The sequence below is a fragment of the Lynx canadensis genome, chromosome C1, assembly GCF_007474595.2.
Source record: "Lynx canadensis isolate LIC74 chromosome C1, mLynCan4.pri.v2, whole genome shotgun sequence".
NCBI lineage: Eukaryota > Metazoa > Chordata > Mammalia > Carnivora > Felidae > Lynx > Lynx canadensis.
In genome coordinates this window covers 15,505,731-15,645,244 of record NC_044310.1, presented here as the reverse complement: position 1 = coordinate 15,645,244, position 139,514 = coordinate 15,505,731, and the positions used below count along the sequence as shown (strand labels likewise).

Genomic DNA, 139,514 nt, shown 5'->3' with positions numbered 1-139,514 from the left:
TTGCTTCCCCAGAGACAGAGCGCACTCCCTCCGCCCGTGTTCCCGACCCGCCGCGGAGCGGGGCACCCGCGTCACGCAGCCGGGCGCCCCCTCGCCGCCTCCCTCCCCTGGCTCCGCAGGATCAGAACACTCGGTGGGAATCCACAGGGCGGTCCCCGCGCCCCGCAGACGCTTTGGTGCCAGCCTTGGGGCGCCTGGGCTTGGGCTTGGGCGCGCGCAGGAGCGCGCACGCGCGCGCGCGCACACACACACACACACACACACACACACACACACCAGCTCAGGAGGCGAGCGCCCTCCCTCTGTGGTGGTTAGACCCCAACCTGTGCGTGACCCCCGAGTCCTTGCTGGGGTCATAGCACAGGCCTGGGGGTGGAATCAACAAGAACACCCCACCTCTCACACATGGCGCATTGGCATCTGTCCCCGTTCTTCATTCTTTCCCTCTCTGTAGTCAGAGGCCAGCAGGAAGGGCCGAGGAGAGAAGCTGGGTCAGGACAGAGCCGGAGAGAAAGGCAGAGGAGAAATGAAGTAGGAGGTGTCATTTCCTCCCAAAAGGGAGCTGGGTCCCCAGCTCTTAGCCCACCCTACCAGAGGGCAGTGGTCCCTCCTTCCCGAGGGTGTCTGGAAGAAGAAGCTGGGGGGAAGAGGGTCTGTTTTGTAGTAATGTCAGCCAAAGTTGACCCTGAATGGGGAGAAGGCAGCAGCTGAGTGGGGGTGGGGTGGTCCTGCCCAGCTGGTCCCAGAGGTCCCCCCCCGCCCCCCCCCCCGCCACATTTCTCCATCCAGGACCTCAGCCTCAAGGGGAGGAGTGCCTTAATGGCTTCAGAAAGGATTCTAGGTAACAACTAATCCCCAGGTGGCGTGAGCACCTTCCTCATGCACAGTAGTGTTTCAGGTGTGTGTGTGTGTGTGTGTGTGTGTGTGTGTGTCTACGCATGCGTGCACACTGAGGTCTCCATTGCACAGATGAGGAAACTGAGGCTTAGAGAGGCTAAATAAACTGCCCAAGCTCGTGGAGCCACCTTCTGCCAGGGCTGAGATCAACTCTCTGACTCCTGATCTAGATGGATTTGGGGAGGGGGCGGGGGTCTGTCATGTGTGGAGTGGTCCACAGGTGACCTGCTCCCTGTGCTGCTTGGGGGGGTGGATGTGCATCTGGATGGGGTGCGGAAGCTGGGTCAGGTTGAGGAGGACCCCTCCACCTTTCTTCGGGGTCCAGAACTCAGACCTTCTTCCTCTCCCAGAGCCCCGTGCTTGCTCTGCTGCCCCTTTCCACGGCCACGATGGTGTTCCCACCCTGGGACTCATAGCTTTCCTTGGGCAAAGCCTACTCCTCTTCTCTCTGTGCCGGGTCGCCTGCCTGGCAGGGGTCTCAAGAGACCCTCCACCCCCGTGAGACAAAAAGGATTCTTCCTTTGGCTTTTTGAAATGCAGAGGGGGTCTCTCTTTTTTGGCTCCAGATTGGGGGGGGGGGGCGTCTCTACTGTTCAGGCCTCAGGACCCTCAGTGTCTGCACAGGCCTGGGGTAAGGGAGTCCTGAGACCCTACTTTAGCCCCTTCTCACCCGGCCCCACCCCCTGCCCGGCTGTCGTGTTCCAGAGCTGAGAGGCCCTTTGAGGACTCCTGGGGCAGGTCTGTCTTCCACGACACCTGTCTGTCTATGGAGGCCTGTGTCCTGGCTGTCAGAGGCTGCTGAGCTGTCACACGGGCTGCAGAAACAGCCGAGACCCGTGCACAGCCAGACACAAACAAACACACGGTGTGAGTCACAAACACCCCGAGACCCAAACCCGGGAACACACAGGCGCACCCAGGCCGAGACCCCCGCCTCCAACTCTGACCGACACTACAGACGCCAAGAGGCACGCCATCCAGCACATGTACACACAGAGATGGAGGTCATTGTCAGCAAGGAGAGCCTCCTTCAAAGCCCCCATCGGACTGATAGCTGCTTCTGTTAACCCCCGCTGGGCACATACGTGGTCCATACACACACAGGAAAGAGCACAAGAGAACCCCACGCCCTTAGAAATTAACCTGGCAGACATGCACTTGCACCCACCCACACCCGGGCCACCACGGGCGCACACACGTGTGCATTACATCAGCTTCCTGCGTGTGGGACGTGAACTCCTCATCACCCCAGGAGGGGGTGGCAGAGGCCCCTCTGATCTCCCCCAGAAAAGCCTCACCTTCTTTTCTGTTTCACATGAACCCAGCTTGGCTGGCCCTAAGAACGCTGGGAGAGTGTCTGGTGTTTCCCCCTCCACGTACTCCTCTCCTCTCCTCTCCTCTGCCCGTACCTGCCCGGCTGCCAAAGGAGCCTCTTCACCCTGCGGCCCCTCTGCTATCCCTGAAGGCGCTGCTCCACAGGCCCCTCCTAACACAGAGCACACCCCAGCCCAAGCAGCCCCCCGGGGTTCCCTTTCCTTTGCCACTGAGCCAGGAAAGCTTGCCAAGTCCCGGTTTCGGCTTTGCCCTCCCGGCAAGGCCAGAGGCCAGCTGGGGTGAAGGGAGGGGAATCCTCTGAGATCCTCTGCCAGGCTGGGCCCTGGCACCCTGGCTGTACCCCTGCTCCTTGGAGGGCGGCTTTCTGAGAGGTGCTTCTGTGGGCTCTGATAAAGTCTCCGGGGCCGACCGATGCTAGGTGGGGGCAGCGAGGGGCTCTGGGCTTTGCCATTCTCATTTGGGCACTCGTCCTAGGCTTGCCAGAGTGCTGGTTCTGAGTCCAGGCCTGGCCATGCCTCTTGCTGGCCGTGCAGCCCAGGCAAATCATTTCGGTTCTCTAGGCCCTTCTCCAGCTCTGGGAGCAGCTCAGCCTGGCCAGGGAGTGTGAGGTGTGAGGTGGTAGTCCGAATGCCAACGAGGAAAGGAAGTTTCGCTCTGCTGGACATCATGGGGCAAAAGGGTGTTGCTGGCTAAGGCCTCCTGGCAGATTGAAAACTAGGTCCATACTAGGTTAGACCGGGGTCATCAGTCCTGGGACCCCCTGGGATGGCCAACCTGGGGTCAACAGAGTAGGACCTGAGGGCAGGGGGCTGAAGCTATAGTTTGCATCTGTAGGTATTTTTATGCCCCCAAACGTGCTCTATTTTTAGGGCTGAAGACTAGCAACTTGCAGGCAGTGACTCAGAGAAGGAGGAAGGGAGAAGAGGCACAGGGGTGCTCGTGGAGAGACACCCCAAAACAGGGAGGTCCCACTGGAAGAAAGGAGCCAAACCTATGATGCACCTGCCGTGTGCTGGTACGACGGCAGGAACCTCATTGGCCCACTTGGTAAGCATTTATTGAGCAGGGGGGGTGTCCTAGGGGACTGGGACGGGCCCCAGGGACAACAGAGATGAGCTGGGTGTGGCATCATTCGGTCCCTCCCACAGCCCAGTGTGGTGTTACTGTGGCCACATTTCAGATGAGGGGGTAAGGCTCACAGAGGTAAAGTGATGTGCCCACTCCACTAGTAAATACCTCTGCCAACACGAGCCACCCTCCCCCGGGGAAGCCCTTTGGAAGTCGAGGGACTGAGGTCAAATTCTGACTGCCACTGAATAGCTGTACAACTTAGGGCAAGTCATTCCCTCTCTCTGGGCCTCCATTTCTTTATCTGTAAAGTACAGATCACCCGCTCTGTTTGCCTGATGGGGCTGTTCCAAAGGTTAAGGAGACTAATATAGGCAAGTACCCGAGGCAGTGCCCAGCTCATGGTATTTGTTGGCGACTGAAAGGAGATGGGCTGGGCGTTGTCAGGAATCCAAGTCTGGTCTCTGCCGTGTGGCTTTGGACAAGTCACTTACTCTCTCTGTGCCTCCTTTCTTTCTCCATGGGACAGGGATGATGAGCCCTTGTTTGCCTGCCTACCTGGGAGCGTTGTTTGTGCAGATCAGACATGATGGCTGGGAGCTGCTTTGAAAATCACAGAGCCCCACTTAGAGATAGGAATGCACAGAAAAACAAACGCCAGAAAAACGTGAAGAAAGATCTATTTTAAAAAACTTCAAATATTTTACTACAGCAAGAAAAAACAAGCCTTTTCTTCAATGTTTTGGGATAGTGGGAATTTTTCCCGTAACTTCACATTGCCAAGGCAGTTGGCATTGCAATCACGGGAGATGGGTGGTCTCCCCACCTGGGGGAGTCAGTGCCTGGCACACAGTAGCCAGTCAGTGGTAATGGCAGCTATTAGTGGAATTAGGAGTTGCATAGTGATAGGGGGTGGGGGTGTTCCTGGGGCGTGACTGGCTACGGTGTGAGAGGTGGACATCAGGTTTGGCGGAGTGGAAGGTGTGTGTAGGGATGAGCTAGAGTCCGAGTATGGAGGGCCTTGGATGCCAGACTGAGCAGTTTTCATTTCCCTGAAAGCCAGTGGGGAAACCATCAGAGGGGCTGGCCGAACCTTCTGTGGGCAGGCCGTGGGTACCTGCTCACCAGTCAAGAAGGGGGAACTAGCCTGGCACCATTCTCTGCCCTGCCCGCTGTGTAAGAACGGCCCCACTGCCTGGTTCCCCGCGTCTCATTTTCCTCGTGTGTGCCAGGGAGCATCGTCCATCCCCGAGACAGGCGAGAGGACCAAGGCACCGACTGCTCAGGGAGCTAGGGCATTGCCATCTGTGCTGGAAGTCAGCAGACCCATGTTCCCCCTCTGACCCCGCCCCACTAGCTGAGTGATCTCAGGCAAGTCACTGACCCCTTCAGGCCCCCCCTTTCCATCTGTAGAATGGGCGGATGCAGTTTCTGCCTTTCTAATGTGGCTCCAATGAGACTTGAGCGGGTGACCGTGCTATATGACGCTCGGGTGTGTTGTGTCTCTTGGGGGAATTGTGCTGTTTCTTGTAACTACCTGTTCCTCAGGCTCCCCTGAGGATTTGGGGCAGCTGGGATCTGGGGTATACAGCGGGTGAGGACAGACTCCTGAGCCACCAGAGAGGCAGTGACCTGCTCAAGGCCACAGGAGCCACCTGCCTGTCACAGCCAGGCTGTTGTGGGGAATGGAAGGGAGACACATGTGGGTCCAGCCCTCTGTTCTGCTCCTGAGTTGTGGCCCCAGGTCTGTGAGGGAAAGATACCCCGAACCCCTGCTCAGAGGACAGCCTTCTCCAAGGTCCTGATCCTCTAAGTTAGGGCTTTCTGGGTGGGATGGAGGCGGCTGATGGAAGGTGACCTTGGGAACTTTTCTCTTGTGCTGCCTGCACGCTCAGTGCCAGAACTGCTGAGGCAGACCCGATCCCTCCGTTCGCAAAGCTAGGGTGTGCCATCTACCTGCAAGGTACTGCGAGGACAAGGCCCACGTGGGTGGCGGGCCAGCCTCGCACCCTCCTGCCCCTTCCTGATCTTGGAGGTCCAAAGAGAGGCCATCCGCTCCTGGCAAACTGCTGTGGGCTCCAGCCTCATCCCGTTCACCACCTGCTTCCACCTGAGATATTGGGGCTTTTCCAGGTGCATACGGGTGCCCTCTCAGCCCCTCCTCCAGGGCTTCAAGCTCCCAGAAACAGGACTGGACAGAGTCCCTGGGGCAGAGCCTTCACCTCTCCTAGTCACCAGGTAGGCCCCCAGACCTCCCTGGCTGGGGAGGTCTGGCCCTTTGTGGTCTTCTGATGGGCAGAGAAACCTGGGACCTGTCCCCTACCCCTGCCCTCATGCTACATTGTCGGGGCCTGCCCTGTGTCAGCCAGGGTGGGAACTAGCTGACTGGCTCAGGGATTCCAGGAAGGTTCTGGCAAGGGAGAAGCAGAATAGAGGCCAAGTGACAGAACACAGGTGGGGGGGAGGCATTAATTGAGCACTTACAGATGTGGGGCTCAATGCTGAGCACTTTTCATGGATCTCATTTAATCCTCAGAGTAACCGTTATTGGGCCCACTGAGGCTCAGAGAAGTTAAATAACCTGCCCAAGGTCACTCAGCTGGTGTGTGGCTGGAGCTGAGATTTGAATTAAGGGCTGTCTGACTCCACTCGTAACCACTTTGGCCTACTGCATGTGGAATTAGATGGGGTTAGGGGAAGGGTGCAGTAGAGAGGGGAAGGGATAGTTCTGGGATAGTTCTGGGCAGAGGCAGGGATGGGGTACACACTCGGGCTGTCCCCACACTTTGAGAACATGGCCCTGAACCTCCCAGGTCCTCCTCCCTCTTTTTCCCTTTCCTTGTGGCCTGTAGCTGAGGCTCAGCACCCAGGCTGGGTTGGGAGAAGGGATGAATGAATGGGGAGATTTGTTTGCAGAGGCTCCTGGGGATGTACAATCCCGCAGACCCTGGCTTCTCCTGGCCTGTGTCTGCATGAATTCCCAGCTTGGAAACAGAAATCCTCAGCATCAGAGCTGGAGAGGAGCCCATGGGATCAGCTGGTCCAACCCCCTTGTTTTACAGATAATAATTATTATGATTATGCCTGATGGTAGCAATTCACAAAGGGCTTTCACATCTGGGTTGCCTCTTATGCACGCCAGAGCCCTTGAGGCCCGAGGAACAAGGGTGGTGGTTGTTATTTACCTCCTTGCTTAGCGGCTGAGGAAACTGAGGTTTAGAGCAGCCAAGAGATGGGCCCGAGAGCACAGAGCTAGCTTTGCTACTGGACTCCAAACCCAGGTCTCTTCTCCCCCATTGCACCATCCTGGGACCCCTGAGGCCCAGAGCCCACCTGGTATCCCTCCAGGACCATCTCTGCATTAGGGGCGGGGCAGGGGGCTGTGTCTTGGGGGGCTGGTTCCGTTCTGAGAAGTGTGGAGGTGGGCATAGGGCAGGTATCAGGGGAAGCTCTGGGTCTCCCAGTGATGCCCGTCTTTCTCCCTGTCTTGGGAACACACTTTCCTTCTCCATTCTGAGAGTGATAGACTGAGGGGCAGAGCTGTTCCCTGGAGGCCTCTTGCCCGACACGCCAGGCTGCCCCAGAAAATCAGACTGAGAAGGTGCCTTGGAGAGCCCTCATTATACAGAGAAGGAAACCAGGCCCAGAGGGATGGGGACCTGCCCATCGTCACACTGAGCCAGTGATCCAGTGGCAGAGCTGGGCCTAGGACCGGGGTCTCATGACTCAGTATATGGCTGTGCTAACACATGGCCAGTAACAGTACTAAAGACGGTCCCTAATTATTGAATGTCTACTGTGTGCCAGGGCTGAGCACTTGACGCTGAATCCTAAGAACAACCCTATGAAGTACTATTATTATCATTACCATCCCTTTTACAGATGAAGAAACTGAGGTTCCAAGAAATTTATGAAAATGGTCAGAAGTCACAAACCAGAAAGTGACAGAGGTGAGGGTTCCAACATAGGTCCGTCTGACTCGAACCCATGCCAGTGTTAACCCCTATGTGTAATGTGATAGGAATAAACTAGGACTGGGACATCAGTCCCAAACTGGGACATCATTCGTTCATTCATTCATTGCGCATTTATGGAGCACCTACCATGCTAAGGAAACCAGGGAGCTCATCTGGAGTCTGAGACGGGGACTTGAGAGCCACAGATGAGGCAGTGAGATTGTAGGTCTCCAAGCATTCCTAAACTTCCCGCCTCCATGGCTGCCTCTTCCCCCTCCTCCTGCCCCCAATCCAGCCACAGACTGTGCGTTTTTCAACCTCTTTCCTTGTCCTGCAGCTTGCCTATGGTGTAGTTGCAGCCTGCTTTACGCTGTGGAAATGGGGGCATGACTCAGCAGGGGCTTCTGGATTTTGCACATCCCAAAGAAGACTCTGCTGACAATGGCATTGGCAACCACTAGCGTGCCAGCCTTCCGTGGGCCTAAGGCACTGGGCTAAGTTCATTCTCTGTGCACATCACCTCTTTTAAGGCTCACCACTGCTCTGTGAGCTACCAGCTAGTGTATCTCCATTTTCCGGATGTGGGAACGGAGGCTTAGAGTCACACAGCTCAGGGATGAGCTGGAGCTCTGTTCTGTCCGGGTCTCATGCCTGAACCCTTACCCCGTGGCTCACTCCGCCCTGTTCTGTGTCCAGGCTCTGTGCTCAGGCTGTGTGGTTTTGCATTTAGAAACCTGGTTCCTGGAAGGCAGGGCTTCAGCCAAGCAGTAAGTGTATATTAAGCACCTACGGCGTGCCTTAGGGAAGTGCTTTGTGAGGCTAAATTTTGTAAGGATGGGGAGATAGGAGTTCCTCTGTGAGGGGTCAGGAGTCTGGTGCAACCGCCCCACCCAAGTCCTGAAGTACAGGAGGCTTTCAGGCCTCCAAGTCAGGGCAGGGCAGCATGTGCTGTTTGAAGGGCTTTCTTCTTGGCAGAGTGTCCCTGAGAGCGACTCACAGCAGAGTTAAGACCTCAGAGGGTCTTCACAGTCACTTCTACTTCTACTACCCCTGGGGCAAGCTGCTTAGCCCCTCAGGGCCTCAGTTTCCTGCTCTGTGAACAGGGCGTGATAATTGCATCTAATTTGCAGGGTGATCATTAGAACTGAACCAACCGGAGTGCGTGGTACAGGGCCTCGGGAACTAGTCGTTGCTCTTACTGAGCTGGGGCATATGCATGTGTGATGGTGGTGAGGTCTTCAGGGGATGTCAGAAGCTGGCTCTGCTCTGTTTACAAGCCTCAGTTTCCCCGTCGGTCATGGTTGCCGTATAACTCTTGCACGGTCTGCATCATGGGGCTTTTGTGGGGATCGAAGAGGTCCCAGAGCGCGTAGGTGCGGCCCTGTGATCTGCACATCGAGAGAACGGGTCCCGGGGAGAGGGGGCGGCGGGAACATGGTGGGCGGCGGCGGTACAGGTGCAGCCATTGTGGCGCGCAGGTGTGCCATTGTGGGTCGGGAGAGGCGCGGCACTTCGCTCTAGGGAGAAGGGAGACGGCAGGCTCTAGGACCACCTCCGCACAAAAGAAGGAGGAGTGCGGGGGGCTGGTGGTGGCAAATGCACAGCCGAGAAAACAAGACGGTCCTTCCGGGCGCCCTCAGGGTCCCCACTCGCCCCAGGAGAGACGCCCGGGGCGCTGTCCCGGGGCGCTGTCCCTGGTGCTGGAGCCCGGCTGGCCCTCACCCTGAAGTTCCTGTGATGGCCAGCTGAGGGCGTCCGGGACCGCGGCGGACTCCTCAGGCCCGATTCAGAACACTATTTACAAGCGCATTCTTTACTTTCAGAACGGCATTCCTAGATAATAAGCCTACCTACGCACCCATTTCAAAAGCCAAACAATATAATGCCCTAAGAGAAGTAAAAGCCCTCTACTTCCATAGCTAAATACCCTGGCATGATCACACCCCAGGACCTAATGGAGTAACCCAATGCTTGCACCTGTGTGATATGTATGTGTAACCTTTACATTTAAGGGCAGAAAAATATTATAACTATACCTGATTTCTAGTACAGAGTGGCTTCCAGGAGTTGCATCTTTGGAAGACTCAGTATGTATTAAACCCACACTAAAAAATACTCTCATGTAAACCAGAGTTAGGTTCTAGGAAGGGATAAACAGGCCTTTCATCCACGTGAATGTCTGCAAGGATATTTGATGCATGGCAGGTCTTCTTCAGGTGGGACTCTCCTGACAAAGCTCTCCTGGCCTCTACCCACTGAACGACAGTGGTCCCTTGTAATTGCTAAAGAGCAAAACCACCCTCATGTATTTCTCTAATGCCCTTTAGGGGGCAGAACCACCCCTGTTGAGAACCACTGTCATGGTGAGGACCTTGGCCAGGTGAAGAGGGGTTCACAGAATCCCAGAGTGGCAGGGTGGGAAGAGCTGGCACTTTAGGGAATTGTCAGGGCATCCTGTCCCCCACCTTATTTTTTTTCTATTTTTTTAAATGTTATTTATTTTTGAGAGACAGAGGGAGAGACAGAGCACGAGTGAGGAAGGAGCAGACAGAGGGAGACACAGAATCCGAAGCAGGCTCCAGACTCCGAGCTGTCAGCACAGAGCCTGACGTGGGGCTCGAACTCACGAACCGTGAGATCATGACCTGAGCCGAAGTCGGCGTTTAACCGACAGAGCCACCCAGGCGCCCTTCCTGTCCCCCATCTTAAAGATGCACCAGCGGAGGCTCCAAGTGGGAAGGGTTTTGTGCTAGGACACATGAGTGACCAACAGAGCTCGGGGGGGGGGGGCTGCAACCCAAGTCTCCTGCCCCCAGTACAGGGTTTGGTCAGCCCAGCTGCCCTGGGTGGAGCTCTGGGCATCTAGCAGTCTTCCTTCCAGTTCAGCCTACCTGAAAATGGGCAGAGAGGGGCATGCCATTAGCAGGGGGGCAGGAGAGGGAGGCTGGCTGGATTCCAGCTTATAATATGTGAGAGAGGCCTCGGCCTCCCCTGTCCTTGGGGATGCAGCAGTTGCGTGGACCACCCCCGTCCACCTCCCCCAAAGCCATCCTCTCTCCAACCTCTATTTCTTCCAATAGTTAGCTGGCCACACCGTGTGTGTGTGTGTGTGTGTGTGTGTGTGTGTGTGTGTGTGATATGTGTATGCACATGTGTCTGTGTGTGTATATTGTGTGAGCATAATGTACTCTAAGCGCGTGTGCATGTATCTGTTGTCATCGGTGTGTGTTCACAAACACACAGATGTGTATACAGATGCAGCCACAGTCAGTAGGTGAGTGCACACTGATTTGGGGCCTGTGTGTAAGCTCAATTTGACCTTTGTGTATATGTATGGAGGTGCTTTGCAATGTAGGGACTGACGTTTATGTAAGCATGTCTGCATGCATTTGATCTTGATATGATCTCTATAGGTGCACGCTAGACGTCTCTGGGCACAGTACAAGGGCCAGCGTACGTGTGGCCTGGTGGAATTTCTGTGCAGGTGTGCATGCAGCCGTGCCACTAACATTGTCTATCTCGTCCATCCCCTATCACTAGTGCCTGAACAGCGTCAGTAACACAGTAAGTGCTCAGTGTGTATTTGTGGAGTGACTGAAGGGAGAAAGAAGTACCCTCATGGTTGTGTTTGTTTCCAGAAGGGCTTTGCTCTCAGGGACCCTCCAGGCACACAGTCCATATGGTGAACACAGACACATCCTCAATGGTGGGGGTCTGAGTGGAGGCATTTATTCTGGTCATTCTGGCCAGGCCAGGCCAGATTGTCCTGGTCTCTGGTGGGGACACTTTGAGTTCTCAGGAACCCACTGAATGAGACAGAGGTCCCAGAGCCAGGACAGGGGATGGCTAGGTCAATAACCTCACTAGGAAGCTGCTCTCCAAGCAGCTTCCTCCCTTCACAGGGCCTTGGGACTGCCCCAGGAGACTCCTCTGGGAATTCAGGGTTTATAGCATCTTGGGATTGGGTAGGTGTGGCTTGGCCAGAAAAGCCATGAGCTAAGGATAATGATGCCTTGAATCCATGGAATTCTCTAAAGGAAAGTGCATTTTTCCATTATTATGTCTTTAACCCATCAAAATGAGTGTGGGTGTTTTAACAGATGAGCAAACTGAGGCCCAGGGAGGAAAGCTGATTAGTGCGGAGTGACACAGGAGGCTGCACGGCTGGGCAGGAAGCCCAGGACCGCCCTGTCTCCTGCCCAGGAGGTTCCAGGCAGATGTCCTGAATGGGAAACAAGAATTGACCCCACCAGCTCCATCTGGAGCCTGGGCTGGAGATCTTCCCAGGAGTCTGCCCCTCCCTATGCCCTTACATTTCCCTGCTGAGGGTTGAGAAGGGGGAGTTGGAGGCAGGTAGGTGGGACTCCCAGAGTTCAATCAGGGCTGAACTTGGAAAGGGAACTCTGCACCCTTCCCTCCTCCTTCGCACAGTCTGGCACCTGTTTGAACAACTTGGGTACAAATCTAGGAGGCCCAGAAGAGGAAGCTTCCACCAAGGGAGGGCCTGAACCGTGGGGGGAAGCCTGGCTCTGGTTTCTAGGCGAGAGGCTGGAGGGAAAAGAAGAAGGGAGCTCTGTCCGACCTCAGAGATGGCAAGGACTTCCCAGTGCCAGTCAGGGAGCACTGGGTCCGTGCTGACCTGAGAGTATTGAGTTCTCAGTGGAGGCCAGGTGTCTGGGGGGGTGGGAGGATGTTAAATAATGTGTTTGAGGTCACACAGCTAGGAAGCGTCAGAGCCTGGTCCAGCGCCTCAGCGCCCACGCCCTCACTGCACTGCCTCTGTGTATGTCTGTGTGTCTGTCTGTCTTGGAGGTTATTTCACTTGCCCACGCATAGATCTGCCCCATTCTTTCCAACAGCTGCATGGCATAAGTGGACCTTAATTTATTTATCTGGTTCCCTCTGGATGGTCATTAGTTTGTTTTGGAACTCCTACTAATAAATCTTCGCTAACTCTACAAAAATGATGACTTCGTGTAGTTCAGCCTAATGAAAAACGAGGCTGCAGCCGGTGTTTTATTTAACCAACACATGCTTTTCAAAGGCTCTCTGCAGTGCTTTAGAACTATCAATGTAGTTAATCCTTGGCAAAACCCTTTGAAATGGGTACTGTTATTTTTGTCATAAACCCCATTTGCAGATGAGGAAACTGAGGCACAGAAAGATTAAGTGACTTGCCCAAGGTCACCCAGCTGACAGGTGGGAGAGCTGGGATTTGAACCCTGGGAGAGTTGACGAAGATCTAAGCACCTGCCTCCCTGTCCCTTTGTCCTTGGCCATTCCTCTTCAGGCTTACACGGTGTGATGTGGCAAAGGGGTAAGTTCTCGGAAGTGGTCTTGCAGTTTAAAAAAGTGCATTTAAATTCTGCTGTTGCTGGAGGGACCAGAAGCTGGCCAGGGAGTGTCCTGTGCGTCCCTGGCTGAGGGAACGTGACCCCCACCCCCACCCCACCCCCAGCTCTTGCCAATGAGGCAGCTGCAGCTGGTCAGAACCCAAGAGGCTGGAGCCCACACTGGGCTCTTTGTCTTCGGTGGGAATCCTGCAGCCCCCACAACCCCTCTCAAGGGCCCACTGTCCCAGCACCAGCAGGGCCTCCCGGGGGCCAGGCCCGGCTGGGAAACTTGGCACATTGGACATTGCTTGGCCACCCTGCCAACTGGAGATGCAGAGTCCACTCAGAAATCATTCCCACTGAAAAGACAGACTGATGAGGCTGAGGGCCATGTCCAAGGGGGTACAGCAGCCTGGAAAGGCCTGGAGTCTTGGGCCCCAGTTCTGGCGCTGTGTATACCCCACCATGGCCCAGGCCCGGCTCCTGGTCCCCCGTCTCTCCCAGCGCTCTGGGCACCCCTGCTGCTGCTACCGCTTAGGAAGAGAAGACTTCCTCCTCTTTAGGCCAGCCTCTGTTCTCCTAGGGGCTTGCCCCTCGGGAGCCCTGATGGACTGCCCTGTGGGGAGTGGGCTTCCTACACTGGCCCGGGCTGGTCCCTCCACCCAGGAATCTGTGGGCCTGCCCAGAGCAGAAGGGGCCCAGCCCTGGCTCCAGAGCACCCTGCCAAGAGGGAACCAGACGCTCCTCTAAAAACCAAACCAAAGGGATAGTTCTAGGCACAAGGAAATCTCCTTTGCCCTGCCTGGCTTCTGAACAAGGGGCTCTTGAGGGCTCCTCTGCCCATCGGAGTGTGCAGGGAGAAGGGGCCCAGGGCGGGGGTAGGGTGGGGGTGGGGGGGATCTGGGGGCCGACCCCCCAAGAGAGACATAATTACTGTGAACCAAGGTCTCAGTTTCTTCATGTCTGAGATGGGGAGATCCAGCACACCACAGCCCTCTGCCTGAGTGAAGTTAACTGTGAAGGTCGATACCCAGACCAGACATTTCCCAGGGGAAGCTGGGGCTAACTGAGCCCTGGCCCAGGGCCCAGGCGGAACCATTCCTGAAAGGCTTCTGAAGAACCCCTCCTACCCTAACTCCCTGCCCTATTGCTGTACCCTTGGCCGTCCTTCCCCCCCCTTCCCCCACCGCATCTGTTCTGTGCATTCCCTTAATCAGAAAACCCCACAGAAAACCTCAAGACTCTGAGGGCCTCCCTGGGGTGATCCCTCCCTCTTGGGGGGCCAGAGTGGGCATTCTGGAAGGGGTGGGTGAGTCCTCGGGGCAGGACCAGTGTTCGGTGCCTACTGACACATCTTTTTCTGGGGGTGGGAACCCTGGGCTGTGAGCTCTGGGTGAGCAGCAGGCAGAGGAGAGGCTCAGAGCGTTTGTTGAGTGAGTGACCCGCTGTAGGACTCAGAGCGCAGTTCCTCGTCGGAAGGTTGCTGAGGGAGGGAACCTAGTGGGGCATCTCTATTCCTGCCCCCCTGCTTCTCCTCCTCACTGGGCAGTGGGGGGCACCTAGGAGAGGGGGATGAGAATGGGCAATAGAAGGGCATTCTGGAGACTGTTCCTTCCTTCACTCATCCATTTGTGGCAAGAGCAGAGCGGGACTCTTGTAGCAGCTATTTATTAAGCATTTCTTGTGTGCCAGGCCTGGGCTGGAATTCACTCATTCCATCACCGTCTGTGTGTGTGTGTGTGTGTGTGTGTGTGTGTGTGTGTGTGTTTGAGGGGGGGAGGGTGGTTCCATTTTACGGGTGAGAAATTAGAGGTGCAGGGAGGGCAGGGACCGCAGGGACTTGCCCACAGTGAGACCATTTTGACCCTGGATTCCTGGATTCCAAGTTCTTGACCCGGCCCACTGTGAGCTCCCCCCTCGTGATGGCGGGGGACAGATCCGCCGGCACAGGCCAACGCCTCTAGGGAGATGGAACAGGGTGTCGCCCCCAGAAGAGGGTCTGAGGCTCCGTGCGCCCCTGATCTGAGGGGGTGGAGGGTCCCTTCCCCACGGAAGTGCAGTCCGCCCCGCATCCCCCATCCCCCCTCCGAGGTCCCCGCTCGGAAAGTCCCGCGAAGCCCCCGCCCCCGGCCCGCGGGCGGCGCGAACAAGCGGCCCTTTCTGCGCGCGGCGGCCCCCGGCAGCTGGCCCGTAGCCCGCGGGGGCGCGGACAATCCCGGGGCTTGTGGCCGGGGCGGGGCGGCCCGAGTTGCCAAGGTGACCCGGGCGCGGGGAAGGCGGCCCCGGCGCGGCGCGGGCGGGCGGCGGAGGCACCATGAGCGGCCGGAAGCGCAGCTTCACCTTCGGGGCCTACGGAGGGTAGGTGCGCCGGGCGGGGGCGCCCGTGTGCGCGCGGTGAGAGCCCCCCCCCAGCGCCCGGCCTGGGGGTCGGGTGGCTCCGCACTCGCGAGTTTGGGTTTGCGTGTGAGGGGCGCGCTTTGGCGGGGTGTGTGTGTGTGTGTGTGTGTGTGTGTGTGTGTGTGTGTTTGCGCGTGTGCCTGTGGGTTCCAGCTGGCAGCCCATGGGCACGCGTGGGCACGGTGGGCTGCTCAGTGCGTGACAGCGCTTACGCATATGACTAGTGTGCGGACCCGCCGGCCGGGCCTGTGTGTGTGCATTCCTAGGTCAGGGGGAGGCCCTGCAGGAACCCCCACTTGACGTCTGAAGTTGCTGGAAGGAGAGAACTTGGAAGCCATTAGCAGGCCCATGCCCACCCTAGGGCACCTGGGCTGCCCCTATCTCGTGCCACCTGGCTCACAGGAACCTTCTCCTCCCGGGGGTTCCTGGTTCCTGGCCGTCGGGGCTTGGAGAGCTAAGGCTGGGGAGGCGGAGTGGTGGCCAGTCCATCTTGGGGGTCGCTGTCTCTCCTGACCCCAAGCGGCCACATCAGAGGAGTGTTGGGGGGGATTGTTGCCTTAGGCAGGGATTTTGTAAATTGGAAGGACTGGGCAGAGAGACTGGGGCTGGGGCCCCTTCCCTGTCCTGCCGAGTAGTTGCATAACCTTCCGCCAGGCCCTGCCTCCTTGTGGTCAGAGAAGCACACAGGACCCACCTTTGGGGTGCAGAGCAATTGGAGCTCACACCTATAACACCGCCAGTGCACAACAGGTGCTCCTTGGGCTGTAGGGGTTGTGTTCAAGGTGCCACCCCTTGCCGAATGCCCAGCCTCCAAAGGGACCCTGGCAGAGAGGCTGGGTGGGGTGGGGGATGGGAGGGCTGCCCTCCTTCTCAGGGGCTCTGCTAGCCGCTAAGCAATGAGAGGAGCCTGGGCCAGCCTGAGAGTCCTGGTCAGCTGACACGGAGGGGCACCCCGGTTTGTGGAGCTGGGTTCTGTCGTGGGAGCTTGGGCAAGGCCTGGCCTCTCTCGCCTCACTTTCCTTGTCTGCAGATCATGAGCTGATCCCTAAGGAGACCCCAGCCCTGCCTCCCCAGCTGGCAGAGTGCGGTCTGGGGCCCCTTCCCCATTCTCCTCTGGCCTCTGGGCAAGAGGCAAGAGTTGTTTGTTGTCCCAACAGCTGCCCAGCCCCTTGGCCCTCAGCTGGGCAGGAGGGTGGAGCTCTCTCCAGCCCTCCCCCGCCCCAAGGTGCCCTCAGAGGGCAATGTCCACACCTCTCTTTGAGGCTGGACTTGGAGGGATTTGGGGGAAACAAAGCCTGAGCTCCCGGGGTTTAAGGTCTTCCTCTGGCTCTGCTTTGAGGGGCAGGGTGTGTGTGTGTGTGTGTGTGTGTGTGTGTGTGTGTGTGTGTGTGTGTTGGGGGTGGGGTGGGAGAGGAAGCTCCTCGTGAGCTCCTGCTCTCAGATCCCCAGGCGTTTGTCCCCTGGGTGAGTATGAGTGAGCTCCAGCTCCGGGATGGAGGCAGGCTGCCAGGAAAGGGGGGTGGTTTCTTCCTGCCCACCGTAAACCAGAAACACCCACACCCTTCAATCCTGTCTGGAAACACTCTAAGTTGGCCCGTGCTGCACCCCTACGTCTCTGCTCTGACCCCAAATTGCTTTAGTCACTGTCTCACTCCACTTATTCCAAAACCTCCCACACTGACCCCCACTTCTGCTGCTACCCCACTCTCTGGTCCTGGGCCCCTGCTCCCCGGCCCCTGTGCCCCCAACCCTGCCTTTATTCCATACTCTCTCACCCCACACCTTCCCATGTCCCTAATCTAACATTGGGGCCCCTGCAGCCTATGGGGGATGGTGATAGTGCATCAGGCACCCAAGAAGCAATATCTCCTCCAGGCCCTTCTGGGAGGGTGGGGGGTGAGTTGGGATTGGCCTGATGTGCTAGGCAAGGCTGAGTGGGAAGGGGCTGCCCCCTCACCTGCTGCCCCTCTTGCATGTATGTTTCAGGGTGGACAAGTCCTTCTCCCCTCGCCGGAGTGTGTGGTGAGTACTGGGGGCTCTCAGGAGGGGCTGGGCTGCTTGGCTGGACCTTGGGAACATTCCCAAACCATTACCACCCCCTATAATGACAGACCAGACCCCACCAACCCTTCAGCCACCCTCTCCAGGTGACGGCGTGGAAGGACCCCCTTACCCGTTCTTCCCCCACCGATCTTCTCCTACAATTCTTTCTAGAGCTCCAACTTGGAGTCAAGGCAAATCAGGTTAAATATCAGCTCTGCCCACTGTCCGGGTGACCTTAGTGATTCACTAACCTCTCTGAACCTCAGTGTTCTCATCTGTGAAATGGGGACTAAAATGCCTACTTAACAGAGTGTAAAATTGTAAATAAACAAACAAACCTAAAAAAACAAAAAACAGGGCCTGGAGTACTGAAGCCCCTCACCAAAAGTGCTCCCTTCCTTCTCTATTCCTTCCCACCTCATGGCTCCTCGGGGGGTGGGGGTGGGAGTGCCCTTAGCCTTTTCGCTGAACCCCAAGTCCTCTAGTCACACTCCATACATAGCCTTCAGAACCCCCTCCTGCAGCCCATGACCTAAGTCCAAGGCTGTCCTCGCTTTGGAGGAAGAGGGGGAGCTGTGTCTGCAGCTTCCCCAACACTGAGAGCCGCGGGTGGAGGTGCAGCCTCACCTCGGGATTCACAGCACCCCCGATGCCCAGCAGGCGGGTGCCTCCCAGCTTCCTGGCACCAGCATCACATGGGCCCAGCTGGCTGCTCCTGCGGCAGCTTCAACTCCAGTGGGAAGGCTTGCATTTCCTGCCCCTGCTGGGGGCTTCCTGGGGTCCCTAGGCCTTGCAGTGCCTCCCAGGTACTAGGTGACTCCTCTCTGACACCACTGCCCCACCTGCTGCCAGAGCCCCCCTAGGAAGCCACGTCTGGGGTGGGAGGCACCCAGGTGCCCAGGCTGAGCTCCAGAGCTTGCCCTTTATTTTCCTTTGATGCTCTCTGTGCAGCCTAGGTCCAGCTACTCCCCCTCTCTGGGCTTTATCTCCTGCTGCTGGACCCAGTTAATCCGAGCCTCTACGACTAGGGCAAGACCATATGCTAAGCCCAGAGCAGGGATAGGATGAGGGGAGATACAGATAAAGGTGAGGAAGATGCCATCCTTTTTTCAAGGACTTCATTAATACTATCCTAGCAACTGGGGCACCTGCATGGCTTAGTCAGTTAAGTGTTTGACTCTTGATTTTGGCTCAGGTCATGATCTCACAGTTCGTGTGTTGAAGCCCTGTGTTGGTCTCTGCACTGACAGCATGGAGCCTGCCTGGGATTCTCTCTCTCTCTCTCTCTCTCTCTCTCTCTCTCTCTCTCTCTCTCTCTCAAAATAAATAAATATGAAAAAAAAACCATCTTAACAACTGCCACTTGTTAAGCACCTGCTGTGTACCAGGTACTGTTAGCTGCTTGCACTGTATCATCTCACATAATTTTTACCACCTCCCTGAATTACGGACTATAATCTCTAATACAGTATACAGACTATATATAGTATATAGTAATTATGGACGTATATAGTAATTACGGACTATAACCTCTAATTACAGAGGAGAACAGTAATGCACAGAGGAGGGAAGTGACTCGCCCAAGGTCACACAGCTATTCGGGGCAGAGCTGGGATTTGAATCTTAACCTTCCAGACTGCAGAGCCCAGAGTCTCATGCACTCTGTCCCAGGACCTCCAGGCCACAGGGTGGGTCTGAGCACTTGAGGGAAGACTTGAAGATGGAAGGGTGACCCAGAAAGCCCTCTCCAGGGAACCCTGAAGGAAGTGTCAGAGATGAGGGCCCAGAACTGAGAGTAAGTAACCAGCTGTGTGACTTTTGGCAAATCCATTCCTCTCTCTGGGCCACAGTTGACACAACTCTAAAGTAGGATTTTGGAATCACCAGGATTTGCCCATTACCCACAATGCCTTGCCCCACACCTTCCTCGCTGGAGATGCTGTCCAAGGTGCTAACCCCTGAGGCCCTCTCTCCTAAACAACTGCTTAGCTCCCAGCCTGTGCCTGGCATATAGATACTGCTCTGTAAATGGGGGTCATATTGATTATTAATTATGATTTCCTGGCCTGTGATTCAAAGCCTTTATCCACTTACCCTTTTCAGTCTGGAACTCATGTCCCTCGTGACTTACATTTCTTAAAAAAATTTTTTTATTGTTTACTCAATTTTGAGAGAGAGACAGAGAGACAGAGAGAGACAGTGTGAGCAGGGGAGGGACAGAGGGAGAGGGAGACACAGAATCCAAGGCAGGCATTAGACTCCGTGGTCAGCACAGAACGCGACGCGTGGCTCGAACTCACAAACCGCGAGATCATAACCTGAGCCCAAGTCAGACGCTTAACCAACTGGGCCACCCAAGGTGCCCCTTTTGTAACCTGCATTTCTGATCAATGGGAATATGTCCCCTGAGAATACCACCTCCATACCTTTGCTCACATTTTCCCATCCCCTTGGCATGTCCTACCCTCCCATTTCCACAAGCCCCCGCCACACCTCTGGCCTACCTTTATCACTGTCTGTTGAGGGTTTTCTTTCCTGATCCCCACTCCCCATCTTTCTATCCTTAAAATCCCTCCCTCTGCTCATTATGCCTCACATTAGTCTCATTTCTGGGATAGTGGAAAGAGCACGACCTTCAGAGCCTGACAGGTGTGGACTTGAATCGGCCTGTGCTGCACGTTAGTGGTGTTACTTTAGGCAGGTCACGTCCCCTCTGAGCCACTTGATGTGCAATGCATGTTGAATTGGATCTCTCAGTCCAGTTGAATGTGTCCACATAACGCCGTGGTACCAGGCAGGCTCCAAGATCCTCGAGAACAGGGGTTCCCTGGGTTACTTTTGACTTAGGCTCATTTTCTAGCATGAGTCACCAAAAAGCTGAGCTGTATTCTTCCCATCTCTCTGTCCTCCTCACAGTCTTACACAGCTGCCTGAACCCAGTAAATGCTTAATAAATGTTGGTGGAATTGAGTTAAATGTGGCCAGAGAGTGGAACAGTTGAAACTTTGTCAAGTAGGCTGTGAGAGCTTCCTGGAGGAGATGTGGTTTCCTCTGCCCCTTTTCAAAAAAGGGTTAAGAGGGGTGTCTGGCTGGCTCAGTTGGCGGAGCTGGAACACGAGACTCTTGATCTTGGGATCGTGAGTTCGAGCCCCACGTTGGGTGTAAAGGATACAAAAAAGATTTTTTTTAAACTTTTCAATGTTTAAAAAGGATTAAGAAGTTGGGGTTTAAATTGAGGAGCAGTCTGGGGCGCCTGGGTGGCGCAGTCGGTTAAGCGTCCGACTTCAGCCAGGTCACGATCTCGCGCTCCGTGAGTTCGAGCCCCGCGTCGGGCTCTGGGCTGATGGCTCGGAGCCTGGAGCCTGTTTCCGATTCTGTGTCTCCCTCTCTCTCTGCCCCTCCCCCGTTCATGCTCTGTCTCTGTCTGTCCCAAAAATAAATAAAAACGTTGAAGAAAAAAAATTTTAAATTGAGGAGCAGTCAGGCCTGGTAGAGGCCAGATGTGGCCAGATCATGGCTGGATTCCCCTACCCCCTGCCCCTCATCAGCAGGTTACCTGTGGTGAAGAAGCTCAGAACAAGTGTGAAAAAAGAATGGGGCCCAGTGGGAGGATTAGGAGCCAATGGGACAGTGGGTGACTCTGCTTCTGCAGACCTAATGGGTATTGGGCATTTAAGGTGGATTCAGACGGTGAGGGGAGGAAGGAGGTGGAGTGATGTCGGGGTGGGGGAATGGCCAGGTAGAGTCGTGCAGGGGAGGGGTTCTGGAAATGGGCTGAGAAGAGGACCTTAAAGCTGGGAGCCTGGGAGGAGGAGGCAGGACCCAGCAAGGATTAAGTGCCAGCGGGTGCTGAGCACTTTTTCCCTAGGCGTTTGTTTATGGTGGTCTCCATTGTGATGACACTTTTTTCCAGGCATTTGTTTACGGTGGTCCATTATGATGACACTCTTGCAGGTTGGCAAGAGCGCCCCCATTTTGGAGGCCAAAAGCAAGACTGAGAACTGGTGAGGGCTGGATTTGAATCCAGCCGTTTCTCCTGCCAAGGAAGGGACCTTGGCCAAATGAGGAAGCCACAGGAATGAGGGAAGCTCTGATTATGGGCTGAGCTGATCCTGAGCACCTCCAAAACAGAGGCCGCTGCCCAGCCCCACGTATCCCACTGGGAGGGCCCATCTGGTCGCCCAGATATCTCCAGGAAATGCTACCATCTATGAAGCATCTCCTGGGTCTCAGGCCCTGGGCCGAGCCCTGCAAATGAATCACTTCATTCCATCCTTATACCAGCTTTACAAAGTGGAGACTGTTACCATCCATTCGCCATTTTACAGATGAGGAAACTGAGGCTCAGAGAGGAGACGTGGCTGGACCAGGGGCGCACAGTGAGCGGTGAACCAAGACTGGTAGTGTGGTCAGCCTGAGCCCCTGAGCCCAGACCTTTAGCCCTCGCTTTCTCGGATGCTGTGTGTGCTGAGTGCGGGGCTGCGGTGGGTGGCCCCTGTCCTCAGGTGGCTCTCTGTAATCACTGAGCTGGAAGCCCTGGGGGCCCGTGTGCTGCTGCAGGAAGCATGAGGCTGGCCTCATTAGTGGCTCTGAAATGCCAGGCAGGCACAGCCCGCTGGGCCTCCTCATCTATTATGCATCTGGTGGGCAGGCCCCCGGCGGGCAGCTGGCAGAGCACGGGACGGGGGAGCCAGCAGCTGCTTCCTGAGCCCACACCTGCCACCACACCTCTGGGCAGGGACTCCCCCAAGGCATGCCAAGGCAGCTCCTGCCTCATTCCCCCGGCCCAGCTAGGGTGAGGGGGTCCCACTGCAGCCAGAGGCACAGATGCTGATCCCCAGCTCATTAGCCTGCCTGTCCCCGCAGCCACTCCTGAGAGAGGCTGGGACCTTGACTGAGCTGGGCTCACTTGGGGCTAGGGTGGGCAGAGGTAGGCTGAAACAGAATCGTAGGTGCACGGGCACCTGACTGCACAGATAAAGTGTGGCCACTTATTCAGCATTCATTCATTTATTTATTCAGCCACGAGTAACTACTGAGCAACACTACGTGCCAGGTGCATTCTAGGGACTGCAGTTCCAGCAGAAAATGAGACAGACCCAGTCCCGATCTTCAGAGAGCTTGGTGTGGCCAGTATTTCGCCTCTTTGAGCCTCAATTTCCTCATCCATAAAATGGGGAATAGAGGAGACAGTCTGTCAATAGATAAGGACAGAACCGCAGTGGTTGTGCTCAATTTTAAAGATTTTATTTATTTTTTTTTCAAATATATATATTTTTTTCAACACTTATTTATTTTTTGGGACAGAGAGAGACAGAGCATGAACGGGGGAGGGGCAGAGAGAGAGGGAGACACAGAATCGGAAGCAGGCTCCAGGCTCTAAGCCGTCAGCACAGAGCCCGATGCGGGGCTCGAGCTCACGAGCTGCGAGATCATGACCTGAGCCGAAGTTGGACGCTCAACCGACTGAGCCACCCAGGCGCCCCTAAAGATTTTACTTTTAAGTAATCTCTACACCCAACATGGAGCTCGGACTCACAACCCCAGGATCAAGACTTGCATGCCCCACCAACTGAGCCAGCCAGGTGCCCCAGTTGTGCTGAGTTTTAAAGCAAGGATTCATGCTACCTAGATCTTACTGTGTGCAGGTCTGTGTTCCAAAAGCACTTTCCATATATTGATGGATATAATCCTAATAATCGCCCCATGAGGCAGCTACTGTTATTACCCCCCGGTTTAGGGCCGAGGAAACTGAGACATAGAGGGGTTACAGAGCCTGTAAGTTCTCTTGGCAAGACTGAGATTTGAACCTAAGTAGCCAGGCTCCAGTTTGCATATCACCCTGTGCTGTAAGGCTGGAGGATGATGGAGGGAGTCGTGCAAGGCCTCTCTGAGGTAGCGTCTGAACCAAAACCTGAACAATGAGAGGAGCTGGATGGGGGAAGAGATAGCAGGGGGAAGGAGGCATTCTTGTCTGCAGGAACAGCAGGTGCAAAGGCCCTGAGGCAGGAACAAGCTTAGTGTGTCTTTGGAACAGAGAGGAGGCCAGTATGGCTGGAGGGATGAGGGAAAATGAGATCCGGGCGCGTGGGTAGCTCAGTTAAGCCTCCGACTCTTGATTTCAGCTCAGGTCATGACCTCACAGTTCATGAGTTCAAGCCCTATGTTGGCCTCTGCGCTGACAGTGCAGAGCCTGCTTGGGATTCTCTCTCTCTCTCTCTCTCTCTCTCTGCCCCTCCCCTGCTCATGGTCTCTCACTCTCTCTCAAAATAAAATTTTAAAACATCTGAAAAAATGAGATCAGGTGTGGGTTTGGAGGAAGAGGAAGAGCTAGACTGAGCAGGGGCTTATAGTCAAGGTAGGAGTTTGGATATGTCAGTAACTGACATGCAGAACAGCTGAGTCTCAGACTCCTGGCTTTGTAAAATCCTAGAATCAGAGAATTTGGGCCTCCTGGAATCTTGGGAGATGGAAGAGACCTTTGAGATGCCCTCCTATGACCTCCCACCTAGCAAGGAACCCCTTTTTTTGGTTCATGACCATTTTGAGTATTGGAATGAGGCTTTGGGAGGGGTCTCCTATGAAAAATGGGCTTTTATTTTCAAGACCTCTCAAAGCCCACCATCCCTAGTTGAGACCATCTTGACCTCCGAGCAGCTCCTTGACTAGCCCTTCCTTGCTCACTCCTAGTGATAGGAGGTTCACTACCTCAAAGTAGCCCATTCCATTGCTGGATATCAAAAGTTCTTCCATACTTACAATCAGCTGCTTGAGCCTGGATGTAGCCTCTGGGGCCTCCCATTGCCCACAGTGGCCCTTTAACAAGATACGGGCAGTGATGTTGCCTCCCCAAGTCTGTTGTTTCTACACTCAACAGCTACTTGTCCCAGCCCTTTCTCATTTTCATCCTCTATTCAGCTCAGCTCTTGGACTCCCTTATCTTTCTATGGGCCCAAGAGATGCCTCCTTCTGAGAAAGGTCATTTCCTTGTGTGTTGGGGCAGGGATGGGGGTGGGAACCCCTGGGAGAGACCTCAGACCAGAGAGACCCCCCCCTTCTTCCAAGAAAGAGCCCCTCTAGCTTAGGAGACAAGAGAAAGTCCCCCTCCAGATGGCTTTGTTCCTGGGACTGCCACTGTTACTCTGTGTGATCTTGGGCAGTGAGTCCCCATCTCTGGCTAGTTTCCACATATGCCTACATTTGGCACAACGAAGAGACACAGGAGGTCCTCGAGCACTCTTGCTGCTCTCAGGTTCTCAGTCTGGTGGCCCTGCTTGCTTCTCCGTCACAACGATGTCAGACTCAGGTCCCTTTGTAGGTGGTACGAAAGGGAAGATTTAGGCTCTGTTTTTAGGCAGACCTGAGTTAGAACCAACTTCGGGTTTTCTTACTTGCCGTGCGGCCTTGCAGAAGGCAGTTTGGCTGTCTGAGTCTCAGATGGTCCATAACAATGAGAACTGTATTGCTTACCCCATGGGAGTCTTAGAACGAAATAAGTCCAGTGTGTGTACTCGGTGGATGTTTTCCCTTTTGCAGAGCATTTGCATTTTGAGAGAAAAGACTCATTAAACCAAAGAGAGACTCATTAAGATTCTAGTACTAGAATTTTAGGCGCTGTTGAGGTGGTTTGGTTGAGAAGCAGTGGTTAAAAAGGGGACTTTGCTAATATTCCCAAATCTCCTAAAGGCTTTCCTCGGGGCAGGGTCTTCCCCAAGACAGTCATTCATTCATTCAGCGGATTAATTCAACAAATATTTAGTGTGGGGATGCCCTCTGAGGGCCAACCAGACAGTGGGGACAGGGCACTGGAGATGACAGGCAAGGCCACGCCCCTTGTGGAGTTCTCAGTCCAGAGCAGGAAATGAGGAAAGAGGTGGTTCTAATGGAGGTGATAAGCATCGGTTGGGAGGCTATGGGGAGTTCTGAGTAGGACTCCTCCCCCACACCTAGGAATCGGGGGAGGCTTCCTGGAGGAGGTGACCCAGCAGCAACGTGGAAGAGAAAGGCGTGTGATGGCACGTGCTGGACACAGGACAGAACTGGACCCGACAGCTGAAGGTGGGAGGGGTAGCCATCAGGTCACATCCTGCAAGCCCCACCGGAACTTCCTGTGGGTGCTCCAGAGGGTCTGAACCCCCAAATCACCACTGGGCAGAGGCCTCCCATGGCCCCCATCACCCGCTCTCCTCCCTTCTCCTAGAACTTCTCTGCCCTGTGCTGTCGGTCTAGTGCTGTGTATAATGTAGGTTCACTTCTCTGGGTCTCGTTTTTTACACCTGTAAGTCAAAGAAAACAAAAGCACCTACTTCGAAGATTATTGTGGGGATCAAATGAGATCATGTGTTCCAAGGTGGAAAACCAGGCCTGGCCCAGAGCGATGCCTTCGATGGCGGTTAGTGCCTGTCGTCCTTATGTGCTGGGCCCTGCAGGAGGGGCAGCATTGTGCAGATTCTGTCCTCTGGAGGCTCACCAGCTGCCAGGAGGTGACTGCCTACACATGAGCATGTTCCCCAGCCGTGCACGCCAACTTTGACACTGTCCCTAAGAACGCTGTCTTATGCCGCCAGACGGGCCTGCACTGAGTCCTGGCTGGGTGACCTTGTGCAATGCCCACCCCCCCCCCCCCCCGGCTGATCCGTGGTTTCTTCCTTTGTCCGGTGGGGGTATTAGCAGTCCCCACCTCAGCGCAGTGAAAGGAATGACAAGGCACTTTGAAAGGGCTGGCCAGTGCACCAGCTTCGAGCCACATGCTGGAGGAGGGATGGAACCTTCTGGGTCCCTCCCAGGTGTCCTGGAGAAACATCACCCTCTCTCTCTGAGGCTCATTTTCCTACCTATACCATGGGAAGATTGGCTACAAAACACTTCAGTGTGCTGGGTTTCTAGCAGAGACAGATAGTCCCTAATCTTGGCCTGGTCTGACTGCTGTGTGATCTTGGACTAGAGACTCCACCTCTCTGAGCCTCAGTTTCCTCACCTGTAAATAGGGACAGTCTTCACCTCACAGGATTCTTTCATGGTTTCCATTAGCCATTTGTCCATTCAACAAACACTCATTGAGTCCCTGCCGTGTGCCAGGCAGCGTCTAAGAATTGGGGATCCAGAGGCAAACCTGATGGACGTGGTTATCTGGCCTCGTGCAGGTTACCCCACAGTCCAGGAGACTGATGCAAAATGAGCTAACAGACAAATTAGGTAATTTCAGATGGATGATGAGTAATGAGGGGTGGGGTGGGTGGGAAGGGGCCCCCCTTTTCTAAGGGTACAATGGAGGGCCTCTCAAGGCCTAAGTGGGGAGGAGCTGGTCGTGGTAGTTCAGATAGAGGGCAGAGTGAGTATAAAGGCTTTGAGGCAGGAATAAGATTCTTTGCCCCATCCCAAATCTGGAACATTCCAGATCACCTCCTGGCAGCAGCTGGAAGGCAGCTGAGCAGGCAGGGGGTTTGGAGGCCTACCTTCTCTCCGATCAGGAACTGCTGTTCACAAGGCAGGTCCAGGGGAGGGGGTGGGCATGTGGGCAGGCATGCAGGACCAGGCTTGGGCTGGGCCCCAAGTGAGCAGAAGGTCCTCTGAGCTGGCGCCCGCCTGGCTGCCCTCCTGCCCAGAAGTATTCTGGGGTCTGTCACAGAGATCCTGAGCCTGGCTATTTTAGGAGGGGCTTGGGGAAGGGAACTCATGCTTGCTTTCTCTCTCCCCCCAAGCCGTCCTGGGTGTGGACACTGGCCACAGAGTGCCTTGGCCTTTCCCACATCTGGCCCATCCACGGGGCCAGAGTTTCTTTGAGGTGACCCCCTCACACACACATGCACGTGCACATAATTTCCATACTTATGCTCACGGACTTGACTCTCATCCAGACAGCTTTGTCATGAACACAGAGTTATTAACACACACAGTCCCTCCTGGAGCAGAGCGTAATTGGACATCGACAGTGTGCCAGGCCCCCAAACAGACCCTGTCTTCACCCGAGGAAGCTCCATTTCTAGAAGGAGAGATGGATCGTGGTCTAGGTCACACCAGGACATGTGCCAACCAAACTGGTCAGTCTGCGATGGCCCAGGTCAGGCTTCTGGGGAGGCTGGTCAGGGTGGTGACAGCTTGCCCCAGTGTGAGGCTCCAGAAAGACTGGATAAGAGGGTAGTTTATGTGGTGTGACAGGGGAAGACGGGGAGAGTGTAACAGGTAGGGGATGTGGGGCCTGCCGAGGCCTGGGGGTGGGACAGACACGCAGGGCCTCGTGGGCCACGTGCAGCCCGCATGCGGTGAGAAGCCACCAAGGGCTTTTAGGCAGGCGGGTGACGTGATAGACACAAACATGCTCATGTACAAACCCCCGCACGGCCCAGACACGAATGCTTTCTCTCCCACCCACATTTCACGTTCCTGCCAGGCCTCCATCTACAACCTCCCCCACAGAGACACTCACCCTTTCTCACCACCGGGCAGAGCTGCAGAAAACCCTGAGGGGGCTACTAGAGAAAGTGTCAGACATCTGCCCCGCCTGCTTGCTGACTGTGGGTGGCAGGGCCCTCTGGTCCAGCCAGGATCCTCTGTCCCCTCCACAGGCGCACGGATGCGCACATGTGCCTTGCACACACACGTGCAGGATCATAACCCTCCCCTGCACGTGGAAGGTGGCTTCTAGCTTAAGGAGTACGTTGACATGCATTATCTCATTGGATTCTCCCAGCAGCCCTGCAGGAAAGCGTTGTCCACACCGTTTTACAGCTGAGGAAACAGGTTCCAGAGAGGTGAAGTGACTGGCCTCAGGCCACACAGCTAGAGCTTGACCCAGCCAGGATTGGAACTCAGGTCCGTCTAACTTCTAGATGTGTTCACTGGCCCTTCCAAACTCGGGCACAAGTGGACGTGCTTGTCACCTTTCCAGCCTGTCACTGGAAATGTGGCAGGCGACCTTCAATGACAAGTTCTTCCAGAAACAGGCTGATCGACAGGAAAGTTATTTGGAGCCCCAGGGCATGCCCACCTGCCTAGTGACCCCACAGCCTCGGGGGGCGAAGTCAGTGGAGGGGCTGGGCACTTGCCAGCCTGCCAGCCTGGGGCAGCTCAGGGCATGGAGCTGAAGCCAGGAGCAGAGCCCGCATTTGCATTTGCAAATGAGGCAGACAGCCCTGTCCCCAGTGGGCTAACCCCAGCTGGCCTGGCTCCCAGGACATGACAGCTGAGGTCCCGGGGGCACAGCCCTGTGCCCAGCTGCCTGGGCTGCTTTTCTCCTGTTTTCTCTCTTCCCTGACCCTCAGAAAAGGTTGCCTAATGCTTAATGTAGGGGAAAGAGCGTGGGCTTTAGAATTAGCCAGAACTGGGGATGCAGCCCAGCTGTCACTCCTGGCCAGGGGACTTTGGCCATGGTATTTAACCTCTCTCCATATCAGTTTCTCCTTCTTGGACTAAGGAGTAAGGACCTCCTTAAGATGATTGAGAAAGGTAAGGGTCAGGTACTCAGAGAGCTGACTTATAGTAAATGCTCAGATTTCCTTAAAAACAAAATCTACCCCCCCCCCCGCCCCAACTACAAAAATAATAAGTGCTCATTGAAAAACTCCAAACGGGACACCTTGGTGGCTCAGTTGGTTAAGCGTCCGACTTTGGCTCAGGTCATGATCTCATGGTTCTTGAGTTCAAGCCTCACATCAGGCTCTGTGTTTTCAGCTCAGAGCCTGGAGTCTGCTTCAGATTCTGTGTCCCCCTCTCTCTCTGCTCCTCCCCCACTCACCCTCTCTCTCTTTCTCAAAAATGAATGAACATTCAAAAAATTAAAAAAAAAAAAAAAGAAAAACTCCAAACAATGCAGAAAAATATATCCTATAGAAGGCAGGAGTTCCTGGTGGTCCCGCTTCCTAGAGACAAGCCATGTGAACTTTTGCATTTAATTTTTAATTTTCACAAGTGAGATTTTGGTTGTGCAACTTGCTTTTTTTTTACTTAACAGTATGCCTCAAACCCCTTTTTCCATCAGGACAGAGGCCCCCTTTGTGATCACTGCATGGTCCCCGACTGTTTGCATGTGCCTTAATGCATTTATCCAGCCTCCTTTTAATGGACCATTGAGGTGGCTTCCAGATGTTGGCTATTGCAAACACTGCTGCAGTGAATGTCATTTGTTCATATATTTTTGTGCATTTGTGTATAAAGGGAGTGGCTGGGCCAAAGAGTATTTACATTTTTGTCCATAACAGGAGTGGCCAAAACCTCTACAGAGAGGTGGTAGCAATCCATGTGCCCCAGCAGACAATCCATGTGCCCCAGTAGAAAAGTCCACTTCCTCAAAATAATGGGGATTTACCCACTGCCTCTGTCCCTGACCACAGAGATCCCAGAGCCATCAAGAGGCAGAGATTCCAAGTGGGGGAGGTGCCTGAGAGGTCATGCTGCCCTTACTCCTGTCCCCACACCTGTCTCCCCATTACATCCCTGGAGGCTCTGCCTGCCTTTGCTCAGTACCTTACACGCTCGTTGTTTTACTCTTGGGCAGCTCCAGTCTACTTTCTCACAACCTCCACCTAGGAGTCCTGCCTTAGTCCTCAGCAGCCCACGGAGGAAGCGAAGAAGGAAGAAAGGAGGAGAGAAGGGAAGGCCAGGAAATGCTCATGGTTAATGTTTACATACTTTGCATGTAATAACTTATTCAGTCCTCATGACAACCCTTGAAGGCAGGCACTGTTGTTATCCCCATTGCACAGATAAGGAAACCGAGGCTCAGAGAGGTTAAGCAACTTGCCCAAGGTCACACAGCTGTTAAGTGGCAGAGCTAGGATACAAACTCAGGCAGTCTGGCTCCAGAACCCACACCTGTGATGTTACACTGCCTCTCCCAGCAGGAGCCAGTGATTTATTGAACACTTACTATATACTCACTAGCTTCAGGCTAGTCAGATTGTACGTATAACCTCTAATTTATTCTATACAACAACCCTGCAAAGTAGGTATTACTGTTTCATTTGGGAGATGAGGGAACTGAGGCTCAGAGAAGAGAAGAGGCTTAGAGGAGCTGAAGGGCCCCTCCACAGCCCCTACCGGGCAGAGTAAGCCCTCCAGGGTTCTGGTTCACTCAGTCCTCAGCAGACCCAGCTCAGTGTAGTGTCTCATCTTCCTGTTCATCCTCCTGTAGGATGTCACCATCCAGTCTGAGTCCCAGTTCCCAGTGGAATCTACTTGGAGAGGTCGTGGTGACTTAATTCTGCCCACATGGTGATTTAGAGACAGAGCTAAGGCTTCTCCTTGTCACCTTCTGTTAGGAGATGGTGACCTTGTTCCCCTCTGTCTTGGCCTGGCAGGGACTTCTGCTCACCAGCTTGGCCCGGGGCCCACGAAGTGGCAAGCCCACCAGCTGGGGAGGGAGAGGGATGGATTAAACAAGACCTCGGCACTGGAGGGTTCAGTGTCTGGGCACTGAGGCCCAAGGAATGCGGAGAACAGCTGGAGAACAGCTAGAGAACAGTCGGGCGGGTGTCACTGGGGCTTTGCTTTGAGATGGGGGAGGCCTGGCTCACCCTGCTCAGATGCCCATGCCCAGCAGCACGGTCAGGCCCAGAGCAGGCAGCAGGACGTGAATCCTGAATGAATAACTGAGTGTAGGAGTGAAGGGCAAGTGGGGGAGGGGGTAGATGACAGAGCTGAGTGCGTGAGTGAAGGAATGCATGGAGCTCAGAAAAGGGACACCGACCCCCTGGGCTGCACAGGCAGGGAAGGACAATAAGGTTAACGAGGGAGGTGCGGTGTAGGTGGCATGGGCCCCAGCTCATGGGTGCCGGGAAGGGCCTTGCTCACGGCCTCTGGCTCACGCTCTCCCTGGGCGCTGAGGGTGGCAGCCTGTGGCAGGCCCATCAGTGGGAGCCGTCCTGCAGCCGTGGGCCAAGGAGTGGAGCAGTGGGTTCCAGCTTCAGGTGCGGCACGTTGGGAAAGTCACCACTGCCATCTTGGCTTCAGGTCTCTTCCGTGTGGAATGGAGATGATGTTACCGCCTTGGGTTCTTTGTGAGGCTGTTGAGGGGGCCTAGTGAAAGGACACTCTGTAAAGTACCAGGCTGGGTCAGCAGGTGTTGTTATTACCCAAGCAGGAAGAGGCTGGGTGGCTGGGTCACCTCAGTATGGCTCCTCTCCCTGCCCCGTGTGCCGGGAGGAGTCAGGTGCCGGGAGGAGTCAGTCCCGGGGAGGCGGGGAGGGTCAGGCCCCAGCCACAGCCTGGCTCTGGCACCTGGGCAGGGGAGGCCCTGGCATTCAGCAGGTGGATGGGAGGCCCGGTCCTTAGGTGCTGCGCCCCCGGGAGGGGGCCGGTCCCATGACCTCCTCTCCGGGCTGCCAACCTGTTGTTTGCTCAGGAGGCCACTACCTGGCCCGGCTCCGGCATCCGGGTGTGTTGGCGCTCAGCCAGCATGGAGTGAGGGTGGGGACTCCACGTGCTACGTCCCTGCCCACCCCCTCTGTGCAGCGTGGAGACTGAGGCCTGCTCCCCACTCCCAGGGTGACTCTGCCAGCTCTACCATTTGGTGGTTGCGGGACCCCCTGGCCCATCTTGCGACCTCGAGGAGCCTCTGCTTCCTTATTTCTGAAACCGCGATCTGGGTTGTGCCAATTACGGATTACGGGACATCACAGCGCCTGGCTCCCACCCGCCCCCACACTTCCTCTTGAATCCTGGTAGAGAGGTGGAAGGTGCCTGGGGAAAGGATAGTCAGGAGCAGCCATGCTTGTGTCCCTCCCCTCCCTGTGGGCCTTGGGTGGAGGGGGCCGGGCTCCCTGGGCCTAGCTTCAGAAACTTGCTCACCGGGCTGTCCCTGGCCACCTTCCGTGGCATCTTGGCAAGACAGAGGCAAGCGGGAGGGTGAGGGGAGGCAGTGCCGGATGTCTGAGCACTGGAGACAATGGGCCTCTGTGGCCCCCAGGGGAAGGGGCAATTCCAGTGCAGCCTCCGGTCTCCGGTTTCAGGAGATCAGAGTCCCCTCAGGCACGATACCACAGCTGGGAGACATAGGCAGCCCCCAAGCCCCATCCAGAGTGGCCTCTCTCAGGGGGGGTGAGGGCCCACAGGAGTAGCCCTCTGTACCTGCTTCTCGCCTTGGGGTCTGTACCCTCTGCCGTCCCCCACATGAGTCACCAGATTGGTAGAACCAGCTGGTTTCATGGAGACCATGGAGATTCAAGGGACCCTGTCCTCTGGTGACCAGTGCTGGGCTCGTCTGGACCCCTCAGGACCCTATCCTGGGCTAGCCTCCCTCACAAGTCCTTCTTGGCCCTGTGTTCCTTGGCTAGCTGAGCACCTGCTCTGCCCCCACAACCACCCACGTCTGGTTTCCCAACTTGTGTGTGTATTGTCCTGTACCTGTCTAGCTCCCCTGCTCCCCATCACAGGCTTCCTGCCTTGGTGGTCATGTGTTACCTGCTCTGGCCACCAGAGTTTCACCTGTTTAAAATGAACTTTAAAGCATGAATAGTTCACCAGGCAGCCAAGAAGGAAAAGGGAGCCCCCAGCCGAGGAAACAGCCTGTGCCAAGGCTCAGCAGTGTGAAACAGCGTGGCTTATTTGGAAAACTGCTTGCAGCCCAAACAGGCTAGGACAAGGTGCCTGGGGCAGGACAGGAAGGGGGTGTGCGTGGAGATGAGGCTAGGAGAGTCAGCAGGGGCCACACCCACCTGGGGACCTCCATCCAGGGCAACTATCTTTGGGTGGCCAAAGAACCAAGTCATACCCAAAGGACAGCCCAGCCACTGCTCTAATGCCCTGAAAGGGTGAGGTTCCCAGGAGAGTGGCTAATATTCATAATAATTAATCATAATAGCAAACACTTCTATAGTGCTTACTCTACTCTGTGTCTCACAGCAGCCTTATGAGGAGAAAGACAGTACCCTCCCATCAACTCTCCAGCTGGTTAACAGCGGGGAAACAACCCAGGAAGGCATCTGGCCAACTGTCCTCAGTCTTACCTATCTCCCCCCCACCATGCCTGTGGTTTGGCAGTGTGGGGAACCACCCGGAGATGCCCCCTACCCCAGTGTGGCATCTGGAGCCCTGGACTAATGGAAGGCCTGGGTTCTGGTCCCCAGTCTACTTCTGCCTTCCTGGGTGACCTCAAGGTGGTGGTTTAACCTCTCTGAGCCTCAGTTTATCCTTCCAGGAGTTGGGGATCCTAGCGACTGCCTTATCTCCCACTCCAGTTCCGGTGAGACTCCCAGGAGTGAGCAGATAAACAGCACTTTTGCAAAGTACAAAAAGCTGTACTCATGACAGTGTGATTATTATTGTTACCTCGATGTGGAGATAAGGGATGGGAGGAGGCGCAGTGACAGTTGCCAAGAAACCCAGGAGCTGTCAGCAGCCGCTTCCGGCCTGGCCCATCCCACTCAGGAGCTGGGCCACTGGGCCCCTCCCCCACCCCCTTGCTTCGCCCTTTCCCTGGGAGAGATGGGTGCGTTGAGAGGGTGGGGAGCTGGGGCCAGCTGGCCGGCAGCCACACACCTCCGGGGCCTGAAGGTGACCCTGGAATGTGCCTGGCCCAGATGCCAGGTTGGCTCAGGCTTTCTGTGTGACCTTGAGCAAGTTACCTCCTCTCTGGCTGCCACCTTCTTCTGTGTCCAGGTCTTCTGTACCTGTAGGCAAGTGTCCAGGCCAGACAGGAAAGGATTGGAGCTGGACCTGGAAGATGCTTGGCGGTAGCTGCAGGAGCTGGGGAGGGCTGCCATGGGGAGGCCACCGGGGGCCAAGGCTAGGTGACAGGGCTGAGGTCCTGGGTTGAGAGCAGCCGTGATGTATGTAGTAGAAGAACCTTGAGCTGGAGTTAAACCTCTGTTCTCCCCTTTCCCTGGTGTGACCATGGACTTGTCACTTAACCTCTCTGAGCCTCAGTTTTCTTATCTGGAAAAAAGGTGGATAATAGCCAACCTCACAAAGCTGCTGCGGTGATCAGATGAGACACTAGACTGCAAGAGTGCTGTGCAGATATGGCTTCGGTCATGGCAGGGGGAAAGGAAAAGGGGAGAGTTCCCTGAGTCCCGGCATGCTCCAGGCACCTTCCAGCTGCTGCATGTGCAGAGGGAATGCAAAGCATTTTTAAAATATATTTTTTTATTTTTAAGTAATCTCCACACCCAAAATGGGGCTTGAACTCACAACCTGGAGATCAAGAGTCACATGCTCCACCGACTGAGCCAGCCAGGTGCCCCAGAATGCGAAGCATTTTAAGCTGAGCCAGGCCATTGGGTCTGGAAGGTTTTCAGAGAAGCAGAGAGGGCCAGACCCCACGTGAACAGAATAGTGGAGATTAGAAGGAAGGAGGCGAGGGTGGGATAGAGAGGGGAGGAGAGACAGAGAAGTTCAAGTTCATGAGAGGGAGGAAAATGGCCAAGTTGGGGGAGGTCCACAGAGGGCAGAGGCAGAAGGGGAATGGAGGATGGCTAGAAAGGTGGGGATGAGATGGGTGTGAGATGAGGGAGGCCGACAGGGGGAGGGGAGGCATGGGGAGGTAGGGAGGGAGGTGGCAGGTTGAGTTTATTCATCCCTTCCAGGTTATTTATTGAGCAACTAGTATCTGCTCAGTCAGTATAGTATAGCATTAGGGCACAGTACCTAGACCTGGATGGTTGAGGGTTCAAATCCTCTGTATTTCACTTACTGCCAGCATGACCTTGGACAAGTTGCTGAACCTCTCTGTGTCTTAGTGCCCTCCTTTGAAAGAAGGGTGTTCAGTGAGTGAATCCAAGCGAAGCAGTTAGAGCAGAGCCTGCCCAGGGCAGGTCGGGTATCAGTGTTGGCTGTCCTTTGCTGTTCCTGTTTTCATTACCTCTCGAATGGGACTTGCTAGGTCTGCCCCTGCTATGAAGTTCAGATCTTGGGCTCTAGAGTGACAAACCTGGATTCCAATGTTTGCTCTGCCTCATTCACTGTGTGACCTTGGGCAAGTTAACATACCTTTCTGAGCTTCAGTTTCCTTGTGTGTAAAGCAGGCAGTTTTTGAGCACCTGCCTCATTTGGGTTGCTGTGGTGATTAAGTGGAATCACACAAGGCACAGGTAGGCTGTGGCTTTTGTTATTACTGTCCTCCTGTTCCCTCGGGGCTGGGATGGATGGGGGCAGGCAGGGCCCAGAGCGTCCAATTCCTGCTCTGTCCCCATTGTGGAGCCTCTCCCTTCCCCTGCCCTTTAGGGCCTCAGCAATGACCTTGTAGGCGGAGGAGTTGCCTGGCAGGTGGTGGGGTGCTGGGTACTGCCTGTGAGGGGCCTGCTCTAGCCAGCCAAGAACTAGAGAGTCGAGGGCCTTACGGCAGGGTCCCCGATGGAAGCCAGACCGCCGCCCGCCTCCTGGTCTCGAGAGACCTCCCTAGTCCTGTGCCAGCATGAGCAGCCCTGTGCAAGATGGATAAATGGCCATGGGGAAGCTCAGACTGAGCGGGTTCTGGAAGGGGAGTGCGTCAGGGACCTGTTGCCAGACTGACCTGCAGTGGCCATGGTCTGAGCCTGGGGGCCTGGGTGGGGCAGGCAGAAGAACAGGGCCCAAATAGCTCCATCATAGGCGACAACCTCTGCTGGGCAGCCAGGGCCACGCCAACACCACTGTCCCCGTGTCCCCACCACCAAGGGGATCCAGCTTCAGCTGGGCTGCAACCCCAGCACTTCCTGGTCCCTGGGCAGCCTCTGCTTTCCACCCCGCTGGCACTGGCCTTACTCAGTCGAGGGCGTGGGCTTTCAGTTCTGGCTCTGTCACCCATTTGCTAGGGGAAGTGGCTTCACCTCTTTGAGCTTCAGTTTCTCCATCTATAAAATTGGGGATACATGATGCCAATCTCCCAGCACTGTAGTGAGGGTGTAAAATGATTGATACAGTTCTAGGCACATGACCCAGGTCTTGACAAAGAGTCCCCAGGGTGACCTCAGTGGAATTTGCCTGGACCATTTCTGTGGGCCTCTCTCTACTCCCCCAGCTCCAGTCTCTCCCCAGGTCAGCATACCTGGCAAACTACGGGGACCTAAGTACAGGCGGTTCCCTTGCTCACACACCTCCAGTGGCTCCCTACTGCCAGCCTTCATTCAGTCACTGATTCCTTCAATCATATTTATCCATTCAACAAATAACTAAAGAGACCTAACTTGGGGAGCCAGAGTTTACCATGAATGAATGAATACCAAAGAACTTATTGAGTAAATACCTACTAGCTACCCAGGCTCTATGATGAAATTTTTTTGGAAGCAGAGGCTAGGAGGGGTGTGGCACTGACTCAAGGTCATATAACAGGTAAGTGTTCTTCTTCACAGTGATGCCATGGCTTGAAATGCCACTGCCACCATATCTCTTTTTCTGGGTCCAGTGCACTGCTTAGTGCAGGCCCCGCTTTTAGATGCCAGCAGCCCCCGAGAGGTGGAGAGGCTTCTGGTGCCTGCAGCCGAGCTGTGGGTGTGGACGGCTCCTCTCAGCTGTCTCTCCTAAGCAGAGAGGCTGGGCTGAGGAGAGTAGGCAGGGGGGCTCCGAGGGTCCTCAGGGTCTCCTTCCTGGGCCAGGTTCCTGCAGCCCCTCCCCCTTTCAGGGAGGGGCAGTCCCAGACTGGCCTGACTCAAGCCCGCTGCTGTGGGCCACGGAAGATCTGGCAGCTGGAATGACTCACCCTCTCAGGACCAGCCTCCGTTGATGGGACCGGGGCGGGGTTGCAGACACGTCAGGGTGGCCCTGGGCAGCAGGAGGGAGCCCAGGGCCGGGTGAGCCGGCCTGGCTCGCCCGGCCCTGGGCTCCCTGGGTCCCAGGAGCCACCGGGCATTTCCTCTCCCTGACCCCAGAGGCGGCCTCCTCAGCAGGCTTTCTAGGGTGACAGGAGCTGACTTCGCCCTCATCAGACCTGCTTCCTTTCCTCAGGGAGGGGTGTGGGTGTGGGCAAAGAGGCTGAGCTTGGAGTCAGGCCTTACTCAGAGGCTGGCTCTGCCCCTGACCAGCTGTATGACCTCTGCATGCCTCTGGGTCCTCATCTGTTAAATGAGAATACCAGTGTGGTGAGGAGTCTGTGCCCTCAGGCCTGGAAAGAGGGGCTTGGCACAGGGCCTGGCACATAGTAGGCCCAGTGGCTGTCAGCTATTACTATTGTCATTAGGAATAGCAGTTGCCAGGGGCGCTTGGGTGGCTCAGTCGGTTAAGCGTCCAACTTCGGCTCAGGCCACCATTTCGCGGTTCGTGGGTTTGAGCCCTGCATCGGGCTCTGTGCTGCCAGCTCAGAGCCTGGAGCCTGCTTCAGATTCTGTGTCTCCCTCTCTTTCTGCCCCTCCCCACTCATGCTTGTCTCTCTCTCAAAAAAATAAATAAATAAATAAATAAAAAGAATAGTAGTCACCCAAGTGTCCTCTCAGCCCTAAGGCTGCGTTTCTCTGAAGGCTCAGGAAGGGGTCTATAGAGGTTGAGCTCCCTGCTTAGTACAGAGATCAGGACTCAGCCCTTTACAGCAACCTTCACTGCCCCCTGCCTCAGTTTACCCATCTTCAGAATGGGCTTCAGAATGGGCTGTGGACGTCCTCTTGACAAGAATGTGTTGGGCAGGCCTAATGGAGAACTCGGGGAGAGACCCTGTCCACATCTCTGATCTCCGGGGAAGGAGAGCCTGTTTGGCAACCCTGCTCCAGAAGCCCCTCTTCTCCCTCCTCCTGGGGAACCCATGACCTCCCCTCCATGAAATCTGTCCTCCGACTCTGAGAGCAATTCTTCCTCCCAGAGTTCACAAACCTCCCAGCCTGGAGCCTTCCTTGACCATAAGACCCCTTCTTTCTTCCAGGAGGAGTGATGGGCAGAACCAGTGCTTTCCTCACGTCCTAGACCTGCCACGAGTGGACTTCGTTCCCTCCCACACTGCTTCACTCCACCCCAAGGTAAATGCCCCCTCCCCATTGCCCCTGGTCTGGAGACCCTGGGGCTGACAGAGAATTAAGAATGACTAGCGGACAGCGGTCAAGTGTTCATGCAGATGCTGCTTGAGGCTTAGCTCCCCGAGGGGACACCACTCCTCACCCCTGAGTGCGTTGGGCCGGGGCCTATATCACTGTTGGGGAGGGGGCAGGACAGCTGGGAACGAACTGGCCAAACAGCTATTCTCCATCACCTTCATTATCAACATCCCCATCAGCTTCCTTGTCTGTAAGCCTGGAATAATGATACTACCTGGCACGGAGCTATTGTGAGGATTTAATGAAAAAAGTGCCAATAAAACATTCCACCCATGATATCTGGCACAGGGTGAGAGCCCTGTGAATGAGATCACCAAAATCAAACGTGTTCGCCGAGCACTTGATTTGTATCAGACTTTGTGCTGGGCGCTGAGGGACCAGAAATCAATTGGACACAGACCCTGTCCTCAAGGAGCCATAGTCCAGGTAAGAGATAAATAACTGAGCAACTTGTGCAGAATACCAGTAACAACCACGAGCATTTATTGAGAGTTATTATATGCCAGATGGGTACTTAATGGTTTGTAGGCAGTATTTCATTTCATCCTCCAACTGGAAGTACTATGTGATAGCTACTACTATTAGTCCCATTTTGTAGATGAAAAAAATCAAGGCTCAGAGAAGTTAAGTTACTTGCTCAAAGACACACAAATAGGTTATGATGGGGCTGGGGTCGGAACTCAGTCTGTGTGACCAGAGTGCCTGGCCTTGTGGCCTCCTTGATGCAGAAGGAAATGAACCCTCTCTTTTGCAGTATACTTTATGGTTTCTAAAGCATGTCCACAGACATCATCATGCCTCTTGGTCATTTCATCAAACCTTGGATGGTAGGCATTCTCCAGGTGAGGATTCAGATGCTCAGAGAGGTTTTCCTAAGGTCACACAGTCAGGAAATAGCAAGCCCAGGGCCTGCTAAGCTCTTCTCCCACACTCGGGCCTGGAAGAAGGGCCATGTACCTCTCCTTGGCCAGGAAGGCAGATGGCCAGGGACTGGAATCCTTGTGGGATTCCACCACCTCCAAGGGGGCTCCTAGGGCAACATCAGGGGGCTCCTGAGACCATCTCCTGCTCCCTGTGCCTGGGCCAAAGCCCAAGATGGGGCCATGTGGATCCTGGGGCTTGGCAGGAAGGGAACAACTCAATGGCACCTGGGTTCATGACTGAGGCCCCCTATTCCCTCTCCCCCTAAGCATACAGGAAGAGGCCTTGATTCTCACCACGGGCTGTGTGCCTTTAGACCATAGCTTCCCCTCCCTGGGCCTCTGTCTATCTATCAGGAAAATGAGGGTTGAAACAACCCCTCGCCCTGAGTCCTGCCTGCTCAGACAGCCTGGGGCTGGCTTTCGTGGATTAGCTCTGAGCCGCCTCCCCTCAGGCTTCCTGGCCTCCACCCAGCTGGCCAAAAGCCTCCATTTGTGCCAACACAGCCCAGACAGCGGGCTCCAAACCACTCCCATCCTGACAGCCCACCCCTACTCCAGAATCAAGACCCAGTCTGTGGGTCATCCTCCTTTGACGGGGGTAGGGGGAGGACAGGTGGAAAACAGGGTACAGAGAGATTGAGTGATCTCCCTGGATGCCCAGCAGAGCAGTGGTGGGGCTGAGGGGACTCAGGCCAATGACACATTCTTCGTGCCCCTCCTCCAGCACCCCTAAGTCTGTGAACATTTATCATGTTGATGGAGCCAGTCTGAGGGGCAGGTGACCTCCCTGTGCCAAGGGTAAGTCCCTGCCCCTCTCTGAGGCTCAGATTCGTCATCTGTAAAACAGAGGTGCCAATTTCTTCTCTACTCACCTTGCTGGCTTGCAGCTGGGTGATGACCGTGAAAGTAACTTTGGAAAGTGGAAATCAAGACGCCGAACTGTATCAGTAATGCTACATTTCCAGGGCAGGACAGAACACCCAGAAGGGACATTCCCCTCTCATTGGAAGACCACATTTGTACAGACACTGAGCTATTCGGGGCCCTCCTACCTTGCCCCCCATAGGGGTTTCTCCACTTAGGAATTCAGAAATCTGCACACATGTACGTGCACAGTCTGCCCACACCCATGTCCATGGACAAATTCACATGTCTGCAAACATATTCAGAGACTTGCACATGTACACATGCATGTATATACAGATACACATGTACAAACACAAATACAGGTACCCATGATGTCCGTGCACACACAGCCTCATCTGGTCTGAGAGTCACACACACACACACACACACACACACACACACGCACAGCTGCATGCACATTCTCCATGGAGTGTGTACCTTCTCCACTCCACCTGTCACACAGACATCTCCAATGATGTGAGCAGGTCTCACCTCCTCCCAGTATGGGAATGGACATTTCTCTGGCTGCATTTCGATGGGTGCCCGGAAGCGCTCAGGCCTGGAAGTGCCTGTGTAAATCAATATTTGCTGCTGTTAATTATTAAAAACAAAGCTACACCGTGTCTGGAACACACATCTCCAGAGTTCCCGCCGGCTGCCGGGCTCCAGCCTGACCGAGGGCCAGGTCTGGAGGAAAGGAAGGCCCAGTGCCTTCCTTCCAGGAGCCCTTGCCTTGGCGATGGAGGGTGATGGGCAGCTACTGGTAGCTTCTCCAGGAAGCTGAAGAGAGATTGTGCGCTGAGCTGGTGGGCAGGCCTGCCCCTGCAGGGTCCAAAGCAGCAGGTGTTGACTTGGCCACAGCTCAGGAAGCAATTGCCGCTTTCCCAGTATGTCTGGGGAAGGGGTGCTGAGGCTCCGGCCCCCCACTGCACAGTGGCGGCAGACACAATGCAGGGTCAGCCGGAAGGGTCTGCAGAGGTGGGAAGACTGGTGGCCTTCTATTTTACAGATGGGAAACTGAAGCCCACAGAGGTGACAGGGACTCACTCAAGTCCACTCAGCAAGTTGTGGCAAGGCCAGTGCTAGAACCCTCATGTCCCGGAGTGCACTCTGTACGGTGGAGTCTTGGCAGTCCCTGTTCCCTCCCTCCCCTAGGATCAGGGGCAGTTAGGGTCCGGTGTGGGCACGGGAACCCGGGAAGGAAGGAAACCCGCCAGCCATTGTCAGGCATTAGAGGGTGAGGGGAGATGAGGAGGGAGGGGAGAGCAGCTCCAGGCCTTTCCCTGGATTCTCAGTTCTGCCTCTTCCTAGCTGTGTGAACCTGGGCATGATCTTTCACCTTTTGGAATCAGTCTTCTATTCCGTAAAATGGGGATGATACTCGCACCTCCTGGATTGTGGGGAGAGGTCATCCTCGCCAAGAGTCCAACATTAAGTAGGTGCTCAAGGAAAGCTCTCTATGAAGTAACCCTCTCTCCTCTTCCTGCCCGGCTTCACAGCCTGTCCCAAGAACCCCGTCCTTGAGGCCCCGAGGCGGATCCCCAGAGTGTGGGAAGACAAAGAAGGCGGGATAGGGGCGCGCTGAGCAGAGCCTCGGGTCTCCGTAGGGCCCCACGCGCCGAAAGCTTGCAGCGCGCCGGCGAGAGCGCGCAGGCGCAGTGTCCGGGAACCGCGAGCCGGGCCCGCACCGGGGGGGGGGGGGGGGGGGGGGGGGGGGCGGGGGCTCCTCTGTCCCCGCCCCGGATCTCAGAAGCCCCGCCCCCGCGACGCCCGTACCTGGCGCCCCGCCCCCTCCGGGCCCGGCGGCCCGGCGAGCCCAGCTCAGGCAGCGCGCCGCCGGGATCCCGGAGCGGGGAGCGCGGAGCTCGGCGCTGCGGGGCCCGGGCAGGGGCGCGCGCGGGCGGGAGCCGGCCGGGCCAGCTGAAGCGCCGCCGGGGCGGGGGCCGGGCCGGGCCAGGCTCGGGATGGCGCAGCCGCGGCCCCTGGCGCCCCCCGGCCGTCCGCGGAGGGGCTCGCTGCCCGCTGGGGCGGGCTGGCAGGTGAGGACCAGAGCGAGGGCGGCCTGCCCGAGGGGGTCCGAGGAGCCGGCTCAGCCCGACTTTCCCGGAGCCGGGCAGGCTCTGCCCCAGCCAGGGCGGGTGTGCGAGGCTCCGTCATGGAGGGCGTGTTAGCTTCTGGGCTGACACCCGGCCACAGCGGCCACAGGGCGCAGCCCTGCCCTGGGGTCCCGGGCCTGGGGCTCTTTCTGCAGCTGTCCCCGGATCAGAGTGGCCGTGGTGGCACCGTGGCTCTGAGATGAAGTGGTACTGTGCGTGCTTGAGTCCGTGTGCCTGTTAGCCTCAGGGACCACTCCACCGTCCCCTGCCCCCTTTAGGAGGGGTCTGGATGTCGCGGTGTAACTTTGAGTGGTGCTCTGGGCCACTTTGCTCACAGTCTTCCATGTGTCAGGGCGTCTGCTGCGCCTGTGAGGCTGTAACTGTGGGTGTCACTTGTTGCTGTGTGTGCTCTCTGGGTGACAGTACCATGTGTCAATGTTTATGTGGCTGTGACTCCCGGTGCACTGTTCCTGGTCGCCCTGAGTGGGGAGCTCTGGGGGACATTAATGCGCCCACATCACTCTTGTGCCGGGACTGTGCTGAGCTGAGACTGTGTGACCCAGGCATAGATGCCGATGTTGCTGTTGTACAGGGTGCTAACAGGCAAATTTGTCTACCTGGACTGCAGGCGTCCATCAGTGGTTTCTGCTGTAGCTCCTATGGAATTGGCTCTTCCAAGCTTGGACTGTTGCATGTGGCCATAGGTGACCATAGGTCAGTGTCTCCTCTGGCCTCCCATAGTGCATTTTACAGTGTGGGTTTTGCCTCTGTGGCGGGCCTTCGAGTGTGCACCTGGGGTGTTTGTGTCTCGGGATCTTTAAGCTGTGTCTTTGTGATGGGTGGTGTGCACTCAGGTGGATGTGAGGGGGCGTGTGTGAGGACCAGACCTGTACCCCCATCCTTGCTGATTGACCACTTCCACGGTGGCTGCGTGCTTTTGTTTCTTCCTGCTTCTCAAAACTCATTTAACGTTGTGGGGTCAGGCCTGTCCTGCCTGTTACCGGGCTGCGTGACCGATAGGGGAAGGTGAGCTTGTATGTGGCAGCGGGGCTCTGTGGCCAAGTTGCTGTGGACACAGCTGCCTGTGTCTGCGAGCGCCTGCGATCGTGTCTTTCGGAGCACAGGTGCGAGAGTGGTTTTGTGGTGTTTGTGAGCTTCGTGTTCGATTACTGGTGTGCACATTTGCACAGGGGTGGGTTTGCATCTGTGTGTGTGGCTTTGTGGTACGTGGGTCTATGTGTGTGTGCTGTTGTGTAATTTCGGACGCTGCCGTGTGTATTTGTTAGCACACGGTTCTGCGGCTCAGGATTGGTGTGCACAGATCCCCTGGGTTTGGGGGCGGGCTGTTTATGTCTGTTTGGTTTCTTTGGTACAGTGAGAGTGTGTTTAAATATTGGTGTACAAGGCTGTGCGTTCAAGCAAGAGAAAGAGAGAGAGAGAATGTGTTTCCTGGTGCACAACCCCATAGCACATGTATGTGAGCTCAGGCAGTGCCCCCACTGGGCAGCAGGAGCCAAAAGAGTTGAGGCCTTGGAAGTGCTGGGGGAGGGGCACTGTCCTAGAGACCCTGGGGGCTTCCCAGGCCCAACCCCCAACCCCACCAGCAGGCAAGGATGCCGCCTTCCAGGAGGCTGAAGCTGCCAAGCACAGCTGGCAGATGCCCGGATTAACCCTGTGTGTGCCGTTGGCTGGCACTGGGAGAGGCTGGCTGGAGCAGGAGGGGGGAGGGGGTGCGTGTGGACTCACACAGCTGTTGGGCCAATGGGACATCCCAGCACTGTCTCTCCCAACAGCCCCCCCGCCCAGTCCATACTGCTTACAGGGCCAGGGGGGGATCCCTGGGCTGACTTCACTGAGCAGTTGGTCAGGGCCTGCTGGTCAGCTGCATGGAGCTCCCTTCTGCAATGCCCTTTCCACTTCCTCTTGCTGCTCGGACAGGCCCACGTGGTTAGTCAGGGTTGGGGGAACCAGGAGGGCAGAGGTGGGTGGAGACTCCTCGGGGACTTAGCAGGGTCGGCTGGGCCACCTGAGGACTGATCTGCCCTCCCCCGTCTCTGTTGCAGAGCACAGATCTGTTTGACATGATTGAGAAGATGCAGGTGAGGTTGGCTCTGTCGCCCTTTTCGGGGAGCCAAGGAGAGGGGTGGGCTGGGGTGAGGGCCCTTGCTCTAGCTCCAGTCCTGCAGCCTCTCTGAGGACAGGCTGGGAGCCCCAGGCAGACTGTGCTGGCAGGAGATGGCGGCGGTGAGTTTCCTGAGCCCTCGGTCTGGGGGTCAGAGTAGAGGATGGGGACCGGCAGTGCTAACTCCCTGTCTGACCCAAGGCCCAGGCCCCACTTGTGTCTCCCCTTCTCCCATTCCTGTGGAGGTCCCCAGCAGGGCTGGGCTCGGTGCCTCATCCCCCCATCCCCCCCCACACACATCCGCACACACATCTCCCGCACACACCCACACGCACACACACCCACACATCCACAGACACATCTCCCATCCCCCTGAGAGGCGTCACAGGCTCTACAGGATCCCCATGTAGAATGGGAGAAGGGACAGATACCAGGCACAGGGTGACCAGAAGCTGTGCCACAGGCAGGGGGAGGTGCCCCACACCCTCGGCCTGACCCCTGCCCACTTTCCATGCCCAGCCCTGGTCTTCCCAGACCTCTTTCTGGTGCATGGGTACATGTTGGGAGGTGGGCGGGGGTGGGGGTGGGGCAACTTGAACAAACCTCAGGAGCTTCCCCCCCATGTCAGTTCACCATCCAAACCCTCTCTTCTGCCCCTTCCTGTTTCTCTGCCTCTTGTAGTTTTTCTCTCTCCGCCTCTCGCCTCCTCTGTCTCTCTCTCTCTCTCTGTCCTTTTCTCCTTCTGTCTCTTAAAAACACACATCTGTGTAAGTAAATTTAAAAAACACACATCTGTGTAGATGCAATGGCCTCTGCCCCATACTCACACACTAGTGCGTGCCCCCAACCCTGTCACCACCCCTGCCCCCAGCCCCAGTGGCACACACTCCTGCACAGAGCCCCCAGCCCTCCCTGCAGAGGCCTGAGTAACAGAGCCGGCCAACACCCTGCCCTGGGAGTACCCCTGCACAGCCCTGGCTTCCCCCTTCACAGGAAGAGGTATGAGCCTCCCATGGGAGCGCTGGCAACAGGCATGGGGGGGCGTGTAACGGGACGTGTTACCTTCTCTTTGCAGGGAAGCAGGATGGATGAACAACGATGCTCCTTCCCACCACCCCTCAAAGTAGGTTGGAACCGTGGCCCCACCCTACCCTTCTGTGGCCGTCTGCCTGTGCTGCTTCCCGAACAGTCTCTCCAAAGGCCTTGGGACCTGGAGGGGTTGGGGAGACTCTCTCGCCAATCGTGATCAGCAGTTACAGGAAGACTCAAACCCAGGACCCAGGAGGCTTCTGCCTGGGAAGGCGATGGGGAGGGGAGGAGAGGAGGAGATGGGAGGAATGGCCTGGTTGCCCCCCAGCCTGCTGCGAGGAGACTGAGAGGAGGCGGGGGATGGAAGGAGATGCAGGGAGGCTCTTGTTTAGACTCAGAATTTTCTTGGGGTGGGAGTTGCACATCCCCTCCAGATAGGCATGCGGTTCTATGCTGGATTTGGGACCTCAACAATCCAAGAAGACTGGTGGCTGGCCTGGGAGGGAACAGGGGGACGCCCAGGGCTTCAAGGTGAGGGTTGAGGAGGGGGCTTGTGAGCATATGCCTGATTCGTTGTTCAGAGCAGGGTTCTCAAAGTGTGGTCCTTGAACCAGCAGCAACAGCATTACCTGGAAGCTTATTACAATGTAAACTCTTGGGCCCCACCTAGACCCTGGGAAACTGGGGATGGGGCACAGCAGTGCATGTTTAAGGAGCCCTCAAGGGCCATTCTGATGCACTGAGAATCACTGGTCCCGGAGTTTCTTCTGGGGAGGCGGTGAGCCTCCTTTTCCCCAGGCAGAGAGACACCCAGGGGAGACTGCCAGCACTCAGTGAGCTAAGCTTGCTCAGCCCCTGCCTCATGGGGTCACCCCTGGGAAGCCCTGGGGAGATGACACAGCCCCATCCACACTCCCAGCCCAGGTGGCTGGCTGAGCAATGGAGCATTCTGGGGAGACTGGAAGTAAGTAAAGGGTGAGGGTCCCACCCCAGCTGGGTCTCTGGCCTGCTTGTGTTTTGTAGACAGAGGAGGACTACATTCCCTATCCGAGCGTCCATGAGGTAACTGGCTGGACCCCCTGAGCCCGTCCTCACCCCGAGTCTGGACTCTCAGGTCCTCCTCCCTGCCAGGAGCCTGACCATAGACCTTGCCATGGGCTCTGGGGCCTCAGTTTACTGGCCCAAGTCTTTAGAGTCCATGTGAACCCTTAGGCCTTTAATCCCGACGTTTCAGCCTCTTGGCCAAGGTCATTCTCCCAGCTCTACCTTCCCGAACCAAGTCCCCATTCTTGGAGACTGGAACAGGGGGTTCCATGTGGCCTGGGTCTGTGCCTGCAGTAGGAGGGAAAGGGCTGGAGCAAGTACGCTGGTGGGGGGTGGATGCAAGCCCTGGGGTCCACGTGGGCTCTGGGTTGTTCCCTAGCTCTCCTAAGCCGTGGCAGAAGTGACCCTGGGTCTGAGTTGGGGGGTGTCCTGGGGCCCTGGTAGGGTGCAGTGTGGGTGGCTCTCAGCTGAGTCCTCCGTCAGGTCCTGGGGCGAGAAGGACCTTTCCCCCTCATCCTGCTGCCCCAGTTCGGGGGCTACTGGATTGAAGGCACCAACCACGAAATCACCAGCATCCCGGAGACAGAGCCGCTGCAGTCACCCACGACCAAGGTGAAGCTCGAGTGCAACCCCACAGCCCGCATCTACCGGAAGCACTTTCTTGGCAAGGTGGGTGGCCCGCTGGTGTTGGGGGCTGGGCCCGGGAGGGAGCCAAACCCAAGGGCTGGGGCTGGGTGGTAGTCCTGAGTCCCACGTCCCGGAACATTTGTGGTGGATTCACGCTTTCATTCAACAAACATTATGGCATAGTGGTTAACATCAGAGACTACCGCGGCACGATCCTGGCTCTGTCACTTGCTACGTGGGACAATGGGCAAGTCACTTACCCTCCCCGTGCCTCTGTTTCCTCATCCATAAACACGGAGAGGGTGATGACACCCACCTCAGGGGGATGCTGCACAGCTTTAATGAGAACGATGCTTGTAAGGTATTTAGAATGGGGTCCAACATAGAGTGAGTGCTCAGTCAAGGTTAGAAAATAATGAGCACCAGCTGTGTGCCAGCCGTGTTCTAGGCACCAGGAGTGCAGGAGCAAACCAAACAGACCCGGGCCCTGCCCTCAGGTAGCGTGAGGTCAGGGCTGGGAGACTAGTGTAGTGTCATGGCCTGACCTGGCTTGGCACAAACCCCTGCCCCGTCTCCAGCCCCAGAGCAGGGATCCTGCCCAGTAACAACTGGTCAGAGTGTCACCCAGCAGTGCTCCAGGCAGAAGTTACCGGGTGAGATTGTGGTAGCTGGAGGGAGGTCCCATGCTGGGATCTAGTGCGTGCCAGGCCCCATGCCAGCTGCTGTACCTCTGTCCGTCTCCAGCCCAGCTGGTGGAGTGGGGTGTGGGTTCTGGAGTCTCATGGCCTGCGTGTGTATCTTGGCTCTTCCATTTATTGATGGTGTGACCTTGGGCAAGTCGTTTGACCTTCCTGAGCCCGTTTCCTCATCTGTAAAAATGAGGATAACAAAAGTACATGTGAAGTATAGAGAACCATGCCGGGCACATAGTAAGTACTTAACGTTAGCTATTACTACATTTTCATAGTTACTCTGTGAGATCAGGATTGCTCTCGTTTTTACAGAAGAGGAAACTGAGGCTCATAGAGGTGAAGTTCTTGGCCAAGGTCACACAATTACTGAGCCAGGAATTGGACCTACCTCCAGCTGACCTTCCATTAAGACATGCCGGGAGGGTTTATGCTCTTGGCTCAGAGGACTCGAGGACTTCAGCGCAGCCCTCTTTGCCAAGGACCTGCCACTCCCTCTCTGCAGATGGCGCCAAGCATTTGGGGGTTTCCGCCACTCTGTCCCCAGGCAGGGCTGAGGGGGACTCTTGGCTCCAGGCCCACTCAGACTGTCCCCGAGCTGCAGATTTGTGGGGCACATCCCCTGCCCCTGCCTCCTTCTCTTCCTGCCCTCTGAGCACAGGTGTTCACGTTTCAACAGAACTGACTTCCAGGATGACTCCTAGGGTGTGGCTGGGAGCCAGCCCCACTGCCAGGGCCAGGGCCAGCAGGGGGAGCCCAGGGCCGGGCTGAGGTGGAATATCTTGGCACTCCTGGCTTGCCCTTGATTTGAGGACTTCCCCCTCTGGAGGTGCCAGCCCCGGGCTCCTCTCTGGGGGTACCGTTCCTGCCACAGCTTCCCCTCGGGCCTTCTGCAAGATTTCTTCCCAACCCTGTAGCTTCTCCAGGTGAGGCAGGAGGGTGGGAACCTGTCCGGTGAGCCGCCCAGTGTGTTCATGAGATGTTTCACTTCCTGTTTCTCACGAGCCCTGGCTTCAGGGGCCAGAGAGCCACAAATTGAGCAATCAATCAGAGTATTTTTATTGAGCACCTACTGTGTGCCCAGGCCCGAGAAGAGCAGGAGCTGGGAGACAGAGAGGCAGGTACAAATGTGGTCCTGACTTTGATGAGGACCCCGACAGCCAAAGTAACTAACCTTCACCGAACGCCTACTCTATGCTAGACTGTTTATCTCTTTCAGCGCCTGCCAGCATCCCACGAGGTAGTTGGCCTCCCGTTTTACAGAACGGGAAACTGAGGCACAGAGAGGTGAGGTGACCTTCTCAGGCTCCCCAGCTGGCAGGTGGCAGAGGTAGGATTTGAAGGCAGAGCCGTCTGATGCAGAGTCTGCCATTAGCCATGACACCAGCTGCTGGGTGAAAGCCCCCCATCTGGGAGCGAGCTGGCTCTCTGGCCTGGTTTCTGGAGGCCCCAAGCTCAGCTCTGCCCTCTGTCCGCCCCCCCTCCTCCCACCACAGGAGCATTTCAATTACTACTCACTGGACACTGCCCTGGGCCACCTTGTTTTCTCACTCAAGTACGAGGTCATCGGGGACCAGGAGCACCTGCGGTTGCTGCTCAGGTGAGGGTGGGGTGAGGGGCCCTGCGACAGCAGCAGGGGCTGAGGTCTTGTCATCTAAGAGCCCACTCTTCTAACCAAGGCCCAGGGAGGGCAGGGAATTGCCTGAGGCTGCTCAGCAAGTTAGCACCCCAACCAGGCCTGGCCCCATCGTCACCTCTGGTCCTCCCTGGGGTGTGTCCCCTCTGCCCCTATTGTGTGTGGAGGGCCTTCCATCTCTCCTTCCCACTGCCTCGCCCCTCAGCGCGGGCTTTCTCCTCCCAGGACCAAGTGCCGGACACACCATGATGTCATCCCCATCTCCTGCCTCACTGAGTTCCCCAATGTGGTCCAGATGGCAAAGGTGAGGCGTCTTTGGGCACCCTAGGTGGGCACACAGCTGGCACGCTGTCATCTGTAGCCCCACATCCCAGCCCTGTGTGCTGCAGCCCTGTCTCCAAGGTCCCACCTCTCACGTGTCCCATGACGTTGGCATGCTGCCATGTGTTCTGGGCTCCTGTCCCCTGCCCGGTGCTTTTGGGTCACTTTAGAGCACCTTCGGATACAGGAGACCCCATTCTGAGCAACAGCGAGCCCCTAGTCCTGCTGCAAACTCTCTTGTTCCCTCTCCTTTCTGCTGCTGTCCTCTCCAGCCCGCGCAGCCGGTGGCCAGGGAGGCCCTGAGGCCCCAGCCTCAGCTTCTCCCTTCTCTCTTCCTGCAGCTGGTGTGTGAAGATGTGAATGTGGATCGATTCTACCCTGTGCTCTACCCCAAGGTATGGCTGCATCTGGGCCCTGCTCACTGGGGTGGGTAGGGAACGAGGGAACTGGGCATTTATTGGGCACCTGTTGTGTAGCGGGTGTCTCCCGTAAGTCCTCTCAGTTAACCCTCACAACAATGCTGCAAAGTCACCAGTCTGCAGAAGAGGAAGCAGAGGCTCAGAACTGTTCTGTGTCTTATCCGGCGATGCACAGTGGATAAAGGAGGCCTGCCTTCAAACTTGGTATTGTCCGCCTTGGAGGCCGGCCTTACTCTCAATGCCATTTAGGGACCCTCCCAAGGCAGTCAGTGTTCCTGAGCCAGGGGACTCCACTGGCCTTGCCTTCTGACCCAAGGGGAAAAGGGGAGGGGGAATAATAACACAGGCACCTCTGTAAATGCTGCCCCGTAGACAGCAGCCACGCTCCCAGCTCTCGTGCTGGGTTTGAGGTGCTATGACCATGTGGGGAAGGGATGGTGGCTTGTCTTCAGTGAGTCAGGGGTGCTTCCCGGAAAAGGTGGCCCCGAAAGGCATGTAAGCCCTTGTGGCTCTGACTGAATTCTGGAGTGAGGAGAGGGGTGGTGGGGTCCAGGAGAGGTCCCCCAAAGGAAGGGGCCTCAGAAATCAGACGTTACCTCTTGGGTACAAAAGAGGAAACTGAGGCCCAAGGTGAGGGAAGGGGCTACTTCTCAAGGCTCCACTCAAGTTGGTGAGACTTGGCTCATTCTAGAATGACGCTGTGGGTTTACAGAGGAGCCAAGGAACAAGTTAGGTGTTACAGAGTGGATGGAATAGGGCAGGGGGCCTGTGGGCAACACTCAGGAGCAGTGAGCTTACGCTTTGGACATGAGTTCAAGTCCCAGTGCTGCCACTTGTCAGCAGTTGACCTTAGGCAAGTTACAAGTTACTTAAGCTCTCTGAACCTTGGTTTCTTCCTTTGGGAAATGGGAACAGCAGCATTGTCTCCCTCGTGGGCTTGTCCTAAAGACTGAATGAGATGACACAGGTAAACTTCGCGGCACAGTGCTTGGCACGAAGAGCAACAAATGGCAACTTAAAAAAGCGGCCTATTTCACCCATCACCCTCTCCCCTCAGGCTTCCCGCCTCATCGTCACCTTTGATGAGCATGTTATCAGCAATAACTTCAAGTTTGGAGTCATTTATCAGAAGCTGGGGCAGGTGCGCTCACCTTCTCCTCCCTGCCCTCCGACCCGCCTGGCTGTGGATGTGTTGCCACTGGGAGCACCTGCCCAGGGACTCCATTTCCCAGGACCTGGGGGTGGGGTGTGAGAGGCTCCCAGCCTTCTCTGGGTGCAGGTGGGGGGAGGGACAGCAGCTGCTTAGCGGCGCTAGCTCGGTGACCTCAGTTCTCCATGTGTCCCCAGACCTCCGAGGAAGAGCTCTTCAGCACCAATGAGGAGAGCCCTGCCTTCGTGGAGTTTCTTGAATTTCTCGGCCAGAAGGTCAAACTGCAGGACTTTAAAGGGTGAGCATTAGGCGGGACAAGCATCGATTAATTGGACCCGTGCCCTCGGGCAGGGAGGGAGCCCCTGTCCTGGCCCCACAGAGGCCTGGCTGGGGCTGGAGACTGAGCCATGGCCTGGGGGGGGCCGGGGCAGGTTCCGAGGAGGCCTGGACGTGACCCACGGGCAGACGGGGACCGAGTCTGTGTACTGCAACTTCCGCAACAAGGAGATCATGTTTCACGTGTCCACCAAGCTGCCCTACACAGAAGGGGACGCCCAGCAGGTAGCCTGGGCACCCCCCCCACCTGCTTCCCACCTGTCCTCCTGTCCCTCGCATCTACCTGTCTGTTCAGTGTTCACCACACCAGGTTCAGGGGGCCCTGGGATATAGAGATGGAAATGATCCATTCTCCCAACTCGTGGGCTCTAGCTGGGGCAGGGTGACAAGCTGCTACAGTGTTGGGAAAGCCTCAGTTTCCACATCCATGAAATGGGGATGATAATGGCACCTACCTCATAGGTGAGCATAAGACGGGATGCATCTAGAGTGGCTAGAACAGTCTCTGGTACATATCAAGAGCTCCATAAGTGTGAATTAGTATTTTTACGGGGGGAAGGGGCATTGTGGGGTGTCATGGGGGCACTTAAACGTGGCAGAGGTGGGAGTCAAGAAAAGCTTTCCAGATAAAGTGATTTTTAGCCTGCAAAGTTGCTGGGAGAAGGAGGGGGAATGTTCCAGGTGGAGAAAATGGCTTCCACCTTCTTCAGAGGCCTGGAGGCAAGGAAGTGTGGGGCATATTCTGGGAGCTGAACTCCTGTCCTAGGCTGCCTGCAGGGCTGTCTACCTTCCTCCGTGCCCCCACCCCAGGGGGATAAAAGGGTAATGTGAGAAAAATGGAAATATTTGTTTTTAGTGTCTTTTGATTTTCTTCTAAGAAGATCCTCCGTTCATCTCAGCAACATGAGTGTATACCGAGCGGAACCCGTTTGCTCATGAGAGGCCATGTGTGGGGCATTTAGGAGAAGGGCTGGGAGGTAGAGCCTGGGGACCAGGAGCCCTGAGTTTGTTCGAGTCCTCTGACTCACCGCAGGGCCTCGCAAGTCACTGCTCTCTTGGCCTCAGTTTCCTCATTTGTCTCGGGATTCCAAGCAAACTAAAATAATTTTGAAACAAGTTTTTCAGGACCTTGTTTTGAGGGGAAGCAAATTCTTAGACGTGCCCTTCTGCCTACCCCAAGCCCTCCCACACTCCTGCGGGCACCCTCCCCCGTGCCCAGGGAGCCCCTCTCCGGCCAGCTTGTGAAGGCCTGTGGCCCTGTGCTCAGTTGCAGCGGAAGCGGCACATCGGGAACGACATTGTCGCTGTAGTCTTCCAGGATGAGAACACACCCTTTGTGCCTGACATGATCGCATCCAACTTCCTGCATGCCTATGTGGTGGTGCAGGCCGAGGGCGGGGGGCCCGATGGCCCGCTCTACAAGGTGGGTGATCGTGGAGCTTCCCAGGGTTCTCAGCCACAGCCCCTCCCTGAGTCACTCTGAGACCTCTCTGAGCCTCAGTCTTCCCACCTGTAAATAGGGGGACTGTCCAGAGGGCTCTGAGCACCCCCCTTGCTCTGTTGATGGGGGATTCCCATCCCACCCTCCCTGCTCCCCCAATTTTCCCGCCTCAAAGGAGCTGGTTGCCCTGCTCTACCCTTTAGCCTCCTAGGCCTTCCCTATCCTCTGTGACCTCTGAGAGCCTCCACCCTTTCTCACCATTCAAATTCAGGACCAAGGGTGGAGGAGCTGAAATCCTGGGGTTCACTCACCCAGTCTGCAGTCACTGAACCTTCCCCAGCAGGGGGCAGGCCAGGGATGAATTAGGGGTCTCTGGCTGGGGTGGGGACTCCACAGAGACTGCTGCTCTCCCTTCCAGGTCTCTGTCACCGCTAGAGACGACGTGCCCTTCTTTGGGCCCCCCCTCCCGGACCCTGCTGTGTTCAGGAAGGTGAGGGGCAGCCCCCAGCCCCAGTCATGGACAGAGTAGGACAAAATGGGTGGGGGCCGAAGGAGGGGTGCACAGTCTGCTGTAAGAGGTCCTGAGGCCCCACTGTGTGCCAGGGCAGCTGGGCTCCCCTAACCCTGTCACCGGGGACTGGCTTCTCATTCACACGGATGGATACACACTGTGATCTTTATTTATAAAGTCAGGGAACAATCTGCATCATTATTTTAGATTTCTCATAGAGGCTCTGTGGCCCTTCCTAACTTGTATTATCTTTTTGACAATTACAGTCTTCTTCCTTCTAAAATGTTTGGGAAGGGGGCAACACATTTCTCTCATCTCTCAGAAGCCACACCTCGAGCCTTGGCTTCAGGCCCCTCACTTCTCCCCCAGACTGAGGCAGTGGGAGACCCCAGCCAGCCCCTTGCATCTGTGAGGTCTGCTCTTCCAAGGGGTGGGCAACCAAGAAGGGCCTAGGGGGCCCTCACAGGTACCTGGGCTGGGGGGCTGAGGCCAAGGAGGCCCCCTTCTGAGAGAGATGAGGATGGCCCCAGGGCCCCAGCAGGGTGCGGCTCAGGAGCTCCAGCCCCTTGTCTCTGTGTTCACCTGAGCCCTTTCTCTCCTCTCCACGCTCGGGGGCTCCCAGGGGCCTGAGTTCCAGGAGTTTTTGCTGACAAAGCTGATCAATGCTGAATATGCCTGCTACAAGGCAGAGAAGTTTGCCAAACTGGAGGTGAGGATGGGCTGTTGGGCTGAACCCCTGCCTGCAACCTGGCATTTCAGCCCTGCCCCTGGGGAGGGAAATGCCAGGTTCAGACTTTGGCCTCCGGGAGAGCTGTCTGGATTTAGGGGCAGCAGGGCTGTGGTCCAGGGAGAGGAATTAGGGCATTTCTAGGGGTATGTGAGGAATGTCCCAGGAGGTGCTCGCAGGTGGGCAGGCTGGCACAGAGCACACCATGAGGGAAGGGGCAGACCGTGGGTTGGGACATGAGCAGCCTTGAGCGCTGCTGGAGCTGCGAGGTGGGGGTCCCAGGGAAGCCAGCATGGGCTCCTGGGGCCCGGGGCCCAGGCCCACTCCCTACTGACTCAGAGAAGGTGGTCAGGATTCGAATTGTAGAACCGAGGGCCAATCGCTGGGGTCTCTCCTGATGGCCTCGACCTGGCCCACAGGAGCGGACACGGGCTGCCCTCCTGGAGACGCTCTATGAGGAACTGCACATCCACAGCCAGTCCATGATGGGCCTGGGCGGTGACGAGGACAAGATGGAGAATGGCGGCGGGGGCGGCGGATTCTTCGAGTCTTTTAAGGTGAAGGGCCAGGGTCTACCTGGGGCAGAGAAACTGGGACCTGGCTGGGGTAGAGTCGGGGGTGGGACTATGGACGAGGCTTGGAGGGGCGGCTAGAGGCGGCTCGCGTTGGGGGTGGAGTCGGGTGGGGGCGGAGCTCTGGGTGGAGTCTGGGCGTGGGGTTGTTAGACGTGAGAAGAGCTAGGAGCTAGGTGGCAAGTACCTGGGCGTGGAGTCTGGGTGACAGCGAGAGTCTAGGTGACAGCGAGCCTCAGGACGGACCTAGGCTTTAGGGTGGGGCTCTGACTTGGGAGGAGTTAATGGTTGGAGGCGGGGCCTAGGCTTGGGGGTGGAGTCTACCTGGGAGTTCCGCGAAGGTTCGAGCCCTCTGAGCGGCAACCAAGTGCCTCTGGTGCCTCTCGTGGTGGCTACCAGGTCAGCAGGCAGAGAGGGGAGGAGGAGGTCTCCGTCCTCACTGAGGGAGAGAAACAGAAGTCTGAGATGCCATTTGTGAACTGAGTGGCTGTAGGAGAGGAACCTGGCCTGTATGACCTTAGGCCTGTGTGACCTACCATGGCTGTCTCCGCATTATCTTAGAGTTAAGAGTACAGACGGCCTGGGTTCACTTAACCAGCTTGAGCATCCTCTGAGCCTCAGTTTCTTTCGTTTCTTTTTTTTCAAGTTGTATTTGTTTAAGTAGTCTCTGCACTCAACATGGGGCTCAAACCCACGACCCTGAGGTCGAGTCGCATGCTCTTCCGGCTGAGCCAGCCAGGCACCCCTGAGCCTCAGTTTCTCTATCCACTGGGTAGAGCAATGGCCGTTTACTTCATACAACTGTTGAGAATTATTTGTAAAGCAGCTAGATTAGTGCAACGTAAGTTCAAAAGCCAACCTACCTCAGCAACTGCTGTCCAAAGTGAGAGAGGAGGAGGGAGTGTCTCTTTCCCCCGTAGGGCCTGGACGCCCCCAAGCTGCAGGTCCCCAGGCTGTGGCTCCTTTGCCACCTTCTCCGCTCCCAGGAGGGGGGCTGCCCATCCTCTGGGTGCCCAGCCAGGCTGGTTGGGCCTCACTGTCACCCCAGGGCAGACAGCAAAGCTGGAGACGCGGGTTTGCATGAGGGGATTGGCCCAGCTGCCCGGGCCTGCCCTGGACTTAGGCGAACAGACTTTCTTTGAGAAAGGGGCCTGAGGAGAGCCCTGCCTGTGCCCACCAGAGACCGGGAATGGGTGGGGTGAACATGGGTCTGGGGCCTCTTGAGGGAGGGCTCCAGTGGTCTCAAATCTAGTAGGTGCCGGATTAGGTCAAAGAATTTCTTAGAGGCCGTAGAGCCCACAGTGAAGGGCATGTGATTTGGCATCTGGGTTCCAGGCTCATCTCATTTGTAAAATGGGCATGATAATAATGCCCACCTGGTAGGGTGCATTGAGTGAGAAAATGAGAATAAAGTACCTGGCCCCATAGGAAATGTTCAGTGTAGACTGGCTGAAAAAAGCAAGGAAGAAAAGGAGAGAAGGAGGAAAGAAAAGCAAGGAGAGGAAGCCCTAAAGGACCCTAAAAGCAAGAAACTGAGGTTTCTGGAGGGCTCTCTGCGTGCTCTGGCTCATGCCCCAGCATCTTCTGCAGTCCTTACAGCAGCCACATGAGAGTCCCGGGGAGGCTCAGAGAGGTGAAGTGGCTTGCCCAGCAGCCCCCAGCAGGCTGGTGGCAGAGCTGAGGCCCAAACTGCCCTTAGGCACCATGTGGACTCACCTCTCCTGGGGCCTCACAGGCAGGGACTTCCGGGGGTCCCCTGGAGTGGCATTGGTGGGGAGGGGCCCGACGCCTGGGCTCCTGGGTTTCTGTGGGGGGGTGGGACCTCATGAAGTCTGTGCCGCCTCCACTCCCACCCCACCTTCACAGCGGGTCATCCGGAGCCGCAGCCAGTCCATGGATGCCATGGGACTAAGCAACAAGAAACCCAACACCGTGTCCACCAGCCACAGCGGGAGCTTTGCCCCCAACAACCCCGACCTGGCCAAGGCAGCTGGAATAGTGAGTGCCACCCCCAGTAGCCCTCCGCTCTCCCCGGCCTCCGAGGCCCGGCCCCGCCTCCTCCCGTTGCCCTGGCATTTGAGTGCCCAGCCTGGGTTCTAGACTCAGTCTAGCCACTGCTCTCCATGGGGGTCCAATGTCCGGGCCATGACACTGAGGTGCACAGAGCCTGCAGCCCCCTTCCCTCCTCCTGGCCCCTTATTCAGGTGGCTTTCTGTGGGTCAGCTCTGGGGCTCTCTCTATCTGACACTCTTTATCGAGCACCTACTGTCTATCATGTGCTGGGAATCGGGCTGCTTTGTGGGCACCTAATGTCAAGCCTTGAGTTGCCGGGAGCATCTACTGTGTGTCAGGACCTGGATTTCTGTGTGAGCACCTGCTGTGTGCCTGGCTCTGAGATGCTGGTGGGTGCCTCCTGTGTGTTGGGACTTGGGCTGCTATGTGAGCACCTACTGTGTCAGGACCTGGGTTGCCGTGTGGACGTGTACTGTGTGAGCATCTACTGTGGGCCCGCCCTGAGTTTCCATGAGCGCCTACTGTGTGTCAGGTCCCGGGCTGCTGTGTGGGCATCGACTCTGTAAGTATCTACTGTATGCCCAGCCCTGGGTTATTCTGTGAGAACCCAGCGTATGTCAGGAGATGAACTCCTGACTGAGCACACGATATGTGCCAAGCCCTGGATATCAGTGAATCTGCACTCTGTGCCAGGAAGTGAGCTGTGTGGTGTGAGCATTTATTCTGTGAGCATCTATTTCTGTGTCCCTGGCCCTAGACTGCTGTGTCAGCACCTACTGTGTGTCAGGGCCTCTGTGGTTGTGGCTCCCTATTGTGTGTCAGGAACTGGGCTTCTGTGTGAGCACCTGCTGTGTGATTACTTCCTGTCTGCCAGCCTCTGTGGGATTCTGCTGCTAACACTGAGCGGGGGTGCTGGGCGCACGGGGTGGGTGAGGCCTTCGGCTGTGGGCTCATCGGCTTTCCGCCGCCTAGTGGCCACCCCTGGCATTGCACACGCAACTCTGCTCCTCCTTGTCCGTCCATCTTTCTTCCACTGATCTGTCCGTCCTTACTTCTGTCCTTTATCGCTGTATGCTGCATGCCAAGCCCTGTGCTCAGTGCTGTAAGGCCGTGTCACATGGCAGGAGATTCCCCAACCCCCAACCCCCCAGCCACCCCTGCCCCATGGTCTGGCCCGGCCCGGGGAACAAGGCGGGACCTCTGCCGTCCTGCAGTCACCAAGCCCACTGTCACTGGAGAAGCGGGCCCACCCCCTCCCTTCCCGCCGAGTGGCCTAGCCTCCTGTGGGTGCTGTAGAAGGGGCCCTGGGGCCGGGCCAGGCCAGCAGCACCCACCATGGCAGTAACCAGACCCGTTTCTGTTTTTGTTTTTTGTACAACTCTCTTCTCTCCTGCTGTTTCCTTTTCCTTCTACCGTCTGCATTTTCCCTGGTTTCCCTTCTCTTTCTTTCCCTCCTGCTCCCCCCCACTGACACCTTCGTCCTCCTCCTCTTCTTCCTCTTTCCCCACGCTTTTCTCTCCCTGCTTCCTCCTTTCTGCCTCCCCGTTCTTTCCATCTCTGTCTCTCTGTCTGTCTTTCACTCTGTGACCTCCGTGTGTTCCCCCACGTGTCCCTACCTGTGTCTCTGTCTATTGGCCAATCTTTCCCCCGTCCGCTGTGCCGCCCCTTCCTGGCCGTGTCCCTCTCTGTCAACCCCATCTCAATCTCTCTCTGTCTTTCTCCATGTCTGTCTGTCTGTCTCTCTCCGCCCCTGCCCTCTGCTGCTTGCCAGTCATTGCTTATTCCCGGGAAAAGCGCGAGTAGATTCGGACGCCGGGGCAGTGCCATAGGCATAGGAACGGTGGAAGAGGTTGTCGTCCGCGGGGCCGCCGGCTCTGGAGGCTGCCTGCACGTGCTGTTCTCTGCTCGCTCTCAGGACGGAGGCCATATTGGGGACGTTGCCCCCCCCCCTTCCCCCGGGCTGGGCCCGGGGGTGTGCAGGATGGGGTGCCGGCAGCTCTGATGGCACTCAGCACCTGCTTTGGGGCCTGGTACCTGTGTCAGAGCCAGCGCCCCCCACCAGGGGCTTCTGGCCCTGCCCTGGCCCTGGGGACCCTCACCCAGTCCCTGCCAGAATCTGGTGCCCAAAGACCCTATGCCCAGCCGCACGTCCCCCAATATCGCCAGTTCTGCATGGACCTCCATCCCTCTCCTCTGCCCTGATTCCCCCTCCGCACCATGAACTGGCCTAGGGTTTCCTGCCCCTCCGTGCCTCCCTGGGGCCCGCCTTCCCGCCTCCCCGGAGAAGCTGGGGCATGCTTCTGGTGCCTGGGGCATCCCCCCCCCTCGTGTGGTTAGAAACCGGGGGAGGGAAGGTATCTTGCAACTGCTGGGCCCGAATCTCCCCCAGCCAGTTTGGAGATTCCGAGGTGGGGCAGGGGCTTATGTTGCTACATCCACTGTCTCCCCGCTGCCCTGAGGCTTCAGGTCCCATGATACCCCTGAGGGGCCGAGAGCCGGTAGCCATTCTGAGGACTCGGCCTGGGATGCGGTTCCAGGCGCTGCCCTGCTATGTGATCTCGAGCGCCCTCGCCCTCACCAGGCCTGCTTCCCTCTCTGTTAACTTGCAGGGCTGTCTCTGGAGATGGGCATTCCTCTCATTCTTTCTTGTTCACTGCCTCTGCTTCAGGGCCTGGGGCAGCAGGGCCCCAGGTGGTATGTGGGGGACAGTGGCTCTCCCAGGGCAGGTGGGCACTGAGTTGGGCCCTTTCCCTGCAGTCACTGATCGTCCCTGGGAAGAGCCCCACGAGGAAGAAGTCGGGCCCGTTTGGCTCTCGCCGCAGCAGCGCCATCGGGATCGAGAACATACAGGAAGTGCAGGAGAAAAGGTGGGTGGGATGGGTCCCCTGTCACCCCCAGCCCCTTCCCTGACCCCCGTGCTGTGGCAAAGGTACGCAGGCAGGAGGGAGTGCCCACTCTTCTGCTCCCTGTCCCTTTCTGGGGACAGTCAGGTACCTGCTGTGTGTCAGGCCCCAGGGCCAGCTCGTCACCTAACGTGAGATGCCTTCATCGGTTCAGCGGTTCTGGTGGCTCCCCAGGGGGTCACACCTTGCATGTCAAGACGCTGTAGGGGAGAGGGCTCAGGAGTTGCCTGCCCAGGTCACGCAACCCGGGAGAGGCAGAGCCGGGATTTACGGCCTGGTCTGTGGGGGTCTGCGGATGCGTCTGTGCGGGCAGGGTGCAGGCAGCGCGCCATACGAGCAGCGGAACAGCCCCTGGGAAGCGGAGGATAGTTCCTGAATGTGAGTCCTGTCTCTACCACACTGGGGCTGTGTGACCCTGGAAAAGTCACCGTACCTCTCTGAGCCCCACTGTCCCAGTCTGGAAAATGAGGACAAGCACATGAGCAACAACCCGGGGCTGCGGCAGAGGTATGGTGTAGAGCGCATGAAGCAGGGCAGGTGCGCTGAGCCCCCAGAGCGGAGGTGGTGCCGTCCTCACGGCCACGAGAGCCCAGAATCCTGTGAACCCTGGATTTAAGCCTTGGCTTTGCCATGTCCTAGCTGTGCGTCCCTGGACGGATTCCTTCCCATCTCTGGACTCCAGTTTCCTTATCCGTACCAGGGATAAGGAGGGCGCTCCATCACTGCCTGTTCCTCTCGTCGGCCAGGCCAGCCAGGGAGCTGCAGGGCCTGCTCTGGGGTTGGCCCCTGAGGATCTAGGGTGCGGGGACGAGGCAGGAGGCGCCCGTGACCTTCTCTCACCACCTGGGCCTCGTTCTACCCTTGGTGCCAGGCCCGGTGCTGAATCCCCCCGCTGCCCCCGTGTGCCCCGCAGGGAGAGTCCCCCCGCCGGCCAGAAGACCCCAGACAGCGGGCACGTCTCACAAGAGCCCAAGTCGGAGAACTCATCCACTCAGAGCTCCCCAGAGATGCCCACGACCAAGAACAGGTTGGGGTTTGGGGCACGCCGAGCCAGGGGGCTCGGACTCACCCTTTCCAGTCCCTGCGTGGGCCTGGGGCTGCCTGGGAGCATTGGTGCTGCCACACCAGGGCGTCAGGGGGGCCTGGGTACTCTCGCAGGCCCTCCGTTGACACGTACCTATACCCACTGAGAGCTTCATTCATGCCGGGCCCCATGCCAGGCTCAGGTCCAGCAGTGAGCTGGGCACACACAACCCCTGCCTCGTGGAGCTGACAGTCCAGAGTAGCATGACCTGATGAGCTATTTCTAGACGGTGCCACAAGAGAACAACAAAGCTGGGGGTGCAGTGGGGAACGATCAGGTGGGCGGGGGGTAGGTGGTGCTCAGGGAAGACATCCAGATATGGGGGAGGCTTAAATTGAGAGCTCAGTGAAGAGCCAGCCCTGCTAGGACTGGCATGGCAGAAGGAAGAGAAGCACAGCGAGCACAAAGGCCCTGAGGCGTGCTTGAAGGATTGAAAGAAGGGTGGCATGGTCGGAGCTGCGTGAGCGAGGAGCTGGGCCCTGGCGGACATTGTGCTGGGTGATGTCGGGGATGAGGTCAGCAAGGTGGGCAGGGGCTAGAGCCAGGCTTTGGAAGCCATATTGAGAACTTTGCGTTTTACCATCAGTGGGGCCAGGAAAGAGCCTTTGGGATTTTAGTTAAGAGGAGTGAGACTTTCGAACCTGACTGTGGGTACGACGTGAAGAGGTGGGGTGGGGAAGAACGGACGCAGGAGGGGCCACCCCTCCCTTCAACGCTGTGGCTCTAGAGGACTGTGCTCTGCTGAAGAGTCAGGCAGGTAAACAGAGAAGCGGGAATGGATGGCAGGGACAGGGAGAGACAGGGCTCGCACACCCAGAGTGAGGAGGTCTATTCCCACCTTGAGAGGAGGAATCAGGGAGGAGACGCTTCAAAACCTTGGCTGAGTTTTGAAAGATGAATTTGCTTTTTGGGAATTGAGGGAAGGAGTGAGACTCCAGGCGGGAGACACAAAGTCCTGGGCCTGGAGCAAAACTGAGAGGGTTGAGAGTAGAGTGTGGAGTTGGAAGGCCCGGGTCCAAGCCCCTTTCTCCCACCTATGGCTGGGTGACCTTGGGCTGGGCACCCACCCTCTCTGAACGGTGTTTCCTCAGTGTTTCCTCATCTGCAGAGCGGGTCTAATAATGATAGCAATGAGACCACTCGGGCAAAGGCACTTGACCCAGTGCCTGGCCCAGTCAAGCATGCACTAGACCATAGTTTTATTGTTAATAGTTACTATTATTACTGAATGCCAAGCCAGGGAAATTAGACTGTATCTGGGACAACGGGGAGCCACGAGAGGGCTTTGTACAGGGGAGGGGCATGCTCAGATCCATGAATTAGGAAGGACAGTGGTGGTGGGGAGCCTGAGGCCTAGGCAGCCGTCATGGGGGACACAGAGGTACTTGGCCGGCTGCAGGCTGGGCCTCCCGGGGCAGGGAACCGGGGTCTGGCTCAGGAGGAGCCCAGAGCAGACGTGGGCTCACGGGGTGCTGTCTGGCAGAGCGGAGACGGCAGCCCAGAGAGCCGAAGTGCTGAAGGACTTCTCCCGCTCCTCGTCCAGTGCCAGCAGCTTCGCCAGCGTGGTGGAGGAGACCGAGGGTGTGGACGCGGATGACACAGGCCTGGTGAGAGGCCCAGGGAATGTTGGCGCTCTGCAGTGGCCCGGAGGGGGGCTCTTTGGTCCCCGTAGATGCTGCAGGCAGAAACATGAGCTTGGGTGTGACTGAGATGAGATCAGGGGACCCAGTCCAAAGGAGCAATGCAGACTAACCCTCCCTTACTGTAAAGCCTTCCATGGCTCCCCAGTGTTGCCCACAGAGCACCCAATCTCTGAGACCGTTGAAGATCTGGTCCCTCCCTACCCCTGCATCTCTCACCACTTCGGCCAATCTGCGCTCCTTTGCAGTCCCTCCAACATACCAGGCTTACCCCACCTCTGGACCTTTGCACTTGCCATTTCCTCTGTCTGGAAGACTCTGCCTGCCTCCTCTTTCCCTCTCTGTCCGACTGACTCCTACTCATCCTTCTTGACTCAGCCTCACATCACCTCTGAAAGCCGCCTAGTCCTAGGGTAGGTTAGGAACCACCCCCCGCCCCCCGTTTAATGTTCTCGCAGGCCCCCCGGGGCTTTGCCCCTAGCACCCTTGTGTCATTCTTCATTCATCAAACCTTTAGCGGCCACGTGTTCCTTGCCAGGCCCTGTTCCAGGTGCTGCAGGTGCAGCAGGGAACAGGGCAGACCGCGGCCCTGCCCGGTGGGGCTCAGACTCTAGGATTGTAATAGTTCTTCACAGTCTGTCTTGCCTCCTAGACCTCACTGTCTGAGGGCGGGAACCGGGCCTGATTTCTCTCAGCGGTTTGGCCCAGGAGAACATCAGTGAATGTTTGCTGAATGAACGCGTGGGGGTGTGTGGTGTAACGGCTGGGACTGTGCCTGTTCCTACTCTGTCCTCCGGGGCTCCCCGGGGCAGACGTTGCTGGGCCCCCATCCTCTTTGCAGGGGCACAAGGGTGAGGGTGTGTGGGTTGCAGCAGGCAGAGGACGCTGGGAGAGGGGAGGGAAGCAAAGCCAGTGCCACGGACGAGGGCTAACCTCCCTTTTCCTCCCATCCCCAGGAGAGCGTCTCGTCCTCAGGGACGCCCCACAAGCGGGACTCCTTCATCTATAGCACGTGGCTGGAGGATAGTGTCAGCACCACGAGTGGGGGCAGCTCCCCAGGTACCAGGCCGCAGACAGCTTCCCCTGCCAAGGCCTTCTTGTGGCAGGAGAGGGACAGGGATAGGCACAGAGGGTCGAGATGACTTCTCATGCCCCAGGTGGTGGGTGTGTGACGGGACTTCCCCTGACATAGGGGACAGTGGGTGGGTCATTATCTGGCCTAAGACGGTTGAGGGCTCATGGCTTCTGGAAGGGTCTCGGAGGATGACAGAGGGGTGGGTGAAGACGGGAGTTAAGGGTGGGGCAGGGTCGCGGAGCACCAGTGCCTACCGCCCATCCATGCGTCCATCTCCTTGGTGCCTCCCCGCGGCCAGTGAGGTGGCTCCCTCCTGCCCCCCTCCCCAGGACCCTCCCGGTCACCCCATCCCGACGCCAGCAAGTCGGGGGACCCTGCGTGTCCCGAGATCAAGATCCAGCTGGAGGCATCTGAGCAGCACACGCCCCAGCTGGTACGTGCAGCTGCCAGAGGGCTGGCCAGGGCGGATGTGACCAGCCTAGAGGCTGCCTTGTGGGGACACTCACCCAGGAGGGGGTTAGCTGTTGGGGGAAGGGGACAGGTGTCCCAGGGGACCAGGGGTGGGTGCTGGACCACGAGGTCCCCCTGAGGCCAGGAGGGGTTGGGCTCATCTGGCCTGGGCACAACCAGTGTCTTCTGCTTGCCTGTGTCTCCTGCCCCATGTCTTCACCTGTCCTGTCGCCTGCCTCGCTGCCACTCTGTCTGTGCAGGGCTGTTAGCCAGGCTCCAGCTCTGAAGGTGAAACTGAGCAGGTCAGACCCAGTCCTCAGCTCTTGTTTGGGGGGAGAGGGTGGGAGTGGGTGGGAGTGGGGAGGAGGGGGGTGACTCCTCCTGTTCCTCTGTCACTTCCTTGGGCTGAGAGCTGTGTACCTGGATTCGAATCCTCTGCTACTTAAATGCTGGGTGACTTGGGCAGGTCATCGGCCCCTCTCCGGAACTCAGTTTCCTTTTCTGTGCAGCCGGGCTAATGAATGCTGCCTCACCTCTGCCCACGGGTCAGCGGGAGGGTTTGGTGGGAGCCTGCAAGGGACTAGGTGGTTGCCGGGAGGGAGGGGCCTGGAGGGTCCCCGGTGGGATGGAAAGACCCAGAGCCTGGATCTGGGGCAGGCCCTTCCCGCTCCTGTCTCCCCGCATCGTGGTGTGTTCCTCTCTCTTAACCCTGCAGGTGAGGCCGCAGAAGCACAAGGTGAAGACGCAGTGTCAACTCCAGGTGGATAGGACCTCTGCCCCCACGGCCAGCACCAGCCTGTGGGCTGTCCCCTGCCCCCGCCTTGGCCACCTGTCTGGACTGTCTCTGCGGGGCGGAGCCATCCGGACCCAGGAGGGGGAAGCTGCTGGCATCATCCCCACCCCCCAGGCTGGGACAGGCAGTGGTCAGTTGAAGCAGAACTCCAGGCCTGGCTTGCCCCCGCTCCGGGCCCTTTGTCACACCCGGGTGCATCTCCGGACCCCTGGGGAGCAGGACGGGAGGGCAGGATTGAGATATCTTGGTGTACACAGAGCCCGTTGCAGAGGCGGTGGGACGTGAAACGTGGTGGGATGGGCACTGGGCTGGGAGTCCCGAGTCCTGGCTTCCAGTATGGGTTCTGCTGTGTGACTTTGGGCAAGTCAGTCTCCCTCTCTGGGCGCCTCTGCTACACGTGGACAAGATTATTTCAGAGGTCAGTGATGACTGTGATTCCATGCACCTGCCCCAGAATGGGGGATTGTCCTCCCAGGGGCCCCCATTGCCCTCCCTTGCTTCTTGGGCTCCCTGGGACCCCAGGTGGGCTGAGGCGCTGGGAGCTGGCTCTGCCTGTTGCCCCTCCTGGACCCTCAAGCTCTACCACAGATCTGCCGATGCCCTGGCCACTGCCTCCACGTGACAGACAAGTGACCCCCTTAGGGGGGAGGGAGACCTCCCTGGCTTCTCAGCCAGCACCCAGCTTAACCCCTGCCATCCCATGCTCTGGGCACTCCAGGTCGCGGGGTCTCGCTGGCCTAGAGTTATGGGCCTCGCCTTTGTGACCCCTCCACCCAACTCCCACGGAGGGGCAGCCAGGCACAGCTGCTGTGAGTCCACATCCTTGTGTGTGTCTGTCCACACTTTTTAGGCACCACGCCAAAGGCCAGCCTTCCGGCCCCAACACCCATTTTGGAAGCCCCCGTGGCTGTGTGTATGTCGGTAACAGTTGTACAAAATAAATTCTATTTATCGCTATTGTACCCCGAGTTGGGCCTGGCTTTGTGTGAACCCTGCCCCACCCGACTCCGGACAGATCTCAGTGGTGCCGAGGCACCAGCCTGCCCGTCCCCCGCACCCTACCCTTCAGAGCCGCTAAGCTCTGGGGGCACCTCCACGGTCAAACCACGGGTGCTGTGACCACCAGGCGTGCTTCCTTTCCACCGTGCTGCCCTCCCCTCCACCCTGTTCCCCATCTCCAAGGGGGGCGGGGAGGGGTGGAGAATACAGCTCTGAAGTCAGGCTTGAGTCCCCGTACCATCTCTTACTAGCTGGGTGGCCTTGAGAAACTTGAGCCTCAGTTTCCACTTCTGTGAAATGGGAGCAGTAGTACCTCTCCCAAGGGTTTGTGATGAGGGTTCGCTGGGCCGGGGTATATCAAATACCCGGCACAGCGTCTGGTTCACAGTGGGTGTTCAGAGACCAGCTTCCCTCTCTCCTTTCTCTTGCTCAGTGAAGTCCAAGAATTTCCTCAATGTGGCCACCAGGGGGCGCCAAGGGATCGCTTACCAGGACTGATGGGGGCAGGGGTGGGGGCTCAGCCGCGCAGGGCAGTTACAATCAAAGGTACCGAGTGACACGGGGTTGGGGGGGGGGGGCATGTGCACAAGGCGGGGGCCCAGGCTGGGTGAGGGAGACATGGAGAAGACTCCGCAGCAGTAGTGACCGAGCATCTGTCCCTAGGGCAGGAAACTGCAGGTGCAGAGGTATGGAGGAGAGTGGAACTGGGAAGGTAGCAAACAGTTCTGAGTGATGGGAAGGTGACAGGGTAGAGATGAAGCCAGGGGCCACATGGCCTTGAATGCCAGGTCAAGGGGTCTGTGCTGAGGGCAGCGGGGAGCCATGGAGGATATGAAACTGGGAGGGATTGTCATAGCAGTTGGGAACTGCTGGTGTAGACCAGCTGGGCAGTGTCAGGCAGGGAGGGGAGGACCAAGGTGGCAGATGTTGGGGACAGAGGGCAGGAGGACAGTGGACAGGCCTGGAAGGACGGGGGTCGGGTGGGGCGTGAACATCTGGGTGAAGGACCTGATGGGATGTGGGGCTGAGTGGGGAGTCCAGCCTGGGTACTGGGTGAGGGGGGCCCCCTCTGAGGTTGGAGTGCAGGAGCAAGGGCAGCCTGGATGGCCACATACCCTGGCCTCCCTGACAGTTTTGCAGCCCCCCACCCCCTGCCACCAGCCCATGCTCTTCCTGCCAGGGCCCTTCTGTGGCGCTAGGATGTCTGGGGCCACCCGGGGGCTGTGACTCACACCCGATGCCTAACCGCACCCACCTGGTTTGGCTCTAGGCTGCCCTGGGCTGTGTGGGTCCCCTACTAGCCCCAGCCCTTCCCTGCACAACCGCACCCCAGTTCTCCAGCCATCGCACCCCCTCCCATTCTCCACCTCTGGTCGGGTCTCCTCCCATCCCACCGCCGAAGGGCCGGCAGCCACAGTTCAGCACCAAGGTCAGGAGCTTGGCTCTGAGTTCCTTTATCTCCTCTCCGTGTGAGTTGGGGCACATGATTTTGGCTCTCTGGGCCTCAGTTTCCTCAACTGTACAGTGGGAACGCTAAACCCTGACGTGAAGATTCAAAAGTGCACCCTGGCACGTGATAGGCTCTGAGAAATAGTGTGCGTGTTGGGAGTGGGAGCCGTGATTAGCCATGAATGGGAACCAGACCTCCAGCCCACATCAGAGGATGTGGGGTCAGCTTTCTGTGTGGACGATGGAGTAATCGGTGTCGGGCCTGACACGGGCGTCCGGACACGAGGCTTTGGGAACATACGATTGCGGGTTGCTTCCTTGAGCCTCAGCTCCCCAGGCTTTACTGGGACTGACGATCCTTTTATAAAAGAGTCTGGGCACCCCTGCTCATGGCCCTTACTCCCTCATGCAGCTCCGACCCACAGCAGGGCTAGAGCACTGGGGGCTGTCGTGGCAGAAGCAGACCTTGCCTTTGCCCCCCTGTCTGCCCGGTCTGTGCCGGCCCCCCGTCTGTGGCAAGGGCAGGCCTCTGGGCTGGCTTTCAGGCTGGGCCCCAACCCACACCCACCTCTCCAGGCTCCAAGATGGGGCCAGGGGAGGCTGAGGAGGAATCTGGCCTCCGGGATCAAAGTGTCCAACGCTGTTTCTCTTGTGCCTGTGCCAGTTCTGTGCTCACTCTGGGCTCCGAGGTGAGGAGGGCGAGCCAGGACACTGACCCGAGGCTGGAATTAGGGCTTGGGTGGGGGGCACCGGGCTCCGGGAAGCACCGGACTCTACTTAGAAATAGCTCTGGTGGTGGAAATGGCAGCCAGAGGTTTCTCCAGACGCAGGAGGCAAGAGGCCTCCCGTGGAGGGACTTGGGCACCTGGCTGACCTACCGTCCCCGTCCCCCGTGCCTCAGAGCTGGTACCTGTCTCTCCAGGCCTCAGGTTCGTTGCCTGTCAAAGGAGGACAAAGCCTTACCTATTGCTGTGAAAAGACTGTCATGGCTTCTAGGGTGCCTGGCCTAGTAGGAGGGGTCCTCCCCTGTCCCCTGGGGTGTCCCTGGACGTTCATGGTTAACCCTGAGGCGACTTTGCCAAGGAGACGGCCGCAGGCTCAGGCCCGCCCAGTGCCAGGGGACGGGGACCTGGATGTTCTCTACTGCTTAGGCCACAGGGGGTACTTAGCCAGGGACCCTGGAATGTAGAGGTCCCTCCCTCCCTGTACCCGCCCTGCCAAGGGGACAGCCAGGGACGGAGTCTCCTGAAATAACCAGATCTGGTTAGTGAGGCTAATTTTAAAAGCCACTCTGGCCGCCCCATAGGCCCTTCTGGGAAGCCATGAATATCCCTGTGTTGCCCCTGGGAAGCAGGGTGAGGGGAGAGTGGCAGGGGCTGGGGCTGGACTCCCACCCCTGACTGTTAGTGCGGGAGACCCCAAGCTGCCTCCCAGGGCCTGCCCATCCAGGACCCAGAGTCCCAGGCCCAATGTTGGGGCTCGGGGGCCCAGCCTCTGTCCCGATCCACTCAGGGAGAGCTCCCATGGGCTCTCAGGACCCTCCGGCACCTGCACTGGTCTCCCTGAAGCAGCACTGGATGGGGGGGACTCAAGCTCTCTGGCTCTCTCCCACTGTCTCCATTGCTGACTATGTTCTTTTATCTCTGGATCTCTGCCACTCCCTGTCTCTGACGCTTGAGGTCCCTCTTTGCAGCGGTGGCTCTGTCCCCCTCTCTCGGGGCCCATCGTGAAGGAGGTCAGACAGCATTCCTGACAGTCCGTAGGCTGGACTCTGTGTACCAGGTGGGAGTGGGTGTCTACCTGGGAGCTGAGGGCCCGGTGGGGGAGGACAGCAGTCCTGGGGGCGGACAGGAGCTATAACTGGGCAGGCAGGGGGCCATGTCCAGGCACGACATGGGCCATCTGGACAGGCCAGGTGCCAGCAGAAGGAATGAGCTCCAGGGGTAGGATTGCCAGATTTAGCAAGTAGAAACACGGAGCCCAGTTAAACTTGAATCTCAGATAAACAAGAAATAATTTTTAGTTTTAAGTACACCTCATGCAATATTTGGGACATACTTATACTAAAAAATCATTCCTTGTTTATTTGAAATTCAAGTTTAACTGGTCATCCTATATTTTGTCTGGCAACCCCATCCTGGGAGGCTCTTGGAGGGAGTGGAGAGGTTTCTTAGGAATGACAGGTTTTATACACAGACCGTGGGAGCCCCAGCCTGGTGGGGGTAGCACAACCATACCCCAGTGTCACAGCGCGGGCACACCTCCTGCCCAGAGAGATTTCAGTTCTCTGGGGGTGGGGACAGTCCTTGGGAGGCCGTGACCCCGACATCAGTTACCTCCTCAGTGGAACCATGGACATCAGAAGGGAGGGTCTGTGTACGTTCTCTGCTGAGCCCAGTGCCTAACCCAGGGCCCGGCACATAGTAGGGGTTTCATAAATATTTGCTGAATGAGGAATCCTCCCAACCCACCCCCACGGGGATGGGGATGCTTGGCCAGCAGGGGGCTCCAGCAGCCTACCTCCCAAGCTCCTTGAGGCTAACTGGTGAGTGCAGTACCCCCACCCTGGGGACTCCCAAAGTGCGCTGCAGGAAGAGAGTGAAGGGGCAGACGGAGAGAGGAGGCCAGTTTTTCCCTATCACACCCCTGCCCCAGACCCCAGTTGCAACTCGGAGTTCAGCCGGGCAAGAGTGTGGAGGGGGTTGGGGATGAGGGCAGGGTGACTTTTGGCTTCTGGCCTTGGGGGGCTGCTTGGGACTAAGGTCGAGGGGCAGGCCGCAGGGGTGTTGGCAGGGCTCGTCTGCAGGGCACTGGGACAGCCAGGGAGATTCCTGGGACCCAGAAGGTTGTGAGTTCGTGTTTCTGGAGAGCTGAAATGGGCATTTTCCCGTGGACTACCAATCTCAGGGGTCTCCCTGGCGGGGATGACTATGCCCTCCCACACCTCCCCAGAAACAGAGTCCCTTAAGTAGCCTTTTCATTCACTCACTCATTCATTCATTCATTCATTCGCTGACTCACCCACTGTCACCATTTGCTGAGAGGAACTCACTTCGGGTCTGGCGCTAAAGGACCTTAGCAACTTGGCTGGGCTCGAACACCTGTTCCACTGCCTGCACTTGCCACCGGCTCCCGGTGGATCCTGGGCAAGAGACTGAGGACCTTGGTTTTGCCCTCCCTGCGGTGGAGTCGACGCCAGCAGCTCCCTCCCGGGGTAACTAAAGACAGGAGTTGATGCCTGCCCACGGTAGGTGCCGCAGGAAGGGGGCCCTCATGATCGCTGTAATTATCATCAGTATCATTTCGAGGCCCCTCTGGGCTGGGCAGGGAGCTGTCACTGGCCCCGAGGCCCTGGCTTCATGGCCAGTGTCACCCTGAGGCCCCACCTCCTCTCAGGGGTTTCCGCCACCTCAGCCCCCATCCCTCCTTTTCAAGAAATGTCATCTCTTCCAAGGTGTCTCTGGCTTCTAGATGCAGCAATGAATCCTTCAGAGAAAAGCAAAGAGATGGGGACAGAGCCTGGAGCGGCCGTCGGAAGGCAGGGCTTGGGCCTGGCCCCCTCTAACCTGCGTGTGAGCTGGAGCTTGTCCCTTCCTGCCCTGGGCCTCGGTTTCCCCAGTTGTACGGCGAGGGTGTGGGGCTGGACATCCTCCATGCCCGGGAAGGGACCTGTGTGGCATCCTGTTAGTAACGGTTTAGCTCCGAGCCTATAATCACATCTGCCCTGGGAAGAACTAACACAGCGTTTCTTTAAATTGGGCTCTAATTGCGGCTTTTAGTGGAGTCAGATGCTCCCCTCCCCCAGCTGCTCTGAATCAGGGAGGTTGTCCCAGCCTGCCCCGCCAGGCCCAGGAGTCCCCTGAGATTACTCTGGCTGTCACTGAGCCGGTGACGGGTCAGGGACTGATGTCTCGCGAGGACCTACTGTGTGTCATGCCCTGAGCAGGGCACTTTCCCTCCAGAGGACTCTGGGTCACCTCACTACAATTGTGGGCGGCAGGGGCCACTGAAACCACTTTGCAGAGAGGACATTGAGGCACCGAGAAGTGTAGTCACTTACCCAAGGCTGCTCAGCTAGGATGTGGCAGAGTCCGGATTTGAACCCAGATCTGCTGGACTCCAGGGCTTTGTTCTCAGCCTGAAGCTGAGATGCGCCCTGCCCCGGCTCAGTCCAGCCTCCCTCGCGGGGGGCTCTGCAGGGGCAGCCAGCATGGCCAGAGCCCCGGTCGCAGCCTTCTCCGTCCACAGGTGACCACAGCCGTTCTGCTTCTTCCCTACTGGCCATGACTGGAGAACAGGGTGTCGGTGGACGTGGCCAGAGGCAGCCCCCCTCTCCTCGGGTGGGGCGGGGGCCTGTGGTTTCCCTGTTTGTTCTGGAGATCCCAGCCGCTTCCCTGAGGAGACAGCTAGCGGTTCCCAGGCCACAGCCCCTCGGGTGGAGCCAGACCGCGGCTGGCCAACCTGGGAGCACTGCCCACCAGCCCCACTGGGGTCTGCCAGGCCCTGGCGCTGGGTGGTCTGGGCAGGGGCCAGGAGGGGCCTCGATCTGGGCTGCGGGACGGGAGCCAGGCTTGGAGTCAGGCTCAAGGCTGCCCTGCCAGGGACTCGGAGGGCTCCTGAAGGCTGGGGATGGCTGGACAAGGGGTTGAGGCAGGCATGGGGCAAACGCTGCCTTGAGGGGAGCCCAGGAGGGAAGGCCCCAGGCCCCAGTTCCATCTGAGGGCCCCAAGAGAAACATCCATCCCCTTCGGGATTGTCTCCTTTGGATGGCTTCCACTCAACCATTGAGCTGGTTCAGACAGGAGCCGGCCTTAGAGGCTGGTGGAGAAGACAGGGTGGCAGGCAGAAGACCTAGATCCCAGCTCTGCCCGCCTCTGGGCCTCAGTTTCTCCATCTGTACAATGGGAAGGGGACAGGACTCCACGTTTGACAAGAGCTCCTCTGGCTGGGTAGGCGGGAGTGGGGGGGTGGGTAGCCCCGACTGGAAGGATCTCAGTTGTTCCTGGATTTGTTTTCAGAAGCTTCCGGCACCACCTCCCTTCCTCCCTCTCCCACCTTGGAGGAATCCCAGAAGTGAACACCTGCTGGAGTGAAAAAGGCTCCTGTGGGTTTTGGAGTCTGACGGACCCCGGTTCAAATCCTGGCCACTGGCTGGCTGTGATCCTGGGCCCATCACGTTCTCTCTGTGCCCTGCAGCTTTAAATACCGTCACGACCCTCTTCCTTGTGTCTCTGGCTGAGCTCCTCCACTGAATCCAGACTCATCCTTCCCAACTACCCACGGGCATGTCCACCCCCGAGTCCAACGGGTATCTCTAAGCCAACGCGACCCAAACCACTTCTCTATTTTCCCTCCAAATCTCTTCCCCCATGTCCATAAATGCACTCCTCCCAGGTGCCCAGGCCAAAAGCTCAGGGGGCATCCCCGGTTCCTCTACTTCCTCTGCTCCCCACATTCAGTCCCTCAGCAAGCCCTGCTGGCTTTAACTCCCAAACTTGTCTGGGCTCCAGCTGCTTCCCGCCACCACCACACTTAGCTGGCCCAAGCCAGCTCCACCCCCAGCGACAGCAAGGCCTCCAGACTGCCTCCAGCGTCTACTCCTGGTGTTCCCGGTCCTTCCTCTGCACGGTGGCCAGAGTGATCTTTCCAAAGCACAGACTGGACCACGTCACCTTCTGTGTCTAAGCCATTTTAGTGTGTGACTTCAAGTTGGTGTCTGACCCTTTCTGGGCTGCCTTCCTCCCTGGCCTCCAGCCCTGAGCGTGGTCTGGGGGACGGTGGAGAGAGGCCTGCGCCCCAGGAGATCCCTCAGGAGCGAAGGCAGACAAAGGGCACACGAAGCACCAAAACTTGCCATGAGGGAGGATGCCAGGACGGCATCCGCTCATGCCCGGGGAGCGGGCAGCAGCCCCTCAGGCCTCGGCCGCGGGGGCTGTGGGTGGGAGGGAGCGGGGCGAATGGTCACATCTCACGCTCCTCCAGATCCTGCCTCAGGACCCTCCTGCACTCTGCCCCGGCCAACGGTCCTCAGGGCTCAGCCTCTCAGCTGCCATCCTTTCCCAACCAGGTGGGCTGAGTGAGCAGAAGCCTAATCACAGGGCCCCCAGCCAGGGTGTGCAAGCCCAGGCTGCCCTCTGACGCCCTGGAGCCAGCCACCCTGGCGGGGGCAGGTGGGGACAGAGGCTCTGCTGGCAGCCCACGGGCATTCCCCACAAGGACAAGGGCCCAGGATCTCCGCCCGTGATGTCCCGCCCCTGCCACCTTTGCAGTGACACTCCCGACCTCTCCTGGCTGCTCACCATGCCCAGAGGAGGTCTGGGCATGATTGAATCCCGCGCTCGGGCTCCACGGCGCTCAGCTTCCCGTCCTTCATCCCTTGGTAGTGTGTGACTTTGCATAAAGTGACCAGTTTCTCTCTGCTTCCGTTTCTTCCTCTGTAAAATGGAGACAGAAACAGTCCTGCCCTCTCTGAGAGTGGTGGGGAGGCTAAATAGGCTAAGTGCCCTGTGAGGCACCAGGAACAGTGCCTGGCGCTCTGGGGACACCATAGAAATGTTCGCCCGCGTGCCTTGGCTTGGGTTCCCGCTACCTCAACGATCGTAGGCCTCTGTTCCCGCGGGGAGGAGGGACGCGTGGGCCTGGCTGGTGGCAGACCCCAACGCGCCTGCCCCCCCCCGCTTGGCTGGTGGGGCACGTGTGTCCTCCCCATCCTGAGGCCGGCGCAGATGGCTGAGGAGCAGGACCCCATGGCCAGGAGTCATGATCACGGCGGCAGCACAAGGAGGCCCCAGGGAGCCACCCAGAAACTCGGGAGCCCAAATCCTCTTCTAAGAACTTAATCTCCCCAGCCCACCCTCCCCACCCCCCGATCGGCTGGTGCTAGATCTTGGTGGGAGGTCTTGGGTTAGCCACCAAGGCTAATTATAAACTCTGCTGGCTTGGGGCTCTTACTCCCCCATCGAAGGGCTTCTGCGGCCGATGGGGCCTGGCTTGTTTTCCTTGAAGGGATTAGCACCCAGAGGCCAGGGAGGGGACACGGGCTGGGAGTCAGGCACACCTAGGTTCAACTTGCAGCTGTCACTTACAAGCCATGGGCCCTGAGCAGGTCACTGTGTTCTGCCACGCCTCACCCTTCTCATCTGCGAAATGGGGATGATATTGCCCACCTCACAGGATGGTGGGGGGCGTGTACGTGACACATGTGCCCGCAAGGTGTCAACCTCACTGCAGTTGATGTGCTGCTCCCTCCGTCCCTCAATATCAGCGCAGTTTGCTGACGAACTATTCACTCACCAGCTGCTCCAGCCGCCTTCTGGACGGCCTTCTGGACGGCTGGTAGGTAGGAGCTGGGACTTTCAGGCACATATTTGGGGTTTGCTCCCCCTTCCCGTCTCCATGGGCCCAGCTTCTCCTGCCTGGTCCACCGTCACAGTTTCTTTGGGCAGCCATGATGATCTTTCAAAAATGAGGCTCACTCCCAGGCTCCAGAACCTTCCATGGCTCCCCAGGGTCTTCGTTCACCTCCAGCTTCTTGGAATGGCATTCGAGACCTTCCTGGCCATCTGTCCCCACAAGGTCTCCTCTGGAATCCTCTCTGTACCCCCACGTTCTGCCTCAGTGCTCCTTGGCCCGTCAGGCCCCAGCCTGCTTGCTGCCCTCTCTGCCTCAGTGCCTGCCCCACCGTGCCCCCTGCTGGTTAGCTGCCCCCACAGCTCCTTGCTTCGCCTGTGCACTGGGATTGCTTCTGGCCATCTTGTGAGATGTGAGCTTTCCAAGGACAGAAGCACGGCCCGTTCACAGGCATGGGTCCCGAGCTCTGTCTCCACCTGGCCGAAAGGGGCTTAGTGTGAGTTCCTTGAGTGCTGGGGACGGTGGCAAACAGGAGAGCCACACGCTGGATGGGCCGCCATCTCTCGGCTCAGATCAGCCACTGCCCTGCAGAAACGTGCAGCCGTGCCAGCCAGACCTTCCAATTTTTCGAAAAAGCCAGAAGTCCAAATATCACGTGATGTGAAATCTCCCAATGTTTTCAAACACCCTGAGGATGTAGTGATGTCTGGGGAGCGAGCGAGCATAAGCTCCGAGAGTCAATAATGCTGAGGTTGGAAACCTGCTCCAAAGCTGAAGATGTCACTACTCAGCCTTTTTTGCATCTGGGTGGTCATGTGACCACTTCTTACCAATGGACCATGAGTGGAGGTGATGTGCGGCACTTCCAGGAAGAAGTGGCTAAAAAGAGGGTCCCCCCCATCGATGTGCTGCTCACGCAGAACCTCGGTAGTCCCAGTGAGATGGTGCATCCGGGACTTGGAGGAGGCAGAACTACGAGGTGGAAAGAGCCTGGGTCCCAGGCGCCCGACCAGAGGCACCAGATGTTTAAGATAGCAATAAACTCTTCCTGGGTTAAGTTCCGGATTTATCTTTCACAGAAGGCAGGGCTATCTGGATGAATACATGTGGATTTGCCATCCTTTCTTTGTTCCGGAAACCCTTGTGCTGTGGGTACTGACTGCCATTCCAGTGTAGGAATGGAACAGCAGCAAAGTGAAAGAACTTGCCCCCGTTCATAGAAACGACAGCAGAGGCAGGCACCCCCGTCTCTGACCCACAGTCCGTGCTTTTTAGCCTCCTCCGCGTATCGCAAAGTTAAGCGGATGCTATTGGTGCCCTGTTTGTATCCTCTGAGCATTTAACGTCCCAGCACGTGCCCGGGGGCTTTCTCTCAGCCCTTCAAGGGCAGGTTGGAAGTGCCGAGCTGTCATCTTTCCGGGAGCAGCCCTTGGTCAATGAAGGATGAGAGTTGGTGAGTAAACGCCACAGCTCCCTCACCTGCCGGCAGGAGGATGGATGGAGGGGCGTCTTCTGCTGGGCCTCCTGGTGGCCCCGGGGCGGGGAGCCGGGGCGGGGGTTGAGCCCTGGTTGCCCCTGATGGCGAGCTGCTACATAACTTACCTTTTATCAGCTTCCCTCCTTCTCCTGTCCCACTTCCCCACTCTCCGCCTGGTGCCTTCTGGGTTCCTTTTACAAACCACAGGTGCACAAATCCTTTTCCCAGGGTCTGCCTTTGGAAAGCCCAACCCAAGACACAAAGTATGGCTTGCGCATCCTGGAGACACGTAAGCTGACTTCAGGTGGTACTGGGGAACGTTTAAAGCTCAACAGCTCCCGTGTGGATTTAAACAACTGTTTAGGACATAATAGTAGAGAGAACATATAAATTGTGAAGGTGGTAGGAGTTGTGTTTTTGCCCTGGCAAGAATGTACGCATGTAGTTTTAATTTTTTTTAATGTGTATGTATTTGAGAGAGAGAGGGAGAGAGAGAGAGAGAGAAAGGGAAGGGAAAGGACAGAGAGAGAGGGAGACAGAGAATCCCAAGCAGGCTCCACATTCTGCACAGAGCCCGACATGGGGCTTGAACCCATGAACTGAGAGATCATGACCTGAGCTGAAATCAAGAGTAGATGCTTAACTGACTGAGCCACCCAAGTGCCCCAAGAGCCACCCAAGAGCCACCCAAGCTTTTTTTTTTTTTTTAAGTTTATTTATTTTGAGAGAGAGAGAGTGCAAGCGGAGTAGGGACAAAGAGAGAGGAGGGAGAATCTGAAACAGGCTCCACATTGTCAGTGCAGAGCCTGATGTGGGGCTTGAACCCACAAACTGTGAGTTCATGACCTCAGCCGAAATCAGGAGTCTGATGCTTAACTGAGCTGCCCAGGGGCCCCCAAGCACCCCTTAGTTTTAATTTTCTCTCCCAGCATCGGCGTGGCTGGACTCCCCTTTCTGCCAGGACTGCCAGAAAGTTCAGAGAGAAATCAGCTTGATGGCATTTTCTCCCCTGAAGAAGGGCACACTTCTGACGCGGTTTCTCATCTTTCTGAGTTCACATTTGACTAGTGTGTGTTGAGTCACTAGTATTGGCTGCGTTCGAATGTTGTCAGGAAGTCGGAAACGTGTTATAAACAAAGGATGTCATTAAGTATAGGGGTTTTGGAATCGGACGTACGTGGATTCAAATCCCAGCCCCACAACCTGGGGACCTTGAGCAATCACACCACGCCTTGCACCCTCGGCTTCCTTAATCTATAAATGTGGATGACAGGGGCCTACTTCCTAGTGAGGATCAAATGAACTGAATCCATATAGATCACCAAGCAGAGCTTGTCAGCTGGTAAGTGTTCAATGTTAACGATTATGATTATTACCTTTATAGGGGCTATCATTCCAGTGAGGCAAGGAGCAGACTTGGAGAACCCTGTATACCCAATATCAGGTGCAATCCTGAGCCCAGTTCTCAGGCCAGATAATCAGGAATGGAAAGATCACCATCGCCAAGCTAGGCTGAAGCTCTGTGAAGGCAAGGAGCATGTCTGTGTTGTTTGCCACAAAATTCCTAAGACCTGGTCTGGTGCCTGGCACCTACTCAACACAATTAACCCTTGAACATGAGCGTTAGGGGCACCAACCCCCTGCGCAGTAAAACATCCGTGTATAATTTGTGACCCCCTCCCCAAATTTAGCAAATAGCCTCCTAAAGACTGGAAGCCTTACTGATAACATAAAACGGTCAATTAACTGTTAACATATTTATGTTGTGTGTATTATGTTAAAATAAATATGTTAACAATTGACATATTTGATATTATATGCACCGTATACTATATTCTTACAATAAAGTAAGCTAGAGAAAAAGAACTGTTATTTAAATAAAAAAAACATAAGGAGGGGCACCTGGGTGGTTCAATCGGTCGAGCATCCCACTCTTAATTTCGGCTCAGGTCATGATCTCACAGTTCGTGAGATCGAGTCCTACATCAGGCTCTGTGCTGACAGCGTGGAGCCTATTTGGGATTCTCTGTCTCCCTCTCTCTCTGCCCCTTCCCCTCTCTCTCTGTCAAAATAAATACATAAAAAAAAAGTATCATCTTTAAAAAAAAAGAAAAGAAAATCTTAAGGAAAATACATTTCCTGTCTTTATCCCCCAAAAATCTGCATGTAAGTGGACCCATGCAATTTAAACCTGTCTTGTTCAAGGGTCAACTGGATTTACTAGATGAATGAATGAATGAACGAACGAACGAACAGCTCCACTGGACCAGGACACGGAGCTCTGTCTGTTGGAGCTGTGTGGCAAGAATGTCACAGGGCCGTTGAAGGCCTTCTTGCTGTGAGTTTCAGGGCCCAGAGGCATACTTTTCTCTCATAGCAACCCAGACCGGACTGCGTCCCATTCTATAGCTAAGAAGATGGAGACACAGAGATACAAAGCAGTTTGTCCAAAGTCACGCAGGTAACGACTGAAGAAGCCCCCGGGTCAGCAGGACGCCCCTTCCTCCCTGCCGGACTCCATCTGCCCTCCTGGGCCCGGAGTCCAATTCTTCCCAGAGAAACAAGCTTGTTTCATTCTCTTCCTCACTGACCACAAAGACTCAGTTCTGTCCTCAGAAATGTTTGGAAAGTTTTATTTAAATGTCTTGTGTTCCCTTTTAACCAACACCAAAAAGAGAAAAAAAAAAAAAATTTGCCGTTCCAAACAGGGGTGTCGCTTCAGAGAGGAGTGGGCGTGCATGTTAAGAGCTGGGAAGTGTCCGGCCACCCTGGGGTTGGATGGCCAGTCCCAGTTTACTTCCTGGGAGCCCCTGGCAGCCTCGGAATGAATGAGCAAACCCCCATCCTGCAGGGAAGGACTCGGTCTCCCCTGCGGGTAGGGACATGAGCATGATGGGGCCTGGTGGTTCCAAGAGGGGAGGGGAGTGGGAAGGTCAGATCCGGAATGTTCCATGGAAGCTTCGGGGCCTCCAGGCCTGGAGAAATATGTTTGCTAGAAAAATAAGATGCTTTGAGAATTTCGGCAGTCTATGTTCTCTGCCTGCCCAAGAGAAACCTACTCTGTTGGCCAAAGGGGCAGCAGGGAGGGAGCAGAGGCCGGAGGCCAGGAATGGGTCTGGTGCCAGTGGAGGATTCCAGAGGGGAGCGAGGCGGGCAGCAGACTTTGGTTTCCTGGGTCCTCTTTCTGGCAGCTGTTGAGGCTGTGAAGGCCCCCCGCCTCCCCAGCCCTTGAGGTGTGGGCTCCCAGGTGGTGGGCAGTGCTGAGAGAGGGAGGCTGGCCATCTGTCATAGGCTAGTGGGTGCCTGGGCCGCGGGCCCTCAGAACAGGATGCCCAAGGAGGGCAGGGCCAGCAGGAGGAACAGGGGACCTGGTGAAGGGCCACCTGCCGAGCTGGCCGAGGCACAGTGGTCAAGGTTGGCACCGATGCAGGCCGCGTAAGCCATCACGTGGGGAATGTAGTTCTGCTCGTGGACGCCATGTAGCAGGTGCGCCATGGGACCCTTGGCGAAGACCGCCACGTCCTCCCCACCGTGGGTCTCATGGCGCAGGGGCACAGCAGACTGCGCCTGGTAGTTGTTGTGAGCTGTGGGCCAGAAGAAACACTTGCTGAGAGCCTGCCAGGGGACTGGCAGTCTGCAGCCACTTCCTCCCCGCTCTTTCAGGCTGGTTCACATGCCCTCGTTTCATAGAGGAGGAAACCAAGGCTCAGTGCCGGGAAGTCATTTTGTGTAAGGCCACGGGATTTGGGCCTGAGTCCGTTCTGACACAGAAGCCTGTACCCTCAACCCCCCAGAAGAGAAAAATCAACCTCAGCTGGGCTGTTTCCATTAGAAGGGAACAGTCAACCTGGGAGAGCCTCCTACCATTGGCTGCACAGTTAGACCCCCATGGGCTACTGGGGCAATCATGAGCAAATGAATATTCAACAGGAGGGAACCAGATGAATACACTGAGAAGGCTCAGATTTTGGAATATTATATAGCCCATAAAGATGGCAGTGTAACATAGCAGGCACCTGCATGTGCCGGGCACTACACGAAGCTCCTCAGACCCAGTTAGTCCTTCAGACAACCTTGGGAGCTAGAATTCTTTTAAGGAGGAAAGGGAAGCTGGGGAAGACCACGTTGCATGCCCAAGGTCACAGAGCTGCTCAATCGTACAAGGGGGTTTGAACTGGGATTGCTCTGACTCAAGTCCTGGCTCTTAGGAGACCCCTGACCTTGGGGTCTCCTACAGGGAGCCTGCAGGGTTCCCAAGCCCATCCCCAAGGGGCACCGTGTCCCCTCCCAGCTCTGGACTTTGACAATCTCACCGTAGTCCACCATGGAGACGTTCTCTCGTTCACCACCTACTACCTTGTAGCCAGGCCCATTGCCATACAGGATGGAGGTGAAGGGCTTCTTATCTGTGTCACTCACCATGGGGGCCAGACCTGCACAGAAAGGGATTGGCCCCGGAGTCATGTTGGAGTCTCCAAGCCCCAGCCTGGCAACCCTCAAGTCCCCTTTGAACTACTCCATGGAGCCACCTTCTAAACCTGGCTTACTTCCAACTAACCACCCCTCAGTTTTCACTGTGCCCACATCCCCCTCATCTGGTATTCCACCTGTCCGTCTGTCCATCCACCCAGCCCTCACCAGTCCATCCATCCATCCTCTCATTCTTCTATCCACCCATCACACAGGTAGCCACCCATCCACCCACGCATGCGCTTGACCCTACACCCCCCACCCATCCGTAACTTCTCTGTCCTACCCAATTCTCATGGATCCCACACGGGCCAGGCCCCGAGCTTGCTGGCTCTCCCGCCCTGCGCCTGCTCCCAGACGGGCAGCCCTGGGAGTGCCCAGTGTCCACCCCAACAGCGGCCCACCTACCAAAGATAGAGTTGCCACGGGGGGTATACCCGCCGAAAGTGAAGACATGGGAGTGGTCTGCAGTGACGATGGTCAGTGTGTCTTCCACGGACGTCATGGCGCCTGCCCGTCCAATCGCCTGGTCCATCTCTACTGCTTCATGCAGCGCCTGCTTGGCCTTGCCTTCATGATGCCCGTGGTCAATCCTGCCTCCTTGAGACACCGAGGTGGAGGGCTCGGGTGAAGGGGACGGAAGGCCCCACCACACTACTGCTGGATTAACCTTTGATGGGCCCCGTGTACCACGCCAGGCACTTTATGCGGCGTTCAACCTTTACAGCGGCTCAGAGAAGGTTGGCTGTAGACCAAGGGCTCATGCACAGAGAGAGCAAAGCCAGATCCACCTGACTGAAAACTTTGTGCTCTGTCTGTGTCCCCATGGGGCTCTCAGTGCAGCATCTTCAGCTGCTTGAAGGAGTCTGAGACCTCAGACAGACAGAGAAGGGAACCAGCAAGCCTGAGGTCCTACCGAGTGCCAGGCACAACAAGCCGGTGTCTTATTTCCCCATAACAACAATCCTGGGCAGAAATGGGCACAATCGGCCCCATTTACAGATGGAGCAAATGAGGCCTGGGGGCAGAAGTGACGCGACCAAGGTGGGAGTAGCGGGATTTGAATTCAGGCATGACTCTCATTCTCAGTGCCCGTGGCAAGCCTTCACAAAGGCCTCTGAAGCCTGGATCCTGTGCCGCCTCTCCTACATGAGCGCAAGATGCTTGGCTTTGAGCCTGGCTTTAAAGGTCATGGCTCAGGGCTACATGACCTGAGGGGACCCCTCCTTGTCTCTAACAGGAGAAGGATGCCTGAGTGGACACTCCCAACTCTGAGGGTCCTGAGCCGGGGCGGCCTGGCCGCCCTCCCTTCCCACTGGCCTGAGCCTCACCACTCTGGCCTGGCAGGCTGGCAGGGTGGGTCCTCCCTTTGTTGTGGCTCTGGGAGCAGTCACAAAGAGAAATGCTCCCAGGGGAGCCTGTGCTCACCACCATTGGTTCCTGGCTGGGTCCTTGGCGTCAGAGGCCTGTTCAGGCCAGGCTGAGACCTGCCATGCTTAAGTGGGAACCCTGGGGTTTGGCGAGAAAGCGGCCAAGCCGGCTTGGCTGCCACTGGCCTCTGGAAGGCAGAGGGGCCTGAGTGTGTGTATATGTGTGGCGAGAGTATATGTGCAAGTGTGTGTGTGTGTGTGTGTGTGTGTGTGTGTACCTCTAGAGTTCAGTGAGGCAACATCAGGAACCACAGAAGACAATGGCTATTAGAACTTTGGAAGATTCCGGAAACTTTATCACTTCCTCACACTTCCTATTGTTATTGACTTAGCTATTGTGTAATCATAATAATGGTAATAATAGAAACACGGAAGATTTATTCTCTGCTGGGCCCTGTTCCAAGTACTTTATGTCTCTGAACGCAATGGATGCTAATAACACTTCGAAGACTATTTTTGGCCTCATTTTACAGAAATGTACAGGTAGAGGCCGCAGCAGCAAAGAACACAAGCCCGACTCCAGTGCTTCCCATCAGCGCTGGGAAACCCTGTGGACGTTGGCACGCAGCACTGCCAATCCCCAAAGTTCTGGCTGTCCTAATCGGGGGGACCCGGGACATCCCAGGGCCTGCCCTGGGTCTCCTTTCAGGCACAGGACTCACGAATCTGACGCTGGCCCCACACGTGCCTAGGAACGGCAGATACACACCATCCAGCTGAGGGCTCCCGCAGACTGATGGGCATGTGTGGACGAGGACCCCGGGCCTGTTCCTTGAGCCCAGCCAGGCAGCCGCTCAGATGCAGGGGGGTCCATCAGGGCCTACTAATTTGTCTTTTGGAAGGAGTGAAGCTCAGGGGCCTCGGGGAGGGACCCCCAAAAGGAAGGCTCCTGGGAAGTCTTCTTGGACTAGTCAGCCTGACGGGCCATCCTCAGGCCCAAAGGAGAACGGCTTGCTGGGCTGGGGGCTTCAACGCCCTGCGTGCCCCATCTTCCCCAAAAGGAATCTCCTTCTCCCCAAAAGTAGACAGCTGTCTTCCCCATCCCCTGACCCCAGGAAGCTCCCAGGGAAGTGGCCCTGAGGCCAAGCCTGGGGCCCTACCTTCCACCAGCAAGAAGAAGCCTTTGGCGTTCTTGCTCAGGATCTTGATGGCAATCTCCACCATCTCGGAGAGTGACGGGTCAGTCGTGCTGTTCCTATTCAGCTCGTACTGCATGTCCCCCGGCTCAAAGAGACCTGAGGACACAGGACGATATGGATGGTGAGTTCTCATGACTCTGCAAGGAGGGCCCCGAAGGAGCCCGGGCTATCTCAGGGAACACAGGTTGGGCGCATACAGCTTGGGGTGAGAGCAAGCAGGGGGGCAGGGAGAAGCTCCTGTGGGCCCACATGTGCCCAGTGCTTTGAGAACATGCCTCCTTTTACCTTTGCAGCCACACTACGGGGAAGGGCTCACCGAAGTCAATTTTACAGAGAAGGAGACTGAGGCACCGGTGCTCAGTAGCTTGGTATCTTCGGCTGCTAAGTGGGAGATCTGGGACTTAAGCCCATCAGCCCAGCCCCAAGCCTGAAGGCCTCCAGGCATGGCACCACAGCCCCCAGGCTGAGGGCACGGATTCAATGGGGCAGATTGCGTGTGCACCTACGCATCATTTACAGGTCAGGTGTGAAGGGTATAGTGTCCTGTGTGGTAAAATGGTAGAAGGTTTGGCTCACGTCTGGGTTTCCTCACTTGTGAAATAACACTGATCCATTCTTTGACCATGTCACAAGATTCCACATGTACCGGGGTGGTATTTCTAGTCCTGGATGTTCTTTTAGAACACCTTACCCCTTCTGTGAGTGGGGGCACAGTCAAGCAAGAGCTCTAATGGACAGAATGCTCACCGTGTGCCACAGGCCGTCCTAAGTGCTTTGGAAGCACATAGGTGCCAGCCTCCAAGATGGCACCCAATAGTCCCCGTCTTCTGGAATTCACGCCCTTGTGTGTCCCCTCCCACACCAAGACTATCCTGTGTGTCCAACAGAATACTGCAGACATGATGGTATGTGACTTCCAGGCCAGGGCATAAAATATTACAGCCTTAGCCGTGCATACTCTTCTGAGGGAGGCCAGCTGCCATGTTATAAGGACACTTCAGCAACTCTATGGAGAGCTCCATGTGGCGAGGAACTGAAGCTTCCTGACAACAGCCTGCGCCAACTTGCGAACCTTAGGAGTGAGCCATTACGGAAGCCCCAGCCCCAGTCAAGCCTTCGGATGACTGCAACCTCATGGGAGACCCAGTGGAGCTGCTCCCAAATTCCTGACCCCAAGAAACTGTGTGAAGTAATAATGTTAACTCGTATTTTAAGCTGTTAAGTTTGGAGATCGTTTGCTACACGGTAACAAGTAATTTATTTATTTATTTTTTAAATATTTATTTGTGAGAGAGAGAGACAGACAGACAGACAGACCGAGCATGAGTGGAGGAGGGGCAGAGAGAGAGGGAGACACAGAATCCAAAACAGGCTCCAGGCTCTGAGCTGTCAGCACAGAGCCTGAGGCGGGGCTCGAACTCCAGAATGGCGAGATCATGATCTGAGCCAAAGTCGGTCGGTCGCTCAACCAACTGAGCCACCCAGTAGCCCCCCAACAAGTAATTTACACAGTGCATTGGCAGCCCTGAGGTAGGCCCCATCATTAGCCTCATTTTACATTAGTCCTACTCTACAGAAGAGAAAACTGAGGCGTTGAAAGGAGAAACCACCCGCTCAAGGTTGCAGAGCTCATATGTGGTAGAGTGGGATTTGAACCCAGCACTCTGGCTCTAAGATCCATGAGTGGGCCTGTTGTGCTGCATGGGAACATGTATAACTCTACACACCTGTGTGTGCTATAGGGTGTGTGCTGTGTGACCCAGGCAAGCAGAGGGCTGTGTGTGTGTGTGTGGTCTGTCTAGGGGATCCTCCCAGGTGCCCAGCTTTGAGCCCATAACCTCCAATGATACACCCAGGACCTAGAGGTGTGCTCTTTGGAAAAGGTTTGTAGGAAATTTTGCCACCACTCACTGGGCACAGCAGCCAGGTGGGAAAGGGGACCCAGGTGTCGGCGTGGTGGTGCTCAGGGCCTCATTCCACCTCACCAGGGCCCTGGCTCCCCACTCCCCGGGGGACATCCCCCAGTCAAGACCGGCAGAGACAACCCGGCTGGCTTCTGCCCTGGCCACACAGCAAGGCTGGCTCCAGGCCTCCTGCCCCAGCCGGGGTTTGGATTTACCTGGGCCCTGATGTTAATGAGCTGAGTGGGATGCCACAGGTCCCTTCCCCTACCTGAGCGTTACTTTCCCTCTGTGCTCAACGGAACCGTTCAGTTTGCACAGCCAGCAGATTTCAGGCCCAGTTCTATGAACCAGACCCCCTTCCTCACCTCTCCCAGGTCCTCGACCTGAGAGCAAAGGTCCCTAAGTAGAGGGAGGGCTGGGACCTTGGCCCCTCAGGTGCTGGACTCACAGCCCCAGCCCCAGGGCACCCAGCTGGGTGTCCCCTACTCCACACCCTCCACTTACCCAAGAGGTAGTCCACGCTGTAGGGGTCAAGGGTCAGGAGTTCGGTGCGGTTCCAGACATAGTGGGAGTGCTAGGAGGAAAGGCCAGTGTCAGCCACATGGGAGCTGGGGGGTTGGGAGGACAGAGCCCAGTGGGTCTCAGGGACCGGGGCACATATTTGTTTCCTTCAGTCATTTACTAACCCCTCCCTGAGGACCTCCCATCTCTGCCTTCAAGAAATGACATATAGGCAATTCTAATGCAAGGGAAGAGAATTCCGAGAGACCAGGGGGCACTGTGGGCCCAGAGGCAGGATCAGGGAGGGCCTCCTGGTGCAGGTGATGTCCTAATGGGGCCCTGGAGGACAAGAAGCCATCGATCAGCCTGGGGTCAGGGAGGAGAGTTTCAAATAGCAGGGAGGGATCATGGAGCCAAGAAGAGGAAGGTGCAGGTCACCAGGGGCCTTGAGCACCCACTGAGGGGTGTGGGCTGTGTGTGTTCTAGAAGCTGTGGAGAGCTAAGGAGGAAGTAAAACCCTAGGTCTCCCCCAGCAACCTCATCTAAGGGGCTGATAAAGGAAGTGCTGCTTCCCCAGGACAGAGGCCGCAGGAAGAGGCTGGCTGACTTAACTGGAGATGTCACCACTCAGCACCAGAGCCAGGGGCTACAGTACCGCCAGGACTCAGCTGTGCATCCTCAGGAGAGCCGCTTGCCTTCTCTGGGCAATGGCATTGGGATCTGTGGTTTTGGAGCCTCAGTGACTGTTAGGGAAGGAGGGCGGGAAGGCTGAGGAAGCGGGGTTCCCCACCCCTGCTTTGCTGAGCTGGTTCTCCTGTGTTACCTCATTCAGGTCTCGCGTCAGCCCTACGAGGGAGATACTGTTATTCCCATTTTGCAGACAAGGATACTGAGTCACAGATGACAGAGCCACTGGGAGTCTGACTTCAGCATCCACTGTTCAGGCATGATTTTCGAGGTATGTATGGCCTACCTGGGAACCCACAGGGACACCCTGTCCGTTGACTGGTGTGGGTCCTGTCTCTCCCTCTTGGAGTCTAGATTGAGCTCCAGGGTTAAGCACCTGCCCAGGCCAGAAGGACTAAATCCTAGCCCCATGTCCCGCACAAAGAAACTGAGGCTGGGAGGGGCAGTGTCTCTCTGGCTTGGGCCAGGAAGGGGCTCGGCCCGGCCAGAGCTGACTCAGAGAAACAGAAAAGGTTCAAAGCGGCTCAGTCCCACCCTCATCTACCCTGTGGGGGCCACCCCCAGGCCCCTGCCTCCACCTCACTCTTGGCCCAGCCCCATCCCACAAGGCCTCCCTGGGGGCCAGTCCTGGAACCCTCAGAAACCCAACCCCAGAGTGACATCAAAGTGGCTCCCAGGCTGCTCCCCACTGTCTTCAGCCCTGACCACAGTCATTTCCAGACCCCAGCTGCCCCAGGCCCAGCGGCTGCCAGAACCACTCCAGGGAGCCAGCGCTCAGGCCCTTCCAACGCTCCAGCCTCCCGTCCCCAGCACGTGCCCTCGCCAGGGCCAAAGCCAACTCAAGATGGACGGCTTCCACCTCCCACCGTGGCTCGCACCCTCCCCTTCCTGCCACCTCCTCCTCTACTCCTCCTCCTCCTCAAGGCTTCTCAGCCCCTCCCTGTGGTCTGTCCCCTCTGGGTTCCCGTAGGTCCTGGGCTTCCAGCCATCCAAGCACACAGAGATCCACATCCCTTTGACCATCTGATTCATCCCTTGGAATTCATGCCCGGCGAGGGGTCCCACACACAGTAGGGGCTCAAGTGGCCTCAATGTCCATGCAGGTGACTCTCTGGCCCCCTCTCTTCACTGCCTAGTTCTCCTGGGTGCCCTCCTCTGAAGGGAGGGATTAATTGAGCATGTATTATGTGCCATTCATGTATCTGTTAGATCATCGGAGCCCCTCAAGGTAAGAATTATGACCCCCCACTTACAGAGGAAGAAACAAACTGAGATTCAGAGAGAGGCTCCCCAGAGCCCCATTCCTGCAGCCACCTGGCCCCTCAATGGGTTACCTTGTGTCTCGGTTTGAAGCTTTTCCAGATGTCAACGAGGTTCAGGCCGTCCAGCCTCGTGCCCCTGGCCTTCTCGTCCATCTCATACTCCACATCGGTTCTATTCTTGGGGAACATGTACTTCCGGCCACCCCCCATGATCACCTAAAGGGGACAGGAAACATCAGTACCCCAGGGTTCCAAGCCTCAAGAGCTGGGCTCCTAAAGGCACCGGGAATAGTGTGAATGCTTTTCCAGCTTAGAGAGTCTTTTTTTATTTTTTTATTTTTTATTTTTTTACATTTATTTATTTTTGATAGAGACAGAGCACAAGTGGGGGAGCGGCAGAGAGAAAAAGGAGGCACAGAATCCAAAGCAGGCTCCAGGCTCCAAGCCGTCAGCACAGAGCCCGATGCGGGGCTCGAACCCACAAACCGTGAGATCATGACCCGAGCCGAAGTCGGACGCTTAACTGACTGAGTCACCCAGGTGCCCCTCCAGCTTGGAGAGTCTTGGTTCCGGTCCACACTGCCTGCCCTGAGCCTCTGCTTTTCCAAGCAGGGAGATGAAATCATGAGTCTATTGAGACCATGGTTTGGGGCTTCTGGGTGAAATACTAGAGGCACTGGTAACTTCTCCTACTTGGTTTTCCAGAAGCCTGACTCAGCTCCCACTTGCATAAGATAACACGTCTACAGAGGACTAACTGCATGTCAGGTACATTTTTTTTTTTAACTTTTTAGAATGTTTATTTTTGAGAGAGAGAGAGACACAGAGTGAGCGGGGGAGGGGCAGAGAAAGAGGGAGACACAGAATCGGAAGCAAGGCTCCAGGTTCCGAGCTGTCAGCACAGAGCCCGACGCAGGCTCAAACCCACGAACCGCGAGATCATGACCCGAGCCGAAGTCGGACGCTTAACCAACTGAGCCACTCAGGTGCCCCTTCAGATACATTATCTTAATCCACTTCATACCAAGGCTGCAGGGGAACCTGTGTCCCCATTTTCCAACTAAAGAAAGGGGAACAGAAATGTGATCTTTCTCCCCTAAGGCCACACAGTAAGGGACACGGCCAGGATTTGATCGTGAGGCTTCCCTGACCCCAGCACTGGGACCCTGGTGCATCTGCAGGGCCGAGGACAGGGCCTCCAAGAGCCTCCTCTCCCCTGTGGGAGACAGAATGCCACAGGCGAGAGGCCTCTGCCAGGGAGGTCTCGGGACAGCCCAGCTGGAAGCCTGGGCAAACAGTGGCCAGTGCTCACGTCTGTGTAGTCCCCGCCAGGCTAATTTTACTCACCACGGCTGGCGTGCGCGGGCGGACGGACGCGGGACTGTTTGTTTTCCTTGGGAGTCCATGTTTGAAGTCCTGACTATTTTTAAAATGGGGCCAAGAACACAACAGCCGCCGCCTGCGGTGACCGCCACACCGGTGTCCTCCTGTCACCGCGGGCGCCAGGCCAGGCCGCCGCCCCTCGACACCTTGGGAGAGCAGAACCCGGCCATGGCTGGCCTCAGCTCCACTGTCCCAGGCCTGGCATTTCCTAGTACTGTTCTCGCCCTTCCGCTTCATTCGCTCCTCAGAACCCAGGGGTCCGGGCCGACGGTGGAGGTGGGGATGGCACCCGCGGCCACCCTGGGTCACGGGGAGCTGGAAAGGGCACGGGCTTGGAAGTCCAACTTGGGTTTGACTCTGACTCTATTGCTTACTGACCAAGGGCCGGTCACTTCACCTCTCTGAGCCTCGGTTTCCTTATCTGTAAAATGGAAGTAACAACCACCCACGGGATTGCTAAGGAAGGAAATGCAGTGATGCGATATAGTCCCAGCACCCGGCTGCAGCCCCAGTGGGCAGTGTTCTCACTAGCAGAAGTAGTGGGATATCAGAGTATTTCCAGAGAGGCGAGTTCCTCACTGCCAGCCCCAGCCAGGAGCTCTGGGGGCAGGGCAGGCTGCGAGGGGAAGGAGAGGGGACCCCGGGTCACCGGCCCCGGCTCCCCACCCCTGTTCCCACAGAACCTGACCCCTTGGCATTTTCAGAGTGGAAAATGAAGCCCCCAATCTTCTTGCCTGGAGCCTCATCATTTCCAGCCCCAGCAGGGACTTCACACGCTCATTAAACTCCCAAATAACAGACTTGCTGTTTGGCTTTGGGGTTTGGGTTTGTGTCTTTCTTTCTTTCTTTCCTTTTTTTTTTTTAGCAAAAGATATTTATTTTCAGGGCGGACACCAGGAGTTGTGTTTCATGTGCAGCCGGGGGGCTGGGGGGCTTTGGGAAGGTTGAGATGCAGGAGCAGACGGGAGGGAAAAGGGCGAGAGGAGAGAGGAAGGAGGGCAGTCTTCACCCTGGCCCACCTCTTCACTCATGCCCCAGCTGACGCTCCAGCGGCCTGAGGACCCCCGTCCACCCACACCCCACGGAGAACTCTTCCCTAAGCTCCTGTCCCCCTCTCCGGCTGTTCCTGGCACATCTCCCCAAGGAGCAGCCCCGTAATTACACCCTGCACTTGTACAACAAATGTTCTCACATCCATGACCTCATCTCGGCCTCCAGCGGCCCCGGGAGGGGGCAGGTGGGGCTCTCTATTCCTGTTGCACAGGTGGGGAAACTGAGGCTCAGGAAGGAGAAGCAGCTTGCCCCAGGATGCGCGTCAGGTGGAGGCAAAACCAGGACAGAGGCTCAGATACAGATACAGGCTCACGAGGAGGGATCAACGGGACTGTTGGTCCTGAAATGGGGTGCTCAACCCACCGCCTGGGAAAAGGAAGTCATGGGTGGGTAGAAGGGCCTTGGAGGCTGGGGGGAAGCATTGCATGGGGGACAGAAGGCAGGTCTGGGAGCCAGTGCAAACTGGCTGGTGTCTGGTGGTGGTAGAAGCGGGTGAGGGGTAGGTGGGACCCGGGGGCTTTCTTTGAGCCTCGCCGAAACCCCATTTTAGGTTCAGGGAGCTAAAGTCCCCTCGCCCCCTCACCAGACCCCAGCAGTGGGTAACAAGAGCCTAAGAAAAGAACAGCTGGACGTTCTCATGTAAGAACAGAGTAGGGACCCCTCTGAGCACCACGTGGACAGTATCTGGGCTGTAGGTGTGCACCTGCACGCCTAAGCCTGCTCAGTCTGCCGAAGCTATGCTTCAGGGCAGGGGTATGCGGCTCGTGCATAAGGCTAGCACTTTCTGAGCCCTCACTAGGTGTCAGGACTTACTCGACTCTGAGGGATTATTTTATTTGGATCTCTCAATGGGCTTACAAGTTAGGTACGTTTTACAAACGGGCTATAAAAGGAATGGGTATAGAGGTTAAGCAACTGACCCAGGGTCACACAGCTAGCAAGGATTTGAAGCCAGGAAGTTTAAAAACGAGAGCTTGTGCTAACCACGGCCCATACCACCCTTCCTCTGGGTTCGCTAGTTGAGTGCGTGGGACACGTGCCTGTCAGTGCACGTGTGAGTGTGCAGGGCAGGTACTCCCCTCAGATGGCCACTGTGTCACCCCTACCTCCCCGTGTGGGGGTGGGGGGCTGGTGGTGCAGCGCCAGATTCCAATTTACAGGATAATCCCTGGGCGCCTGATTCTTGGGGTGTGGTGGTATAGCCACATCAGGGTTTATCCCTCGGCCCCACCGCGGAGACAGCTTCCAGCGCTTCCCTGCCCCAACCGCAAATCCCCTAATGGGCCGGGAGCCTCCCAGGTGTGTGGGGAGCCAGGCCGAGCTGCTTTTCCTGAGCCAGCAGAGGCCTGAGGCCCAAGGCCCGAGGCCCACCGGAGGCCCGGCCTCACAAGCCCGCCCGTGCCCGATTCAGCTGCACCCCCCACACTCGCCTCGATGTCCCTGATGTTGTGCATGAGCTGGTAGGCGATGTCCTTGCAGCCCTGACTCAGGGCCTCCGGGGGCATCTCGTTGTCTGAGTACCAGTCGCGGTCAGCAGAGTGGGCGTAGGCGGCACTGGGGGTGGCGTGGTTCACTCTCGTGGTGGTCACAATGCCCACAGATTTGCCTGGGGTGCGGGAGAGGACAGTTGGCTTTGTCTGGGAATGGGGATGTCCCAGCTGCCTTCTCCCTCCCTCTCCTGACTAAAGACTGGCTTCCCGTCAGTTCAACAGACTGCCTGGGCCTCAGTCTCCCCACCAGTACTGAAGGAAGGGGTTGGTAGGGGGAGTGGTGGCTTCTGAATATCTGGGCAGCACAGCTCAGACACTCTGCCTCTGTGGCCCTCCCCTTCTTGAGAGCCCTCAAGCTGTGAGCACCTGGGCCAGAATCCTCCCCTCCATCACACACCCCACGGACCCTGCCTGGGTCCCCTGCAAGAACACGGGGGCTCTCCTAGGGGCCCTCAGGTGGTGTGGCTCTGTCACTTTCCCAGTCAGACTCATACTCTGACCCCAGAGGTCCTGGGACACGGGCCAGGGCCTCCCCTGCTTCCAGGGAGAAGAAGGGAGAAGTAGACACTGAACTCCCACCGGGCTACGTCCCTTACCTTTTCCTCACACCAGATGTATGAGGGGGCAAGGTTTTCATGCTCGCTTTAGAGTCAAATAAATAGACTCAGGGAAATGAGCCGGGACCAGAGCCACAGCTGAGTAACCCCCTAAGCCACTAGCCCACCCTGTCATGGAAGGGGTCCCATGAATATCTCACAGATGCCCAGACATCAAAGCTGGAAGATCCCTGGAGAGCATCTTTCTCTGCCCTCTCCCCATTATACAGTGGGGCAGACTGAGGCCCAAATACAGCTGGGCCCCATTCCCTGCCACTACCCCCACTCACCAGAGTCCTTGGCCCAGCGCAGGATGGAGGTGACTTCGTTCCCCTGAGTTGTGTTGCACTGGGTTCGCTGGGTGGCTGCGCTCACCCCCACGGTGCCCTCGTTGGCCTTGACCCCACATAAGTAGGCGGTGGCGGTGCCTGCACTGTCCGGGACCTGAGCGTTGGTGTTGTATGTCTGCAGGTGGGAAAGGAGGGGCAGGAGTCGGCCGGGCCTTTCTGGTGGCCTTCACATCACCCCCACTCACACCGTGGGGGCTGGGGCATGATGGAGACAGAGGCCTCCTATGGCCTTGGCTGAGCCCTGCTACCTGCAGAGGTCCCCCCAGAGCCACAGCATCACCTGGCTGCCAGCTTCCTGCCCCCACTCCCTGTGCCCTGGCAGCCAGGGCAGCAGGAAGGGGTGAATACAACCCTCCAACATGCAGAGGAGTGGGGGCTGGTCACTCGGGCCTCCCTCAGGGTCTGGGGCTATGGGAACCAGCAACGGGGAGGGGGAAGCAAGTAAGTCCCGGAGCGGCAGGGAGGGGGGTAAGGAGGGGGCGACAGGGCTGCTGAGTTCTTGAAAAAGCGAGGCTGGGGAAAAGGAAAAGGAAAAGGGAAGAGAAGCAAGATCTAGAACGGAGGAAATGGGGAAGAGCCCCCCTCCCCCATTCAGACTTCTAGCTGAGACCCTGAAACTATTTGCCCGTCTTCCTTCCCACCAGCCTGAGAGCCATGGAGAACATTCCAGGCCCTGCCATTCCCCCAGCAGTGAGCCCTGGGCCTGACCCAGAGGGTCCAGAGGATCAGTATCACAGAGCACCACCAGCACCAGCCCCTACGACCCCAGCAGCAAGAGCCGTAGGGAGAAATCTAATTCACTTCTGGAGGCGCCTGGGGAGAGACCGAACACAAGGGATCCGGCGCGGAAGCATATAAACTGCGCGATTCCGTCGACAGCAAGGACAAAAGCAGGGCAGCTCATCTGCGGTGTCGGAAGCCAGTGGGCGTCGGGTGGGGGGTGGAACGAGGGACTGGAGGAGAGCTGGGGGACTCTCGGCGGCTGTCACGTTCAGTGTCGCAGCCTGGACGCTGGTCATACGGCCACGTGCGGTTTATACGCTGGCGCACGCACGCTCTCCTCTGTGCGCTTCATACTTCAATTGATTTTTAAATCAATGGCTAAAACCCTCAAAATAAAGTCTCGGGAAGCAGCTGCTGCCATGCCCATTTCACAGGGGGGCCTGCGGAGACCCCAGGAGGGCTGACCGCCTAGCCCGCAGGCTGGATTCCCCTGCCCTTCCTCGGTGCTGCGGGCTTGGGGCCGGAGCTCACCTTGGAGAGGGCCACGTAAGGGAACTTGTCCATCTCCAGCCTGGTCTCCTCCCCGGGATTGTGGTGGAGCTGACCCTTGAGGATGCGGGCGGCCGTCACCGTGGAAACACCCATCCCTGCGGCAGGGGAAGGGGGCGCCTCAGTCTCTCGGGCTCCCCGCCTCTCCATCTCGGGCACCTATAGAATTCTAGTTTTGCCCGGCCTGGCTGGGCAGTGGGCACTGGAGCACGGCTCTGTAAATGTGACCAGGAGGCCCCTTTCTCCCTTCCCTCCCCAGACCCTCAGAGACCGCCTGGCAGAGCAGACCTCTTGGGTCCACAGCCTGGACCCCCATCCCCTTTAAACATGCCTCCCAGGGCCCCAGCCTCTTCAACACAGCCTGGCTCCCCAGGCCCTTCCCTAGGTGCCCCCACCCAGCCCTCTCCTTCGGGCCCCCAGGCCTCACCGTCTCCCAGGAACATGATGACATTCTTAGCCACGTTGGTGTTGAGCTTCTGAAGCCTTAGGGCATTTTTCAGGGTCTGTTGAGCTTGGTCCCTCCAGTACTTGGGGTCTTTCTCTTTCTCTATATAGACAGAGAGGCAGAGTTATCCGGCAGGGATGGGGGGCAGCTTCCCATCCCCAGACATTACAGACCCCCAACTTCTCGTGCCTGAGGGCAGGACTGCCTGGACTTGGGGGAGGAAGCAGCAGCCGTCAGTCTCAGACGGCTACCAGGTGGCTCGTCGACAGTTGCCAGGCCAACCCTCCAAACAAGCCTGTGGACACTGGGCCTTCTCCCCATGTCTCAGACTGAAGAAACTGAGGCCCAGAGATGCCAGCCAACTTGCCCAAGGCCACACAGCTCTGGCTCCACTCTCCAAAACCCATGCTGTTTCCTTCCACCCAGTAGAGACATTCTGCTAAGGCAGCAAATGAATTAACTCTGCAAGCACAACTGGGAGGGTAATGTTTAATCTGTCCGAGAGAACTACTTTCACCTGAAGGAGTCCCCAGATGTATCCAGCCATCAATGATCAACTCTGCTTGGCTTAATCGTTAAAGTCAGCAGAAACCTGAGTTACCAACAGCATCGATAGCAGTACTGGAAAGCAGGACTTGCCTTCTGTTTAATGAATCAGATTTAAAGTAGCCACACACAATCTTATTCCTGTTAGGATAAATTAGCAAAGAGCCTGTTCTGTGTCCCTAACCTTGAGAAACACTGGGAACCAGGAATGCTCTTCTCCCCGCCCCCGTCCCCACCCCCCATGTGTCCAGTAGTCCAGAAAGAACACAACTGTAGTGCCCGACAGATTTCAGTGGAAACCACAACTACGCCAAGTACCCCCGTGTGGCCAGGTCACCTTCCTGAGTCTCCGTTTCCTTCCTGTCAGATGTGGTTCTTTGTCTATTCCTCCCAGGGTCACGAGGAGGGCTGGATTCGAGAAATTGACTTCCTGACCCACAGGAGATCAACATTCCCCGCCCCCACCCCCAGTAATTCCAGGCCAGAACTGGAATCCCCCCACCCTTTATTTTTCTTTTTAAGTTTATTTTTGTTTATTTTGAGAGAGAGGTAGAGAGCAAGCAGAAGGAGGGGCAGAAAGAGAGGGAGGCAGAATCCCAAGTAGGCTCCGTGCTGTCAGCGCAGAGCCCGACGTAGGGCTCAATCTCAGGAACCATGTGATCGTGACCTGAGCCAAAGCCAAGAGTCTGAGGCTTAACTGACTGAGCCATCCAGATGCCCCCTGGAATCCGTTTCTCTTGCAAGCAGAGGCCCAGGAGCCAAGCCCACCTCCTCACCATGGCAGCCTCCAATGCTGCCACTCTTCCGAAGGTATCTGCTGAGCTCACCAATTTCAGACCCCACAGGCGGAGTCCCCAGCTGGAGTCTGGAGAGCCTCGGCCCTTCTATCTAGCTGTATACCTTTAGGCAAGTTCTCTCCATTTGAGTTTCTGCCCCCCAGGAAAACGGGAGTGCATAGACAGTTTTAGGACTGAGATGACGTCTCAACAAATGCCTGAGCCAGTGGTTTTGATCAGGGATCCCACTGGCTCAGCGCTGGTTCCCATCTCCTTCCTGCCCCCCTCCACGCATACCACAGTGGCAAGGCTTCGGTCAAGGAGCTTCTTCGGCCATTTGGGTGCCATCTGGGTGGTGATGAACTTCTTGCCGTCTCGATTTTCCTATAACCAGGCCCTCCCTCCCCCTTCCCCAACAGCTTGGCAGACCCCCAGGGGCTGGACTGGCATCAGCCTCCCTGCACTTATTCCTTCGTCTTGACTCAAGCTCTGATCCCAGTTTGCCAGTTTTCCCACTGTGGTTGGTCCCTGGGGACTGAGAGACTGTTCAGTCTTTTTCACCAGAGCCACCCTAGGGCCTGAACCTGAGAAGGGTTTAGTGGATGTCAAACCAACTTCATTGTCAGGGGACTGACTTAAGCAATCATGGCTTTGGACAACCAAGTATCAAAAGGCCATTGTTTTTGGAGAACATTAAATGACATGCACAAATGCTCAGAATATAATGCCACATGAAAAGTACTTGTCAATGTGTACTGTATAATTCCATTCACATGAAGTTTAAAACAGGCAGAACTCATCTACGGTGGCAGGAGTGAGCCTGTGTCATTTTGGCTTGGGGGTAGGGTTGCTTGGGGAGCACACAGGAAGGCCCTTAAGTGTCCCAAGACTGGAAATGTTCTGTCTTAATCTGGGTGATGGTTATAAGGACATACAATACGTAAAAACTCATCAAGCTATGCGTTTTAAATTGGTGCACTTTAAGCTATACTTAACTTAAAAAAGAGCGAGAGGACAAGCTAATGCCATCACACACCCAATGGAATGTCTAAAAAGGAACAAATACAAAAGATTGAATTGCTGAATATTTGAAGAGTTTTCATTTCGTTGCTTTTTCATCTTTTCACTTTTCATCCATCTGTTTCATGCACCTTTCACCCAGGTGGGCTATGAGTGCTGAGAAAGCAGGGACTTGGTCCTAGAGCCACCGCTGGTCCCCAAGGATACACACCGAAAGGCATCATGGGACCACAGAGGGGATGATGGCCTGGGGATCCAGCAGCTCAGGTTCTATCCCTAGCCCTGACTCTCTCCCCGAGGAAGGCCAGTCCCTTCCCTGAACCCTAATTTCCTCATCTGTTGAAAATATTTTTGGGGTGCCTGGGTGGCTCAGTTGGTTAAGCGTCCAACTTTGGCTCAGGTCATGATCTCATGGTTCGTGAGTTTGAGCCCCACGTCAGGCTCTGTGCTGACAGCTCAGAGCCTGGAGCCTGCTTTGGATTCTGTGTCTCCCTCTCTCTCTCTCTGCCTCTCCCCCGCTCCCTCCCTCTCTCTCTCTCTCTCTCTCAAAAATAAACATTTAAAAAAAAGAAGAAAATATTCTTCCTAAGAGAACCCACTCCCTGCCTGACACTGACTATACTGGGTGATTCTTTTTTCTTTTATTTTTTTTATTTTTGAGAGCTAGAGACAGAATTTGAGTGGGTTGGGGCAGAGAGAGAGAGAGGCACAGAATCCGAAGCAGGCTCCAGGCTCTGAGCTGTCAGCACAGAGCCCGACGCGGGGCCCAAACTCACGAGCTGTGAGATCACGACCTGAGCTGAAGTCGGCCGCTCAACCGACTGAGCCACCCAGGTGCCCCAATACTGTGTGATTCTTATAACAGATGTAAGGAGGAGGAATTACTGTCTCCAGCTGGCAGATGGAGAAACTAAGATTCTGGGAGGACAACCAGGGACTTCTACCCACATAGTGGACTGAGCCAAGATGGGCTCCCTTCTTCCACTTGGGGCTGCTGCTGAGTGGCCCTGGGGTGTCCGACCAGATGCAGGTCTAGGTTGGTAACGTGCATATGATACCTTGGAGCTACGGAAGGGATGGGGAAAGAAAGTCAGTCTTGAGAAACGTGGATAACACTCCAGATCTGAGCCCGGTCTAAGTGGGGGTCCAAATTTATAGTGTAAGAACTCAAAACTGAGGAATTAACTTGTCTAGAAAAAACTTGTCCAGAATCAGTTGAAGAATCAAACGCAACACTGCACCATAGAAACACTTCTAGGTTAGTCTCCAATAACCAACAAAAAATGAAATTATCAAATTCACCAGCAAAAATTACCAACCACAAGGAAACGTATCACCATGAGGGAGAGTTAAATAGACAAAACCAACAGGAGACTTAGCCTCCCAAGACTTGGAATAGTTTATGCCCCAATTAAGGAAGAGAAGGATAATATAAAGAGAAAAAGAGTGGCCCGTCCAACATTAGGACGCGCAGTAGCAGAGCTGGGGGCTCCTGCTCTGTGAACATTTGTCTGCAGCTGTTAACTTGGACAGTTCTATGACCTTCAACATAGACACTGCCCTCATCCTATCCCACCTGCACCAGGTTTCCCCACCCTTCCACCTGGGTCCTCCATCGTACCTGGCACTAAGGAGTTGGTAAGGCAGGTGCCAATGGCCAGCACCAAGAATGGAGAAATCATGGTGCACTCCAAGACCTGCTTTCTCTCTCGGGCCCAGAGGTATGACCAACGTGGGTGGGAGGGGATGGGCTGGCAGTGGTCAGATGCTAACCGATGTTCCGATCCTAGAAATTAAAGGGGGAAAAAAAAGACATGTGGGCCACAGCTCCAGAATTCATTTGTCCATCCACTCATACTTTCGCTCATTCATTCATTATATGTTGAGCACTTATCACCAATCAGGCACAGGGCTAGGCACTAGGATGTAAACCCCAGTGGTCCCTCCCTCAGGAAGCTTAATCACATACGGTTGTGGCAGTATAATACACGAGTTCCATGAAGCAAAATGGTTCCTTCCCCATTTCCACCTGCCATCGCCCAGAATCGAGTGCGGTTCCAACAAGCTCCCAGGTAAGGATGCTCCTGCTCCTGATTCTGAACCGGTCTTTAGCCTTTGAATTACCTTTCCCAAGCACACTGGAGACACAACAGAGTCCACCCTTTGTTAGAGACAACCACACTTGCCACATTCTCTTCTAGAGCTTGTCATTTATGGTGAGAGATATAAAAGGAATAGAACTGATACACAGGAAGATTGGCTGCTGAAGGTGCCCGTTTCTGGGTGGTGACATTTCAGATGGCTCAGTTGCTTTCTCATTGTCTTTTCTGAGTTTCCCAAATAAAGATGTTACCTTTATAATTTTAAAAAACTGTTACACACACACACACACTCTAGAAGGAAATACATCAAAACATTAACTGTGGTTTTTTCTGGGCAGGAAGACTATGAATGATTATTTACTCTTCCCTTTATTATTATTTATTTGAATTTTCCAAATTGCCTAAAATAAGCATGTATGAAATGGCATAAGAAAGTTTTCAAACTGTGGTCATACTGTCAGGATCACAAAGGATAACCCCAATTGCAGCTGAGAAATGTACTAACCCTGTTGCGCATAAATGCTGCTGGAAGATGAGAAATTTTCAATGGCAAGAGTTTCACAGGAAAATAGTACTGCCACCAAAACCCAGATAAAAATGATCATTTCATTTGTCGTGGGAAACGGCAACAATGCTCAACATTGTACAGTTGAGTGTCACGTTAGATAAGAAACCACTCTGCCCCTAGAAAAGGGGATCTTGATTCAATCTTTAAAACGTGCGCCCTGCATTTCAGTGCCCAGAGGTGAGGGCTCACCGGTATCGCACCCACAAAACACCCAGCAGTCACCAAATGTGCCATTCATTTGCACCCCTGTGCTTTTTACCACCCCTCTTCCACATCCATCTGGCTCCCTTAAAAACCCAGCTTGATGGGGCAGGAGGGAATTGAAAGGAAATACTCTACATCTGACATCTACCAGCACTTAACTCTGAGGTGGAATTTCAGACGATTTCTGATTTCTCTTTTTTTTTATTTTTATTTTTTATGTTTTATTTTTGAAAGACAGAGCGTGAGCAGGGGAGGAGCAGAGAGAGAGGGAGACATAGAATCTGAAGCAGGCTCCAGGCTCTGAGCTGTCAGCACAGAGCCAGATACAGGGCTTGAACTCACTAACTGTGAGATCATGACCTGAGCCAAAGTCAGATGCTTAAGCGACCGAGCCACCCAGGAGCCCCCTGATTTCTTTTTACTCTGCTTTTGTTTTCAAGTGTTTCTAGAGTAAACCCTAACATCAGAAAAAAATGTTAGTAAATTGATATACAATATTGGGGCGCCTGGGTGGCCCAGTCGGTTAAGTGTCCGACTCTTGATTTCACCTCAGGTCATGATCTCACGGTTTGTGAAATGGAGCTGTGAGTTGGGATTTTCTCCTTCTCTCTCTCTCTCTCTCTGCCCCTCCCCCACTCAGTGTGCTCATTTTCTCTCTTAAAATAAATAAACTTTAAAAAATTATTACACAATATCAATACATTATAATATTATTCCAAATGGTTTAAAAACCAAAGTCGCCTTCTTTCAGGAAGGCTTCAGGATGGCCACTCGTTCCACTCGTTCAATCATTGTTTGTAGGTACCTGTTTTGAAAGTAACTCTTTTCTGGTCCATCTCCGCCGCCACACTGGGAGTCTCTAAAGGCAGGGACTTTGCCTTGTTTGTTCATACTCCAATGCTTGACACAGTAAATACTGACATCAGTTGAAAGCTAATGCTCTAAAGAGGGAGGCAGGGGGAAGGGAAGAATCAACCCCAAATCCTTCCTTTGTGTGTGCAGAAAATGCAAGTGTTGGCAAGGAGATGGTATTCCTAGAGCAGCCATTCACTGCTGGAGGAGCGTAGATGGGTACAGCCACTTTGGAAAAGCAGCATCAGGGCTTCTGGGTGGCTCAGGCAGTTAAGCGTCTGACTTCAGCCTAGGTCACAATCCTGCCATTCTGGAGTATGAGTCCCGTGTGGGGCTCTGCCTGTTTCAGATTCTGTGTCTCCCTCTCTCTCTCTCTCTTCTGCCCCTCCCGTACTTGCGCTCTGTCTCTCTCCCTCAAAAAAAATAAGCATTAAAAAAAAAGAAAACTGGCAGCATTTACCAAGGCTGACACTGTACCTATGCCCTCTAACCCATTTATCTCCAACAGAGGTACACACACACACACACGCACGCGCACACGCACACGCGTGTGTTCACCAAAAGACATCTATGGGAACATTCATATCAGCCCTGCTTGTAACGGCCTCAGAACAGTTCCATCTTCAGCAGGATGGATAAATACGTTGTGTGGGCTCACGGGCTGGAAAACTACACAACAGTGAGTATGGACAAATCCATACAACAACATCTTGCAAAGGGAAGGTTGAATGAAGGAAGCCAATCCAAGAGTACAGAAGTCACGATAAAGTATAAAGACAAAGCTAGGTGTTAGAAGACAAGATAAAGGTTACACTTGGGGTTGTGGAGACCGAAGGGGGCACAGAGGACTTGCGACTGATCTGAGAGCTAGTTACATGGGTGCATTCTGTCTGAAAACCCAATAAGCTGTCAATGTATTGATAAGGACACTTTTTCTTTTTTTTTTAACATTTATTTATTATTGAGAGACAGAGCATGAGCAGGGGAGGGGCAGAGAGAGAGGGAGAGACAGAATCTGAAACAGGCTCCAGGCTCTGAGCTGTCAGCACAGAGCCCGACGCGGGGCTCAAACCCACAGACCGCGAGATCATGACCTGAGCGGAAGTCGGACGCTTAACCGACTGAGCCACCCAGGCGCCCCGATGAGGACACTTTCCTGTATGAATGTGTATTATACTTCAATAAAATAAGAGCACTACTCTGAGAGCGTACATAAACGATCTATAAATAATCTATAAACACAGACAACATGAAAATGACCTGTGTACTGCACTTCTGTTTATAATGACTTTCACCATGATTTCTCACTAATAACCTATGTAGTGGACAGAGGGGGTCTATGATCTCCTTTATTATTACTATTATTATTATTATTATTATTTGCCATGATCTCCTTTGTGAAAAAAATCAAGGCTCATGATAGTGCACCATGCACTGAGAAATAGGACTTAATTCTCTCTCCATCCAATACAAACAAGAAAATAAGGAAAAACAAAAGTGAAGCGTGGCTCCAGGAGATCTACAGGGCTCATCCAGCCTGCATGATTATTCTTATTTCTCTTCCCTGCTAGCCTGATGCTCTGTGAGAGTAAACACCACTCCACATCTTTGAATCCCCAACCCTACGCACACAGAAGCAGCCCTGTAAATGCTAACTTAATGAAAAGCCTCAGGATTCAGGCTGGAATGCTCTGGAATTTTGACCCCAGGGATGTGGTCTTTAGACCCTGTCCTAGAGACAGACAGGTGCCTTCTCCCACTGCCTCTGCCCGAAAAGGAGAGGGGGTTGGAATCTAAAGCCTTCAGAAGCCAGAATCTGCTCTGCTGGCTCCCGCTCTTGCCCCCACCCTGAGTCTCCAAGTCTGCTCTCTCGCAGCCCTGGTGATGGACTCCGTGGGGCCCAGTCTGGGGCCGCAGAGGCCCCAGCTGCCCACCACCCTCTGCCAATGCTCTACGAGCTCCGAATGGAGCCTCCAAGGGTGAGCCGGCCCCACTGCCCCCCACCTCCCAGCTGGACTGTCTCTGCCAGGCTCCCAGCTACATGCCCTGATTATTCATGACAATTATGCAGAAGTCCTGACTGGGCTCTGGGCCCCGGAGAAGGAGCAACTACTTGGCAGTTTAGGAGAAAGAGCAGAGGGGTGGGGCCTGGGCCCTAAGGACTGAGCTGGGGCAGAGGACATGGGAGCCCCTAGGAGTCAGGAAAAAGCCAGTCCTGGGCGTCTAGGTCTCAAAAGGTCCAGGACAATTGCCAGATAAAAATCACTACCATTCCTTGGGCGCACACGTTGTGCTGAACACTGTGCTAACTGTTGACATCTGTGATTTTACCTACTCCTCACAGCAAGTATTGTTAGCCCGCTTTACAGTTTAGGAAACCGAGCAAAGGATCTCAGCTATCCGTGGCCAAGTGCAATTCAAGCCCAGGCTGACTCAGCCTTTCTGGGCCTCAGTTTCCCCACCACGGAGAAGGAGAGAGACCAGCGCCCGCCCGCCCTTTATTCCACAAGAGCAAATAGTAGACAAATGAGTTTAGGGCAGGAGATCTGGAGGCAGGGGCGTTGGGCCCTGGTGAGTTCTCCTACCTGAGGGGCCTGGCCAGGCGGCAGGTGAAAAAAAAGAGCAGGCTTAATGTCAGTATCAGGAGGAGGAGGCTGAGGACCGCCGTGAGGACCATGTCCAGGGTGGGGGACAGAAGGCTCATCTTGAGGCACAGAGGGCCCCACAGGGCAGCCTCAGTACCCTGCAAACACCCGGTCACCCTAGCCTTGGATGCTCGCTCCAAAGGCCTGGGTCAGTGGCTATGACCTGGCTTTGTTCCCTGGGGTTAATCTTTGGGGATTAGCCCAGGGGGGATGAAGCAGGAAGGGGGGCACAGCCCGTGAGGCTCCCCTCCCCCAAGCCAGGCCTTCCCCACATGATGCCTGTTCAACTTTGTTCATTCATTCTTCATTCCCAAACATTTAGTGAGCACCTGCTGTGTACCTGGCTCTGTTCTAAGTACCAAGGACTCATTGGGGGAACAGGATAGATATGGTCTCTGTCATCTTGGAGATTCCTGACTGGCCAGGGTAGAAAAAGCACCAGCCATTGTGCCGGTCACCCTGTGGGATAAAAGCACAGAAGGAAGGGATGCCTGGCCGGCCCAGGTCATGGCTGGCTATTCCTCTGAAGCAGCAACAATGGCTGTTCCACCCCCGTTTACAAGCCCAGGAATGAGACTGCGCCGACTCGGCCAGAGGGGTGAACTTATGTCCAGATTAAGAGGAACTATTCTTATTGGGGGCCAACTGTGTGCCTCACCCCATAAGAGAGGCTCTAGCAACGCTGCTTGCAAATGAAGGCAACAGAGGCTCAGAGGCGTGACGTCAGAGTTGGGATTTGAACCCAGATCTGCCAACCTCCATGGCCTGTAACCCCAAGCCCTGCACTGCCTCAGAACTGGGACAGCAGCAGCCCCGCAGGACAGCAGGGAGGCTCCAGTGAATCACTGCCAGGGGCTGGCTCAAAGCCACCTGTCACACACACGGGCTGGAGGTAGCTGAGATGCTGCCTGCCCGGAGGGTCCCTTTCTGCTTCCAAAGTCCCCCCTTTCCATATTCATCGCCCTTTCTCCTGCATCCCAACATCTCATCAAGTGAGGACGGTAGTGATAGCTCCCATCTTCCAGATTCAGAAACTGAGGCTCAGGAGTGCCTGTGTGTCCCAGTCAGTTGAGCATCCACTCTTGCTATCGGCTCAGGCCATGATCTCACAGCTAGTGAAGAGCCTGCTTGAGATTCTCTCTCCCTCAAAAATAAACATTAAAAAAAAAGAAGAAAGAAACTGAGGCTTAGAGAAGTGAAGCCATGAGACACGTCCAGAGCCCAGATGAACACCAGCCTGTGTGCCTGTGAGACCAGGCCTTTTCTGATTACACTTCCTGCCATCTGGGACACCTCAGACCCCATGGTACAAAGCATTCAAGGTCATGGGACAAAGCACTCACGGTCATGGCACAAAGCACTCAAGGTCATGGCACAGAGCACTCAAGGTCAGCACTCATGCCAAGAGAGGGCCCCTCTTTCTGGTCCCAGAAAGGCCACTAAGCTCACCACGAACACAGGAAATCCAGTGGTATCACTCCATGAAAGCCTTGTCTTTCTCAATAGGCCCTTACCTCAAATCGTGTCAGACCCTCACAACACCCCAGTGATACAAGCAGGGTTGGCTCGTTGGCCCTGTTGACAGGGAAACTAAGACTCATCAGTGCAGTCACTTGGTCAGCTGTCATATGGCCAGCACGTTTGGGCCCGGCCCCACCTCCCCCCGCTGCGTGATGTTGGGTCAGTCCCTGCACCTTTGACCCTGACACCCATTGCCCTTTTAGGAGAGCACCTGTAGCGTACCAGACACTGTGTGACATACGGGGCCTCAGTTTAGTCCTCATTAACAACTCTGAGCTGGATAATTTGTCCCCCTCCCCAATGAGGGAAGAGCGGCCTGGGCAGTGTTGGGATGTGGGAGGGGGGCAGACAGTGGTGATGATCCAGGCTCACACAGATGAAAGGTGCTAAGCCACGCCCTGCACGGGACTCCTCACAGGACCTACCCGGAGGTCACCCCTGCTGCGGGGTCTCTCCACCACAGCTCACCCAGAGACCCTCCGGGCCCACCCAGCTCCCAGGGCTGGGACAGCTCTAAGGCTCCCCCACCCACCAGCCTCACAAATCAATACAAGTCTCAAGGAGGATCACCATGTGCTCCCTAGCCTTACTCTGCTGGGCCAGAAGGCAGTTATCTGTCGTTAGGGAGCCTCCAGACTAGAAGTCACTGACCTGGAAAGTCTGGGCTGTGGCGGGTCCTTTGAGCACATTTCCCCAAACCTACCAGGCCACAGGAATCACCTGGGGGCAAATCGGAAAAAACCCTATTCCCAAGTGGTTTGGGGGGGTGGTGGGGAGAGACAGACTGGGAAGAATGAGTGATGGGGGTGTTTTACAACGATTGGGAGGCAGTTAAAAGTGCAGGTTCCCATATATGCAAAACTCCACCCAGGAGCCAGGAGCCCCCACCCTGCCTGGATTGCTAGGTACTGAGGACCTGATGAGGTTTGAGCGAAGGGAGTGTACAGAAAGAAAAGGGTGTGACTTATTCAAATTTTAAAAAGGAGATTAAAGATACATACCAACCCCCAAATTCCCATTCCCCTGCCCCCCCACCCCCACCAGACCTACTCAGTCAGAATCTCCTAGGGCAAGACGTGCTGAGTCATTCTGTGAGCAGATGAGTTTGGGAAATACACCTTTACACAGTGTCCCATTGCCCAGATGGGAAGACTGAGGCCTAAAGAGAAAAGACTTACCCTGGTTGCCCAGCTCCTACTCCCCCCACACAGGGAACAATCAGAACAGGCCAGAGCCAGCGCCCTCTGGGCTGTCAGCTGGGCCCTCCTGGCTCTGCGAGGGAGCTGTGGCTGCAGGAAGTGCTGAGTGCTCCCTGAGCTCCCAGCAGGCTGGGGATTGGGATGGGGGTTGGGGGCCGCCTACAATTCCAAACTGGGCTGAGGCAGCTGCCCAGGGAGGAACATTTCAGCTGCAGGGTCAGAGAGAGGGGACACAGAATCCCTCTCTCAGCCAAGTCTGGAGTTTCTGGCAAGCCTTGCTGGCCAGGACTTTATTCATTCACTGACGTAAGTTATTTATGGCCGCCATGAAGCAGCCTCTGGGTATAGGGCTCAGGAAGGAATGCGTGGTGGTCAGAGTGGGCTGCAGGTCAGACCCAAGGAGGGGCTTCCCCAGAAGGAGGAGGGCCAGATGCCAGGGACAGGGCAAGGCTCAGACCTCAGCTGCTGACAGCACTCTCTCCCGGCAAAAAGCAGATGTGGGAGTGCCCAGGGAGGCACGGTGTCAACCCTGCTCACTGCCAAGCCATTGCTGTCTTTAGGGCTCAGCTGAGACACCAGCTGTCCCCTGAGCACTTCCAGCCTCAGCAGCTCTGTACACAGCGTTCTCTGGTCTAGAATGTTCCCTGCTGTCCACTCCACGCATCCCTCCCATCATCCTTCCACCTTCCACAGAGCTGCCTTGCACCCCCGTCTCAGCCCATGTGGTAGTTCTGACTCTTCCTGAAGCTTCTGGAACCTGGGGCGCTCAAGACCTTGGTCACCTCTATCAGAGCCTTAGAGAGCCATCAGTTGTCACTTCTTCCTGCGGCGTGAGCTCTGCTGATGGTGGCCGCCCCGTGGCCGGCAGAGTCTGGCACACAGCTGGGTGGCCAGGGAATGTCGGTAGGTGGGTTTGAAGGGTGGTGGGGTCAAGGCGTGAGCGGCTGAAGACAGCTCAGCCGCAGAAAGAGCGAGCTGTGCAGCCAGGCCACAGGGTTCAGATCCTGCCTCTGCCCCTCTTGAGCCAGGGAGAGTAGCTAAGGGCCACGGACCCCCGGCCTGTGTCTGCAAAGTGGGAGGCTAACAGAAACCACAGGGTTGCTGTCAGGATTGTGTGAGTTAATAGATGGACAGGATTCAAACAGACCCCAGGGCATGGTAAGTGTTCAGTGAATATCAGCCTGCAGCTAGGATGGGGGAAGGGGGGGCGGGATGGTGGCTAAGAGGAGCCCGTGAACGCCTGGAGCAGAAAATGGACAGACCCTTCTCTGCTGGCTCAGCTTGGCCAGGCAGGCATTAGCCCCCAGGGCTTTCCCACAGACCTGCTTGCCTGGAAGGCCCCACAGGACCTCCACTTGGCAGGAGGTGGGTATTTAACTAAAGGCAAGGGGTAGAGGTTCCAGTTCTCATGGTCAAGGGGCTCCATGTTTCCACATGGGAAGAGACCATCCACCAGCAGCAGTGCAACATGTTCTTTTCCTCTTGAAGGGGAGAAAGAGAGAGCCCCCAGGATCAGCCAGGAGGGTTCCACGGACAGAGTGGGAGGAAAGCCAGGCCGGAAGGACGGTGGGGGTTGAGGTGAACAGAGAGAGAGGGTGCCCCTGACAGGAGGGAGGAGGAGCAGCCCAGACCAGCCACAACGGGCTCTGCCTGCTGAGCTCACGGGGTCAAGAGCACACCCTGCATGTCCCCTGCCCGCTTACATGCCAGCCCATCTTACAGGTTAAGTAAGACACTGAAGCTCAGACGGTCTGCTGCTTGCCCAAGACCACACAGCAGAGCGAGAATCAGAAGCCCCAAAGGCCTGGGTTCTGCAGCCAAAGCTTTTCTGGGGCTCCCTGGGGCATCTGGATGGTCTTCATGCCACAAACTGGCTCTGTGGGCAGAAGACTAGAGCCAGTCAAGGTTCAGCTGGTAGGAGAGCTGGCAGGGTGGGGAGTGGGGGGCGGGGCCCAGAAACCCATTCCTGGGAGCTCAGATGGCTGGGGTGCCTGGGCACAGGAGGGTCAGGGATGGCTCCTCTATGGGCACACGGGCTTCTACCATCCCACGGAGAAGTTACGTTCTGTCCCAGACCACCTTGTTCTGGGCCGAGCCTGGAAGCTGAGGGGGGTGGGGGGAGGGGAGCATGTGCTGTGTGTTTCTAAGGTGTTTGCCACCCCCTGCACTTGGGTGTTTCACTCAGCACTCCTGCAGCAGAAGCCCCTCTGCTACCAGGAGACAGACAGACAGGACTGTCCATCCTTGCTCTCATCATCGACAACACGAAAAGGCAGACACAGAGAGGGTACACGAGCTCCCCAGGGCCACACAGCACACCAACGGCAGGCACAAGTCTCCACAGTAACCAGCTACAATCTGGGGGCTATTACTGGAAGCACAAAGCAGTCTGGGAGGCCTCGCGTGGGTGCCAATGTCTTGGAATTCCAGACATGAATGATTTGTGTCAATTGAAAAGAACAATTCAAACTGAGACTATTCTAAAAAAGGCCTTGTTTCGCACTTTGTCATTGTACCCTTAAATAATAGCAAACCTTTTCATAGCCCTTACTATGTGCCAACCATTGTTCTAAACATTTTACCTCTATTGCCTCATTTAATCCCTAAAACAACCTACCCCATAGGTGCTATTATTACCATTTTACAGGTGACAGAACAGAAACACAGAGAGGTTAAGTCCTTTGCCCGAGGTCACACCGCCAGTATTCAACGCTCCCTGTGGATGTTTCTGTCTTCCAGGGCCAAGTGTAAAAACTCCCAAGCAGCAGGTGAGCCTGGAAATGAACCACGTTTGTTCTGGCTACGGCATGGACATTGTGCGTCTGTGGACGAATGGACCGCATGCAGCTGCTATTGGAAACGCTCACTACATCCCATGTCACCCCAGCCCCTGGAGGAGGGTTCCTCAGCGCCACTTACAGAAGAGGGGTCAGGTGAGGGGATCTACCCGGGGTCATACATGGTGACACCCTAGACACACGCCTCCTCCCCCCGGAAGCCTCCTATTCCAGATGGTCCTCAGGCAGGTCACTGGACCACCATGGCTCTCTCTGCTCCCCGCCCCTCGAGGCCCACGCACCTTGGCAGCCTTCCCCTAGGAGAGGAAGCGGCCATTCCACAGGCCCCACGTGCGCCCTGAGAGAGGCCGTGACAACTCCGGATTGGGGAGATAGGCGGTGAACTTGTAGCCTGCTGGGTGCCAGCCAACACAAGCAGCATCCCTGGGTGGCATGTGCAGGGGGGGGGTCGCGATCACCCTGCTCGCGTCAGAGCAGGGAGGACACGGATGTTCCCAGAGATAGCACTCTGCAGCTGGCGCTGGATAACAGCGTTCCTTACATTCCCAGAGAACCTTCCAGCAGCAGGAGGCGGCGGCTCCTGCTGCTATTGCATTTGCTGGTGACCCCAGGAGGTATCAGGGCAGGGATACCGCCCCCCCCCCCAACAGGAAACCTGGGCCGGCGGAAGCGAGGGTCCCACCCAAGGGCGCACAGCTCGGCAGAGTCCCCATTGCTTACTGGTTTCACGACCTTGGGCACGTCACTTCACCTTTCTGGGCCTCAGTTTCGTCACTCGTGCAAGGGAGGTCATCGCAGTGAGTGCCGATGTCACTGTGCGATTGTAAGCATGAGAACACGACCAAAAAACCGGAAGATAAATCCCGAGGGCTCGGCCCATGAAACACACAATAAACGTTAGCTGGTAGTAATAGGTACAGTGAGCGTGTCAGGCCCGGTTCTAAGCGCTTCGCATGCACCGACTCGCCTAACCCTCACAGCAGCACTCTCGCGTGTGCGATCGTTGCTCCCACTGTACAGAGAAGTTCAGGTGCCTGGCCGAGGTCACACAGCTATTAACAGGACGCCACGGAGACGGAAAGGGAAGGACTCTTAATGGAGCACCTACTACGTGCCGGAGCTTTGGGTTCCGCCTTCCAAGGATCCTGGGAGGTGGGAATTATCAGCCCTGGGTCAGAAGGCAAAACGGAGACTCGGGAAATGGGCGGGAGGAGCAGGGTCACACAGCAACCGCGTGGGAGAGCTGGGATCCGGGCCAGGCCTGGCTGGCTCCACTTCCAGCTTGCTACCGCCATCCGGGTCATCTGCCAGGGCAGCTTCCATCACCAATGGCACAGCGGAGGCCTCAGCCACCGCTAGGTACGGGGAGCCCCGCACCAGTGTGCTGCGTGATCTCATTCTGCCCGTGTCTGTGTGTGCACTGGAGTGTTGGCTGTGAGTGCTGTCGAATACCCACAGTGTATGTGCCCGGCCACTAACTCACCACCCCACCACAGGTCCTGAAGTCAGGCCTCCGCCCCTGGCCCATGCCCCCTGGGCCCCCTCCCTCCCAGGTCAGCCTTTCTGGGTTTATAACTCCTCAGAGGGGCTGAGACGGGGCAGGGGCAGGCCAAGGGGGTACAAGTCAGTGTCCTGGCCAAATACTCAAGAGCTGTTTCCTCATTTGTGAAGCAGGGATAATAAATGCCATTCTGCCTCCAATATCAGCTTCTTGGAAGGGAGGAACTTTGCAAACTGTAAAGTGCTCTGCAGATGTTCCTCTGGCTTTTCACATTCCTTCTGATGACGATCGTGGATATTTGCTGTAATCTTTGGCCACCCAGAATCCACTTCCCCTTCCTGACAATGTCCCAGTTTCCTTGGACGGCAACCCTCCCCCTTTTGGCCATGTGGTTTGGATGGGATTGATCTCACCCCCAGCAGCTGCAGGTGGGTCCTGACTGGCTTAAAGTGGAAGACTCTCTCCGCCTGGATGGTGTGTTGTAAGGGTGAGGCAGTGGGGAGGAGGGCTGTGTGGAGCCTGAAGATGAAGCAACTCCTTAGAAGGTGAACTAGACGCAGAGAATTTGGAGTCTTGGGTAACATTGCTTGAGTCCCTGGATGCAGCCATGCCTGAAGCTCGCTTCTGAACATCCAGGTTCCGTGAGCCAATTAATACCCCTTATTGTTTGCCTTGGATTTACTGTTACTTGGAACACAGTCTGACCTTAGAGCTCCAGTTCAGTCGGTTTCTCTGAGCCCCTTATAATGTAAGCAACCGCATCGTGTCATACTCAGCCAGCTGTTCCCACCAAAGGAAAAATCTTGCAAACAAGTTAAAGATGGGTCAGTAAAGTTCAAATGCATGGCTAAATAAAAGTCCAACTGAACACAAGGTAGGTTTTCTTTTTGGAATCTATAAACCCTTGGAACCGTGGGAGATCCTTGAACAGGACGTAACAACCCTACTACAGGCAGGACTGAGACCCTCCCCTTCCAAAAGTTGTTGTCAGTGGACTTTAGCTCTTGGATCACCACGTTCCAAGTGCCCCTGTGTTAGGGGCTGCAGGTGCAAGATCTTCCTTGTGGGACCTTCGGTCTAGTGACGATTGGTCATAATACACATTTTTACTGGGTTTTACACAAAAGCCCTAGGAGGTCGGAGTACAGGGGGATCCTGCTACACCCATTTCACAGAGGAAACACAGAGAGGTGAAGTGACCTGCCCGAGATCCTTCTGCTAAAGAGGGGCAAGGCCAGGCCATGCTGTGGGATCTGCCTGGCTCCAAGCCCAGTGCTTTTTCTCCTAGGCCTTTCGGTGCAGGGTTGGCATTGGGGGCTGTCATTTCTTTGAGGTAGTCTGTTCTGCTTAGGGGAAGTCAGAGTGGTTTAAAAAGTTAAAGAAGTGGGGCACCTGGCTGGCTCAGTTGGTAGAACATGCAACTCTCTTTTATTTTTATTTTTTTAATGTTCATTTATTTTTGAGATAGAGAGAGAGGAGTATGAGCAAGGGAGGGGCAGAGAGAGAGGGAGACACAGAATCCAAAACAGGGTTCAGGCTCCGAGCTGCCAGCACAAAGCCCGATGAGGGGCTCAAACTCATGAACCTGGAGACCACGACCTGAGCATAAGTTGGATGCTCAACCAACTGAGCAACCCAGGCACCCCAGCAACTCTTGATTTCAGGGTTGTGAGTTCAAGCCCCACGTTGGGTATAGAGATTACTTTAAACAAAACAAAACAAAAAAATCACATACAAAAATTTAAAAATTCAATAAAAAAAAAAGGCTAAAGAGAAAGCCAAGTATCATGGCTTCCCTGTTTGTCTGAGGCTCTTGGCTCCTCAAGAAGCCCCAGTACTCAGGCCCAACACCTTTACTATCCTACGGGACTCACCTCCCACCGGCTGTGGCCAGAGAGGGACCAGGAACCACCTTGAAATCTAGGCCCCGAAGCCCCAAATGCTTTCCCAGGCAGCCCTGGACACCTCAAGCAAGCTGTCCCGACCTCTACTCTACATTTCCAAGATCCAACTGATACTGACTCATCCCTATACACGAGGGCCCTTCCCTACTTGTTATCGAACCAACAATCAATCAGTTGACCGCTATTTACTGAGCACCTGCTATAGCTGGGGGCTGTTCTACATGCAGAACCAAACAACCCAAATCCTGGGTGGGCTGCCGGCATGAGCAGACAACAAAGAAGAAATAAAGTCAATAGGATACCACGTGGTGGAGGAAAAGGAGGGGGGTGGGGAGGAGGACATGGTGTTTGCAGTTTGCAGTTTTAAATAGAGAGGACAGAGAAAGGCTCACGCAGAACTCCTCACCCCTCACCCCGTGGCTTTGCAATAATCCCACACAGCTGAGCAGGAGACTCCCAAACTGTGGATAAGGAAACTTCGGGAAGCTTCAGGATTAAATCTCAGGTCCACCTGCATATGCTAATCTAACCAGGGGTTACTGGGCTCCCCTATGCCCTCTCCCCTAACTCTACCAAATGGCACTAGCAGCCCTCTTGCAGATGACGCAACTGGGGCTCTCAGAGGTGAAGCCACATGCCCAGACCCGCAGGAGCACAAAGAGGTCAGGGTTCAACCCCAGTGCCACCCTCTGGAGCTGCGTCTTGGCAAGGCCCACATCTGCCTCCATCTTCAGCTCTGGGCTTGTCGAAACTCAGACCACCTCTTTGCTGATTTCCTGTCCTCCAAGAGTCGCCCTCCCTTTCCCAGAGACCCTCTGGCTCTCTATCCCAGGTCATAGGAGCCCCTAATTGTCCAACTCACCCTTGTTCTGCCTCCTCAATTAACTTCTGGCCCATCACTAAACCCACATTTGTGTGAAATCTACAAAAGACAGCTTGTGAATGGCCAAGGGCAGGCAGACAGCTGGAATACATGTGTAGGGGGGTGGGGGAGCTTCTCACTGAGCTTTCCCATCTGGGTTTATCCGGTAATCCCCAAAACCCCCAACTAATCTTTCTGAACATGGAGCATAGTGGAAAGATCTTGGCCATGGAGAAGGTAGACAAGGGTTAAGTCCTGTCGGTGCAGCTTTGAAAGTGACTTTGCCTCTGGGGCTGCAGGTTCCTTATCTGTCAAACAAGGTTAGTCATCCCCATCTTGCAAGGTTGTTGTAAAGATAAGATGCAATGGAGAGTATCTGTTAAGAGATAAAATCCAATAGAAAGCGTATTTAGAAGACATTTAGCAGGGCACAAACAAAGAATTTGTTGAACTGAATAGAGATTTGCATAATGGTGAGCCACCACCAACAGCATAACAATAGCTGCATTCATTGTGCTCTCACACTTTGAGGTAGGCACCCTTAGTATCAACCCCATTTTACAGAAGAGAAAAAAAAGCACAGAGAGGTTAAGTCACTTGCCAATGATCACACAGCAAGCAGTGGTAGGGCTGGGACTAGGAACCCAAACTGCCCAACTCTGAAGTAGAAACTTTTAACCATGATGCTAGGTTAGCAAAGGAGGCATTGAAGTACAGTCACTAAGCGCTAACCCCGGAAGGGATCATAGGCAGCCCCACTCCAGGACCTTCACTCTTCACTACCGTGTCAGCTTGTCAGAGCTGAAAGAGAGTCTAGGAATGATCTACCCTAGGGGCTCCTGGGTGGCTCAGTCAGTTAAGCGGCAGACTTCGTTCAGCTCAGGTCATGATCTCACAGTTCATGAGTTCGAGCCCCACTTCTGAATCTGCTTCAGATTCCGTGTCTTCCTCTCTTTCTGCCCCTTCCCTGCTCATGATCTGCCTCTCCCTGTCTCAAAAAAGAATTAAAAAAAAAAAAAAAAAAAAAAGGAATGATCTACCCTGACACTCATTTTTTTTTTCCCAAGCAGGAACCTAAAGAGGTAGTGTGACCTTCCCCAAAACTGACAGCCAGTGAATTGAAGAATCAGGACAAGCAGCCAGGTTTCCTAACTCCAGACTCCCATGCCATCACTGAGTATCACAGTGACCATAAGGGACCATCAGGGAAGGAGTCTCAAGTATGCACCGGAATTTTTCCAGAAGTGGGGGGAAGACAGTCAAAGCAGAGGAAATAGCCCATGCAAAGTTCTGGGGGCCATGAATGTTTTTTTTTTTTTTTTTTTTTTTTTTTTGAGACTAGTGAGCTGTGAGGTGCATGCAAAGGGGCAAGGGCAGATGATGAGGCCAGTTTTTCATATTAAATATTGCCACTTTGGGGGCACTTGGGTGGCTCAGTCGGTTAAGCATCCGACTTCAGCTCAGATCATGATCTCACAGATCATGAGTTCAAACCCTGCACTGGGCTCTGTTTAAATTGGTGTATGTAGGGGCTTGGTGCTACAGCCAGAAGAAGGAGCGGGGCCTAGTCTTTAGGGTGGTAGAAAATACTAGAATAGAAAACAAAATTGGATTTGAGTTCTGCTCTTGGCTCTTTGTATCAAGCCTTACCCAGCATACACTCCCGTCCCCAACAAGCCCAGTGCCCCAGAACAACCGAAGCCAGCGCTCTCACTTGGACGTCGGCAGCCCAGGCAGGTGGCATGAGTGTCTTCTGGAGTAAAGTCACAGCGGTACAGCAGGCAAAGTGGGACTGCAGGAATCAAGAGGGAACTGACAGGCCTCCAGTCCCTCTACCACCCATTCCCTTCCTCATGGCTGGTGGGTTCTGACCTAACCAGACAGCCCCCTCCCCTGGCGGCTTCTTTCTGGAGTGCTGGAAGTGAAGCCTAGTCCTGTGGAGTTGGTTACCTGGGAGAGAGGAGTGGCTCTGCCAGACTGAGGGTCTCCACTCCAGGACTGTCATCTCCTTGGGTTCACTGGTGCTGACAGAGACTAGGGTCAGGCTTAGATTTTTAGCCCAGTGCGCAGCACCAGACAGAATAGCTGACCCCCCTCCCCTGCCCCCCGAGAAATGAGCTCACAGGTTAAAGAACAGGGAATCCAAGGAACACAATGGCTTCAAAACAAACTGATTAAAGATACCACTGGAATCAGCTGTATTCAACAGATGGACTGAGAATTTTAAATAAGAATTAGAGGGGTGCCTGGGTGGCTCAGTCGGTTAAGTGTCCGACTTCAGCTCAGGTCATGATCTCACAGTTTGTGAGTTTGAGCCCCGCATAGGGCTGTGTGCTGACAGCTCAGAGCCTGGAGCCTGCTTCGGATTCTGTGTCTCCCTCTCTCTCTTCCCCAACCCCACTCACTCTCTGTCTCTCTCTCGAAAATAAATAAACATTTTAAAAATTAAATAAGCCTTAGAAACACAGAAAAGAAGGGAGATATTCACAATATAAAAAAACAGTAAAGTGTTAGAGGACCCAAGTAAAAATATTCTGCATGAAAAGCCTGTCGAAATAACAAACGTAATAGGTAGAGTAGAAATAGGGAACTGGGATACCAGATAGAGGAACACTTCCAAGAAGAGGCCAGGAAACTTTAGGAAACAGAAAATATGAAAAAGATGGTAAAACTTAAGTTAAAAAGTTAAACATCAGGGCACCTGGGTGGCTTGGTCGGTTAAGTGTTGGACTTCAGCTCAGGTCATGATCTCCCAGTTCATGAGTTTGAGTCCCTCATCAGGCTCCTTGCTTTTCTTTCTTTCTTTCTTTCTTTCTTTCTTTCTTTCTTTCTTTCTTTCTTTCTTTCTTTCTTCCTTCCTTCCTTCCTTCCTTCCTTCCTTCCTTCCTTCCTTCCTTCCTTCCTTTTCTTTCTCTCCCCACCCCCCCACCGACTTGCACTATAAATAAATAAATAAATAAATAAATAAGTTAAAACATCGCCCCCAACCTTACTCCATTAATTTGAAATGGATCATAAACCTAATTATAAAAGCCAGAACCACAAAGCTTCTAGAAGCAAACATAAGAGGCTATCTTTGTGACTTTGGGGAAGGTGAAACCTCAAAAAGAAAAAAACTGATAAACAGGACTTCATCAATAGTTAAAATTTCTGCCCATCAAAAGATACTATTAAGGGGACACCTGGGTGGCTCAGTCGGTTAAGTGTCCAAGTCTTGACTTGATCAGGTCATGAACTCACGATTTGTGGGTTCCAGTTGGGCAGGCTTGCTGCTTTCAGCGTGGAGCCTGCTTCAGATCCTCTGTCCCTCTCTCTCTCAGCCCCTCCCCCGCTCACAGGCACATGCATGAGCGCTCCCTCCCTCCCTCTCCCTCTCTCTCAAAAATAAATAAGCATTAAAAAAACAAAAAAAAAAAAAGGAGGGAACATGGGTGGCTCAGTCAGTTAAGCGTCCGACTTCAGCTCAGATCATGATCTCACGGTCCGTGAGTTCAAGCCCTGCATCAGGCTCTGTGCTGACAGCTCGGAGCCTGGAGCCTGCTTCAGATTCTGTCTCCCTCTCTCTCTGACCCTCCCCCACTCACACTCTGTCTTTTGCTATCAAAAAAAAAAAAATGAATAAACATTAAGAAAATTAAAAAAGCAAAAGAAGTAAAAAAAAAAAAAAATGATAGCATTAAAAAAGTGAATAGGGGCGCCTGGGTGGCTCAGTCAGTTAAGCATCCAAGTCTTGACTTTGGCTCAGGTCATGATCTCACAGTTTGTGAGACTGAGCCCTGTGTGAGGTTCTACACTATGACATCACAGCACAGGAAGGAGCCAGATTGGGATTCTCTCTCTCTCTCTCTCTCAAAATAAATAAATGAACTTAAAAAAAAAAGTGAATACACGAGACACATAATGGAAAAGAACATGCATAGTACACACGACTGCAAGACTGTATCCAGTAAATTTAAAAATACTAAAGTTGAGAATAAAATGATTAGCAGCCCCTCCCCTCCCACACACAATGGGCAAAAGACTTAGCCACTTCAAAAAGAAAACGTAACAAATAACCAATAGTTCATGGAAAGGTGTTCCACATTATTGCTATCAATGAAAATTAAACCCATTTCACACCCACCAGAACAACCGAAACCAAACGAAAGTATGCCTTGTAAAATTAAACACTGTCAAGAATGTAGAAAAATCCGGAAGTCTCATATATTGTTCATGAGAATATAGTGTAGTACAGTGAAGTTGGAAAAGAGTTTGGCAGTTCCATATAAAGGTAAACATACATTTACCACATGATCCAGCAATTCTACCCCAAAGAATTGAAATTCTACCTCAAAAGAAATGAAAATATGCCTACATGAAGATTTATACATAAGTGTTCATAGCTTTATTTATAATAACCTCAAACTGGAAACAGTTTACATGTTCATTAACAAATGAATAAACAATGGTGGTATAGTGATAAAACAGAAAACTGCTCAGCCAAGAAGAATGAACAAAGGATACAACAAACATAGATGCATCTCAGAAACACTATGTCAAGTGAAAGAAGCAGAACATAAAAGGGTACATGCTGCGTAATCCATCTATATGAAACTCCGGAAAAGACCAATCTAATCTATGGTGAAAGAAATCAGAACAAGGATTGCATTTTGGAGGCAAAATGGACTGGAAAGGGGCATGAAGGAACTTGCTGGAGAGATGGAAATGTTGCTCTTTTTAAATCTTGGTTTGAGATCATGGTTACAAGGTAATGTATGTTTGTTAAAACACACTGAATTGTGCACTTAACATCTATGCATTTCATTGTATGAAATTATGCATCAACAAAAAGAGAGATGGACGTCTAAGTGCCAACATCTAGATAACAGGAGTCCCAGGAGAGGAAAATAAGTCAAGGGAGGAGATATTTCAGGAAATAATGAAGATAACCTTGGAACTAAAGAAAGATGAAAGATCTCCCTTTGAAAGGGCCTCAAATATACCAAACAGGACAGAGAAGGAAAAATGAACTCTTAGAAATATTATAGTGAAGGGGTACCAGGGTGTCTCAGTCAGGTAAGCGTCTGACTTCAGCTCAGGTTATGATCTCATGGTTTGGGTTTGAGCCCTGTGTTGGGCTCCACACTGACAGTATGGAGTCTGCTTGGGATTCTCTCTCTCTCTCTCTCTCTCTGCTCCTCCCCTGTTTGCTCTCTCTCTCTCTCTCTCTCAAAATACATAAATAAACTTAAAAAAAAATAAATATTGTGGTGAATATCAAGACAACAAAATCATTCTAAAGTCTAGAGAAAAACAGATTACTTACAAAGGAATAATCAAATTAAATTGACTAAAGTACCAAAGGAAAAGAATTTGAATCAAGAATTTCATATCCAGCTAAACTGTCATTCAAATACTAAAGGCTAATGAAAACCACACTACATGGCTCAGGTTTGTCCAAAAAGACACCCCACCCCCCAATTTTTATGGAAGTAACCACTTAATAGAAACAAAGTGAACAGATAAAACTAAAGATATCTGAAGGCTGAGCAAATAACAAATAAAGTTTATTTTTTAAAAACAATTTTAATGTGATGTCACAGGGGCTGAAGGACAAGTCAGTGAAGAATATGAGGGCTTAAGAGGGAGATGGAGAGAGATGAGAAAATGTTAATCTGGTCTTTGTAGGGAAAAACTACAGCTGACAATTTTTTTTAAGTAATAAAACATTAAAAAAGAAAAGGCAAGATAAATTGAGATAAAAATGCAGGCAGGCAGAAATAAAAGTACATAAACAGATTCTTTTCAGAAACACTCAAACATTTTAAAAATTGATCACATACCAGGCCATAAAGCAAGCCTCTCATTTTAAATGACAGGTTTTTACATAGCCCACATTCTCTGACAATGGTACAATTTAGAAGTCATGTTTTTTGTTTTTTAGAAGTCATATTTTTAAAAGGACAAACAATTCCCCATACACTCAGATTAAAAACATCTCTAAATAAACTGGATCAAAGAAAAGTCATGGTAGAAATTTAAAATTACTTAGAATTGAATGATCACAGAAACATTTATACACCAAAAATTATAGAATGCAGCAAAGAAAGGGTAAAAATTAACGAGTTAAGTGTCCAACTTAGGAAGTTAGAAAACACAGCAACCCAAAGAAAATAAAAGGAGATTATAAAGAACAGAAATCAACAAAACAAAAAACAAAGATTCAATTGAAAAGATCAAAGCCACAAGTATGTCCTTTAAAAAGTCCATAAACTTGAGGCAAGATTAATTTTAAAAATACAATAAAAGAGGGGCACCTGGGTGGCTCAGTCGGTTAAGTGTCTGACTTCGGCTCAGGTCATGATCTCGCAATTTGTGAGTTCCAGCCCCGCGTCGGGCTCTGTGCTGACAGCTCAGAGCCTGGAGCCTGTTTCGGATTCTGTGTCTCCCTCTCTCTCTGCCCCTCCCCCGCTCATGCTCTGTCTCTCTCTCTCTCTCCCTCTCAAAAATAAGGATTAAGAAAAAAATTTTTTTAAATACAATAAAAGAGATAAGACAATTATTATAGAAAAGGGGATACAATTTTTTAAAATGCTATAAGCAACCTGATGCCAGTAAATTTGAAAATGTAGATTAAATACATATATTCCTAAAGATATAACTTACCAAAACTGACTCAAGAAGAAATAAAAAACCTAAATTTAAAAACTGAAACAGGGGCACCCGGGTGGCTCAGTCGGTTGAGTGTCCAACTTTGGCTCAGGTCATGATCTTACGGTTTGTGGGTTTGAGCCCCACATCGGGCTCTGTGCTGACAGCACGGAGCCTGGAGCCTGCTTCAGATTCTGTGTCTTCCTCTCTCTCTGCTCCTCCCCTGCTCACACTCTGTCTCTCTCTCAAAAGTAAACATTAAAAAAAAAATTTAAATAAATAAACAAATAAAAACTGAAGCAGGAAAGTAAAAATCTTTCCACAAAGAGAACAGGCCAAGGTGATTTTACAGATCAGTTCTATCAGACTTAAGGAAACAAATCATCTCAAATTTACCCAAACTTTTTCCAGAAGAAAGCAAAAGAGAAAACATTACTATCTACTTCTATGAGGACATTATAATTGCAATACCAAAGCCAAAAAAGTACAATATAAAAATGAAAATTAGAGGTCTATTTATAATTCCAAGCAAGAGATTATCAGACCATAACCAATATATACATAATGAATGTTATGTTTCTCCTAGGATGCAAGAATAGTTTATTAGAAAATCTATACATGTAATTAAATTCATTAACAGATTACAGGAGAAAACCATCTAATCATCTCAAGATACTTTTTGAACGCATTTAATACCATTCAACACTAATTATTATTTTCATAAAGCTCTCAGTAAGTTGTGAATAGAAGAGAGCTTCCTTAACCTGAAAAAAATAAGTTTACAAAAAATCTACAAGGGGCTCCTTGTAGGTGGCTCAATCAGTTGAGCATCAGACTCTTGATTTCAGCTCAGGTCATAATCTCACGGTTTGTGAATTCGAGCCCCACATCGGGCTCTGTGCTGACAGTGCGGAGCCTGCTTGGGATTCTCTGTCTCCCTCTCTCTACCCCTCCCCTGCTCACTTTCTATCTGTCTCTCTCTCTTAAAATAAATAAACATTTTTTAAAAATCTACAAGACATATATATTAAAAGGGGAATATTAGAACATTCTTTCTAAAATAAAAAAACAAGGCAAAGATACCTAGTATCACCATTTTTATTTAAGATTGTACTGGCAGTGTAATAAGGTTATCTGAACTTTTTAAGAAAAAAGTTCAAAAGCACGAAGGTCTAAAAATACAAAAGAAAATTATCATCGGGGCTCCTGGATGGCTCAGATAAGCGTCCGACTCTTAATCTCAGCTCAGCTCAGGTCTTGATCTTACGGTTGTGAGTTCAAGCCCTGCATTGGGCTCCATGCTAGTCATGGAGGCTACTTTAAAAAAAAAATCATACTTTGTACCTTAAAAATAAATAAAATAAAATTGTCTGTTAAAAAAAAAAAAAAGGAGGGGCACCTGGGTGGCTCAGTGGTTAGGCATCTGATTCCAGCTCAGGTCATGATCTCAGGGTTCATGAATTCAAGCCCCACATTGGGCTCTGTACTGGACAGCTCAGAGCCTGGAGCCTGCTTCAGATTCTGTGTCTCCCTCTCTCTTCGCCTTTACTGCTCACACTCTGTCTCTTTCTCTCTCCAAAATAAATAAACATTAAAAAAAAAGAAAGAAAGAAAGAAAGATTGATAAATTGACCTTTGTTAAATTTTAGAATTTCTGTTTCCAAAATATGACTAGACTCAGGAATACGAAGAACTATGACAAATCAGTAAGAAAAGGACAAAAAAAGGACAAGAAAGAAAAATGGACAAAAGACGTCACCAGAAGAGGACTCATACATACTCTACACACTCAACTTTGCTGGTAATCAGGGAATTGCAAATCAAGTCTACAAAGAGAAATTGTTATTCTTATTGGATCGGAAAAAACTGTAAGTCGGACAACACCATGTGTTACAGAGACACAGAACAGTTCTTATATGTTACTGGAAGGGGTACAAACAGACCCAACCCATTTTGTTCTTGTCTTGTAATGCTGAACAAATTTTCACATACCCTATGACCCAACAATCCATGGCTAGGTATATATCAAGAGAAAATTCCTATATGCATGCATTGTAAAATGTGTATGTGAATATTCATAGGTACTTTTTCCACACTAGAAAAACACCTGAAAGTAACCCAATGCCACCAACAAGAAATCAAATAAATGTTGTGAAATAGTTATCTGGTATATATCATATATACAAAAGTAAAAAAATATATATAACTACATGCAACAATTGAATCAATTTCAGCTATAGGATTCAGTGAGAAAACAAGTCTAAGGAGATTACATAAAGTATGATACTTTTATGAAGTTAAATATATATATTTATGTATGACTCATGTGTATGAAACACACATATGTGATCTTAAATAACAATCAAAAAAGTCAAAGTTTGGGGCATCTGGCTGGCTCTGTCAGTACAGCATGTGACTCTTGATCTCAGGGTGGTGAGTTCAATCCCAAATTGGGCATAGAGATTACTTTAAAAAAAAAAGAGGAGGGGGAATGAGAAACCCTAGATTCAGGAGAGTGGTGACCCCACATGAAGACAAGTGATGGCAGAGAGCTGGAGGAGCCTGGAGGAAGATGTAAATTACTATCAATATCCTAGTCCTGGTAGTGTGGATGACAGTTCATAGGAGTTTTTAATTTATTTTTAGTAATAAAATAGACAAAGAGCCATTGTGGACCAGTGATGAGGATCATGATTAATCCATTGAAAAAGACCCAAGGGTCCATACAATAACTTAAAATGGAAACAAAAGTGCTCCCCATATTTGCATTGTGCTCGACACCTATTCTCTGTGTCCTCAGCAGTCTATGAGCTAGAAACCATTACTGTCCCCATTTTATGAGTAAACTGAGGTTTAGTCACTTGGTCGTGGCCAGTTATATGGAACCGAGGTCTGAATGACTCTTAACCAGGTCCCTGTTCCTCTTGGAGCCTCGCCTTTCTGTCAGACTAGGCAATGTATGGAACTTTCTTGGCAAAATTAATGTCCACCTGAATGCAGAGGGGCTGTGTGGGCACGCTGGAGAAAAACTGGTTAATGACTATGGGACCTAGATCTAGTCCCACCACCTCCCTTTGTGACCTCAGGAGGGTCACTTTCCCTCTCTGGGCCTCAACTGCCCCGCACCATGTGTACTTAGAGAGGGATAAAGGCTATTCCTACTCACATTTCTCAAGGGGCCATCCAGCAAACAGGAGGTCACCCAACCCCTTACTTCTCCTGGCAGGCCCCGCTTATTCTTCCACAGCTGGTCAGATGTCTGCCGTCTCTGGGTCCTGCCCGCCTCTCTGACAGCACCTCCTGGCCCCCACCCTGCACCACTCACAACTTCTCTGCCCTGCTTTCTCCCCTCAGAGCTTTCACCCTGGCCAATCATCAGCCTGGAACACTCTTCCCCCAGGAAGATGTTTGGCTCATTCCTCCTTCTTCAGGTCAAAGACCACCTCTTGTGTCCTTTCCTTCCCTGCCCACGCGGGGTGAAGAGGCCTCCGGTCCTCTCCAGTTCCTCACTATTTCACAACCCTGTTCATACCCTTCACAGTGCTCACCACTGTCTGAAATTAACATAAATACTTCATCGTCTGTCTCTTCCAGTACAATGGAGCTCCAGCTGGACTTTGGTGGCATTCACTGCTGTATCCCAGCACCTAGAACCACACCTGCCTATAGATGATGCTCAGTAAATATTTGTTGGAGGGAAAAAAAAAAAATCGAATACCACCTGCACCTTGTGGTCATTCTGCCCAAGGCTTGGTTAGGTGGCCTCCTCCAGTCCCATGGCTCCTACACTTTCTTTCATGGGTCTCTGTAGGGACTCCTTACATGACTATCTCCTCACACACTGGATGCTTCCCGAAGGCAAAAACTAGACCAGATTCATCCACGAATTCTAGCACCCAGCCCTGGGCCTAGCAGGCAGTTGGGCTAAGAAAATATTTGTCGAATGAGTGAGCAAATGAATGAATATTGTCCTCTGCATTTATCTTTCCCCCTTCCTGACTCTGCTTCCTCCTTCCTCCACCCAGACACGTGCTAAGAAGTTGACACCCAGGTGAGCTGATGAGAAAGGCCACTGAAGCAGGGGCAGCCCCTTTCTTCCCCCACCAGGAGCCACTTCAGAAAATGAGGAGACACAGCCAGATGCCGGCACTGCCTCTCCCAGGAATCATCTGGGGCCTGGCCTGGCCAAACCAACAAGACAGACACTCTCCCTATATTCTGCCCACCACGATTGGATGAGGAAGTTGGCAGGCCTGCCTCAGAGCCCCAGCTAGAGGCCTTGCAGAGCTGAGCCCTCCATGGCCAGGTGCCAGCTGGGAAACACTCAATTATTCAAATCACACAGCTACCCAAAAGAGGAAAGGATCCACTTCCTCCAAAAGGGGGAAGTGGGACAGGCAGGCCAGCCCAGGGATTTGGTGTTGAAGGAGGCAATTTCAGAGCAAAGTCCTCACATAAGCCAGCGCTCTGAGATTCCCCACCCCAGGAAGACATTGGAAGGCTGGGATAGAAACCCAGGAGAGTCAGACCTGAGGCCAGAGCCCTGGACTGAGGCTGGGGCCAATATCCCGCTGAGGTCTCTGAGTTAACAGTGGCTTCAGCCAGGCTGGTTGCCCTGGCCTCCCCCTGACCCTGGTCCTGGAGACACAAGGACTGCCCTACTGTGCCCACCCCCCACCCCAGCCCCCATTTCTCCCTTCCCCCAGGAATCGCGCAAGGGACAGATAAACTCTGCACTCCTCAGCTCAGGGGGCCAGGAAGTGTCCTATAGTCTGTTCCTGCCTTGCACCTCCTCCCCGAGTCTGGCTCCGGAAGAACCATGAGGTTCAAGAGGAGTTTACACATCTGGCCTACATAGATTTATCTAGTATTAAATGATCACGGACTGATGTTCTGGAGCCAGGCTGCCCAGGTTCAAATTCTGGCTTAACCACTGATGAGCTAGCTACATGACCTTCAGTCCTCTTTTGTGCTTCTATTCTCCACCTTTAAAAACAGGGATTCCAGTAGCTACTCTGTGGGGAGGCTAAGAGGACCCGATGAAAAAGGGCATACCACACGTAGGGATTCAGTGAACGATGGTGCTTACTATTATTCAATAAATTAAGGTTGTTTGGAGCCAGGTCTGGAACTCTGGACCAGACATCCCCAGACAGACATTATCTCCCTCACCGGAGCCAAAACCAACCTGCTCAGCAGACTGAGAAGCAAAGGGGAAAGACTCTAGGCTCTGAGTCCAAATCCCAGCTCCCCCACCTACTAGCTCTGCGACCCTGGGCAAGCTATTTAACCACACTGAGCCTCATTTTTACCTCTGTGCACTATAGACCACAGCAATACCTCCTTCAGGGCAGTCACGGTCCTTCTTCACCTGGAGAGGTGCTAGTCTCTGTTGCTGTTGACCATGGGCAGTTCCAGGCAACCAGGGTGCTGACACATGCCAGGACTATCCCAGGCAGGGGTGAGGTGACAGCTTGGTTTCCCTTCCTGGAAACCTCTGTTTAGGCCCAGCCCTAGTGTATGATGTGCAAATACTCATTCATTCACCAAATATATATTAAGTGTCTACTATGCACCAAGAAGCATGGTTCATATAGATGCAGCACATGATGGCCATTACTATTATCAGTAAAGAAATTAAGGTTGTTGGGCGCCTGGGTGGCGCAGTCGGTTAAGCGTCCGACTTCAGCCAGGTCACGATCTCGCGGTCCGTGAGTTCGAGCCCCGCGTCAGGCTCTGGGCTGATGGCTCGGAGCCTGGAGCCTGTTTCCGATTCTGTGTCTCCCTCTCTCTCTGCCCCTCCCCCATTCATGCTCTGTCTCTCTCTGTCCCAAAAATAAATAAAAAAAAAAAAAAAAAGAAAAGAAATTAAGGTTGTTTGGGGCGCCTGGGTGGCGCAGTCGGTTAAGCGTCCGACTTCAGCCAGGTCACGATCTCGCAGTCCGTGAGTTCGAGCCCCGCGTCAGGCTCTGGGCTGATGGCTCGGAGCCTGGAGCCTGTTTCAGATTCTGTGTCTCCCTCTCTCTCTGCCCCTCCCCCGTTCATGCTCTGTCTCTCTCTGTCCCAAAAATAAAAAAAATAAAAAAAATAAAAAACGAAATTAAGGTTGTTTGGCACCGAGGGTGCATCTGTGAACAAAATGTACAAAAGGACGGGGCAGTGGTAATCGTTGGGGGCACCCATTCCCGACCAAGGGCCGCCAACAGGGAAACTGGCTTGTCCTGCTGCCAATCGTTAACAAACGATTTATGAGCTGGTGTCACCGGTGGAGATGTGAGGACACAAATGGAGATGTAGGAAGGGCAGCCGAGCTCGTCCTGGGGTGGCTCTGGTGTTCAAACCCAGTGGGACAGCCTCCCCAGGTTTCCCCACGGTGAACCGAGTGCAGCTGAGCTGGGGAAAACCCTGCCGGGTGTAGCAGCCTTTCATTAACCCAAGGACATCAAGCATTTGCTGCACACAGACACCTGGGTTGATAGACACTGGATTTCACAAAGGATTCAGATGAGGTTCTTACCCTCTAGGAACTCATACTCAGAGGCAGACACTACGCAGATGACCGGATTACAAAGAGCTCAAGATTTCTGAGCCAGATCTAGAAAAAAAAAAACCATGCTACCAACAGACAACACAGGCAAAGAGGGCGCTGCAAAGAAGAGGACAGCAGGTGCAAAGGCCAAGAGGAGAGAGGCTGGGGAACGCATGTGGGGAAAGCCCATTAGTCTGGGATCCTAATCGGAGTTTGAGGGCTGATGTTGCCATTGGTTGGACCTGAGCCTCAGCTTCCCCTTTTGGGAAGATAATATTTTTTTTCAGGCTGTTTTAAGGATTCAATGAGTTCATGAATAAGAAAGGGCTTTAAGGGGGCGTCTGGCTGGCTCAGTAGGTGGAGCATGTGACTTGTTTGTGATCTCGAGGTTGTGGGTTCAAGCCCCAATGTTGGGTGTAGAGCTTACTTAAGCATAAAGAAAAGAATGGGCTTTCAAAATGGAAAAGTATGATAGGAGCCTAGAAACTGAGGTTGGGAGTATCAAAGTGACTTATCCAGGGTCGTGTGGCTGATTAGAACAGGAGCTAAGGGGGCACCTGGCTGGCTCAGTTGGTAGAGAACTTTTGATATTGGGGTTGTGAGTTCAATCGAGCCCCACGTTGTTGAGTGTAGAGATTACTTAAAAAATAAAATCTTAAGGGGCACCTTGGTGGCTCAGTCGGCTAAGGTTCCCGACTCTTGACTTTGGCTCAGGTTATGTTCTCACAGTTCGTGGGTTCAAGCCCAGCACTGCTAGTGGGATCCTCTCTGTCTGCCTCTCCCTGACTCCTGCTCATGCTCTCTCAAAATAAATAAACTTCAAAATAAATAAAATCTTTTAAAAAAACTTAAAGAAAAAAAAGAACAGGAGCTAGGACTGGTATATCCAGGATGCGGGATCAAACCCCACCCCACCTCAGCTGTACCACTCCTGAGTTCCCACCTCCTGCCCAGTCATCAGTTCAGAAAGTCCCAAGGAACAGGTAGAACATTGAATCCGGGTCACCTGGGTGGCTCAGTCATTTAAGCTTGATTTCTGCTCAGGTCATGATCTCACAGTTCAGTTTGTGAGGTCAAGCCCCGTGTCAGACTTGTGCTGATGGTGTGGAGGCTGCTTGGGATTTGGATTCTCTCTCTCTCTGCCCTCCCCTGCTCACCTGCTCATTCTCTCTCTCTCTCTCTCTCTCTCTCTCTCTCTCTCTCAAAAATAAATAAACAGGGGCGCCTGGGTGGCTCGGTTGGTTAAGTGTCCGACTTCGGCTCAGGTCATGATCTCATGGTCCATGAGTTCGAGCCCCACGTCGGGCTCTGTGCTCACAGCTCAGAGCCTGGAGCCTGTTTCAGATTCTGTGTCTCCCTCTCTCTGACCCTCCCCTGTTCATGCTCTGTCTCTCTCTGTCTCAAAAATAAATAAATGTTAAAAAAAAATTTTTTTTAATTAAAAAAAAAAATAAACAAAGGAATGAATGAACAAGCAGAAAGAGCATGGAATCCCCTGGCGCAGGGATTACCATTTCCTCCCTTTGGACCCCAGACCCAATTTTCTAACCTGTCATAGCAGAGATGCCATTTGCTGTGCTGCCCCCAGGAGTATGTGGAACAGAGGTGTTGCATGAGGAAGAGTACTCTGCACAGGTAAAGGAGGGTCACAGTCACAGACGAGAAATGAGGATGGTGAGCAAGTGTGGAGTCTGGAAGTCCCCACGCGGAGCCGGCGAGGGAGCCAACTGCAGACTTGCACAGCTGTGACTTAAAATCTCAGGGGCCCCACCAGTTCATCAAGCCTCCGCTGGGTCACCAGCCAGGGCAACTCAGGCAAATTGCTTCACCTCTGAGTCATTTCCTTCACTTGAGAAATGGGATTAAAAGTGTGAATAGATATAAAGCAGTTAGCAGCATGGCTTGGTGCATAATAAATATTCCTAAAATGTTAACAACTCTTATTATGACCATTATTACCTACTACTGATACTAGTACACAGGGTGGGGGAGGAGTGAGCCTAACTCTCTAGGACAATCTGCAACCAGCCTCTGTCTTTCCACTCTTACTTTTAAAGCTTGGGCTGTGACCAGCTCTAGAAGCCAGCACCGCCCCCTTGAGGACTAAACAGGGGCACAACTGTATGGCCCTGGAAAGGTCCTCACCCTGCACCAGAGGTGAGTTCTGGCCCAATCTAGCTGAGTTCCTCCTGCTTTCCCATACAAAGGAGGAGCAGGGTGACAGTGACCTGGAGGCCACCCTGGGCCTGTCCCTTCTCCACCTCCCACCCAATAACTAAATCTAATTTGGTTCTGTGACATCCTTCAGTCTTATTTGCCAACTCAAATTAGTTGATAATGGCTGCCTGGAGCGCCGCGTTTAGAAGGTACTTGAGGTTGGAAGGAAACAGAGCAGTGGTTGATTAGTGATGTCTGACATGGGCGTAAAGTAAGCAAGTAGCAGCATGAAAGCCAACTGCTTGCCACACATGAACTAGAAAAGTCCTAAGGCGGTAGGCTGAAGAACACAACAAGCGGAACTGGTGTCTTTTGCAAGATTGGAATCATGGCAGGTCCAGAAACTGATACCCAATTCCAACTCACTGGTATCAGAAAATATTTCAACTCTTACACTCTCACAGGTAGAATGAATTGTGTACTGGCCACATATGGAGGCATCGCTTTGATGGTCTCATACTTCAAGTCAAGGTCTAAAAAAACACCAGCTGTGGAAGCAACATAAGCAGATTTTGAAGTGTACTACTTCATCTGCTAAGTTCCTATGCCTGGAGAAGCTAGTGTTCAGGTGGGGTAACTGAAAGCCAAGAGGGAAAGGGTCTTGCCTAAGGTCACACAGCCTGAATGGCAGGGCTGGGATCCACACCCAGGGTCCTCTGGCTTTCTGAGGATGCTTCCTGCCAGGACTGTCATTTCCTTCCTCTTGGCTAGAAGAGGGGGTGTCCAGGCCCCAAGACCCATTGTCTGAGAGAATAAAAGCCCAAACAGGGCCACCTAAGCTTGGTTCCACTCAGCACCATCACCTCCTTCTCATCCACCCTCCCCCCAACCCCCAGCCTTCAACCCCACCTCCAGCAAATCCCAGAGGCAGATGGTTCCAGTGCAAACAAATGTAGATACCAAGGTCCCCCAAGGGCTTGGATCCCACCACAAAGATTTGAATTCAGATGGTTATCTGATTAGGCAGGACAGCCTGAGACCCGGATTTGGTGATTCCGCCTTCCAGCTATGTGTCCTTGAAAAAGTTAGTTAGCTTCTCTGAGCTTCCGTTTCCTCCTCTGTAAAATGGAGGAGGACAAAAATACAATATCATTCAAAGTGATTAGCTCCAGTCCTGACACAGAGTAAACGCTTAAATGTTAATTTTAAGGATTAGGTCAAAGGGGGAAAAAAAAAAAACCCAGCATTTTCACACCAAAAATATTCAGGTGATGCGGGCAAGGGTTTGGAGAGCAAGCCTGTTCATCTTTGATATCTGCCTAACTGAACTGAAATATGAATTACTGTTTGATGATTTCAAAATAAATAAGGAACCAGATCCTTCTAGGAAAATGGATTTTGTCATCCGGGCCACAGAGGAGGAAGCAGGCTCGAGTGGCGGATTCGCAACAGGAGGGGACAAATGGGTGTGCTTCCCACTTTCCAGATGCTTGACTTCATGCCTCAGTTTCCTCGTTTGTAATGTAGCATTGGCCATACAGGGCTGTTGCCACACCAAATGAGCAGTTCCAGGTGCGGCCACTGGGCCACCTCTGGCCTGGCAATGTTAGCAAGTAAGTGGGGACCTCACTTTTAAGGAGGCAGAGAAAAGAGAGCAGTTACTGCACTGCTAAATAGGAATGGGTGAGAAGAGGGAGACTCAATCCACTGAGGCACTTTCTGCCCAGGAGGGTGGCAGATGGGTAAGTTATTAACTCCTGTATGTTAAGAGACCATTAAGTCAATGTGGGGACAGGTGGAGGGAGAAATTAACAAATGATACTCAGAAAGGCCAAGCCTGACACAGTTTGGTGACAGCCAACAAGAGGCCTGGGGGATTACAGGACAGAAATCCCAGGAAACTTGGCCTGGGATCTGAAAGGGTACCCACCCTGCTGTTTCAGAGACAAAGTGAAAAGGTGGACCAAAGAAGGCAAGAGGCTGACTTAACAAAAAGTCACATGGTAGATCCTTTTTAAAGACTGGATTTATGGGGGCGCCTGGGTGGCTCAGTCGGTTGGGTGTCTTGACTTCGACTCAGGTCATCATCTCATGGCTCGTGAGTTCGAGCCCTGAGTCGGGTTGTGTTGACAGCTTGGAGCCTGCAGCCTGCTTCAGATTCTGTGTCTCTCCTTCTCTCTCTCTGCCCTTCCTCCACTAGCGCTCTGTCTCTCTCTCAAAAATAAATAAACTTTAGGGGTGCCTGGGTGGCTCGGTCGGTTGAGCGTCTGACTTCGGCTCAGGTCACGATCTCGCGGTCCGTGAGTTCGAGCCCCGCGTCGGGCTCTGGGCTGATGGCTCAGAGCCTGCAGCCTGCTTCCGATTCTGTGTCTCCCTCTCTCTCTGCCCCTCCCCCGCTCATGCTCTGTCTCTCTGTCAAAAATAAATAAACATTAAAAAAATTTTTTTTTAATTAACTTTAAAAATAAAAATAAAAAATAAAGATTAGACTTATGGCTTTTCAAATAAAAGCCACCTAAACACTTTTTTGAAGAACATTAAATGTTTGCTGATCTTTGCCCAGAGGCTTGTGCACCTGACCTGGCGAAGTTCATCCCCCTGAGTCAAGATGAGGTCTGGGAGGATGAAGATACTTCTATGAAACATGCCTGGGGGCAGGGCCTCACTACAGGGTGGGTGGAGGTCTTACTCCTAGAAATAGCTTCCCAGCCCCCCTCCTCTCCTCCCTTCCCTGGGTCAGAGGTACTGGGGGAAAGGGTTTGACTCCCACATATCTACCCTCTGAGCCTCAGTCTTTACAGCAAAGCAGCAGGAGTTAGGGAGGTGAGGATCAGAGATAATGTTGAAGGTACAGGCACCCAGCGGGCACTCACAAAATGCAAACCCACACAGGGCACATTTCTGAGCTCCTCCAAAAGGGCAAGGACCAGGGGGCCCGTGGTTACTCCCAGGAACGAGGGCTCCCGCTTGTTCGTCTTGTATCCCCAGAGCACTTGTGGACACCTAGAATCTCACGTCTAGGCAGCTGCCTCCAGAGCCCCTGTATTTAACCACGAGGCTTCTCGGCCTCCCACACTGCCCTCCAGTTCAGTCACGTGGACTTGGAGATCTGTGCTGCCACCATGGTGCCTGCCCATCATGGCCGGGTCTTGGCACCGAGGAAAGGGGACACAACAGAGTCATGGGTTCAGAGCGCAAGATGGCGTTTCTTGTCTGTGGAGTGACACCAGAGCACAGGGCTGTTGGGAGCATTAGGTGAGCTGGTACTTGTCCAGGGAGTCCCTTCCTGAGGGAGCTGCATTAATCTGTACCCTGGAGCACCCAGGGCTGCCTGTCCCCAAGGAGATAGGCCCCAGGCCCAGCTATCTGCATCCTGACAGGCGATGGTGGCACCCCTAGACCTCTAGAGCCCTTAGATTCTCCCCAGGGACCACTAGAGCTGGAAGAAAACCCCTACGTGTAGCCACAGAAGGATGTCCACATGTCCCACGTTCCTACTGCCAGCCTCCTGAGGGCTGGCCCAAGCCTCATGCAGTCATTCAGATGAGATCTGAGCCCTCCTTCCAAGGCCGCACAGCACCTTGCTCAGAAACTGCAAACTCACAAGGCAGGCAGGTCATGTCAGTGAGGCAGGTGGGTGTGAGGGAGAAGGCAGTCGTGAGGACTGTGGTAACATGGACAGAGCAGCGGCTAATCCACTCCAGCCACAGTGGCCAGGCAGGAATGTGGGCCCGTGTGGCCACATCTGATCTCTCAAGAGAAGTAAAATGAAATCACTTGGCTGAACAACAACAACTACTCAATCAATGTTTTTAAATCACCGTAGGAGTCACTAAGCTGCCACAGCTGTCCCCTGCCACCTTTGGAGGGCAGCCTGTGCCAGACCTGCCATTACCTGGGCCATAAATATTTGAAGGCCAATTGATTGAATTAGACCCGTTCCAAGTCTTGGAGAAGTCAGGCGTCTTGGCTTACAGATAAGGAAACTGAGGCTCAGAGAGGGGAAGTGAGTTGCCCAAGGTCACACTGGTAGTTAGCATATCAACTCTGCTCTCCTGAGTTGAGGATCTTTTTCTACTAATCCACACCCCCTGCATCCTCCCTCAACAATTCTTTTCAAAAAATAGATACACTACAGATGCACTCCCTTCTCTGGGCCTCAGTCTCTCTGGTCTGCAAAGCAGCCAGCTGACTGCGTCAGCTTCTAAACACCTTCCAGCTCTGAAATCCCAGGCATCTATGAGGTATCCTCACTGGTCAGTACTTTGTGGCCTCAGATGAATATAAAATAATAATAATAATGGGGAAGACAAGTCCACATTAGCTGGGAAGGAACACTACAATTTTTAGTGAAACCTAACTCCTGGTTACTGGAATTCAGAAAGAACAAGGGTTATACTCAGGCAGTTTAACCACCATCCGACAGTTAAACAAAAACACATCTGGTTTAACTTCATGTTCCTCTCTCCTCCCCCAACCCCCTACCCTCATCTCAAATTTTACCCCTTAATTTGAGAAGTCAAATTAAATGCAAACAATTGATTTCATGCCACAGTGAGGTTGAGAATTTCAGCATGGAAAACTTTAAGCAGGAACTTTTTCTGGGAGCAATTATGAAATGTTGGGGGGTGGGATGGGGAGGTGGAAAACGTAGAGACTACTCTTAAATGTTCTTTGGACAGTGAACATTCTATAAAAGTTGTTGAGGGCCGACTGTGAACCCAACACTCAGAGAGGCCAAGTGACTTGCCTCAGGTCACACAGCTAGGACTGGAAGCCAAAATGCCAACCCCAAAGCCAGGATTTTCCCTGCTCTCTAGGCCTCTTAACCTAAACAGGGCCTTCCCTCTGGCCCTTATGGACCATCTGCTAGTGATGAAGGAAAATGCCCTGGGAATAGAACTCCTAAGCCACCAACACTTAGCCCAGTGTTGGAAAACCATTTATGATCTTGCTGGTCCCTCATAGCAGCTGCAAAGTACATATTACTAACCCACATTGCCGATGATTTCTTCATCTGAGATTCAGAGAGGGAAAGTGATTCGTTCAGGGTCACAAAGAACTGCTGGGAATGAACCTCTCATCTACTGCCCCCAGCTGCCCTCTAAATGCCAGGATACCTCTAGAAGGGAAAAAAAAAAAAAAAAAAAAGGAAGCCATGCTTCTTAGCCTAGCTCCAGCCTGCCTGTGACTACGTTGCCCTGGGAAGCTTAGTCAGCATTCCTGTGGCCACGAAGGAAGACTTCTGAGCACTGGTCCTCAGCCCAGCTTGCTCACTCTCTCCGCAAAGCTCTCTCGGAGCTCTGGGATTTGTATTAATAACTTCAGCCGGACCTATTTCAAGGTGAGAACTCTGAGCTGTGCTGCTGGATCCTACTCCTGGATTAGGAAGGCCCCATCCCCAGAGATGGGTACGACACGGAGATCACCAGACTTGGAATTTTAGCCACCTGAGCCCTCACCCCCACTTCCCAGGTAACATCTGTGTGTCCTTGGACAAATCCCTCCCTCTCTCTAAGACCAGTGTCTTCATATGTAAATCGAGGACAGCATCTAGCTTGCAGGGAATGTCAGATAAGTAAGCCGAGGGACAGGCAGGACTTGAGCTTGGTTTCACCCCAGTTCCAAGCTGGGACACAGCGAGGCACAAGAACAGGCAGAGGGCGGGGCGCAATGCATGATGACAGCTCCAAACCTGTGCCCGGCACAAAGCTCCAGGCTGCTGAGCAAGGCCGTATCTCAGATGGTAGTGAGGGCATCATGCCATCCTATAGGGCAGCCAATCAGAGAATGGGTTGAGCCAAGGCGAAGGTGGGTGGCCAGGGTTCAGGGGTAGTGACATAACCTCACACCCAGGGTCAGAGTTGCATTTTTTGCTGAGATTAGAGCTGATCATAGTCAATATTTTCTTTAAGTACAGGCACTAGCTAAACACCTTGCATGCATTAATCATGTATAGACCTCACCATCAGTAGGTACCGGTTTGTTGCTTTTTAATATTTTTGAGAGAGAAAGAGAGAGAGCTCACACGCCCGAGCAGGGTAGGTAGGAGCAGAGAGAGGGGAGCAGACAGGATCCAAAGAGAGCTCTGCACTGACAGCAAAGAGCCCAATACGGGGCTCAAATTCACAAACCGTGAGATCATGATCTGAGCCGGATCTGAGCCCAAGTGGGACCCTTAACTGACTGAGCCTCTCAGATGCCTCAAATTACAGTAGGTACTGTTTATTGATGTCCTCAGCTTCAAGGAGGACACTGAAGCACAGCAGGGGACAGAACCTGTCTCAGGTCACACCACTAGGTTGCTTTTTCTGTTAGAGAGAATGAAATGTTGGCCAATCAATTTTTTTTAATTTGTTTAACATTTATTCATTTTTGAGAGACAGAGACAGAGTGTGAGTGGGGGAGGGGCAGAGAGAGACAGAGACACAGAATCTGAAGCAGGCTCCGGGCTCTGAGCTGTCAGCACAGAGCCCGACAGGGCTCGAACTCACAGACCACAAGATTGGGACCTGAGCTGAAGTCAGACGCTTAACCAACTGAGCCATCCAGGAGCCCCCAATTAAAAAAAAAAATTAAGTTTGGGGCACCTGGGGGGCTCAGTTGGTTGGGCATCCAACTTCGGCTCAGGTCATTATCTCACGGCTCATGGGTGGAGCCCCACATCGGACCCTGTGCTGACAGCTCAGAGCCTGGAGTCTACTTCAGATCCTGTGTCTCCCTCTCTGACCCTCCTCTGCTCGCACTGCCTCTCTCAAAAAAAAACTTTTAAAAAAATTTTAACTTTTTTTAAAGTTTATTTTATTTATTTTGGGAGAGAAAGAGCACACGGGAGGAGCAAAGGGAGAAAGAGAGAATCCCAAGCAGGCTCTGAACTGTCAGTACAGAAGCCAATATGGGGCTCAAACTCACGAACCGTGAGATCATGATCTGAGCCAAAGAATTAGGCCCGAACCAACCGACTGAGGCACCCAGGAGCTCCTTGGCCAATCAACTTTATACATGTTATTGCATTTTAATTTTTATTTTTATTTGAGAGAAAGAGACAGAGAGAGAAAGTGGGGGAGAGGGCCAGAGGGGGGGGAGGGGAGGGGGGAGGGAGAGGGAGAGAGGGAGAGAGACAGGGAGAGAGAGAGAGAGAGAGACAGAGACAGAGACAGAGAGACAGAGAATCCCAAGCAGACTATACACTCAGCACAGAACCTGAGGCAGGGCTCAAACCCACAACCCTGGGATCATGACCTAAGCCGAAATCCAGTCAGATGCTCAACCAACTGAGTCACCCAGGAGCCCCTGTATTACTGCATTTTCATCTTCTCTCTTGTGAATTACTTGATTGCGATTCTATGGGAATGTCGGAATATCAGCTCCACGAAGAGGGCTTTTGTCTGTTCTCTCCTGCTCCATTGCCAGCACCTAGAACAGGGCTTGGCACAAAGCTTAATAAGTATTTGTTGAATAAAGATAGCATTGTTTTCTGGCCTCAGTTCAGTATTATTCCTCACAAGAGTCTTAGGAGAGAGACATACTCCCATTTTACAGGGGGTGACACGGACACAGAGCCTGTCTCACTCCAGGGGCTGGGAAGTTGGGAAGCTGTGTCCAGGGACCTCTTCTGCTTAGGGACTTCAGAGGCACGAAGTTCAGGAAGAAAAAGAGAGACAGAGGGACAAGATGGGCAGGGGCAGGGAGCAGTAGAGTGGGTGGAGAGAGGACAACACAGGTGGGGAGGGCTGGACATTTGGAGAAGGCAGGTCTGGAGGGTGGGAAGGGATGGAGCCTTGGAACTCTGAGTTCAAATCCTGGTGTCCTCACTTGCTTAGTTTCTGTAAGCCTCAGTCTCCCCATGTGTAAACCAAATGGTGCACGTGAAGGGCTGGGGCAGGCCTGGCACACATCAGGCCCTCAATGCAGTCTCTGGCATCTTCACTAAGTCAAGGAGCCAACCCTTGCCTCCTTGGGAAACCTGCCCACCTGTACAAGTTTTCCCCAGGGCTCAAAAGCCCTTTCTGGCCTCAGAATCTGAAGCTTCTTTTGATCTCCAGCCGTTTTCCTCCTCCACCCAGAGGTCTTTGTAAAGGCCCCCCTCCCCCAACCCCATTATGTGTTAGAAAAGGGTCAGAAGGGACAATGATGGGGCTTTTCTCAGCTCCCTCCCCCACCATTGTGACCATGCATTTAACCTAAACTGGGCATGGGAATCAGCCTTGGGCAACCCACTTACCTGCGGGCAGCCAGAGGTGAGGGGTAGGCTCCCCCTGCTTCCAGGGGTCCAGGGCTTTGCCCCCCGCCCCCCCGCTGCTGTGGCCACCCCAACTCCCAGCAAACACTCACACGCCAGTTGTCCCCTCTCCCCTCCCCCGCCACCACGCGGCTCTGGGACCCCAGAGCCTCCCTCCCTCTGCTCATTCCAGCTTTGCCCCAAACTACTTTGGACCCCACGTGGACACGCCAGCCTCCTCCCCAAGCGTCTGAGCGTGATCTAGAGGTTCCTAGGTGGGAGGCATGGAAAGACACCAGGCAGGGTGCTGGGGTTGGCAGCCTGAGTCTCTGGATCTCTCCCACCAGGTGGGTATCATCAGGGCAGCTCGGTCACGGGACACCGGGGAGAGGCGCGAAGACAGGTGTAGGTCCCAGGCAGAGACCTAGGAGGCAGGAGACCCTAGGACTGCAGCGGCGGTCCCGAGAGCGGTCCCCTTAGCTCGCGGTCCCCGTGGGCGCCACGTCCAACCTCCAGCCTGACCCAGCGCGCTGCCGAGAGCCTCGGATGTGCACGAGTTCGGGAGCGGGACAGGTGGCTGAGGGTCGCGAACGGGCCGCCCTGGGTGGTGTGCAGGCGCGGAGGTCCGCGCTGACATTTCTATCCCTTCTCGCCGCCGGTCCCGGACGAAGGGAGGATGTGGGAGGGGCCCGTGTCGACCACGTCCCCAGGGATCCCGGAGAGCCGGGGGATGGCATCGGGTCCTTACCTGAGCACAGTTCGTGGGCGAAGGTCTGTCCTGGCACAAGTGACGTGGGGCCGGTGCGCTGGGACCGAGGGCCCGGAGTGGCGGGAGCGCAACGCTGCCGGGGCCACCTCCCCCGCGGGCTTATAAAGGCGGCCGCGGGGCCGGGAGGGAGGCCAGGGCAGCCCTCCCCCGCGCCCGCCCCCGGCCCGGGCCGGGTCCTCCCCGCCCCGCCCCCCGCCGGAGTTGTGTTGGCTGACCTGGCAGCGCGGCCAGGGCGCCCCCTGCCGGGAGACGGGGCGCCCCAGCTCCGTCGGGCTCCTCGGCCCGTGGGGGAGGGACGGCGGGGGGGCCCCAGCTGCTGGCTTGTCCCACCGCCCCCTCCCCTCCCCGCTCTCTCGGTCCCTGTCCTCCTCCCGCCGGGGCCTTCTCTGCCTCCCTGTCTGCGAGGTCTGGCGGATTCAGGTCTCTGCGCTCGCGTAGCCCAGTTGTCTTTATCTTTGGTTCTAACTTCGTTCTGTGTCTCTTGTGGGTCTTTCTCCTGCCCTCTGTCTTTCTGCCCTTCTCTGTGTGTCTGTCTGTGTCTGTCTACCTTTCTTCGGGTCTCTCCATATCTCTATTCGTCTTTATGCACGTGTCCTCTGTCTCTGTCCACCTGTCTGTCCGACTCTCCCTGCCGCCCTCTCTCCTTTCCAATTCAGACCAGACGGCTAACACTCTTCCCGGCTAGCTCTCTTCCCTGCCCTTGGGTTCTCTCCTCGGCTAGGGCCACAGGAAGCAGAGGGTGACCTAGGAGGGGTGGCTTCCAGAAGGGAGCCTCCACTAAACAGGGGCTGTTCCCTCTTTTCTCCTGAGAGGGAAAGGGCCAGCCAGGGTCCATGCTGACTTGTCCCAGACAGATTCCCAGCCACTAGCCTCCTGGGTGACAGAGGAGTGAACCACACTTCCCAAGAAAAGGAGTCAGACATCCCGGGTTCAAGACTCCACCCTGGTGACCTTGGACAAGTCATTTGGCCCCTGTGGATCCCCCTGTTCCATAGCCACTGTATTCCCTGGCTTCCCTCACCACTTGCTGGGAGAGTCATATGAGGGAATAGTTGAAAAGCGCACAGGAAACTCTAAAATTCTAGATGAATGTGAGGGGGGTGGACAGGAGTAGATCCTAGCACTATAGGCCTCGTCCCTACTCCCCAGTGACCAGCCCCATGAGCAGGGGGGATCTGCCTCCTTTCCCTGAGAACCAGACTGAGTTTGAATTCTCCTGACAATGTTCTGCCAAGTCTCCCAGCAATGTCTGAATGCGTTCAGTGACAAAGACCTGACTGCCTCCCGAGAAAAGGGTATTTTCGGTGGCCTTTAGGGCTGCCTGGAGCAATCTGTGCCTCTAACCCACAAAAGCCAGTCGGAGATTTGAAGGCACGGACGTTGGGTCCCCCAGATCTCTGCCATCCTCAATATCTAAGCCCCAATCTTCCTGCAGCCACCTTGTCCTAAAGGTGAGAAGGGGGTCAAGTCTAGAGCAGAGGGGAGATGGTGTCAGCACCAGCAGAACCCAATACCAGCCCAGAACTCTCTGACCTGCTCCATGGCAGCTCAGGGCCAGGCATCTTGCATATATTATTTCCCAACAATCCCATTTTACAGAAGAGAAAACAGAGTCCCAGAAAGAGCACATGACTTGCCAGTAAGACTGGAGCCAGAAGTGGGACCTGGCACCAGAAACCAAGAATGTCTTTGCATTTGTTTTTGCTTTCTGTATTTTTAGCAATTGATATTGTTTCTTCATTTACAGGAGTAATACAAGGTTTCTTTAGCAGAGGAGAGGGGTGGCGAGAGAGAGAGAGAGAGAGAGAGAGAGAGAGAGAGAATGAATCCCAAGCAGGCTCCATGCTCAGCTCAGAGCCTGATGCAGGGCTCAATCCCACAACCCTGGGATCATGACTTGAGCCAAAATCAAGAGCCGGATTCTCAGCTGACTGAGCCACCCAGGTGCCATGCACACCCCTTTTCTTTTTCAAGAGCGTTATTTATATATTTAATGGCTTAGGTTATTACAGCAAAAATCATGGATGTGGTACATGAGTGAAGTTTAGGAAATACACGTTTGTATAAGACATCGTGGGTGAAAACATCCAGAACTGACCAGAAGCTAAGAAGGCCTCTGTCATTGCTTACAAACTCCAAGCAAGGGTTTAGGGATAGGAGGAGGCTTGAGATGGTGTCATCATCAGTGAGCCAGGGGAAAATCCCCAGGCATGGTAAGTCTGCCTGTCACAGCGTAGACAGATGCTGGGAGGCTGAGCCAGCAGGAAGTTGGGGGAACTCCATTCCACCTGTCATGGGTCCCCAGCACCAACCCCTGACTTCTGATCTCCCCAAAGCTATGAGGGATAGGATCTTCTGGGTGCACCACATGGCCAGCTTGGGGCCCCTGTGTCTGGGTGATTCTCCCCAAGGTACTATCCCACCTTGGGAGTCCACCGAGAGGAACCACTGCCTGGACAACCCCACCTCCTTCCTGCCTTACCTCTCCTAGCCTGCTCCTGGGCTCTGTCCCACAAGGAAAATTCAACTGAAGTAGGGGCAGGGGGCACCCAGCAGCCACTGCTGCCCATGCTCCCTGGGTACCTCCCTTCCCGGTACTGTCAGTGAAGCAGGAAGGAGGCCTGGATGGGAAACCAGGATCCCCACCTTCCAGCTCTGCCCTAGCTTTCTGGGGGAGCTGAGAAAGTCACTTTCCCTGCCTAGGCTCAGATGCCCTCTGCCTGGATGGACTGACAATATCTAAATCCAGATGAGAGTCCAGGATTCTGGGACCACTTGGCTGGTAGAAAGCAATTCATTATATTAGGTTTCTCTACGTCTACACATCCCCTGTCTCTGGAGCTCTGTTTCCTTATTGGAAAAGTAAGCAACTTGGACTGCCTGACCTCCAAGTTCCCTTTGCCCAAAGAACTAATGATTTAATGAGTCTCACAACACTTTTATATGGTGGACAGGGCAGGCATTTATAGTCCCCACAAGAGATGAGGAAA

The 139,514-nt window shown here is 54.4% G+C and overlaps 3 protein-coding genes across 10 annotated transcripts in view; 2 read left to right on the top strand and 1 right to left on the bottom strand.

Moving 5' to 3' along the window:
• LOC115521566 (RAP1 GTPase activating protein) overlaps positions 1-65,431 on the top strand; it is a 65,957-nt gene extending 526 nt beyond the window's left edge. The window contains exons 1-26 of one of the 6 annotated variants that reach the window (XM_030326866.1): positions 14,893-14,947; positions 16,973-17,008; positions 37,788-37,881; positions 43,945-43,980; positions 45,079-45,126; positions 46,056-46,094; positions 46,560-46,745; positions 48,889-48,992; positions 49,254-49,332; positions 49,691-49,744; positions 50,826-50,909; positions 51,116-51,216; positions 51,350-51,479; positions 52,522-52,677; positions 53,114-53,185; positions 53,829-53,915; positions 54,353-54,490; positions 56,372-56,503; positions 58,290-58,367; positions 59,276-59,385; positions 60,335-60,448; positions 61,989-62,112; positions 63,102-63,204; positions 63,550-63,653; positions 63,931-63,972; positions 64,386-65,431. In XM_030326866.1, the coding sequence (XP_030182726.1) occupies positions 14,904-14,947; positions 16,973-17,008; positions 37,788-37,881; positions 43,945-43,980; positions 45,079-45,126; positions 46,056-46,094; positions 46,560-46,745; positions 48,889-48,992; positions 49,254-49,332; positions 49,691-49,744; positions 50,826-50,909; positions 51,116-51,216; positions 51,350-51,479; positions 52,522-52,677; positions 53,114-53,185; positions 53,829-53,915; positions 54,353-54,490; positions 56,372-56,503; positions 58,290-58,367; positions 59,276-59,385; positions 60,335-60,448; positions 61,989-62,112; positions 63,102-63,204; positions 63,550-63,653; positions 63,931-63,939 (2,262 nt within the window). In that variant the 5' untranslated portion in view covers positions 14,893-14,903 and the 3' untranslated portion in view covers positions 63,940-63,972; positions 64,386-65,431. Of the gene's footprint in view, positions 1-3,262; positions 3,280-14,892; positions 14,948-16,972; positions 17,009-37,787; positions 37,882-41,776; positions 41,825-43,944; positions 43,981-45,078; positions 45,127-46,055; positions 46,095-46,559; positions 46,746-48,888; positions 48,993-49,253; positions 49,333-49,690; positions 49,745-50,825; positions 50,910-51,115; positions 51,217-51,349; positions 51,480-52,521; positions 52,678-53,113; positions 53,186-53,828; positions 53,916-54,352; positions 54,491-56,371; positions 56,504-58,289; positions 58,368-59,275; positions 59,386-60,334; positions 60,449-61,988; positions 62,113-63,101; positions 63,205-63,549; positions 63,654-63,930; positions 63,973-64,385 lie in introns of those variants that run through there. The other 5 variants (XM_030326871.1, XM_030326867.1, XM_030326868.1 and 2 more) reach the window with 5 other exon arrangements.
• Positions 65,432-78,347: 12,916 nt separating this feature from the next.
• On the bottom strand, positions 78,348-136,619 carry ALPL (alkaline phosphatase, biomineralization associated). 3 transcript variants are annotated; one of them, XM_030327231.2, is made up of 12 exons: positions 136,504-136,619; positions 97,684-97,848; positions 93,703-93,822; positions 93,258-93,373; positions 91,944-92,118; positions 90,998-91,173; positions 87,204-87,347; positions 85,186-85,255; positions 82,739-82,873; positions 80,617-80,808; positions 80,052-80,171; positions 78,348-79,322 (listed from the first exon to the last, which is right to left on the bottom strand). In XM_030327231.2, exons 2-12 carry the CDS (start codon positions 97,742-97,744, stop codon positions 79,057-79,059), a joined length of 1,575 nt encoding a protein of 524 aa, XP_030183091.1. In that variant the 5' UTR covers positions 97,745-97,848; positions 136,504-136,619; the 3' UTR covers positions 78,348-79,056. The 3 variants fall into 3 exon arrangements, with proteins under 3 accessions (XP_030183091.1, XP_030183092.1, XP_030183089.1); XM_030327232.1 differs by lacking the exon at positions 136,504-136,619 and adding an exon at positions 124,161-124,211 and having other exon boundaries at positions 78,358-79,322; XM_030327229.1 differs by lacking the exon at positions 136,504-136,619 and adding an exon at positions 99,742-99,794 and having other exon boundaries at positions 78,358-79,322.
• Positions 127,875-128,099, top strand: LOC115521788 (ATP synthase membrane subunit DAPIT, mitochondrial-like). The gene has a single exon (XM_032594213.1). It carries the CDS (start codon positions 127,923-127,925, stop codon positions 128,097-128,099), a length of 177 nt encoding a protein of 58 aa, XP_032450104.1. The 5' UTR covers positions 127,875-127,922.
• Positions 136,620-139,514: the final 2,895 nt, after the last annotated feature.

Coding starts and splice junctions, on each gene's coding strand:
- LOC115521788 (XM_032594213.1), top strand. CDS start 127,923: ATGGCAGGTCCAGAAACTGATACCCAATTCCAACTCACTGGTATCAGA.
- ALPL (XM_030327229.1), bottom strand. CDS start 99,772: ATGGACCAGAAAAGAGTTACTTTCAAAACAG. Junction 93,823..97,683: donor TACCAACTCCTTAGTGCCAG/GTACGATGGAGG, acceptor CTGTCTATATAG/AGAAAGAGAAAGACCCCAAG. Junction 80,809..82,738: donor CTTCTTCTTGCTGGTGGAAG/GTAGGGCCCCAG, acceptor CGGTGTCTCAAG/GAGGCAGGATTGACCACGGG.